Raw genomic sequence first — 121,896 nt, 5'->3', positions numbered from 1 at the left:
TGGTTGTGAGGATGAAATGGGAAGAGCAGTATGTCACCTTCAGCTCATTGGAGGAAAAGGTGGACCATAAATGCAATTTTGAATGAATGAATGAATGAATGAATGAATAAAACAACCTGAGATGCATTGCCAGGTCTCGCAAAACCTACGCAATGTTAAATTATTATTTTTTATTTTTTTAAGTGTGACATGTCAGAGTCAACACACTGCACCTCTCTCGGCAGGGCACAGGAGCTGCTGCTCTGTACGCCGAAGGATCTTTCCGGTAATTCTTGTTCGGCCGCCTCTTCTGCATTCCAGTGTTATCTCTCTGCGGGCCAAAGCAGCAAAACATAGCCTTATTACTATTATTGTCAAATAACTTAGCTGTTTTAATATGCCACAATACTGAGTCAGGCAATTGGTCCATAAAGCCCAGGAATGTCTAAGCAACGCCTGAGGGGGAACTTGGATTCAGGTTTCAGCCAAATCTATCAAATCCTCACTTTCGGAAACGAAAACACAGCTATCCGTTGAAATTCACACTTCTCTGAGTTTTGCCATGCAGTTCATCAATCAATCCATATTGACAAAAATGCATCTATTGGGAAAATTGTGTATATTCGTTAATGGATTGATTGATTTCCATTCCACCTTCCCCCCCCCTCAAGGAGCTCAAAGTGACATACATGGTTCTCTCCATGTCATCTTTCAGCCTCACAACGACCCTGAAAGGTAGGTTAGGCTGAGAGGCAGTGGCTGGGCCTGAGATCATACCCAGTGAGCTTCATGGCGGGATTCAAACTCCAATCTCCCTCTTGGGTCCTAGTTGACCACTCTAACCACTGCACCACTGCTGCCTCTTTCCTCCCTCCCTTCTGATATCTGCCTCTTGTGCTGGTCTAGAAGGTAGGACACATTGGTCTACATTTAGAATGAGTGTGTAGCCAGCACAGCCAGTGGTCAGGTATAGGGATGGAGGAGGAATTGTTTCAGTCTGAACTTAAAGTCAAACCTACTGATTCACCTGAAACAATGCATGAATCAAACTGCAGCCGGCCTTTGAAATTTGTGCTTTCCCGAATTTTGCAATGCAAAATTTTGAGTCATGCATACACAAAATTCACCCATGAGACCAAAGTGTGCATCTGTTAGTAGGAATAGCATACCAAATATGCATTGTATTACTGAAATTTGCTTTGCAAAAATGCAAACATTTTGCATGCAAAATTGTGTATGCCAGGAGTCATTCACAAAAAAACGAATTCTTCGATTCAAGCCGATGAATTCTCATAAAGGCTTTGGGGGGGGTATGGATCTGCAAAGGGACGCGGGTGGCGCTGTGGTTTAAACTACTGAGCCTAGGGCTTGCTGATCAGAAGGTCGGCGGTTCGAATCCCTGTGATGGGGTGAGCTCCCGTTGCTCAGTCCCAGCTCCTGCCAACCTAGCAGTTCGAAAGCACATCAAAGTGCAAGTAGATAAATAGGTACCGCTCCGGCGGGAAGGTAAACGGCATTTCCGTGCACCAGAAGCAGCTTAGTCATGCTGGCCACATGACCTGGAAGCTGTACGCCGGCCCCCTCAGCCAGTAAAGCGAGATGAGCGCCGCAACCCCAGAGTCATTCGCGACTCGACCTAATGGTCAGGGGTACCTTTACCTTTTATGGATCTGCAAACTGATGTGCAGATGTGGAGAACCGAACTGAATATTGGGGGAAAGGAGGAACGGATTTGCCCATTCTGAACCCATTCCCGTTCCCGTTCCCAAAGCAGTCTATAACAAATTGAGCTGCTCAGGATAAACCAGTAAGAGATTGGACTGAATCTGCACCGCTTCTGCTAAAGCAGTGTCAAAAACAGGAAGGGCTGGACGAGGCTGGTGATTTGGGGGAGGAGCACAGGAGTGTGTGTGTGTGTGTGTGGTGAGGGGGTCAGTGACCGCATTTTTCCAATAGCAGGTAAGTGACTGCTGTAAACTGAACTAAATGTGAGTGGATTTGGGAAAGAGATTATGAGCTTGCAGAGTTGGAGCGGGGGAAAGCAGCAGCTTAGCATCGTCATTTGAGAACGTTGAAAAATAACTCTACATTTGATACTTCGCTCTGAGGTCATTAACGCTGATTACGATGCTGCTAACGACAACAAAACAGTATATTGCACAAAAACAGAAACATAACCCCACCCCCTACACCATATCTGATTGGCTAAGGAAAACCTGGCAAACTATCTTAACGATAAACCTTACACATAAGAAAAAACGCAATATGTAATACTCATGCACATGAAAGCTCATACCAAAAACAAACTTAGTTGGTCTCTAAGGTGCTACTGGAAGGAATTTTTTATTTTATTTTGTTCTTCCTGTCTGAGTATGTCTGAGCCTGACTTAAATTCAAAATCTTGCAAGATCGTCCTGACTCAATCTGACTTAAATCCAAGCCTCACCAGATCAAACTGTTTGATCCTGAATCTTGCTAGAGCATCCTGTCTCAGACCCTCCAAGTGTCCCTATTTTCCAGGGACGTCCCTGATTTAGAGAAGCCGTCCCGGTTTCTGATTTGATCCCAGAACGTCCTGCTTCTCCTTAGGATGTCCCTAGTTTCATAGGAGAAATGTTGGAGGGTATGGTAGGATTACCCAATTTGCACTGGAGGGTATGGAGTTATCCAACCCTGAGCCGTCTGAAGGCAATCCTATACAGGGAAGTTTTTTTAAAAAATGTTTAATGTTTTATTATGTTTTCATATACAGTGGTGCCCCGCTAGACGAAAATAATTCGTCCTGCGAAAATTTTCGTCTAGCGGGTTTTTCGTCTAGCGAAGCAGCAATGGAAGCCGCACTTTCGCTAGACGAAAAAAAAGACGAAAAATTTTCATCTTGCGAGGCAGCCCCATAGACTTTTTTGTCTAGCGGGGCAGCCTTCCGCTAGACGAATGCCTTCATCTAGCGAGTTTTTCGTCTTGCGAGGCATTCGTCTAGTGGGGCACCACTGTATGTTGGAAGCTGCCCAGAGAGGCTGGGACAAACCAGTGTGGGGTATAAATAGTAAAATTCATTGTGGAATGGGACGTCCCTATTTTCGTCGGAGAAATGTTGGAGGGCACTGTGGGTTAAACCACAGAGCCTAGGGCTTGCTGATCAGAAGGTCGGCGGTTCGAATCCCCACGACGGGGTGAGCTCCCGTTGCTCGGTCCCTGCTCCTGCCAACCTAGCAGTTCGAAAGCACAAAATGCAAGTAGGTACATAGGTACCGCTCCGGCGGGAAGGTAAACAGCGTTTCCGTGTGCCAGAAGCGGCTTAGCCATGCTGGCCACATGACTCGGAAGCTCCCTCGGCCAGTAAAGCGAGATGAGCGCCGCAACCCCAGAGTCGTCCGCGACTGGACCTAACGGCCAGGGGTCCCTTTACCTTTTATGCTTGTCTAAACCTGACTTAAATCCAAGCCTTGCTAGATCTTCCTGTCTAAGCCTGACTTAAATTCAAAATCTTGCTAGGTCACCCTGTCCGAACCTGCCATCAGTTCAAGCCTTGCTAGGGCGTCCTGTTTACTTTTCCTGGCCAAAATCAAAATACCCCTCCCCCTCCAAAAAAAAGTCCAAGCGTGAGCGACGGCCAGTCGTGTTTTTCTGCAAACGGTGGCTGAGCGAGTGAGTCAGCCCATGAAATACATTTTCCTGGAGGGTTTCCACCGCTTTCCCTGCTAACTTATCCCAGGGCCCTGGCTGAGAGTAAGTAGCACAAACTCTCCCCTTGTGTATTTTCTGCAGCCTGTACACACACACACACACACACACACACACACACACACGAGGTGTTGTTGTTGGGGGCTTCTCTCCCTCCCCCTCCCCAAAACTTCCTTGGTTGCATGCCGAATCTTGCAAAAGGAAAGTTTGTGGACGGCTGGGCAGGGCCGAGGCTGGCTGCTGTGCTTTGTGGGTTGTTGACAAGCCAGGAAGGCAGTGCCCTGTGTCAGTAGCAGTGCGGGCTGCAGCCTGTGGGGGGTGGGGGGGGGAGTCCGGGCGTGGGCGGTGTCTGTGGAAAGAGAAACCGTACACCAGCAAAGTCTTTTAGCTTAATGGAGCATTGATCCTTTGAACACCCCCCCTTCCTTGTTTCCCCCCCCCCCGATTCTGGCTGCCCACAGCTGTATAAAAAGCACCGTCCCGTTCCCCCACTGACATTATCCTTGCAAGCGACCGTCTTCAGGGTAAGTGGCAATCCTTGGGAAGGGGCACGGTGCCAGTTGGTGCCAGAGGCTGGTCTCCCTTTTTTGGTCACAGGGTGTGTGTGTGAAAGAGAGAGAGAGAGAGAGAGAGAGAGAGAGAGAGCGATGGGGGCACTGCAGTTATGGGAGTGCAAAGGCTGCTGACTGACGAAAAGAATTTTGGGAGGCAATGAATCACTTGGAAACACCCATCCAAGCCACCATTGTGTTCATGGATTACATGCATGCATTGAGGTGTGTTAGAAAAATCTGCAGCAGAGGAGGCTTGTCTGTTTGAGGTGCAGTGGTACCTCGGGTTACAGACTCCGCTAACCCAGAAACAGTAACTTGCATTAAGAACTTTGCTTCAGGATGAGAACAGAAATCGGGTGGCGGCAGCGGGAGGCCCCATTAGCTAAAGCGGTGCCTCAGGTTAAGAACGGTTTCAGGTTAAGAACGGACCTCCAGAATGAATTAAGTTCTTAACCCGAGGTACCACTGTGCTGGTGAGATTCTGAGATATGCTCAGAGGTTTAAGATGTTCTGGGCTCCTCCCCTCAAAAAAAAAAAAAAAGATAACGTAGAATGGGAAAAGTTTCAGAAAAGGACAACCCAAATGATCAAGGGGGTTGGAGGGAGCCCCCCCCATGAGGAAAGATTGCAGTGTTTGGGACTTCTTAGCTTAGAGAAATGGGGAGTAGGAGGTGGCGTGGGCAGAGAAAAAACACGTGGGCAGAGAAAAAGCGTTTTTCCCTCATAACACCGGAGTTTGAAGTGGAGTTGAATGTGGGAAGGGCCGGGACGGATAAAAGGAAGAGTTAAAACTGTGGAACTCCTTCCCGCAGGAGGCAGTGACTGATGGTCACCGACTTGGGTGGCTTCAAGAAAAAGGATTAGACAAATTTTCATGGAGGAGGAGGAGGAGGAGGAGGAGGAGGAGGAGGAGGAGGAGGAGGAGAGGGCTATCAATGGCTACCTGCCTCCACAGGAGGCAATGCTTCTGAATGCCAGTTACTGGAACCTGCAACAGGGGCGAGGACCACTGTGAGAACAGGATTCTAGATTCCATGAGCCAGTGGTCTGATCCCGCAGGACTCCTCCTCTGCTCTTACGTTTAAGAAACAAGTGGGCAATGCGATCCTAAGCACTTTTACTTGAGAGCCAGTGAACTTTGAGAGACCCATACCCTAAGTAAATATGTTAAAGACAGTACTGTCTGTCTGTCTCTGTCGATTCAGCTATCTCCCTACATGTTATCTATCCTCTAGTAATAACATTGTATTATATGATGGACACTTCCAGACAGCTGCTGTTTTCCAATGAGATCCAATCATGTATAGGCAAATCTGGGTTGGGCAATTAAAATCGATTGGGGGGGTCTTGCATAAGCCCACTTTCCCCCACCCCCCTGGACTTTTTGCAGGAAGGAAAGTGATGGGGAAATACACCAGAGAGAGTGTTGGGTCGCAGTCGATTGACACGGCGTCGTCTAATGAATCAGAACGAAGTGCTCAATAGATAGCAGAGGCCGTCTAACCTCCCTGCAAACTTTGTGCAAACAAATCAGGATGAGTGCCGGATAAACCAGTCACGTGGAAGTGACATAACACACCAGAATCCAAAATAGCCCACAAGATGTGCTTCGTAGCCACTAGCATAGATAGAATCACAGACGTATGTCTGTAAGGGCATACCCACATTTCCTGTTGTCCCGCTGCTTCCTGCCCAGGGAAAACTGCTCTTTAATGCTCAATCAGAACAAATGGCTGTTATAAGAATAGGGGTTGGCTTTTGAAGTCCAACTCCTTATCAAGGGACTCAAGATCCCTTGAGGTCTGCTGTTGGTCAGAGATACAACAGAGGTTTCCCCTGGTTTGCCATTTGTTCTGATCTGTCTTTAAAGAGTGGGTTTTTCCTTGGAAAGCAGCAGGGCAAGGGGAAAACAGCTTGGACCTGTGCTTCATTGAGCATGACAGAAGCAGAAGTATGGATGAGCCCTATATATAATAAATACACCAGAGGATGTATTTCCTGCGTCAACTAAGGAAATTTAAATTGTCCCAGGAAGTGTTGTTCCAATTCTACAGAGGCATCATTGAAACTGTTCTCTGTAATTCTATAAGAGCTTGGTACGGTACAGCCTCCAAGAGAGACAAGAAAAGGCTACAACGAGCTGTAAGAATTGCAGAAAGGGTAATTGGTGTTAGCTTGCCTTCAATAGAGACAATTTATGCTACCCGAGTTAGGAAGAGAGCAGAGAGAATTGTAGCAGATCCTTTACATCCCGGTCATCATCTGCTTGATTTACTTCCATCTGGACGTCGCTACAGGAGTTCATATACAAAATCGGCCAGGCACAAGAATAGTTTTTTCCCTTGTGCCATTAAATTGTTAAATTCATAGTTGTATAGCTGAAGGGGGGGTAAATTATGGGTGGGGTTTCCTTGCTTCTTGTATTGTGAGAGGAACAGTGTCTGTATGTTTACATTGCAATGTAGCCGAAACAAATTCCAAGTATGTTGGAAAATGTACTTGGCCAATAATAAATTATTCCTATTCCTATTCCTATTCCTATTCCTATTCCTATATCATCTATATCTATCTATATCTATCTATCTATCATCTATCGTTGTGGCACACAGGTCTAAAATATTGTCAGCAAAACAGAGCCTCCAAATTCAGGGTCAGTGTATCCTGAAAACCAAGTGCTAAAGACAATTGCAAAAAAATTAAAATAAAATAAATGACAACGTGGAACATTGCCTCCATGCCTTGCTTGTGGGTTTCTGGGAGATTCCTGGGACTCTTGCTGAGGAGGGCTTTTCTTACATTTTAAAGTAATTCTCAGTCCAGCCAGCTACGGTAACCAACGTAAGGACCAGCCAGATTGGACGTTGGTCACCTATTTTGCAGCTAATTGCCTTTAAAGATAATTAGCTGGTGTGGTATGGGGAGCCAGATTGTAGGGCTGTGGGACAGAGGGGAAATTGTCTCCCCTGACCCCAAAGTCACATTTAGATGTGCTTTATTTCCCCCGGGAGTGATGCAATCCTATCCACGCTTTCGCCCTGAATTCAGTAGGACTGCTTTGCAAGAGGGCATTCATAGGATCCGGCCCACACATCCATGCAACTGAATTCACCTCCTCACATCTACCCAAAAGTAAGCTTCATTGACTTGGAGGTGGCTTATTCCCACGTCAGCGTGCAGCACAATGCAATCGATTAATCTATGGATGGAAAGATACATTTCTGATGTGTTCATTGTTCTTTCTTACTGTTAATTCTTTTTAGTGGTGTTATTAGTTCCTAATTTCCACAGAGGGAGGTGAGCTCCTTGCCCTCTTAACAACCAGTTCCCTTCTCCTTGGACCTTGGCTTTCTGATATTTCTAATATTTTTGGGATACAATGTCCTGCAGAAATGTACTGGGCTCAACCCACAGTCAGAGCTGATGGGGAGAAATGTGGTTCAGCTCACATTGAAAGACGAACCTCCCTAGTTTCCGCATCCCGAAACGATACGTGGACGGAAACGCTGCCGTCTTAGGAAATCTGCACTTCTCTGAATTTTGCAATCCAGTTTCTTTAGCGGAGTAACACATATAACGATGTACAGACTGGCGTTAAAGTGTGCGTAGAAACGGATCTCTTGGTGAAACTAACGCGCTGCAAATGCATTCTATTTTGGAACGCTGCTTTGCAAACAGGTGCATGAGAAGATTGCAAACATCAGGAGAAGTTTGCGCGAATATGCTGGTGGGTTTTCACAAGAAGAAAAGAAAGGCGGAGGGCCTGTGAGAGTGGGTTGATGCAGATATGCTGAAGGAGGATGGGGAAATGCCAGAATGGCCAGTTCTAGCGCTTTATTAAAGGAAAGTATAAGCTTACAACATACCTGCAGAGCCTCACTGCTATTACCGGTATGTTAAGCATTACTTATACACAAAGCAAAGTATGTAAACAGGCACCGATAATCCAGTTAACTCACCCCTGGCTTAGAGTCCCCCTTCCATCTCTCAGATAAGGTAGTACTTTATCTCTCATCCATCTCTCAGATAAGGTAGAAGCTTATCTCTCATCCGCCTCTCAGATAAGGCAGTAGCTGGCAGGCAATCAGTGTGAGAGGTCTCCCTTCTCCCAACCACCGTATTTTTCACTCCATAGGGCGCACCTCATTTTTAGAGGAGGAAACAAGAAAAAACATTTTTTTTTGCCCTGTGTTTTTGAGGATCAGCTAAAAGTTTTGCAGCTTTTTTTGCAAAGGGAAAAGCTCTGTTTTTTTGAGGATCAGCTAAAAGTTTTGCAGCTTTTTTTGCAAGGGGGGAAAAGCAAAGCTCCTTTTGCAAAGGGGGAAAAGCAAAGAGGAAAAGCCCCATTTTTATGGGGTTCAACTCACATTTCTGCAGCTTCTAAAGAAAAGGGAGCCTTTTCTACAGTTTCCAGACAGATAATCTAATCAGCCAGTCACATGTCGCTGGGGAAACAAACAACCTCCCTCTGCAGCACATTCAACAATGGAGGGCGGGGCTGAAAGGGAGCCAGGACTCTTATCTTTCTCCCGATCTCTTGCTGATCAGCTGCTGAGCGGGGTCCTTTCAACACCCCCTTTTCTCTTTGTAAAATAAAAAGCATGATCCTCTTTTGGCCCCTGGGCAATTCAGCTCCAGGGACCACCAATCGCTCCATAAGACGCACAGATATTTCCCCTTAATTTTTAGGAGGAAAAAAGTGTGTCTTATGGAGCGAAAAATACGGTAGCTAAGCATCCCAGGCAAGCCAACCAACATATGCCCAAGCACATGAATAAGCTGGTGGGATCTCGTTCTTGTAGCACATGACAATTGCTCCTGGGGCTATCTTGGCTACCAAGCTGGGGTTTGCAGGCCTTCTGGAATGTTTTCGCCTTTGCCTCTAGGCAGTATCGCAAACTGGTAGCTCAGTTGGCGAGAGCGTGGTGCGGATGACGCCAGGGTTGCAGGTTCGATATCCCTGTATGGGACAGCGGGATGTTTCCTGCATGGCAGGGGGGTTGAATGAGATGATTCTCAGGATCCTTCCCAACTCTACCGCTCTGTGATTCTATGAAAGGATGAAAGACCGGCCCATTCATGGCGCATTCGTTTGGAAAAGCAACAAGTGACGTTGGTCTCTCTCGTTGGTTTGTTGTCGATTGACGGCAATGTTTTATTGTTTCTGTGACATTTTAATGTATTTTAATATTTGTTGGAAGCCGCCCAGAGTGGCTTGGGGGACCTAGCCAGATGGGCGGGGTACTAATAATAATAATAATAATAATAATAATAATAATGTTTTAACTAGCCAAAGCTATGATTCTATTTATTTAAAATATTGCTATGGAAAGACCCTGACAATTAAAAATAAAAATAAAAAGACATAGCAATTAAAAAAAACAGCAGAAGAACAGAAATAATGACATTATCCAAATCATAATTCTCCTTATGTGCTTTGTTGACATCTTCTTTCCTTCGGCTCTTCCCCTGTTGATTTCCTCCTGGCTGCCTCAACGTCTCCTTCTCCCCTGTTCACAGAGCCCGTCTTACACAGCCCGCCGCTACAAACACACTCCCCACCCGTCGAGCCGCAGCCTCAGCCAGGAAGGAAGGAACTCACCGCTCCTCAGTCCTGAGATGGCCAGCAGCGAATGGACAGAGCTGGAGGCAGCCATTGAGAAGATCGTCAACATCTTCTTTGTGCATGCGGGCCGCGAGGGCAAGAAAGGAACTCTGACGGCTGCAGAGTTCAAGGAACTTGTTCACGAGCAGCTGCCAAACCTCATGAAGGTAGGGGGGGGGACAAATTATAGGGCACGAGGCCAGGAGGACGGGGGAGACTTTTGTTTTAAAAGCAGGGCTAGGCCAAAAGCATTTTGCTGAAGGGCAAGCTGGAGACCCACTGCCTCTCATTGCACGTCCAGAAGCTCTGCAGGGAACAGTTTTCTGCCTGAGGGCCACATTCCCTTCTGAGCAGCCTTCCAGGGGCCATGTTGCAGCGGGTGGGCAGGGACCAGAGGCAACAGAGAGTGGAGTAACGAGTGCGGATTTTACCTTCGTGGAGTAAACTGGTTCCCTCACACTCACTCGCACATCCCTTCACGAATCCTCCATCGAAGCAAGCAAGCGAGAGGCATTATTAGAGCTGGGCTGGTGTCCGGTGCTGGTCAGCAATAAGTCACACGGCGTCAGTGAAGTTAGGGAAACAAGACCTGCTCAGGAGGCCAGGCCTAGCGAGCACAGCAACTCGTCCTGGTAGATCTTGCCCTGTATGAGGCAGCTGAGGGGACTGAAGTCTGCTTCTTCCCCGGTTCCTTCCCTAGCAATCTGAGACTCAGTCAGTGTGCCTGTCATTGCTACTCCCTCTTCATACCTCTCCTGGTCCTGGGAGACCAGAAGGGAGGGAAGCTGGCCACAGCAGGAGGAGAGACACCCTGGCTTCTTCAGCAGCCTGTCTCATCTCTGCCTCCTCTCCAGCCTCTGCTTCTGCCTCTGATTCTGAACTGCTCTCTGCCGCAGCCTCTTCCTGCTCACGAAACCCGGCCGCACCTTCTGCTCCCGACACATCCTCCTCCCAGTCTTCTCCCTCTGACCACCCATTGCCTTCCCACCACCCACCCCCAGGCTCTGAACCATCTTCCCTTGGGGGTTCCCCAGCTGGTACCTCCCACCGCTCCACAGCATCCAGCCAGTCTCTAGCAGCTGGGAGAGAACCCTGCCTGAAACCCCAGAGAGCAGTTGCCAGTCGGTGTTGGAAATACTATGCCAGACGAACCAATGGTCTGATTCTGGCAGGAGTGGAGAAATTCACTCCTGGCGCTACATTCCAGTAGGTAAAGTGAAGGATTGCAAAAGTTTTGGGGAGCTCGCCGTCTGGCGGCTGTAGCAGTCGCAATGTCTAAGGAAAGGAGAGGTACTGTATTTGATTCACTTTGAGAAGAATCTAAGTCATGCTTTCAGAATCAATACCTGAAAGGCAGCCTGCCTTAGAAATTCACCCTTCTCTGAATTTTGCAATGCAGTTCTCCCGCACAACCCCATGTACCAATATGCACCTACTAGAGCTGGCGTATGACTGCGTCTCTTAGTGAAAATGAGATAGAAAAATGCATTGAATTCAGGAAAATTGCTTTGCAAAGATGTGTGTGTGTGTGAGCCAAAATTGCATAGAAAAATGTGTGCTCTGCAAAGATGTGAATATTAGGCAACATTGCGTACACGCACGTGTCCATTGGGAGAAATGTGCATTAAAATGCTGATGAATTTTCGTGAAGCTTTGATTCGTGTCCCTTTTAAAAGTCAGCCTACTTGAGAGTTGCCATTGTGCTCAGAGTAGTCCCACTGGAAATAATGGACCTACGTTAGTCCAGTTCATTAAGGTCAACGGGGGTCTTTTCTGAGTGGGATGAAGATTGGGAGCAACCCTACTGAGCCTAAGTTAGTCACATCCATTAATTTCAGTGGGTCTACTCTGAGTAATGACTAATACTTGGCTCCACCTGTACTAGCTGTTCAAAGAACTGTGATACCGCTTTAACAGTCATGGCTGCCTCCATAGGATCCTGGGAACAGTTGTTTGTTAAGGGTGATGTTAGGAGACCCCACCCTGAGCTATGATTCCCAGCACCCTTAAACTATGGTTCCCTTAAAACTGTGGTTCCCAAGGAAACCGTCATGACTTTTAAAAGTGGTATAAATGTGATTCAGTTGATGGTTTGGACACGACCCCTGCTCCCTTTGATTTTCTACATTAAGCCATGGGGTTATGGTCCCGGCTGTGTACACTCTACAATTAAGGCACCCCCACAAAATAAAAAAGGATCCTAGGAGCTGTAGTTTGTTAAAGGTATAGAGAGATTTTAGGAGACCTTAACATAGCTACAATTCCCAGTGCCTCTAACAAACTGTTTTATACTTCCCAGGATTATTTAAGGAGGGGGAAATGTATTTTAATGTTTGGTGGAAGCCACCCAGAGTGGCTGGGGTACAAATAATAAATTATTATTATTATTATTATGACTGCTAAAGTGGTATAAAAATGCTATAGATGTATGGGGTTGTAATTCCTACTCAGAGTAAACCCATTGAAATTAATCAACATGGCTAACCTAGTCTACTCTGCCAAGAAAGAGCAACACCATGCATGTAGAAAACTAGTTCTTCAGTGAAGAAAATTCAGCTAGATCAACTTCTACCTGACATGCTAGATTTCTGTGTGCAAGGAATTCCTTCTCTCTCTCTCTCTCTCTCTCTCTCTCTCTCTCTCTCTCTCTGTGTGTGTGTGTGTGTGTATGTGTAGCTTTCAGACCACCCCCTCACTTGCTGCTTGCGGGAAGTTGGACCAGACTCAGTGTCACCCACGGGGTGACGCAAACATGAGACACCTGCTGCCGTGATGACCAGATCTTGCAGGAGCAAATTCCTGAAGTTAATTATGCATAGTTATGAAGATGTATTTCCTTTTGTTGGTTGTGAACCGAGGGCTGCCAATCAATTTTCTTGGATGACTCTGAGCTCTAGGAGTATGATGAGAGAGAGAGAGAGAGAGAGAGAATTCTCCTCAGACTGTCTTCTCCATACCTTACATAATTTTTTACAAGCGGGTTCCTGTGACAAAAAAAGGGACACGAGTGGCGCTGTGGGTTAAACCACAGAGCCTAGGGCTTGTTGATCAGAAGGTCGGCGGTTCGAATCCCCTCGACGGGGTGAGCTCCCATTGCTCAGTCCCTGCTCCTGCCCACCTAGCAGTTTGAAAGCACATCAAAGTGCAAGTAGATAAATAGGTACTGCTCCGGCAGGAAGGTAAACGGCATTTCCATGCGCTGCTCTGGTTCGCCAGAAGTGGCTTAGTCATGCTGGCCACATGACCCACAAGCTGTATGCCAGCTCCCTCGGCCAGTAAAGTGAGATGAGCGCCGCAACCCCAGAGTCGTCCGCGACTGGACCTAATGGGCAGGGGTCTCTTTACCTTTACCTGTGACAAAATGTCCCGGCTGCCCCTGACTTTTCCTTTCCTCCTTTTCCGCAGGACGTGGGTGACCTCGACGAGAAGATGAGGAGCTTGGATGTCAACAACGACAAGGAGCTGAAATTCGGAGAGTACTGGAGGCTGATTGGGGAGCTGGCCAAGGATATGAAGAGGGATAAAGTGGGGAGAAAGAAGTGAAAGCCATGGCAGGGGTGGATGGCCGTGGCTCGTGCGAGAGAGAGAGAGAGAGAGAGTTGGGTGAGTGGGACCAAGACACCTTGATTCTGAGTGCTTGCAGCAGAAGGAAGATAACAGGAAATATCAACCTGTCAGCCAGCAGGCTGCAACAATTCAAATAAAAGCCTTTGCTCTGAGATACTGTTGCTTGTTGCTTGGTTGGTGGCAAGGGAGAAGTGAAGGGGACTCAGAGCTGAGCTATAGCCACAGCCAGGAGCCAGGAGTCACAGCTAAGAATCAGTGAATAGTGCTATTGTCCTACAGGGAAGGGTCCCAGCTCAGTTGGTAGGGTATCTGCCTTACATGCAGGAGGTCCCAGGTTCAGTCCCCGGCATCTCCAGTTAGGGCCCAGAAATATTCCCTGCCTGAAGCCTTGGAGGGTCACTGCCAGTCCATGCAGACAATACTGAGCTAGGTGGACCACTCGTCTGACTCTGTATAATGCAGATGCCCCCCTCAACATGAACAGGAATCTGTTATAAGTCCTTCCAGGTCAGGAGGACCCAATGGGCGGCGTAGGTAGGTGGGATGACTCTGGAAGCCAGAACAAAATAGAAAATTCCTTCCAGTAGCACCTTAGAGACCAACTGAGTTTGTTCTTGGTATGAGCTTTCGTGTGCATGCACACTTCTTCAGATACACCCATTCCCACCACCCTTCTGAGTAATACCCCTCCCCACTCCCTCATTATATTTAAGGATCTGGTGACTTCTGTTTCAGTGTATCTGAAGAAGTGTGCATGCACACGAAAGTTCATACCAAGAACAAACTGAGTTGGTCTCTAAGGTGCTACTGAAAAGAATTTTCTATTTTGTTTCGACTATGGCAGACCAACACGGCTACCCACCTGTATCTGGAAGCCAGGTATCCCCCAGTTCCCAGCCCTGGTTTGATCCTGGCAACTCTGGATAGGAATCTTGGCCAACCTCCCTCTCCCTCTCTCTCCCCCTCTTTCCCCCATTAACATTTTTAGCAAGGTTTAAATACCACTTAATTCAAAGAATATTTCTAAGCAGTTTGCAAGAAGCAAAATGAAACGGACCACTGGGTAGCTCAGTCGGTTAGAGCATGGTGCTGATAGCGCCAAGGTTGCAGGTTCGATCCCTGTTTGGGACAGCTGCATATTCCTGCACTGCATGGGGTTGGACTAGATGATCTTCAGGGTGCCTTCCATCCTACAATTCTACGATTCTATTCATTTAAATCGTTGCTATGAAAAGCCCCCAGCAATTGAGAAATAAAAGATATAGCAATAAACAAAACAGAAAAAGTTGATAAAGGACAGCAAAAATAGTAACATTATCAAAATTAAGATAAAATCAGTCATTTGAAAAATAAACATACATAATGAAATCACTTGGATGGCTTTAAAATCAATGGAGTATCAATATTATCAATGGAGCATCAATAGCATCAATGGCTACTGACCACAACAACTATGTTCTCCTTCTCCACTGTTGGAGGTAGCATGTCTTTAAATACCAGTTGCTGGGAAACACAGGAGGGCAGAGGACTCTTGGGCTCACATCTTGCTTGTACCACACATAGTGCTACAAGAGAGGGAGAAAAACTTATCTCTCTCCACTTTCTCCATGCCATGTATAATTTTATACACCTCGACCATGCTCCCTCTTCCTTGCTCTTAATTCTGAGCTGAATAAAACAACCCCAAATGTGTTAAACCTTTGCCGCAGGGGAGTTGCTCCACCCCCTCGATCGTTTTGCTTGCCCTTTCCTGACCCTTTCCCAACTCCGCAATATCCTTTTGGAGGGGGAGGCAACCAGAACTGTCCACCATTTTTTTCTCCCACTCCATCACATCTTGCCTGACCCCTCAGGAGCGCACCTGAGACAGGTGAGGTGGGAATCTGGCAGCCCCTTCCTCGAGGCTGCAGAGGAGGAGGAGGAGGAGCCAGCAATCCATCAACTCCTTTTGCACCGATGAGAGTAAGATGCGGCTACCTCTGGAGGGGGGAAGGCGGGGCATCTGTTAAGACAGAGGACCAGCTCGACGGGTAAGAGAAACATGTTTGGCTTCAGGCCAGGGCTCGGTGCGAGAGGGCCCAGGAATGACAACCCGCTGTTCCTTTGGAGCCGGAAATGAAGCTTCCCGATTTCCAAGACGTGTATTGTATAAGGAGGCTGATTTCGGCACGGCAAAGGAATGCACTCCGGAATTTAACCCCCGGGGGTGTTGCTCCGCCACAGGTGACCATGACAACAGGGGCGTCTCCTGAATCCACACTGCCTGTGATCCCCAAGCTTTGTGTGGGCACAGAGGAGGGAGCAGTGGCACTTGAATCGCAGCCTGCCACTTAAGCACACAAATAAGCTTCGCCCATATGGACGAAAACATCCTTCCCATCCTTTATCCACAGAAAAGGTTCACAGTATAGAAAGCTCATGGAGCTCTCCCGTTCGCAAGTGACTTTCCCAGCCCTTATCCACATGAAAGCTTCCCTGTGTGCACACCGGGCTCCCACATTCCCAGGTGCCTCCGAGAAGCCCACACAAGATGGGCACGAGAATAACTGTAACCCCTGCTTGCCCACCTGCTCCAAAACCAGCATCCATAAATTGAGTGCCTCTGAATTTAGAGGGCGCATGGAGGCATCGTGATGAGTGGTAGTCATTGGCAGACCCTCTCCTGCACCAATGATTTGTCTAATTTCAGCTGAGTTAGGGAATGGGCAAATCTATGTCATTTCCCCATTTCTCCACATTTCCACATCAGTCTGCATTACCCCGTGATAATTTATCAGCATTTTAGGGCAAATTTCTCCTAATATGCGGAGTTTGGTTTCTGGTTTTGTTTTGCGAAACAATTCTCCCTTCCGCAAGGCATTCTTTTTACTCACACATTGCATTTCCCTGAAAACTTTAGTCTGTTATCTGTTTTTGCAACTTGGCGGGGGAACCGCACTGCAAAAGTTAGAGAAGGAGGGATTTGAAGAATATGTTTTTGGTCCATGCACTCTTTCAGAAAGTTCAGGGACTTGCTTTTAAAAGGCAAACTGAACCCTAAGAATATAAGGAGAACCTGCTGGATCAGGCCAATGACCATTTAGTTCAGCATCCTGTCCAACTTGTGGAAAACTGGCAACAAAGGTCTATATTTTTAGGACCCACCTGATGTCTGTGATTATATACTGCCTTAAACTTTTAAAACATTGTGTTGTAACTGTTGTCGCCTGGCCTGGGACCTTAGGGTGAAAGGTGGGTAAATAAGACTGAGAATAATAATCCTGATCAGTTAACTCTCTTTAATTAAAGGCTCCTGTCTAGGGACTGTCAACACAAACAGGGTGCTAGATTTTATTACTGGGAAATGATTATACATGGTTTATACAAATTCACAACGGATATGTCTGTCAGTGACTGTTAGGTGAACCAAGCTATATATCTAGAGGCAACCCTGTAAACTCACAGCTGCGTCCGGGGAACCTGCGGCCCTCCAGCCGTGGCTGGACTCGAATTCGCACCACCCCCAGCAGTCAGCATGCTTGATAAGCAGGGAATGGTGGGAGTTCAACAACATCTGGTGGGCCACAGGGTACCCCCAGCAGGCTTGATTCTGCAAGAGTGGTTCCTTACATGGCCAAAACAAAATCATCAATCCACATGAGGGAGGGATCTTTGGGCTAGGTTTCAAGATGGGGACCCTTAAGGGATGGGGTACACCCAAAACAGCCCGGTGAGGAGTCGACATGAAATGCTGACTGGCAGGCAAAGCGAAGGAGACTTGAATGGAATATCCTGGGAAGGGCTTGGCATTTTGATGCAGGACCAATTTGGATATCTCTAAGAGCCTAGGGCTTGCTGATTAGAAGGTCGGTGGTTCAAATCCCCGCGATGGGGTGAGCTCCCGTTGCTCGGTCCCAGCTCCTGCCCACCTAGCAGTTTGAAAGCACGTCAAAAGTGCAAGTAGATAACTAGGTACCGCTCCGGTGGGAAGGTAAGCGGCATTTCCGTGCGCTGCTCTGCTTCGCCAGAAGCGGCTTAGTCATGCTGGCCACATGACCCAGAAGCTGTACGCCAGCTCCCTTGGTCAGTAAAGCGAGATGAGCGCCGCAACCCCAGAGTCGGACACGACTGGACCTAATGGCCAGGGGTCCCTTTACCTTTACGAGGGTGGTGCTGTGGGTTAAACCACAGAGCCTAGGGCTTGCTGATGAAAAGGTCGGCGGTTCAAATCCCTGCGATGGGGTAAGCTCCCGTTCTCGGTCCCTGCTCCTGCCAACCTAGCAGTTCGAAAGCATGTGCAAGTAGATAAAGAGGTACCACTCTGGCGGGAAGGTAAACGTTGTTTCCATGTGCTGCTCTGGTTCGCCAGAAGCGGCATAGTCATGCTGGCCACATGACCCAGAAGCTGTACTCCCTCAGTCAATAAAGCGAGATGAGTGCCACAACCCCAGAGTCATCTGCGACTGGACCTAATGGTCAGGGGTCCCTTTACCCTTTACCTTTAAGAGGGTGCTGTTGTGGGGTAGCTGGGAGGAATTGTTACTTTTCATGGCTGGTGTACGAGCTTCCCAGGCGTATTTTAAGGACCGCCTGAGGCCTCATATATCAGCTCGGTCTCTGAGATCACCCAGACGAGTGTTGCTCGTTGCCCCGTGTATTACAGCAGACTGTCTGGCCTCTGCTAGAAGCTGGGGACCTAGTGGTCCTGGTCCCATGCTGTGGAACACACTTCCAGCAACCATGCAGCAAAGCACCCTCGTTTTTGTTCGCTGGGGCAATATGGTTTGAGCATATTACACCAATCCTGGCCTGACTGCACAGGCTGTCCATTCGTTTCTGGGCCCAGTTGAAAGTGCTGGTTTTGACCTATAAAGCCTTAAATTGCTCAGGACCACAATACTTCAAGCACCAACTCTCTGGATACGAGTCCCAGACCCTGAGATCATTTTCTGAGGTTCTCCTTCGTGTGCCTCGTCCTATCTAGGTAAAGGTAAAGTGACCCCTGACCATTAGGTCCAGTCGTGGATGGCTCTGGGGTTGCGGCGCTCATCTCACTTTACTGGCCGAGGGAGCCGGCGTCCAGCTTCCGGGTCATGTGGCCAGCAGGACTAAGCCGCTTCTGGAGAACCAGAGCAGCGCGCGGAAACTCCTCCTATCTATTTGGGGTTTATTGTCTGCCTGCCTGTTGTTTGTAAGTCACTTTGAGTTACCTTGGGCAAAATAAAGCAATTAATTTAATCAGTGCTTTTTTCTTTTCCTTTAAAAAAAGGTTTAGTGGTACTCTCATTTTGACTCAAGAAAACCACCATTTTATAGTTCAAATCGGGGGGGGGGGAATAAATACTGTACAGTAAATGGCCAAAAGTACAAATGAGGCCGCCATCGGGGGTAGGAATGGAACTGACGATTCACCGTGCTAGAGAAGAAACCAAAAATTTTAACATTTTTAGATTCACAAAATGTTTAGGGGACTGCGTACCCTTGTGTCCCCCCAGAAAAAAGCACTGAAATTAATAATAATAATAATAATAATAATAATAATAATAATAATAACTGCCAGACACTCCTTGAAGACCTTTCTATGTCCACAGGCCTATGCAGCTATATAAATTGATGAGCCAATATGAATGGAATAATCTATCAATTTCAGTCTCTCTCTCAGGTCGCTGGGAAGAGAGACAACTCTGGAAATTATAGCTCTGTGAAAGGAATGGAGGGGGCCACCTATGAACTCTCAGCACCCTTAACAAATGACAGCTCCCGGGGTATTTTAGGGGAAGTCATGACTGCTTAATGTGTTAGACTACTGCTTTAGATACACAGGGCAGATTGGGCCTGATTCTTATTTTTCAGTTCTCCACATTTGCACATCAGTTTGCAAATTCTTAAAAAAAAAATCACGAAAATTCACCAGCATCTTAATGCAAATTTTGCCTAATTTGCATGGTTTTTTTTTGTAAGCCACTCCCCCTAACATAATGCATTTCCGTATGTTCTTTTAATAAAAGTATGCATTTTTCAACATGCAAACTTTACCCAGCGTATACATTTTCATACCCACAACTTGGTTGAAGAACTGCGTTGCAAAATTCAGCGCAGTTCGGAGTTTGAAGTTTCTCTTTGTGTTTTACTTCAGGAAGTGCAAACCAGATCAGTTGGCCTTGGGATGCAAACGGAATTGGATTTTGCCTCTATCTCTATTCGGCTGTTCACTGTTATAATTATTTGTATTGTATTTCATGGTGGTTGCTTTCTGCTTCTTTTGCATTGTTTATGCTTATTAAATTTATCCGCTGCTTTTTTTTTTGCCACGGCAATTTTACACTAACATTTATATCCCGCCTTTCCTACTCAAGGGTGGCTTACATACCATATTTTTCTGTGTATAAGGTCCCCCGTGTATAAGTTGATCCCTATCTTTTTAAAACCCCAAATAAAGAAATCAATAATTATTGATTTGTCGAGGGTTTTCATCTTCTTATACATGGAGAAATAAGGCAGCTCTCCTCCTCACAATAACCTGGCGAGGAAGTTTAAGGTGAGTGAAAACTATAAATGATTAAGCTACCACTTGTCATCTGCTGCTATGCTTCAAATCCTGCCCACATTTTAACACAACCATATTTCTTTTTCAAAATAAAATAAATAAATAATAAAAAATAAAATAAAAAAATCCTTCCAGTAGCACCTTAGAGACCAACTAAGTTTGTTCTTGGTATGAGCTTTCGTGTGCATGCACACTTCTTCAGATACTTTTTCAAACATTCTACAACAAACTAACCAATTTTAATTGGATTTCGAATAAATGTGCAATGAATCGGGGGGTTGTGCAAACCGCTATTCTGAACAATGCTTTTATAGGTAAAAGTAAAGGTAAAGGACACCTGGATGGTTAAGTCCAGTCAAAGGCGACTATGGGGTTGCGGCGCTCATCTCACTTTCAGGCCAAGAGAGCCGGCATTTGTCCACAGACAGCTTTCCGGGTCATGTGGCCAGCAAGACTAGACCGCTACTGGCGCATGGAGGACCGCGACGAGTGCCAGAGCGTATGGAAACACCGTTTACCTTCCCACTGCAGTGGTACCTATTTATCTACTTGCACTGGTGTGCTTTCGAACTGCTAGTTTGGCAGAAGCTGGGACAGAGCAACAGGAACTCACCCTATCGCGGGGATTCGAACTGCCGACCTTCTGATCGGCAAGCCCAAGAGGCTTAGTGGTTTAGACCACAGCGCCATCCGTGTCCCCATGAAACTTAAAAGAGGAGCTAGATAGCTCAGTTCATAGAGTGTGAGACTCTTAGTCCCAGGGTCGTGGGTTCGAGCCCCACAGTGGGTGAAAGATTCCTGCAATGCAGGGGGTTGGAATCCATAAGGTGTGGCAGCAAAAAAATGGGAGCCACGGACGTACATTCTTACATCCTTAGTATTTGGAGATCACTGGGATGGAGCACGGGATGAGGAAAGCGGGCGAGTTTGATAAACTGGAGGGGGCGGGGAGGGGAGAGAGGAGTCACGTAAACCGGCCTCCTGTCATACCAATTGCTCACCCGTCGCACCATGACTAAAAAAATTAGGAAATGGGTGGCGCTGAAGTCCCACGCTGGCAGGGTGCCAGGCGGCGCAGCGAGATGCCTTGCGCCACCACCCGCCTCCTGGTATCTCCCGGAGGTGTCTCTTACACACGCCTTCTTGAGATATAAAACCGTGGCAGGAGAGGCAACCCTATTCAGCACAGGTGATTCCTTTGAGCAGGTAAGTGGGACTTCTCTCCTTTGGGACTCCTCCAGGGCTCAACAGAAGGGGTGCAAGGGGTGGGTGTGTTGTTTGGGATAGTAGTGGTGGTGGGCTTTCCCCTTCCTCCAGACTCCCACCCCTTCCCCGTGAACTCCAATCCTTTCCTCGCTCAGCGGCGTGCCTCACCGCTCCGGACATGTTCAGGCAGCGCTCAACAATTTGCCTTCCCAAACACGCTCAGACCAGGGTGGGGTGGAAGAAATAAAAGGAGGCAGGATCCGATGGGAAGCTAAACGTCTCCGTTCTCCCCTTCTGTCGCCCGCCCATAGGAAAAACAGCCGTTGTTGGATTTCTAAGAGTCTCTTAGCGGGAACTACCCAGCAGATCTCAAGGAACCAACTTGCCACGACGTGCTCCGGACAAGGGGATTTTTGCCGACGCTCCGAACCGAACCAACCGAACCGAACCAACGATGGGATTTGGTTGCTGCAAGAAGAGAAAGGTCAATTGGAGGGGGGAAAGGGCACTGTTTTCCGGTTTTCTGGGGAAGGGAGAGGAGAAACTGTGGAAATCATTCTGTGTTGGAAGGGGGATGTGTGTAGGGTTTTGGGGTGTGTGTGTGTGTGTGTGGAAAGGATGCCCTCTCGGATCATCTGTGGATCTGTCTTCTTAAACACAGCAAAGCTTCTGGGAGGTACGGAGAAACCCATGTCATAGGGAGCCAGATTGGGTTGGCTAAAATACACTGTGTCAGACCATTGCTCCTTCTACTTCAATGTGGCCGGCACTGACTGGCAGCAGCTGTCCCGCACACAGAGTGTGTACTTTGTAACTTGGCTACATATCTTGCCCTATAGCTAAAGTCCTCAGGATTCTGGAGAAAGGGTTGATGTGGTTAGGGACACTCTGCCACTGAGACACAGCCTTTCCCCAGGAAAGAGGGAGAGATCCTCTTGTGCAACCAACTCCCTCTAAGGAAATTTTGGGATCTCCTCAGCCAAACCAGTTCTTTCTAGTTGTGTGAGACTCTGACTTTCTGGGGCCTAGAACAGACTTGTCTACCACCTTGGCAAAGATCTAATCTCCTCTGGAATGGTCTTCCGCCTGGGACACGTTGAAATGTTTTAAGGGAAAATGTCCTAATGAGAGGGGATTGGTAGCTGATGGGGGGTGGATATCTTGGCAATATTTTTTATTAGAAGCAGAGATGGTTGCCAAGTCTAGTGCTGAGTCAGAGTTCATTGTCCTCGCCTAGGATGCTGTTGGCTGGAAATGAGGAGAGAAGGTGGGAAATTTCATGGAAACATAGAGTTGGAAGGGACCCCCCAGGGTCATCTAGTCCAACCCCCTGAAACGCAGGAGTCTTTTGCCCAACGTGGGGCTCGAACCCATGACCCTGACATAAAGAGTCTTGTGCTCTGCCAACTGAGCCTGGGTTATGGTTTGTGAAAGGGGAAATCAGGTGGCAAAATTTGCAGACAGGGAATGCGTAAGCCAGCTTTCTCCCAAGCTGGTGCCCTCCAGGTGTTGCTGGACTACAACTCCCATCATTATCTCTGACCGTTGGGCCATCCTGACTGGGACTGATGGAAGTTGTAGTCCAACAAACAACTGGAGGTCAACAGGCTCCCCATCCTGCCCTATACCTCTGCAAGTGCATTTAATATGTGGTCCCTGATTGGTTGGGACATGTGTATACAGCAGGGGTGGGAAAACCTGTGGCCCTCCAAATATTACTGTGCTATGGTTCCAATCACCCCTGACTGTTGGCCATGTTGGCTGGGTATGATGAGAGTTGGGACCCAACAACATCTGGAGAATCACAGGTTCCCTGTCCCTGAACTAAATCACTATTTGCCTTACTTCTAATGCAGGGAAGAGGAACCTGTGGTCCCTCCAGATGTTGTTGGACTGCAACTCCCATTAACCCTGATCATTGACCAATGCGGACTGGGGCTGATGGGAGTTGTAGTCCAACAACATAGGGAATCCTCATCCCTGCTCTACATCTCTGTAAGTGCATTTAATATGTGGTCCCTGATTGGCTGGGACATTTGTCTAGGACAGGGGTGGGCGGGTGGGCGGACTTGTGGCCCTCCAGATGTTGCTGGACTACAACTGCCACCAGCCTTGACCATTGTCCCATTTGGCTGGGGCTGATGGGGATTGGAGTCCACAAACACCTGCAGGTCACCAGGTTGGGGAAGGTGGGTGTAAACTCTGTATGTGCGTGTGCATGAAGGTGAAGATGCAGATTAGGAAAACAAACAAGGAGGCACAGATCACCTCCTATCCCATCAGCTCTGAATACGAATAGCACATTGGGTCCAGAATGACATGTCAGCAGACTCCACAAAGTGACTTCTGTCATGGAGACCAGATCCCTCAGCTGATTTTAAATATATATTCTGGATCAACTGGCTTTGCGGTCGGAGGAAAGAGGCTCATCCAGGGAAACGCCCAAAAGCTCTGGCTTCTCTCGGCATTCAAACAGGTTTTCCCTGCTGATTATATATATATATAACATTCAGTAAGCTCTCGACTGAATGCAGCACGGTGTAGAAGGAAGATTTCATATGGCTTTTCAGGATTCAAAATGGGATTTCATTTCATTTCATTAAAAAAAGATGCTGGCACAGCACAATCCTATGCAGGTCTACTCGGAAGTCGCTTCCAATGACTTCAGCGGGACTCAGTCCCCAAGTAAGGGCGGCAGTCGCAGGAAGCAAAACTTTTGTTGTTGTTGTTGTTGTTATTTATGGGCTGCTGTCCTGGGCACACTTACTCAAGAGTAAGACCTATTGAACTGGGAATGCTCTTTGCCTGAAACCCCAGAGAGCCAGCGCAGGCAATATCAGACAAGATCAGTGTTTCCCAAACTTGGGTCTCCGACTTGGACTGCAACCCCCATCATCCCTGACCGCTGGTCCTGCTAGCTAGGGACGATGGGAGTTGTAGTCCAAAAACAGTTTGGAGAACACTGATCTAGATGGACCATGAGGTCTGACACAAGACAGAACAGCTCCCTCCATTCCTGTCTGAATTGGGGCCTTCTTCCAAACTGTGAGGACTAAGGTCTTACTTCATTTACAGGGCAAGAGCTGCGGCTAAAATCACAGCACATCTGCTTTCCATGCCAAAGGTCTGGGGTTCAGTCCCTGGCATCCCCAGTTAAAAAGTATATCTGACAGCAGGGGAGGGCAATAGCTCAAGAGCAGAGAGTCTGCTTTGAATGCCGAAGGTCCCAGGTTCGATCCCCGGCATCTCCAGGTAGGGCTGGGAGAGGCCTTTGCCTGAAATCCTAGAGAGCAGCAGCTGCCAGTCCGTGTAAACAACACTGAGCTACATGGACCAGGGGTCTGACTCAGTACAAGGCAACTTCCTATGTAATAATTAGGAAAGGCAAAGGATGGAAATATTAAGGTGAGAGGCCACAAACTCTCTCTCAGGCTGTGTCTTGGTGGGCCTGGTGGTATGGCGCTCTTGTGGCTGAAAACTGAGGGTCGGGATATGTCCCTAGACACCATGGTGCAAAAAGAGGCCGCGGGTCTTTCCTACTACACTGTTTAATCCTGTTTGCAGCGCACATGATCAGATAGATCGGTTGGCTTTGCATATTTGTTGTGCATCAAATAATCATGGCTGCCAGGATGGGCAAATCATTTCTGTCTCCGTTTCTCCCTGTTCTTCGTTTCTCCAGTCTGAAATTCAGCTCTCCACATTTCCAAATCAGCTTGCAGGTTCTTTTTTTTTTGCTCTTTTTTAAAGTCCTCACAAAAATTCGTCAGCACCTCAGTGCGAATTTCTCTTACAATACAATTGTTTTCGAATGCAATTTCGCTGCGATCAACACAATGTTTCCCAATATGAGACTTTCCTGCAAACCATTTTCACCGATATCTGTGTTTTTGTACACAGTTTTACTTAGCCAGAGAAATGCATTGCAAAATTCAGATTAGTGCGAAATTAGGAGGATGGCTGCCTTTCATGCTTGCATTTTGTTTCATAACGTGTCAGTTAGATCAATTTGCCTTTAAATGTGAACAGAATCAGATTTCTCACCCATCCTTTGAGGATATCAAACAGCCACCTGACGCGCATCTGACACCCACAGTATCACATCAGAGTGCTGATACCCCTCCAGATGTCATTGGACTACATTTCCCATCATACCTTGCCATTAACCATGCTGGCTGGGGCTTATGGGAGTCGGAGTGCAACTTTGAGGGAAAGTACCCTTTGGACGTCTCAGTCCTCAACATTGAATCTCCATGCCCCATTGACTTCTTCTGCTTTTCTTCCATTTGAACACACCCTTGTTTATGCTAAGCAAGAGGAGACAGAAGATGGAACACATTTTTTCTGAGGAGACCAGGGGGAAAGTGCAGAAAGCTCTTGGCTATTGTACTGGGAACTGAACAGAAGCTGATGAGCTAAGGAGGTCGCTACTGAACCCAGATGTCTCTGGCCACACTCACACCCTAGATTTGAAACACCGTGGTCCCACTTTAAACATCGAATTCTGGGAGGTGTAGTTTGTGAAGGATGGCGGCAGTTGTTAGGAGACACACACACACCCCCGGTTCCCTGCACAGAACCACAATTCCCAGAGTCCCTTGGGAAGAGGGATTGGTTGTTAAGCCACTCCTGGAATTTTTGCTCTGAGAGGGGAAATAGGGGTTCTCCTAACAACTCTCAGAAGCACCCTTGACAAACTACAGCTCCCAGGACTCTTTTGGTGGGAAGACCTGGCTATTTAAAGTGGCCTCTGTAAAAATCAACAACAACCAGGTCTTAAAATAATTTGGAATATGTCCAGCAGTTGAAGACAGACTCTGGATATCTCCTGAAGTTTTAGAAGATTTGGGATGGACTTGACTTCAGTTTCCCATTAGTTCTAATGCAGACAGAATGTGAGTCAGGAAACGAATGAGTTTCAACATAGGATACGGTAAACAAGGATATGATTCGTTCTGGACCGATATGTTTGTGGACAAGGGACATATCTTATCTGGTCTAGCACAGAAGAGGATGGGTGTTGTGGTTTCCTCTGTAATGGAGCTGGGCTGTTTGGTGCAAGTGGAATGGATAATCATCTCCGGATTGCTCACCAGAGATGGTATGCAATCTTGGGAGTCTTAATGAAGCTAGGCTGGAGTTTCGGGGAAGGGTGTAATTGCGTAGGAGGGAGTCGGGCCGGTCTGACTGCCTTCTTTTGAGATCACAGACTTGTGCTGATGCTTTGCGTCTCACTATAACTCCACCCCTTGTCTTTCTCTGCCACCCAGAACTCTCAAGAGCTCACCGATGTGGAGAGGGCCATCGAAATCGTCATCAACAACTTCCACTGCTACGCCGTCAAGGGCCGTAAAGAGTGCATCACCCCCAACGAGCTGAGGGACCTGGTGGGACAGAGGTTGCCACATTTAGCAGAGGTGAAGAGGGAGACCTGGAACCTAAGACAGGAGTCCGCCGGGGTGGTGGCGGCGGCAGAAGAGTTCTGGGGCGAGGGGTGTTTCAGCGTTATGTCGGGGAACAATTCCAAACCAAAGGGATGCGATTCCCCTCTTCAGCCTAGATCAGCTTCCCTCAACCTGGGGCCTGACACGTGTCGTTGGGACTACAACTTCCATCAGGCCCTTCAGCTACAATGGCCAATGGCCAGGTATGATGGGAGTTGTAGTCCAACAATGTTCTTGGACGCCAGCTTCCATTAGACCTGGAAAGCACGGCCAATTGCCAGGAGTGATGAGCGTTGCACTTCAACAATGCCTGCAGGGCCCCAGATTGGGGTTGGGGGGTGGGGAACGGAGGCCTAGATCCTGGTTGTGAGACACTCAGCTGTGGAAGTAATGGTAGGTCATTGTGTCAACATTCCTCTGACGTTGCTTTGTTTGCAGCCTTTATCATCTTGTTCCATACAAGCCGGAAAGGAGGAATCTGCGCTCTCCCATGTTATTGGACTACAGTTCCCAGGGTGCCTGGCTGTTGGCCCTGCTGGCTGGGGCTGCTGGGAGTTAGAGTCTAATAATAATAATAATAATAATAATAATAATAATAATAATAATAATACCCCACCCATCTGGCTGGGTTGCTCCATTCCAACAATGTATGGAAACCGAGCTTCAGATTCCCCATCCCTGACACAAATGAATGGAACGGAAACATACATTGAATGGAGCAGGGAGAGGTGAAGTTTTTCCCCCCAAGGAGCAGCGGAAAGGAGAAAGGACCCCCCGCCCCGCCCACAAAATAAAGGTGTATTTGTCACTTGTCTAAAAATGAAAAAAGCAACGGAACTTGGTAGATTTCTAATGCAGGGCTAGGAAACCTCGGGTCCAGCCCTCTAGGCATCTCTCAAAGCCTTGTCCCTTCTCTCCAGACCATGCCCCCTCTCTCTGCCCCTGCTTGGCATCCTCCCTGAGTGTTTTTGCCTGGCTGGAATGTGTCCTTGAATTCTGACCGTGCCTCTTAACTTGCCAGGATACAGAGGGGTGTGTGAGTGTGGGCAAAGAAACGACCCTCCTGTGCGAAGTTGAAATTGTTGACATTTCCTGCCCCACCCACCATTGGCAATGTACCCCTCCGGCCATCAAAGGTTGTTTTGAAGGGGATGAAGCCCTCGGGGCAGAAGGGGTCCCCATCGAATCACCTAGTCCAACCCCCCCAAGTCTGGAAAAAGAAACCGCAAACTGTAAATCCAAGCTCTGGTTTCCCTGCTGGGTTTTGACAGCTTTCTTTCCCCTCTCAAAACAGAGCGTTGGCACGCTGGACGATAAGATTGAAAGCCTTGGCGACGGCGACGAGGCCAAACTGCAGTTCGGCGAGTACTGGGGCGTCATGGGAGACGCAGCAAAGGGGTGCCGAGTCACAAAGAGTAAGAAGTAACGCACGCCTGGGAGGATCAGAACCACAAGGCCTCGGACCGTTTACACAGGAAGAACGAGAGACTGTCCGCCATGATGTCAATGTGTTGTCAATGCAGTGTTAATATTTTGGGGTGCTCTCCCTCCCCTCCCCTTGTCCGGTTCTGGAATATCAAAGTCTAGAGCTTGATTGCCTTTAAGTCAGGAAACTTTCAATTCCCAGCGACAGGTTCCCACGTTCCCACCCTAACCACTCCACCCCAAGGCTTGGCTCTAGAATGGCATTGTTGTGAGCTTTCCAGGCACACTGACATTCTCGGTTCCTGACCGCTCAACTCGAGAACCTTCAAACGGAGGAGCTCTGGACCCTTAAGAGGTCATTTTAGCTCACTGTCTGGATGCTTTCCTCAAAGTTCCTATTTTCTGGTTTTGATACTTCAGGCCGACCCCCATAGCCCTCTGCATGCCTGTTTGTTTGAGATCTTCCAGATTTGATCCAGAACTCTTTGGAGCTTAACTTTTAAAATAAATTAGTAGCCCTTGCCTCTAGATTTGTTATGTTTCAGTTCTCTCACCACTGGATCTAGAATGCCCAGAGCACCGTGTTTCCCTCCTCTCTCTAGATCTGGAATCCAGAATATTATTTGCTCCAGATCCTGGAAATGTTATTATTATTTTTAAAAATAAACCTATACATTCAATCCAACGTTTTGATCTCGGTGGTGGAATTCGTTCCCCGCTTGGTCAGTTCTTCTTGGTTTGCCAGCTTCCATAGCATTGATGATGCTTCTTCCATTAGCTGTGTTTTCAGGCTCCCGTCTCCTCCTTGGGTTGTTATTCCCTTATACGTTTAGTCTTCTAAATTCACAAAGCAAAGAGTCTATGGAGTTGGAATTAAATGGATTGGATCTGGCTGTGCCAAATCAGGGGGGCGGAAGAAGGAGAGAAGCTATGGAGACTGGACCTAGGCAAGCACTCGACACGAATTTACGACCACTGGAGAAATGCAAATCTTGGCCCAACTAAACTACAACTGTGGTAACATGGGTTGTGATTGAAGCACCTTGGAGAGACCGGATTTATATAGGCTCCGCCCATAACCCACCAGTCCCTGCACTGGCTCCACCCCTCGATCTGCCAGAGTTCCAACGTGGCCCCGCCCTCTAGCCTCCAACATCAAGCCTAGCTGTGTTGAATGCAGTCCTTCAACTCAATGCATTTGAAAGACACGAATGGTCTTCCATTCACCTCCTGATAAGCCCCCAGGGGGTGAATTCTGGGAAGACCCAGTCCCCTCTTCCCAATACTTACTGCGGCCCTTCAACTCGTCCCTGCAAAATTTACTGGGGGCCCTAAGGGAGAGGGTGCAAAGCTCAGGTGTGATGGCTTTGGCTGCTGTAGGGCAGGGGATTTCGTTTCAATTTCCTCCCCTGGAAAGGGAAGCATGGGCTAGCGGTTAGAGCAAGAGGCTAGGAGTTGGGGCTGTGTGTGATCCTTGGGTTGGAGAGAGGAGAGGTTGGGTGGCAAAGGGCGTTCTGGGTTGGGGTTGACGTCTCCGCTGGACAAGTCCAACAGGCCTGAGACCTAAACACTCGCCAAATGGGAACCGCCGTGAAATGCTTTGAAGAAACCCTTCCCTGCAGCCGAATCCGGTACACTGTGGTCATCACGAAGCCATCCACCGATCGTCCGAGTTAGGTCTGGATCCGTCCCATTCCTTTCCACCTCATCTGGCAAGAATTATCCTCAGTTTCCAAAGGCTGGGCTGAGCTGGGCGGGTGGCCAAACGTTTTGACCTCTTGTGTTGCATAACATATTATTATTATTATCATTATTATTTTGTATAAATCAATGAAATAAAGAAATGAGCAAAGAAAGATCGCAAGAGGCTCGTTGTCTTTCCTTCATCACATCTCGTTTAAGGGACAGGATCTGAGGGACGGATCCATGTCATTGCTAGCCTGGGAGGATCCTGCCTTGCTGAAACGATTCTGGATCTCTACTCTAAGGGTGCTGGACCTTTTATTTCCAGCCCGAGAGTCGCATTCCCTTCTGAGCAATCTTTTGGGGGCTGCATGCTAGTGGTGGGTGGGGCCACTGTCAAAACTGGCAGAGCAACAGATGTAGAATTTACTGTTCTACAGCAGGCTAGTTTTCCAACATGCTCACCCTCCGCTCTGTATCCCGGGAGGCAAGAGGCACGATCAGAGGTCAGGGAGACATTCCAGCCAGGCAGAAACACCCAAGGAGGATGCAAAGCAAGGCCCGCGAGCGTTGCTACCTAGGGAGAGTTCTGAGGGCCATCTGGAAAGCCTCGGAGGGCCACATTTTGTCCTACAGCCTGAGGATCGCCACTTCGCTCTATTCGTCTAAGCAGTGACGTCTTGCTGCTACAAGGAAGTCACTCTCCCTCATGCTCAGCCGGCCTGTTAATGACCTCCCTCGCAGGGATGCTGCGAGAGTGGATAATTACCATACATAGAATCATAGAGTCGGAAGGGACCCCGAGGGTCATCTAGTCCAACCCCCCTGCGATTCAGGAATCTCAACTAAAGCATCTGTGACAGATGGCTACCCAACCTCTGCTTAAAAACCTCCAGTATTCCAGGTCGCATATTCCAGTTGGGAGCTGAGTCTTGGAAATAGAGATTCCCCCCTCTCTCCTCCCCCCACAAAACTTTTCCTGGTGCCACCAACGATGCTATGTATTGCTTGTAAGCTGCTTTGAGATTTGAGCGGCTCAGGAATACATTAAATCAATACAATGAATCAAATAAAGACAGTGAGCACCACTGCAGACATAGGCTTTTTTATATATATTTAAAAAAACCTCTATCCTGGTTTCCCCCTCTTGTTACAGTCCCTCAAAAAACGATGAACAGCATCCAACCACCTTGAAAATTAGCGCAGCCAAGATCGTTAAAATCACACAAACGGATAACACAACAGTAACTACAAACACAGGAATATATCCAAGCAACTCGGAGTTTCAAAACATAAACACACCATATCATGACACAATCGCTTTTCATGTTTTTACGGTATTGCAAAATTACTTCCAATGTAGGGTTGCCATTTCTGTCTGGATGTTCGCTTTTTGAAATGTGGCGACCCTATTCCAAAATGATTTCTACGAAATGAAGTCGGTTAAAGGGAGTGAACAGCTCCCTTGTTAATCGTGTCCTCCCTCAAAGAGGGCACGTGTGTTGCAGTGCAACCTGGCAACCAAACCCTGTGTTGTGGGTGGGTACGTTTGGACAGCCACAACACCCTGTCGTTAGGTCCCTCGATGCTGGGTTTAATCAGGCCAATGGGACGCAAGGAAAGGGCATCGAGGGACCTGTATAAGCCCATGCACTTGTGCCTGAGCTTCCTCTTGGGGCTGCTGCACCAGAATACCCGCCCACCTCTCCCTATATCCAGGGCTTTCGCTGGACCTTGCTATGCTGTCGTGTGTCGCCTGTCGTTGGGACAGGGGCACGGCAGGAATTTTCCCCACTTGGCTGATGGGCTGTTGCCACTTGGGTTTCGCCTGCCGCATAGCAAATCATCACAACTTGTAAGGTTGCGGATAGGCTCTGGTTCAAGTGATAGGGGTGGCAGAACAGTCTCGCCATCCCTATGCAAAGGGTATTCCGTTAAAGGAATCCAGGGTCTCAATGGTTTGGTCAACCCTGAGAGGCGTTGTGCCCGTGCCTGAGTCCAGGGGGACATCTGGGTGGTGGACTAGCCTGACCCCGGCTTTCCACTGTTCCAGGTGTTCACCCTAGGCTGGTGCCCTGGGTCAGTGCTACCTGCAAGGGTGCAGGGAGCTAGTCGAACCAGAGCCTATGCAACCACTCACTTGATGTAATCAATAAAGTTGTGGCCTAAATTCTGCCGAAAAACAAACCAAGATTTTGCATCTTGTCTGAATTTATTTTGTTGTTGTTGTTGTTCAGTCGTTCAGTCGTGTCCGACTCTTCGTGACCCCATGGACCAGAGCACGCCAGGCACGCCTATCCTTCACTGCCTCTCGCAGTTTGGCCAAACTCATGTTAGTAGCTTCGAGAACTCTGTCCAACCATCTCATCCTCTGTCGTCCCCTTCTCCTTGTGCCCTCCATCTTTCCCAACATCAGGGTCTTTTCTAGGGAGTCTTCTCTTCTCATGAGGTGGCCAAAGTACTGGAGCCTCAACTTCAGGGTCTGTCCTTCCAGTGAGCACTGAGGGCTGATTTCCTTCAGAATGGATAGGTTTGATCTTCTTGCAGTCCATGGGACTCTCAAGAGTCTCCTCCAGCACCATAATTCAAAAGCATCAATTCTTCGGCGATCAGCCTTCTTGATGGTCCAGCTCTCACTTCCGTACATTACTACTGGGAAAACCATAGCTTTAAGTTCATGGACCTTTGTTGGCAAAGTGATGTCTTTGCTTTTTAAGATGCTGTCTAGGTTTGTCATTGCTTTTCTCCTAAGAAGCAGGCGTCTTCTAATTTTGTGACTTTATTTAGGGGGTGGTTAAAAGGTCTAAGCACACAACAACAATTCCTTTGGCTTCTGATCTGTTTCCGGGCACGATTTCAAAGTGCTGGTTATGACTTCTAAGCCCTATACAGCTTAGGCCCATCTGAAAGACCTTTGGAGGAGGCCCCTCTCTTAGTCCCACTGCCCTCAAAGCCCTGCTTGGTGGGGATGCAGGACAGGGCCTTCTTGGTGGCTGCCTCCAAACTGCGGAACTCCCTTCCTTGAGAAACTAGACTGGCTCCTTCCTTGCTTGCTTTCCACTGGCAGGTGAAGACTGTCTTATTCCAGCAGACCTTTGGGAACTGACTGTTTTTAAAGGAAAGAGCGTTTAACAGCACTGTGCTGTTTTTACTGTCTGCCTGCGTTTTAATCAGATTTGTTTTTAAAAAATATTGCTGTAATTTTATTAGAGTTCAATTGCTCTTTCATGGTGATCTTTTATATGCTTTTAGCTTTTTCTATTTTGCCTGTGTTGTTTTTAATTTGTGTAAGCTACCTTGAGTCCTGGTTCTGAGAGAGAGGCAGGGCAACAACAACAACAACAACAACAACAACAACAACAACAACAACTAATGAAACTAGGGGAACAATTCTGGCACAACTCTGCCTTTCAGGTCACATCCTTCCCATCAATTTAAAACACTTTTATACCACTTCAAGAGTCATGGTGGGAATCTTGGGAACTGTAGCTTGTTGAAGGTCCTGGGAATGGTCACTCTGCAAGCCTTAAGAAACTACACTTCCCAGGATTCTCCATGACTCTTAATGTACTTAAGAATACTTTTAATGTATGGTGCATGTGTATGGTGCCTCGGCTCAGTATACCTGAAGGAGTGTCTCCACCCCCATCGTTCAGCCCGGACACTGAAGTCTAGCGCTGAGGGCCTTCTGGCGGTTCCCTCCCTGCGAAAAGTGAGGTTACAGGGAACCAGGCAGAGGGCCTCCTCGGTGGTGGCACCCGCCCTGTGGAACGCCTTCCCACCAGATGTCAAAGAAATAAACAACTATCAGACTTTTAGAAGACATTTGAAGGCAGCCCTCTTTAGGGAAGCTTTTAATATTTGATGAATCATTGTATTTTAATACTGTATTCTGCTGGAAGTCGCCCAGAGTGGCTGGGGAAACCCAGCCAGATGGGCAGGGTATAAATAATAAATTATTCTTATTCTTATTCTTATTATGTCTGAAAACACTTAAGAAGAGCCAGGAAACTCTCAAGCAGCAGGCAGCTGAGCACCAGAGCAACTCTCTCCTCCTGAGGTTTCCAGCAAGTGCTATAAATGTCCCAACCTATCAGGGATCACATGTTAAATTGTATCTAAAGAGGTGTAAAGCATGTGTGCTTTGAGAGCAGTTTGAGAACCTAAGAAGAGCCCGATGGATCAGGCCAATGACCCATCTGGATCTGGTCCAGCTTCCTCTTCTCACCGTGGCCATCCAGACGCCTTTGGGAAACCTGCAAGCAGGACCCGAGTGCAAGATCCCCGTACAATTCACTGGGAGTTGGTTCGCATATGGGGCCAAGAGCCGAGGAACAAGATGGCCTCAGCCGAGCTTTGGAGGCAGGGCTGTGTTGCCTGCCGAGGTTCTTGTGCCCGAGGGGAGGTTTCATAAGGGAGCTGCCAAGTTGCTCTGCCTCCATGGGAACTGGTAAATAGACACTGCAATGCAAAGGTGTGGGGTGTGAGTAATTAGATGGGCAGGGAGTGCGTCACAGGATGAGAGGAGGTGAGGGTGCTGGGAGCCTGGTTTGGAGAAAAGGTTGTCGAGGGGCCCATCTGAGCAGAATAATAATAATAATAATAATAATAATAATAATAATAATAATAATAATAATAATAATAATTTATTATTTATACCCTGCCCATCTGGCTGGGCTCCCCCAGCCACTCTGGGCGGCTTCCAACAAAATATTAAAATACAATAATCCATCAAACATTAAAAGCTTCCCTAAACAGGGCTGCCTTCAGATGCCTGGTAGTTGTTTTTCTCTTTGACATCTGGTGGGAGGGTGTTCCACAGGGCGGGTGCCACTACTGAGAAGGCCCTCTGCCTGGTTCTTTGTAACTTGGCTTCTCGCAGGGAGGGAACTGCCAGAAGGCCCTCAGCGCTGGACCTCAGTGTCCGGGTAGAACGATGGGGGTGGAGATGCTCCTTCAGATATACTGGACCGAGGCCGTTTAGGGCTTTAAAGGTCAGCACCAACATTTTGAAATTTGCTTAGTGTTGTAACGTGGGGATCGTGATTCAGCAAGTGATTTCAGCTCTGACAGAGCAGACAGGAGACAGCTTCTTCATGTAACACTCTTTATTCAGGCAAACAAGACTGGGGAACTGAGGAGAGGGAAGCTACATTTATAGGGACCAAAGACTGGCTAGAAAGGATACATTTTGGGGGGAACAATCTCAAGCAGTCACAAAGCTGCCTTTTGGTGGGAACCAATAAGACTGAGGATCCAAATGCAGCAACTTGAATGAACCAATAGTAGCTGTTCCTTCTGGAACAGGAAGGCAGTTACTTTCCCCTAATGTGAATACAGACAATAGTAATACAGATATTATAACCCTTGAATCAATACACAACACTCAGAAACGTACTAGGAGCCAATGTAGGTCTTTCAAGACAAGGTCTCTGGAAGGGGCTCGGAAGGAGAGGGTTATTGCATTCACGAGGCAGACAGAGGCAGCCATCTTGGGCAGTGGAATTTAAGGGCAATCACCCCGCCAGCAACCAGAAAAGCAAGGAGTTGTGGCAGCTTCCAGGTTCTGGCGAGATCCAGTGAGAGCCCCACCTGAGATCTCGCAAGGCTCTTTCTGGAAGCCACCTCTGCTCCTGTTTCTCCTCACTTCTCCAGAGCGGCCAGGGGTCCCCTCCACCTCGCGATAAGTGAGAAGAGGTGGCTGAGGATTTCAGAGAGATCTCGTGGGAATCTCACCGGAAGCAGCAGCAGCAGCCGCTTCTCCCCACTTCTCTGCTGCCACCGGAAAAGGCCTGGAAGCGATGCCTTATGAGGGACGGCTTAGGGAGCTGGGTATGTTTAGCCTGGAGAAGAGAAGGTTAAGGGGTGATGTGATAGCCATGTTCAAATATATAAAGGGATGTCATATAGAGGAGGGAGAGAGGTTGTTTTCTGCTGCTCCAGAGAAGCGGACACGGGGCAATGGATTCAAACTACAAGAAAGAAGATTCCACCTAAACATTAGGAAGAACTTCCTGACAGTGAGAGCTGTTCGAGAGTGGAATTTGCTGCCAAGGAGTGTGGTGGAGTCTCCTTCTTTGGAAGTCTTTAAGCGGAGGCTTGACAGCCATCTGTCAGGAATGCTTTGATGGTGTTTCCTACTTGGCAGGGGGTTGGACTGGATGGCCCTTGTGGTCTCTTCCAACTCTATGATTCTAAGCGAGAAGAAGCAGCGGCTTCTGGGTTCTTCCGGCGAGATCTCTCAGACCTCTTGCGAGACCTTGTACCTGGAAGTCACAGGCGCAGGCGCACAAGACTGGCAAGCAAGTCTTTGAGCCCACAGCCATGAGCTGACCTTGGGCCAGTCACTCACTCTCACACTAGCCTACCCCACAGGGTTGTTGTGGGGATCAAATGGGGAGAAGGAGAACTATGAGCTTCTTGGAGAAAAGTGGGACGTAAACATTAGAAATAAATAATAAAAATTGTCTTTCACACAGCCCACTTGAAAAGATTGTCTAAAAATATTGTTTTGGTCCAATTGGATGGCATTTGGTGAAACCCAGTGTTTAAAACAGTGGCCAGCCACCTGGTTGTTGTTGTTGTTGTTGCTGCTGCTGCTGTTGCTGTTGTTACTACTACTGCTACTGTTTCCCTACCTCTCTCCCTAAGGCCCCAGGGCAGGTTGCAACATTAAAGCCCAATATTAAGAACAGCTTAAAACAACCTACAATCACAGAAACAAAGGGGGTTCTCAAAATATGCACCTGCATTACAAGGGGTTAGACTAGATGACCCTATGCCCCCTCCAACTCTATGAAGAAGAAGAGTTTGGATTTGATACCCCTCTTTATCACTACCCAAAGGAGTCTCAAAGCGGCTAACATTCTCCTTTCCCTTCCTCCCCCACAACAAACACTCTGCGAGGTGAGTGGGGCTGAGAGACTTCAGAGAAGTGTGACTAGCCCAAGGTCACCCAGCAGCTGCATGTGGAGGAGCGGAGACGCGAACCCGGTTCACCAGATTACAAGTCTACCGCTCTTAACCACTACACCACACTGGCTCTCATGATCCTGTGATTCTATTATCAAGCCAGCATCAAGGTCTAAAGGGAAAGAATGCTTTTGACTGCGTTGAAGATCGGCACTTGGGAAATGGTGCTCGGCATTCACACTTACAATAATCGCCGAGCCTCAATGTTCAGGGGCAGCTTACCTCTGACTTCCACCCGCCGGAGGCAAAACAACAGGGAAGGGCTGGTGCCTGCATGTCTTGCCCGCAGGCCTCCCAGAGGCTGTGATATTTCGGAATCGGGGATGGCAAAAGAGTGGGAGGCAATTGGTTTGTCACCAGCCTATGTGTCAGAACAGGGAAGCCCGAACTCAGGAGGAGACAACAACCCTTTTGTGGTGCTTCATTCCTTGTACACGCACGCACAATGTGAAATCTCCCGGAGGAAAAAAGAAAACATTCGAAGGCAATACTGATGCATATTGATGAGTTAGGATAACCAGGGTGTGCCGTGATACTTTGCTTAGATATGTTGTGTTAGCCACCTGAGTCGTTTGAGTTTTGGTTCCTTGGCTTTTTCTTATGCTTTGGCCAGGCTGGGGCCACTCAGGGCAGTTTCCAAAGTATATAATAGGGCTGCCCTATGTCCAGAATTTCCCGGACATATGGGAGTCGGAAACAGTCTGGATGGATTTCGTTAAAAATAGCTCAGAAAAGCTCAACAGCGTTTGAAATATGGCAACCCAAATATATAAAAACACGATAAAACTTCAAACATTAAAAACTTCCTAAACGGGGCTGCCTTCAGATGTCTTCTAAAAGTCTGATAGCTGTTTATTTCCTTGACATCTGATGGGACGGCGTTCCACAGGGCTGGTGCCACTACCGAGAAGGCCCTCTGCCTGGTTCCCTGTACCTTCACTTCTTGCAGTGACGGAACCGCCAGAAGGCCCTCGGACCTGGACCTCAGGGTCTGCACAAAGGTGGAGTTCAATTCATTGTATAAATTGCACATAGTTGGCGTTTGTTGCCCCGCCCACTGTTGCCCCTGGCCCCGCCCATGTACTCCCCAGGAAGTTGTGAAGTAGGGAATGCTCCCCTCAGGCTGAAAAAGGTTCCCCATCCTTGTCTTAGCAACCCTTGTGTCATCCTTATGCAATGAAAAGCTGGATCGGTTGTCTGAGTCTAAGAAATGATGTAGTCGCTCTGATATGTGACCAGAAACTAGGACGAAGGAACTCTGGACTGATTCTACGGCTGAGCCAACCATTCCCTAATCCCTGCAACTAGTTTCTCCCTTTATCATCAAGGCATCACACTCCATCATTGTTGGGGAGCGGGTGGAAACATTTCAGGAATGTTTACCGAAGATTCTCTCCATGTCACAGGAAAAGGAGAGAGGATAAAATATTGCAGTGGTGATGAATCTTTGTGGATTCCAAGGAGTTTGGGGTGGCATCTTCGCTGCAACACCCTCGCTCTTATGGGATATCTGCTGTTGGCATGTTACATTCAAAGAGTGGGCAATCTGTCAATTTCAGGGATGGTCAAGTCGGTCGATTTCTCATTTTTCCAGTCTTAAATTCAGATCTCCACTATTCCACATCAGTTTGTGAATATATATTTTTTTTGGAGGGGTGGTTAAATATTTTTTTTTTCACTTTATAATGCATATAAGGCAGATGGAAGAGTTATGAAACTTGAAGGTAAAAGGTAAAGGTTAAAGGACTCCTGGACGTTAAGTCCAGTCAAAGGCGACTATGGGGTTGCGGCGCTCATCTCGCTTTCAGGCCGAGGGAGCCGGCGTTTGTCCACAGACAGCTTTCCAGGTCATGTGGCCAGCAAGACTAGACCGCTACTGGCGCACGGAGGACCGTGACGAGTGTCAGAGCGCATGGAAATGCTGTTTATCTTCCCGCCGCAGCGGTACCTATTTATCTACTTGCACTGTCATGCTTTTGAACTGCTAGGTTGGCAGGAGGTGGGACAAAGCAACAGGAGCTCACCCCATCATGGGGATTCGAACCACCGACCTTCCAATCAGCAAGCCCAAGAGGCTCAGTCGTTTAGACCACAGCGCCACCCGTGTCCCCATGAAACTTAAAAGAGGAGCTAGATAGCTCAGTTGGTAGAGCATGACACTCTTAGTGCCAGGGTCGTGGGTTCGAGCCCCACGGTGGGTGAAAGATTCCTACAATGCAGGGGGCTGGACTTGCGGACCGTCGTTGCCCCTTCCAACTTGACAATTCTATGGTTCTGTAAAAAGTATAAAATCGGCATGTAGAATAAGTACAGTTGCACGTGGGTTAAAATAACAAAGCCCTAATCATGAGAAGAAAAGTGTCACATATTTTGCTTTCACACAAAGAATATTAGACTTATCTGATTACCAAGTCTAGTTCAAGATCTGCCAGGCCTGTGGCGAGGATTGTCTAAAACAAGCCTGTGCAACCAGTCGATCGCGGCCTGTCCCTGGTCGATTGCGTGATCTTCAGCGATCGCTCCCCTCCAAAAGAACAAAAAACAAAAAAAGTTCAACAACTCTGGTCAAGCTAATGGGTAGATCATTGCCAGTTTCTTTATAGTGGGAGTAGATCACAGTCTCTTGGAAGTTGGACACCCCTGGTCTAAAACATGGGAGTAATTTTATCCATTATAGCTAAGTTTGTGGATTTATTTGTTTTTAATTAAAAGTCTGCATGAGAATTTTACCGCATTTCAGTCAAATTTCTCCCAATATATATATATGCTTGCATGCAGGTTTTGCCTAATATACAAATTTTGCAAAGCAATTTCCCCTAAAATACTGCTCTTTTGTATGGTAGGGTTAGGGTTGGGGTTTGCTTCGCCCTCTCTCACACACAGACACGCATCTGTATATATTGAACACTTTTCACAGAAATTCCCGGGACGATCCAATATGTTTAATACTTTGCTGCTCCTTTCAGATCAGAACACTTCCATCCCTTCCAGGGTAGCTATTTTTGTGTTGCTGAATGTAAATCTCAGCAGGGAGTGGTTTTAGTAAACTTTCCATTTTGTTACCCGTGTCTGGAGTCTTTTGTTGTTGTTGTTGTTTAGTTGTGTCCGACTCTTCGTGGCCCCATGGACTAGAGCACGCCAGGCACTCCTGTCTTCCACTGCCTCCCACAGTTTGGTCAGACTCAAGTTGGTAGCTTGGAGAACACTGTCCAACCATCTCATCCTCTGTCGTCCCCTTCTCCTTGTGCCCTCCATCTTTCCCAACATCAGGGTCATTTCTAGGGAGTCTTCTCTTCTCACGAGGTGGCCAAAGTACTGGAGCCTCAGCTTCAGGATCTGTCCCTTCAGTGAGCACTCAGGGCTGATTTCCTTCAGAATGGATAGGTTTGATCTTCTTGCAGTCCATGGGACTCTCAAGAGTCTCCTCTAGCACCATAATTCAAAAGCATCCATTCTTCGGTGATCAGTCTTCTTTAAGGTCCAGCTCTCACTTCTGTACATCACTACTGGGAAAACCATAGCTTTAATTATACGGACCTTTGTCAGCAAGTTGATGTCTCTGCTTTTTAAGATGCTGTCTAGGTTTGTCATTGCTTTCCTCCCAAGAAGCAGGCTTCTTTTAATTTCCTGACTGCTGTCACCATCTGCAGTGATCATGGAGCCCAAGAAAGTAAAATCTCTCACTGCCTCCATTTCTTCCCCTTCTATTTGCCAGGAGGTGATGGGACCTGTGGCCATGATCTTAGTTATTTTGATGTTGACCATATTTTGCGCTCTCCTCTTTCTCCCTCATTAAAAGGTTCTTTAATTCCTCCTCACTTTCTGCCATCAAGGTTGTGTCATCAGCATATCTGAGGTTGTTGATATTTCTTCCGGCAATCTTAGTATGATGCAATTATTAGTAATTATTATTGTGATGATTCTCTGTTTTGATTAGTGCTATTTTATATACAGTGGTACCTCGGTTTAAGAACAGCCCTGTTTACCAACGATTCGGTTTACGAACTCCACAAAACCAGAAGTAGTGTCCCGGTTTGCGAACTTTACCTCAGTCTAAGAATGGAAGCCGAACGGTGGAAGGGCACCGGCGGCGGGAGGCCTCATTAGGGAAAGGGCGCCTCGGTTTAAGAATGGTTTTGGTGTAAGAACGGACTTCTGGAACGGATTAAGTTCGTAAACCGAGGAACCACTGTATTTGAAGAAAGTTTCTTTTCGAATACTGAAGAGATAGATACATAGAAAGAAAGGCATGTTTCCGAATGCTGCAGCACAATTGCTGAAAGGAGTGAAGCCTTGTCAGCACAAAATTCCTGCTCTCAGAGATCTGTACTGGTTGCCAATTTGCCACTGGGCCAAATTCAAGTTGTTACTATTAGTATACCAAGCCCTTAGCAACTTGGGGCCAGTTGACCTGCAAGACTGCCTTATTCCATCAACGCCTACTCGACCGCGTAACACCCATTCCACATTTGTTAAGAAAACAATCTTTTAGTGCGGCTGCACCCACACTGTGGAACTCCCTGCCTATTGACATCGGACGGGCACCTTTGCTGAACTCCCTTTTTTTTTGGCACCTGCTAAAAACATGTTTCTTTTGTCAACACCTACTCAGACGCATAGGGCGCTGGTGTGTGCTTTGATCTCTTTTTAGTGTATCACTGATTTTATTTGTTTTAATGTTTTAAATAGTTGTTTTTGACTGTTTTTAAAAAAATTATTTTGATAAAGTAATGTTGTTGTTCAGTCGTTCAGTCGTGTCCGACTCTTCGTGACCCCATGGACCAGAGCACGCCTATCCTTCACTGCCTCCCGCAGTTTGGCCAAACTCATGTTAGTAGCTTCGAGAACACTGTCCAACCATCTCATCCTCTGTCGTCCCCTTCTCCTTGTGCCCTCCACCTTTCCCAACATCAGGGTCTTTTCCAGGGAGTCTTCTCTTCTCATGAGGTGGCCAAAGTACTGGAGCCTCAACTTCAGGATCTGTCCTTCTAGTGAGCACTCAGGGCCGATTTCCTTGAGAATGGATAGGTTTGATCTTCTTGCAGTCCATGGGACTCTCAAGAGTCTCCTCCAACACCATAATTCAAAAGCATCAATTCTTTGGCGATCAGCCTTCTTGATGGTACAGCTCTCACTTCCGTACATTACTACTGGGAATAACAAAGTAATAATCATAGATAAACAGGGGCGTCGTAGGGGAGGGGCGGTAGGGGCGGTACGCCCCCAGTGACAGGGTGATAAGCGGTGCGTGGGGGTGACAAGCGGTGGCCCCTCCCGCCACTCCCACGCGCCGCCGCTCCCTCTGTCACCCCGGAGGGATGTGCAGTGCTGCTGCTCCCGGGGTGACCGGTGGTGCGTGGGGAGTGGCAGGAGGGGCCGCCGCTTGTCACCCCCACGCACCGCCGCTCGCTCCATCGCCGTGGGAGCAGCAGCGCACAGTGTGTGCGGTGCTGCTGCTCCCGGGGCGACAGAACGAACGGCGGCTGAAAGAGAAGGGGGGGAGCAAAGCCGGCGCTTAAACGCGCCGCTTTGCTTCCTTTTTTCCTCCCCTTTCGGCGCTGGCTAGGCTGTGACTCTGCAGCCCTGCCAGCGCCGAAAGAGGCGAAAAAAAGGAAACAAAGTGGCGCGTTTAAGCGCCCGCTTTACTCCCCCCCTTCCCCGCCGAAAGAGAAAGCGGGCAGGGTCCAGGGAAGCAAAGCCGGCGCTTAAACGTGCCGCTTCGCTTCCTTTTTTCCTCCCCTTTCGGCGCTGAAAGAAGCCGAAAGGGAAGGGGGGGAGCAAAGCGGGCGCTCTCAAGCGCCTGCTACGTTCCTTCCTTTTTTCCTGGGGGCGTGGCGTCGCACTGTGAACGTGCGTCATGACGCACACACACGTCACGATGCCCCGCCCCCAGGGGTGCCTCTTGGCTTCCCGCCCCGGGCGGCCAAGGGGCTAGGAACGCCCCTGTAGATAAATAAGGATAAATATGGGCACCCCACCACCGAGACCATTCCATTGTAACTATCCAGCCTCCCAAAATCTCAACACCTCTTGCGGTGGTTTGACCCCTTTCCATTTTAACAGTACAAATTCAACAAACACCCTCCAAATGTATTTTAATATTTGTTGGAAGCTGCCCAGAGCGGCTGGGGAAACCCAGCCAGATTGCCGGGGTACAAATAAATTATTATTATTATTATTATTATTATTATTATTATTATTATTAATTTTACTCCATATCTCCTCAAAATCATTTATCCTGCATATTCCCCGTCTTACCTTAATGGCACATGTTAATTTATCATTAATAGCTATATCATTCTTTCATTTTATATTCTGCTTGCCCCTTCCACTTCTTAGCTATCGTAATTTGTACAGCTGTCAATAAATTTGTGAGCAAGTCCTTCATAGCCTGCGATCCTTCCACCCCATCGAAAATTGATAACAATGCTACCTCTAGACTTTCGGTCAGCTTTAACCCAGTGATTTCTGTTGTATCCTTAAACACCCTTCTGCCAAAAAACAAAAAACAAAAACAACCCTGTACGTATTTACACCCCCACCACATGTGAACATAACCCCCTGTTTCCTGACGTCCTTGACTGGTTTTATTGATCGTTTTTTAATTCTTTTTTTCTGGAAAACGGCTTTGAGTTTGTTTGTTTGTTTACGATCAAGTGGTGTATAAATCTTATGATATAAATAGATATATGATTAACGAAACAGTGGGATAATAATAATAATAATAATAATAATAATAATAATAATAATGTGGCAAAATGTTTCCTCCTTCACCAGCTGCTCTGGTCAAAACTAGGTGATGCTGTTTCCAAGGGGACATTTATAGAACGTTGAGGATGGAATGTGCAAAAGGGCTTCATCCATCCATCCATCCATCCATCCATCCATCCACTGAAGCTCTTTGATGCTGCTGGTACTATCATCTAGGCTGAGGCCACGTGGTGTTACTACACCCGATTTCTACATGCTGTTTCCCTTTCTGGCTTATTTTCTTTCTTTGTTTTCATCGGCTCATTTCCTGCTAGTTAAAAACCCACTTTTCCATCCCCGTCAGGGTGATGTCATCTGTTGTCTGCTACTACTGATGAGAGGGTTGATCGTACCACATTCCAGACTTATGAAAAGGAAGTGCTCTTTTTTTTATTTAAATCAGACAAACGTGACAATTACACTGTGGAACACTCTGCCACAGGATGTGGGTGCTTGAGAGGCCAGGAATCCGGGAAGCCTCCAGATGGGAGACATGCCAAGGTGACGCCAGAAGTATTTCATGCCTTGAATAGTTTCAAAGATGGAATGCAAAGGATCCAATTTTCTGAGGCTCAAACCAAAGGCTGTTTATCACCGGCTGCCTTCATTCGGCATGCAAAGTGCATTATTATCCTAATCTTACTTATCTGCGCCGTGATAATTTGGCTGAGATCTAGAACCTGCCCAAGGCCATCCAGGGAGCCTTGCGAGTGACAAAGCTCTCCCTCACATGCACTCTAACCACTGCTCTATACTGCCCTCCAGCTCATCTTGACACTCTTTAGGGCTACATAGGAATGAAGCCGTTTGTTATAATGAAGTTCACTGGGCTAGTTTAAAAAAAATCCCTAGTCCTAGGAAGACTGAGTTGATTGGCAGTGATTATAGCTAAGGGTACGAGAAGGCATCATTCTCCATTCTGTCCTGCATTTTCCACACGCAGCCTTGCTTCCGTTCTGCCGCAGTTCGTCTTCCACCAAAAACGACATTATTTGTCTTGCTGTTCTGCATTACAAAATCACGTGACTTATGTAACCTACGCAATTTAAATACATGCTGCAGTATCTAAGAAAGTCGAAAGCAAGGATTCCTGCCGAATCTCGGACCTTGTGGACTCTGAAACACGGGGGACAACTAGCCATTCCACATAGAAGAACTCGTTCTTTTAGTGTGGCAGCACCTGCTCTTGGGAACTCCCTGCCTCTTGACATCAAGCAAGCACCTTCACTGAACTCTTTTCAGCACCTGCTATAAACATTTTTGGTTAGTGGTCGAGTCTGTCCAGACGGTCAGGTTTCCAGTTCCTATCTGCCTTAACGGAGGCAGCCCCCAAGACATCGCGGGAATCGAAGGCGGAGAAAAACAAGAACGACAGAGGGCATAAATCATTCTTGGAAATCCTTCCAAGGGAAGGAAGAAATGGGCTTCGCTCGCAGTCTGTCTCGGTCTCTGGCTCTCGCTCTGTCATGGACTGCAGAGGGAAGGGGGAGCTGAGTGCAAAATCATTTCGCCTGGCAAAAACCCTCCAACGCAGCCATTAAGAAGCAGAGGTTCTCCTGTTAATTGGATCATTCTCCGAGAGAAGATGCCGTCCACCCTCTCCTCTGTATCACCTTGGTGTGACGCTGGTGTTAACCTTTGGACAGGCTTCCCACAGGCTATGTTTAAAGGATTTCCTGATGTGCTTGGAATAAAGGCATTCCCCCCCCCTTTCCTTCTGTTGACAACAATGAGTCTGATTAGGTTCAGACAAGGACTGGGATCCCTGTTATACAAAGGAAGCTTGTCTCACAGGTGGCACACCTGGCCCAACCTTGAACACCTTGTCAGAATTGCAGATCCGCGGTCATGACAGCGAAGCCTTCCTTGCCAGCCAAACTGGAGTGATGACACACACATCCCGTAATGATCCAGGGTGTGAGCTTTTTCCCCGGAGGGTGGCTTGATAGGAAATATCCCACACTTTTCTTTACAATAGGATAGTTTCATGTTTTGATCCTGCATTTTATTCTGTCAACTGCCCTGAGGATCTTATGATGGACGGAGGGCGGGATATGAATCTAATAAGTAAATAAAAATAAAGATTTAAGGCTCAGAGCTGATAAATCGGGGAGACTCCTGCATTAAGAACCTCGGGAAGGACGTCCTGATGGACTGGGCAGTGAGTGAGTCCTTTGATTCCCTTGAAAGCACAAGACATGGATTATTTAAACTTTCATTTGTTGCATTCACAGCTATTGGGCTTACTGGTGTGTTGTACGAGGGTGCTAGTCTCTCAGGGGCGCCCCAGCGAGTGGGGGAGCTATGCAGCTTTGCCGGCGGCCTCCCCTTTCCCTGCACGCCCGCCAGTTGTGCCCTGTCAACCATATGGCTGGCGGGCATGCAGCTTCCTTCCCAAGCCTCCGCAGGAAGAGAGCGATCCCCGCAGAGGCTTGGGAAAAGGTCAACAACTCTGGGAAACGGGGGGGGGGGCAGTGAAGTCAAGTATCCTGTTTTCCCCGGGATTCTCCCTTATTTTAAGCAGTTTCCCGCTGCTCTCCCTTATTTTTTATTTCCCTTAAATTTCCCGTTTTTAATGGAAGCAGCTCCTCCCCTGCTGGCCAGGGACTGGGTGGGAAGACCTCGCCTACTTGGAGAGAAAAGCCTCAGCCCTCAAAGCAAGTGGGAGCCGTTTCCCGTGCTCACAGGGGGGTGTATTCCTCCCCCTGCATCAGCCCCTATCCGTTGCCGCCGAGCCCCTCAGCCGGCCAATAAGGTTAGCTGGTGGGCGGAGCCTGGCTGCCTTTGAGCAGCTGCTGCTTCCTGTCCTGTTTTGATGGGATCAGACAAGAAGACGATGGGGCTCCATTGCGCGGAGCACATGGCTGCCCTCCTCTTTGCTGGCAGCCCTCCTCTTTGCTCTGCTCCGAGCCCAAGGCCGCTTGGAGTTTACATTGCTGCTCCGCCCACTTTTTGCTTCTGGCTCCGCCCACCACTGATATGTGACTGTCCCTGGAATAGGTGAGACTGCTGATCCCTTATTTTCAAATCCGAAACTTGACGGCTATGGGGGGGGGAGGCGCCGGAGGGATCTTTGAACCACGGCACCGGATATGCTTAAGACGGCCCTGGTGGCATTTCAGTTCCGCCTTTTCCTCCTCGCCATTCACTCCCCTCAAACAACCCTGCGAGGGTAGGTTAGGCGGAGAGTGAGAGACTGCCCCAAGGTTGCCCAGTTAGCTCCATGGCCAAGTAGGAGGGATTTGAACCCTGGTCTTCCAGATCCTGGTCCTGGGAACTGCAGTTTACCCCTACCAGAACTAAATCCGCCGCCACCACCACCACCCCTTAAAAAACAACAACACTATTAGGAATTTTAGGAAAAGACATTTTGAAATGTGATAGAAATTTAGTTTTGTATGCCACAACAGCAGCTAGAGTTTTAATAGCTAAGAACTGGAAGACTGAAGAATTACCTACCATCGAACAATGGCAGATGAAAATGATGGACTATATGGAGCTTGCAGAAATGACCGGGAGAATCCGCAACCAGAGTGACGATGCGGTGGAAAAAGAATGGGAAAAATTCAAATTGTATTTTAAAAAAATATTGTAAGATTTAAAGTTAGAATTTTTGTTTTGAAAATAAGGATAGGCTGTCTAATATAGGTTGAATTAAATGATGTGAATTTAGGAGTGAGGTAAGATGTAGAGATAGAGTTAGAAAAAGTTTTTGTTATATTTTTAAGTATGTGATAAGAGTTTTATTGGGAAGTTACCTAAAATATTTGTAAGGGACGCAGTAGGAGGAAATAGGAGGAAGCCTGTATACGATGTGAGGAAAATCTAGGTTTTTAAGATAATAGTTTCTTTTTTTGTAGTAGTGTTTTGTATTCTTTTTTCTGTTTTTGTTTATTGTGTGTTCAATGTTTTTGTTGTTTTTTGAAAAAATTCTTAATAAATATTATTTTAAAAAACAACAACGCTACAGTCCTCGGGATTCTTTGAGGGAAGCTGTGTGCTTGATCGAGGAGGTCAAGGTGGCGTACGTTCTCCTCCCCCCAATTTCATTCTCACAACAACCCTGTAAGGTAGGGTAGGCTGAGAGTGAGTGAATTGCCTAACGTTGCCCAATGAGCTCCATGGCTCAGTGAGGGGGGGATTTGAACCCGGGTCTACCGGGCCCTAGCCCGACACTCTAATCACTGCAACACATTAAACTTCTATCGTATCTCTTTCCATGAATCCAACGCCGTCATCCAGAGTTGTCTTCCCCAACCAGGTGTCCTCCGGTTGTTGCAGGAACTCTGACTCCCATCAGCCCTTGCTGCCAGCATGGTCAATGCTCAATGGCGATGGGAGTCGTAGTTCCACAATGTTCTTGAACTCAGAACTCCCATCAGCCTGAATGAGCATGCCCAGTGGATGGGGATTATGGGAGATGTAGTTCAACAATGTCCTCGGGTTCCAGCTCCTATCAGACTCAGTCAGCATGGCCAACGGGAAGAGATGATGGAAGTTCTAGTTCCAGTAGGGAACTTCTGGTTTCATGTAGCTTGAAGCACAGTAGGTCTCTTAAATGTACAGGGACTTTGTATAAGTCAATAAAAGCAAAATTGATTCTAATTCTATTTGCACTTGGGTTCAGGGCTGTCAAGTACCCCATTTTCCCCAGGATTCTCCCTTATTTTAAGCAGTTTCCCGCTGCTCTCCCTTATTTTTTATTTCCCTTAAATTTCCCGTTTTTAATGGAAGCAGCTCCTCCCCTGCTGGCCAGGGACTGGGTGGGAAGACCTCGCCTACTTGGAGAGAAAAGCCTCAGCCCTCAAAGCAAGTGGGAGCCGTTTCCCGTGCTTACAGGGGGGTGTATTCCTCCCCTTGCATCAGCCCCTATCCGTTGCCGCCGAGCCCCTCAGCCGGCCAATAAGGTTAGCTGGCGGGCGGAGCCTGGCTGCCTTTGAGCAGCTGCTGCTTCCTGTCCTGTTTTGATGGGATCAGACAAGAAGACGATGGGGCTCCATCACGTGGAGCAAATGGCTGCCCTCCTCTTTGCTGGCTGCCCTCCTCTTTGCTCTGCTCCGAGCCCAAGGCCGCTTTGAGTTTACATTGCTGCTCCGCCCACTTTTTGCTTCTGGCTCCGCCCACCATTGATATGTGACTGTCCCCGGGATAGGTGAGACTGCTGATCCCTTATTTTCAAATCCGAAACTTGACAACTATGCTTGGGTTACATTTTTCATTCCATCTTTTATTTGTTTTCTGAAATGTCCCTGCCTTTTTTCCTCTCCTTAAAAAAATTATTTTTTTGCACTTTTCACCAGAAGAAAATAAAATCTCTATGACTTCATTCATATCCTCAGTGCTGGCGTCTAAATTTATACTGACCTTGTGTAGCCTTTCTGCTGCCCAGAACCATTTGGTCATTACTTCAAAATGGTTTACTCATGTATGAAAAGCTATGCCTCACATTCCATAAACTCCCAGAAACCAAGCATCATTCAATAATCCAAGAGGAACATCTCTCCTATAACGGTACACACTGTAATCTGTCTATTTACCTTTAAAAAAAAATTCAGAGCATTCCTGCTCTTTTTTTAAATTTTTAAATTTTATTAACTTTATTACATCAAATACAGAAAGAAAAAGAAAAAAATAAAGAATTTTTAAAAAACAAAATCCATGTTTGAATTTCTTCATAGAAAAAAAACCATAAAATACATTCAAATAATACATTCATATGTTCCAAATAATTCGGTTCTGTATTGAAAATAATGAAATAATGAAACAATCCAAGAATAATAATGTCAAAATTCAACAATCCCATAACTCAATTTCTACTAACCTTTAGTGATATTTCATTCTTCCATCCTTCTGTATATTCTTGTCTATTTCTATTATATTTTATTTCTCACGCCCATTTGGCTTCCACTTGTCATCATCCCGGGATATCAGTCTTTCCCTTCTTTTTTACTACTATAATATTCCTTATAATCTTTCTATCTTATTTTCTTCTATCCTCCCTTCCTAACTTTGGTTCACAATACAGGGTGTTTAAAAATGGATCCAGCATTTCACATGCTGAATGGCGAAATGCATACCTGCTCTTTGGCCAGAGAAGCTCCCAGAACAGCTTAGAGAGTCCCTGCTCTGGGGCTTACCTGCTAAAAAGACAAAACACAACACAAAAGGAAAAGGCGATGGGAAGGGAAAAGGAAAACATGTGAAACCAGGCACCGAATTCCTAACATTGCAAGGTTGTTAGATATGCGTAAGGTAAAGGTAGAGGGACCCCTGACCATTAGGTCCAGTCGTGTCTGACTCTGGGGTTGCGGCGCTCATCTCGCGTTACTGTCTGAGGGACCCGGCGTACAGCTTCCGGGTCATGTGGCCAGCATGACAAAGCCGCTTCTGGTGAACCAGAGCAGTGCACGGAAACACTGTTTACCTTCCCGCCAGAGTGGTATCTATTTATATTTTTTTATATATATAAATTTTTTATTCAATTTTATGAATTTAACAACCAATTAAACGTTTTCACATTCATAATTTAAAATACATTTTTGTATGGACCTCCCCGATTCGCACCTCATTGTGTCCATTTTAATACATTTTTAACAATTTTCATGTTACATCTTATACCCTACCTTTAAATTCATACATTCTTTTTATCTATACATTTTAACCCCTTAGCCTAAAGTTAATTTCCAAAGATAGCCCTTTATTTAACATAATGTTTTTTAACCAAATTCTCATCTGTTATTACCCCCTCACCCCTGGACCTGGGTTACCCCAGGCGATACAGCAAGTTCCGTAAGACATTCCAATTTCAATTCCCTTTGTTCAACCTAGTCCTAGATTAATGTCTCTTGTACAGCTTCTGGGTCATGTGGCCAGCATGACAAAGCCGTTTCTGGCGAACCAGAGCAGCGCACGGGAACGCCATTTACCTTCCCGCAGGAGTGGTATCTATTTATCTACTTGCACTTTGACGTGCTTTTGAACTGCTAGGTGGGCAGGAGCTGGGACCGAGCAGCGGGAGCTCACCCTGTCGCGGGGATTCGAACCGCCGACCTTCTGATCAGCAAGCCCTAGGCTCTGTGGTTTAACCCACAGCGCCACCCGCGTATCTTGATTTAAAAGCAAAACCCCAAATTCTTCTCCGACCTCAGAATTAACTTAGCATTCCTCTTTCTTTCTCACACGCAGCAGGAAATGCCTCTTCTGTGAAAGATGAGGCCTTCAGCGATGCATACTTAATCACCTTTAAAAATAAAGGGAAATCCTTCTTGCTTCAGCACCATTGCAATATTTCCTACTCTATGACGATGCTTTAATTGATCGATCAATTCAGACGATGACGACTCCACAAAGATTTATTTAATTGCAACGTCACATCTAGACATCCAGACACTGTGGGGCACTGGCCCCCCAATATGTAAAATAGCAAACATGTACGGTACATAAAATACATATCATTTTAAATCTAGTCTAGGAAAACTGTGGAAAGTGGGGGGGGGGAACTGATTGAAATGCAAGGCTGTTCCCCACAATCAGTGCCGGATTTACGTATAAGCTAAACAAGCTATAGCTTAGGGCCCCACTCTCTTGGGGCCCCCCAAAAAAAATTAAAGGGGAAAAACCTGGATGTACATTTCCAAAATATAAGATAAAGAACAAATAAAATAAAACCTACATACAGCGACAGTGTTTTGTGTTGTGTAGGCTCCTATGTTGTAAGAGATGGGCCCCGCCTGCTAGCCTGCTCCCTGAAATATCACTGGTTTGCTCATTTCTATATCAATTACTTTGATAAAATACATATTTTGTTATGTGCAAATGGCTTTAGATACCTATTAGGTCCATAAATTACCATGTAGCATATATTCAACACAAAAAACAGCGACAATTTGTTGTTGACAAAGGACAGCTGGACATATAAAGGGCCCCATTACCTTCAGTAGCTTAGGGCTTCATCAAACCTAAATGCAGCCCTGCCTACAATATAATGCATATTTGTATGTCGTGTTCTTGAATATATGCATTTTGGGGGCATAATTTACCCCTAGCAGATGCATTTTTGTAGACCAGACTTGGCTGCACTGCAAAAATCTGGAGAAAGTGTGAATTTCAAAGGATAGCAGTGCAAAATTAAGCAGGTTCACCTACAGATCGAGGTAAATAATAATACCACTCTAATCACCGTGAAGGTGATTTATCAAGTCACCATCATCTGTGACCATGATAATGTCAGGTAACTAATAGGTGGATGGCTGCACCTCCCTGCCAGAGTTTCCCCACAGGAAATACACCACCCGGCAGGATTGAACTCTCTGCTCATCAGCTGATGAGTGGGGGTTAAATCTTGCTACAGTGGTGCCTCTGGTTACGTACTTGATTCGTTCCGGAGGTCCGTTCTTAACCTGAAACTGTTCTAAACCTGAAGCACCACTTTAGCTAATGGGACCTCCCGCTGCCGCCGCACCGCCAGAGCACGATTTCCGTTCTTATCCTGAAGCAAAGTTCTTAACCTGAAGCGTTATTTCTGGGTTAGCGGAGTCTGTAACCTGAATCTTCTGTAACCTGAGGTACCACTGTACTTTAGTTGCATACCAGTTCTCTGGGGAGGGAGGTGGAAGAGGGAATTTCAGCCCACAATCTAATCCTCCCCCTCTGCATCCAGTTGACATTGATGCCAGTGATGCCAAATGATTGACATGGGGGTGTGGTTTGGGGGGAATGGCCTTATAGGTCAAACTGCGTATATTAGATATACAGGTGGACAGCTGTGTTGATCTGTCATAGTCATAATAAATAACAAGATGAATTTTTTTAAAAAAAATAATTCCTGTGACACCTTTAAGATCAATTAAATATAAGCTTTCAAGGTATGAGCTTTCGTGTGTGAGTATCTGACGAAGTGTGTATTACACACGCAAGCTCATACCTTGAAAGCTTATGTTTTGTTGTTGTTGTTTAGTCATTTAGTCGTGTCCGACTCTTCATGACCCCATGGACCAGAGCACGCCAGGCACGCCTATCTTTCACTGCCTCCCGCACTTTGGACAAACTCATGCCAGTCGCTTCGAGAACACTGTCCAACCATCTCGTCCTCTGTCGTCCCCTTCTCCTTGTGCCCTCCATCTTTCTCAACATCAGGGTCTTTTCCAGGGAGTCTTCTCTTCTCATGAAGTGGCCAAAGTATTGGAGCCTCAGCTTCAGGATCTGTCCTTCCAGTGAGCACTCAGGGCTGATTTCCTTCAGAATGGATAGGTTTATGGTGTCACTGGAATTATATAAAAAAACATATTTCATCTTGTTATTTATTATGGGTATATCAGGTGTTACACATAACACCAGTCTTGAAAACCTGCATTGGCTCCCAGTATGTTTCCGAGCACAATTCAAAGTGTTGGTGCTGACCTTTAAATCCCTAAATGGCAATTTTATTCCGGCCAGAGGCCCATCTATATATTAACACCCCTCTTTTTCTGCTTGCCAAATGTCTCCACCAACAATGGAGTTAACCATTGAGGCTTTGGCACTGCTGTGCACCTTGTCTGTAATATCTGGTACTGCTGCCCCCTCTTGGAGGCAGGATACTGGGTTAATGCTTTTTTCTTTAAAGCATAGCTGGTGTGTAAGTTTTTTGTTTTTTTGTTTTAAATGGACTGAATACACCCTGGCTGCCCTGGCTGCCCATACCTTGGTCCTTACACACCAGCACAGAGCGTGGGCGATGCTCTGTATCACCAGCAGGAAATACGAGAAGGACCACGAGGCGCATCCTCCGGTTTTGCAATGGCCTGCCTGCTGATGCCAGGTGAGTTGCAGAGACGCCCCAGGAGCAACGCCCTAAAAAGGGTGTCTGAGGCACAGGAGGAGGGGAGGGAATGTTTCTCTTTAAAAGAAAGTTGGGACCGGCCTCGTGACACAGCCATTGGGTGGATGCAAGAGGTGGGAGGTGTCTAATCTCATATAGCCCAACTCCAGCCAACACTGGGACGAAACAGGCAGACGGACTCAGAAGTCTTTGGTCGACGAGAGACACACAGCACACAGCACAATCATGCCAGGTAAGGAACATTCAACACATCACCTCTGTTTGTTTATCGCATGGGGGAAAGGGCTTCTTTCTAAGAACCCTACAGCGAGACGCCGGTCTTCTTTCAAGCTGGAATGTAGCTAGGAAGTTTCTGAGGGCATGTCTCTACAGGTCTTGGTGGAGCAAGTGCCAACGAAATGTCCCTGGGGAGCGAAAAGATCTGGAATGAAAGAGATGTGGGGGTTGGGGGGTTGGGATCAGAATTGGGGAAAGGAATAAAAAACCCAGAGCTGGTAATAGGGTCTCGCCAAACCACTGGGCCTTGACTTGGGTTGGGCTACACTCAAGGTCTTGCGCGATCTCCTTCGTTGACTGGATTCCAGAAGCCCACCAATGTGAGCGAAAGTTATGCAGACCTAGGATCTAAATCCTAACCAATCTGCGTCTGATGATACCATCGGAATATAGGGAGATGTCTTCTACTGGGTCAGACCAGAGGTCCATCTAGGACCAAAACTGTCCACAGTTTGCAGTTTGGGGAAGGGCATCTGTTTCTCCTATCTCTTCCTGGAGATGTCTGGGATTAAACCTGGGACCTTCTCCATGAAAATCATCCCATCTGCCCCTGAGCTACAGCCTTTCCCCTGAACAATTGTGCAAGTCCTGCTTGGGAGCACTCTCGGCTGGATCATGTCAAGTCCAGCATTCTTAGCAAGAATCCATCCGCTATGTGGTCAGCCAATGGCCCATGAGTGATCTGCTCTGGTACAAGGCAGCTTCCTAAGTTTTTAAGCTTCGGTATAAGAGAGAACGAGCTGCTTCTGAATGCCAGTTAATGGGATCTACAGGTGGGGCTTGTGTTCGAATCCTGGTTGCGGGTTTCCCACAGACATCTGGTCGGCCACTGTTTGTACAGAATGCTGGACTAGATGGGCCCTTGGCCTGATCCAGCAGCAGGCTGTTAAGGACAGGGGTTCTGCATTGAGAACTTGCACTTCTCCACATTTTGTGATGCAGTGATGTGTGCGAAAAACGCACCCACCAGGGTGAAGCATGTGTTTTGATGTGGGTCTGCGAATAGCTCTGTGGGACACCTCATGTAAGTTCTGGAAGCTGACGTCTTTACGGCCAGGAAGGAAGCTTCTACGCAGACCTCCGATACACAACTGGATATGCATCTAACCACCCTAAATTAAATAGCCAACACCATCTAGAGACCCCCATGTTTCAGGAAGCAGCGTCACAAGTATAGCTTCCATAAGCGAGTTCGTTTCTCAGTTTCTGACCGCCTCCAAATTGGGATTGTCAAAAAGACAGGGCAAAGGCGTTGGAAAGGTCCACATGGAAAACAAGCGGCGTCCATAACTCAGCGGAAGAGGATGTTCTTTGGAACTGGAAGGATGAGGAGTAGACATGGGGGCGTGGGGGAGGGGCGTTTCCAATTCAGTACAAGTTTAAAGGCAAGCTTATCAGGTTTGCGGCTGCTGAAATGATTTGGGAATTGAAATGGAGCCGTCTTTCGCAATTGAACTTTCTCTGAATTTTGCAATGCAGGTCTCCAACCAACCAAGGTTGACCAAAAAAAATAAAATAAAATCTTATATTAGGGCAAAGTGTGCATGAAAGTTGACGCCTTGATGAAAATAACTTAGAAGAATGCATTCTATTAGGGGGAAAGGCTTACAAAAATGTGTAGCTTTGTCAAAACTGTGTTGGGGGGGGAAATGTAATTATTAGGTGAAATCCACTCCAAAAAAACTGAAAATTGCTGCAGAAATGTGGAGACTCAAATTTCAAATTGGAAAAATGTGGGATCCAAAAATGTATTTTTTGTAATTTTTCCTTTAAAATACCAATAAATTCTTATAAAAAAAAACCCAAAAATGAGTAACCTAAACTGACAAGTCCTTCCATTCCTAGCTGGGGGTGGGCAAAAGTATCAATTTCAGTTGCGCTTCCTTTCTCCCATTTCCAATAGCTACTGCCCTTCCTCTCATTAATTCATTGATTTTTTTTCACGATTATTTATTACTCCGGAAAGTTGCCTTGAGCCCCAATCATGGAGATGTGGTGTACACATATTTTAAATAAATGAATTCTCAATTTTTAAAAAAAGAATGAGTCAGCGACAGATATGTGTGTAGGCAGCAACCGAATTTGCAATGGGTCTTCAGCCACAGAATAAAAAGCCAGAATGACACAACTTTGGGGAGGTTTTATTATTATTATTATTATTATTATTATTATTATTATTATTATTATTATTATTATTAAATGATTGCTTTTATCATCAGGCAGTACACCCCCAAAAGTAAGGTTAAGGGTTAAGGTTGGAACACAGCACATTTGCTCCTAGCTGGGATGAATTGGAAGCAGTAATTAAAACGTTCCCAGGCCTGCAGGAATCCAGCCTGTTATACTGCCTCAGCAACCTGGTTAAAATTGCTGATGAGCTCCAAATAATAAACTGGAATTTGGAAGAGGATTGAAAGCTGGGTTTCCCTACCATGCTGTGACTTAGATCAGGCACTTATTGGCAGCAACTGGCCAGGAAATACAGATTCGTAGGAAAGAGGAAGGCACTTTTAAGCATGTGCAGAGTGCCGAACCCACTCCCTTGAGCAGAGCCAGCATTATATGTAGGTAGTGATGGCAGGAAGCTTCCAGGTTAGGAAGAACTCTTGCTATGTTCAGAAGACAACCTCCATGTTCTAAGGCAATCTACCACAAACGCCCTGCATGCCGGCTTCCCATCTGGTTGGCTATTGCGAGGACAGGATGCTGGACTGGACGGGCCTTTGGCCTGATCCAGCAGCCAGGCTCTTCTGATGTTCTTGAAAATCGAATCAACCTTGCCAGACCTGGTGGGAAGGAACGGAGAAACCCGTCGAGGGTGTGACATGGGGCAAGTCCTCTCTTGCTCGATCTGCTCTGCTAGGTACAAAGCGCCTTTGAAACCTCACACACCTGGGCCAGGTTGTCTGGTGGGAGAAAACATTTGCTTCGTCTCTCTGATCCATTTGAAATGTCGGTGTACCAAATTCTGCCCTAAGCGGGTGATTTTGTACCAGGAACCAGGGCCCAGAGACATCCAGGGGGTACCATGTTGGCTAACCCCCCCTGTTGCTAGAATTAAAGGAGGCAACTTATTTCTGTTTCCTCTCGCGCATGTGCGGCTAATTTGCAGGATGCTATCATCCCCATTGAAACATTCCTGCGAAAGTCAGGACAGGCCGGAGAGACCAGCTCCCTGGCGGTTGGGCAAGAGTTTTTGGGGCACCTGTCCCGGTTCCCTATCGTGGTGGGTGGGGACGGCCTCCCACGATTTCCTGCCTTATCACCCCGGAGCGATGCAGCTGGCAGTGACGTGTCACATATACACACTCACAAGTGGAGTGGCAGCTAAAGGCAGAAGGCTCCCTGGAAGGAATTCCAAAGATGGGACCAATTTGATGGCAAAAAAATCTCCATGAGAAACTTAGCCAATAGGGTGGAATATCCCCCCCTCCCCAAAGCAGAACATTCCTGCCAGGGAGACGAGTGGGGAATGATCGCATTCAGAATTTCTGCCATGTTTTGCAATGGTTATTTTATGAATGGATCCCAGGTTATTTTATGAATGAATCGCTGTGGTCATTATGTGAATGAATCCTTGTGGCTCATTTATGAATGAATCCCTACAGTGTCCTAGGATACTTGTTTTTTGTAACAGGAGCAAAAAATGCTGGAGAGACGTATCACTGACCTGCTAAGAGTTCTTCCCTCACCCCTTCTTCATTTCCATCAGGTCATTCCGCTGATGGGACATTTGGGGGAAAGCGTGACATTGAAATTTTCTCAAAATCTTTAAGAGTTGTTTTGGATTGGAACTTTAGGCCGGAAGAGTTTAATTTGGGGAAGGCGGGGGACCAAATTGCTATACTGGTGGTGATCCAAAAATGTCGTCGTCCCCCCGCCGCCTTTAATTTAATCAGCATTTTGTTACTTTTAAAATGATGATGATGATAATAATAATAATAATAATAATAATAATAATAATAATAATAATAATAATAATAATAATAATAATAATAATAATAATAATAATATAAGAATGATATCCCAAGAAGTATCTGATTAAGATTGTTCCTACCACCAGGCCAGGAACTTTTTCAAAGCCTGAGGGCCACCTTCACTTCTGGGCAACTTTTGAGGGGCCACATGTCAGTGGTGGGTGGAGCCACAGGCAAAGCGGGTGGAGAAATGGGTGCAAATTTTACCTCTGTAAAATAGGCTAGAATCTACTCAATTTTCTATCTGGGCAAGCAAGAAGCAATCGCTATTTCTATGATGTTTATATTGATGCTTTTGAATTATGGTGCTGGATGAGACTCTTGAGAGTCCCACGGACTGCAAGAAGATCAAACTTATCCATTCTCAAAGAAATCAGCCCTGAGTGTTCACTGGAAGGACAGATCCTGAAGCTGAGGCTCCAGTACTTTGGCCACCTCATGAGAAGAGAAGACTCCCTGGAAAAGACCCTGATGTTGGGAAAGGTGGAGGGCACAAGGAGAAGGGGACGACAGAGGACGAGATGGTTGGACAGTGTTCTCGAAGCTACCAACATGAGTTTGGCGAAACTGCGGGAGGCAGTGAAGGATAGGCGTGCCTGGCGTGCATGGGGTCACAAAGAGTCGGACACGACTGAACGACTGAACAACAACAACAATGATGTTTATATTAATGCTTTTAAAATGCAATTCGCTTGAAGACCTCTTCAAGCGATTAATACTAGTATTAATACTAATACTTTAGTATTAGTATTAATACTAATATTAGTATTAATACTAATACTTTTAGTACTATACTATACTATACTATACTATACTATACTATACTATACTATACGGTGGTACCTTGGAAACCAAACCCCTTGGCTCCCAAACAAATCGGCTCCCGAATGATCGAAACCCGGAAGTGAGTGTTCCAGTTTTCGAACGATTTTCGGAAGCCTAATATCTGGCATGGCTTCCGTGGCTTCCGATTGGCTGCAGGATGTTCCTGCAGCCAATCGGAAGCCACGCTTTGGTTTTCAAACAGTTCCGGCTGTCGAACAGACTCCCAGAACATGTTCTGTTTGAGAACCAAGATATGACTGTATGATACAATATAATACGATACCGCTGCTGTATTCCTGCTATTACTGCTAATAGGAATATAAGTATCAGAGTTCAAGGACAGATTACAGCCAGGAAAAAACACTCAGGGTGTGAGACAGTGAGGGACGTGGCTTGGAGAAAAGGCATGTGGCCTAGGGAGCATTCCAAGGGGGCCACATACAGACACCTGGAGGGCCACATTAGGCTCCTCCTGAGGCTGAGGTTCATACCTCTAGATCTTTTGCCTCTGCTGGAGATCAGAGCTGGTTGAGATCCCTGCAGCCTGTCATGAGAGTCCCAGAGTTGCTCTGATTCCCGCCCCCTCCAAAATCCACTTAGGGGCAACGGAGAATTTGTTTCCCATTCCTGGTGCTTGAAGGAAAATTCAAGATGCCCGTCCCTTCGGGCAGAATTCGCCCTGATTTCCACAACGAACAGGATGTCACTTACGGAGGAGAACTGCATCGTTATAATAAAAAATAAATAAATCAAGAAGGTGACATCCAGATCAGGGAAGTTAAAATAAGGAGGCCAACTCCCACCTTCTTATTCTGTATTTTGTGGGAGGTTCCCCCCCCTTCTTCTTCCTGGATGTTGTGACATCCTGTGACGTCAGCGCATCCTGAAAAGTGGGGAAACACATAATGAGGCTTTCCCAGTCTTTCCCAGCAGCTTCCACGCCCAAGGATGGGATGGAATGAGCGATAGGAAGGTGAGATTTCAGGGCATGGCAGATTCCAACACAGCAGGTGCCTTTTTTTATTAACCCTGTGCTGTTGATGTGCCTTGCAACAGCTAGGATATCCCATAATTGCGGCTTTTGCCTGGCACTACTCCTCCTCCTCCTCCTCGCCCTCCTACGCACGCTCTGATTGGCTGGGAGGGAGCGGCATTCCATTCCAACGAAGGCCTGGCGACTGGTTCAGCGGATTTCGCTCCCGGCACCCGCCTCACTGGGGCTAGGCAGAGCGCCTGCCAAAATATAATTATCGTTAATCGCCTGTGCCGGAGTGTGGGTGTTGCAACCCGGAGGGGAAGGAAGGAAGGAATGACGGGCAGATTGCAGGGCAGAAGGAAGGATCCTGCAAAGCGGATGGGGTGCATTCCTAGGAGCCGCCACCAGAGGTCGCTGTGTAGGAAAGACGGGAGACCGTTGGGAAGGCAAGACCCCATGCAAACTCAGTGGTAGAACATTTCCTTGGCATGCCAGGCCAGTGAGGGGGGTGACCAGGGGAGACTCATGAGGGCCAGGTTAAGAGTCTTAAGAGGGCCACATTCGACAACCTGGCCTGAAATTCCCTGACCCTGATCTAGATACCTATTTGAGGAGACAATGTCAGATTTGGGGCCCATTATTCCGGGAACTTTCAACAGCCATTAAGAGACAAAGGAGGATATGAAACCGATACAGGGAATATTGTTGCGCATGCCACCCCATTCTCTGAGCGGTGTGAGATCTCACGGGTTCCAGGCTCTCACTCAAATTCCGCGTTTCCCTTTGGAAATCGGGCACAGCAAAGACTGTGGTGTCTTTATGATATATGGGTTATTCACACATATGTGCAACCTGAACCTACGATGAAGGGGTTTACAGCATTAATACCCCAAAAGGGTCTTGTTTCTCCCACAGCTGCAGTCTTGGATTCAAACAGACATCAAGCATTGTCCTCTGCCAGCTGCTTTGCTTCTGTGTTGCCTAACTCCTAATTCTCTACTCTAAGCTCTGTTGCGGGAGTGGGACCCCACCCATTTCCCGCCTCATACCAACTCCCCTGGATCCCTTTGTTCACTTAATGACCCATCACCCAGGGGATTAACAAATGAGGAAGGCAGCCTGATTTAATAAAATGTTAACACTTGCTGATTCCAGGGATTATGAGTGTCTAGCACACAGTTTAGCACCCTAAGTCCCAAGACTTAATTAGATTCTAACACTAGCTAGAGCCAGGGATTGTAGTTGTCTGACACTCACAAACTCATATCAGTATCTTGGTTGCTCAAGGATCTTCCAGCCAGGAAGTGACTTCCACCATTGGAGACATCCATCTCCCTGCAGAATGATGCAACTTCAGGCCACACTGAGATAACCCTGGTTGCTATGAGTCATCATTCCTTCACCGTATTCTTTCCAGCTCCCGCTAAAAGCATTTTTGTTTCAGCAGGCCTACCCAGACATGTTGGATGATGATGAATGTCATCGTGTTTTTCATTTATTATTGGTTGCTTAATGTTCCCAATAGTTGTTTCAACTGCTTTTACTCGTAATGTTATCGTTTTATTCCCTTTGGGAACTGCGCTGCGGGCTGGTTTACTTTACGATCAAGTAGTCTGAAAGGAATAAAATAAAGAATAATCCCCTGCAATGTTAGCACAGTTGTCAGTGGTGCTAACAATCCCAAAGTGGCAGGTTCGATCCCCGTAAGAGACAACTGCATATTCCGATCCTGGTCCGACTGCACTGGCTACCGATTAGTTTCTGGGCCCAATTCAAAATGCTGGTTTTGACCTATAAAGCCTTCAATAGCTCAGGACTACAATACCTCAAGGACCACCTCTTTTCGTATAAACCTCCCCAGACCCTGAGATGATCTTCCGAGGCCCTCATTCATGTGCCTCCTCCTCGAGAGGTCCGGAGGGTGGCAACACGAGAACGGGGCCTTCTCTGCAGTGGCTCCCCGTCTGTGGAATGCTCTCCCCAGGGAAGTTCACCTGGCGTCTTCATTATACACCTTTAGGCGCCAGGCAAAAATGTTCCTTTTTAACCAGGCCTTTGCTTAACCGATCAACATCCTATACCAGGCATGGCCAAACTTGGCCCTCCAGCTGTTTTGGGACTACAACTCCCATCATCCCTAGCTAACAGGACCAGTGGTCAGGCATGATGGGAACTGTAGTCCCAAAACAGCTGGAGGGCCAAGTTTGGCCCTGCCTGTCCTACACCCTTTAAAAGGTGGCTATTTTTGTGTGTGTGTGGGGTGTTATGGGATTGTTTTCATTTTTTATGATATGTATTGCCATTTTTATTGTGAACCGCCCTGAGAAGTCCAGGTATAGAGAGGTATATAAATTCAGTAAATGAAATGAATGAAATGAAATATTCCTGCGTTGATGGGGGGTTGGACTACATGACAATCGAGGTCCCTTGCAACTCTACGATTCTATGAAGAGGTTGGGATAATAATACTCACCTGCTCCACGCTGTTGTGGCACATATGAGATAACATATGTGAAACCAGGGCTGTTTTTACCCGGGGGTGCAAAGGGTGTGGGGCACCCAGGCACCAAATTTGGGGGGGCACCAGGCGTGCGCCACTGAAGCCGCCTAAGCTCTTAACTATCTACCTGTTATGAAATAATAATTTTGATCAAGTTAGAAAAACAAAATATCTCCCCTCTACTTTTTATAACGGTCCTGGAGGTCCTTTTGAACATGATTAGAATGGACAAGCAGATAAAAGGAATAAGGGTGGGAGAGAAAGAATACAAATTGAGAGCCTTTGCCGATGATTTTGGTTTTATCCCTACAAGATCCTGAAACCAGTGTGCCTAAAGCATTAGAGATAATCGATTCATTTGGACAAGTAGCAGGATTTAAGTTGAATAAAGCCAAAACTAAAGTGTTGACAAAAAATATGGTACCTATGCAGGTACAGAAATTACAAGACCAAACAGGACTAAGTTTTGTTAATAAGGTAAAATATCTAGGGGTGAATTTGACACCGCAGAATCTAAACCTGTTCAAGGACAACTATGAAAAACTATGGAATGAAATAAAAAGGGACCTGGAGATATGGACTATTAAAGCTGTCTTTGATGGGCAGAATAGCAGCTATAAAAATGAATGTATTGCCAAAGATGTTGTTTCTATTCCAAGTACTTCCGATTATAGACAAGTTGGATTGTTTCAGAAGATGGCAAAAGAAAAACAAAATACATATATACCTAGGTATTACCGAAATGTATACCTACTGTTTCACTAAATGACTTTCGACTTTGTGCGCTCATTTACCAAAGATGCGCCGCGCCAGCAGTGGCGCTTGTCATTCTCAGCGGCGCCGTGCAAGCAAAATTAACTAAATTTGGGGGCCCTGGGCAGATCTTTGCACCCCTGCGGCGCATATGCTAAAGACGGCCCTGTGTGAAACGCTTTAAAGAATGGCTTATGCACTAAATATTGTGCATTGTATAAGGTATGGGGTATCTTTGGGGTTGTTGAGATGTTGCTGAAACACATCTCCTATTGCCCCTGGCATCCTGAGCTACATCTGGAGGCCCCAAGCTTCCCCGCACCTGGGGCATATGTCCTGTCCACGAATTGGGAAGGGATGCTGATCGATGACGCACTTCCGTTTTTCCCTCTAGGATGCAAGGGAGGAGGAGGAACCAAGGGAGGAGACATCATGGCCGGCGACCCCTCTGAGCTGGAGTGGGCCATCCAGACGCTGTCGAAGAACTACGATAAGTACGCCGGCAAAGGGTGCTGTTGCAGCAAGAAGCGCGGGATCAGCCAGTCTGGTTTCCGGAAGATGCTCACCCATGAGCTCAACCACATGTTGACGGTGAGATGGAGGATGGAGGGAGATTCAGAAGGTGCTGCCGCCTAATGTCAGAGTCAAACCGTCAGTCCATCTAGCCAGTGCCAGATTTACGTATAAGCTAAACAAGCTATAGCTTAGGGCCCCACTCTCTTGGCCAACCACCCCCCCCCAAAAAACTCACTATTAATATACTTCTTCTTAATTGTATTTCAGTTCAACAATTACTTTGATAAAATGCATATTTTATACATATGTGCAAATGGCTTTAGATGCCTATTAGGTCCTATTTAGATGCCTATTAGGTCCATAAACGCGGGTGGCGGTGTGGGTTAAACCATTGAGCCTAAGGCTTGCCGATCAGAAGGTCAGCGGTTCTATTTTGAAGAAAGGATAGGTTGTAGAATTAAAGATGAGTTAAATGATTGGATTTAGGATTAAGTTAAGAGATAGAGGTAGATATCGATATATTGATATAGCATTGAGTAAGAGATAAGAGATGATAAGAGAAATGTTGTTTGTCAGAAGAAGGATAGTATTAGCTTAAATGGGAAGTTACTTAAGATATTTGCAAGGGACGCAGAAGGAGGAGACAGGAGGAAGTCCGACTAAGATGTGAGAAAAATACAGGTTGTTAAAGATAATGAGATTTTTGTAGTTTTTTTTTCTTTTTTTCTTTTTATGTAGTTTGTTTAGTTGTTGTTGTTGTTATATGTTTTGTTTAAAAATTGTTCAATAAATATTATTTAAAAAAAAAAACCCACAGAAGGTCGGCGGTTCGAATCCCTGCGACGGGGTGAGCTCCCATTGCTCGGTCCCTGCTCCCGCCAACCTAGCAGTTCGAAAGCACGTCAAAGTGCAAGTAGATAAATAGGTACTGCTCCGGAGGGAAGGTAAACAGCGTTTCCATGCGCTACTCTGGTTCGCCAGAAGCGGCTTAGTCATGCTGGCCACATGACCCGGAAGCTGTACACCGGCTCCCTCGGCCAGTAAACACAGATGAGCGCCACAACCCCAGAGTCGTCCGCGATTGGACCTAATGGTCAGGGGCCCCTTTACCTTTACCATAAATTACCATATAGCATATATTCAACACAAAAAACAGGAACAATTTGTTGTTGACAAAGGGCAGCTGGACATATAAAGGGCTCCATTACCTTCAGTAGCTTAGGGCTTCATCAAACCTAAATCCAGCCCTGCATCTAGCCCAGTTTTTCCGACATGGATTGGCAGTGACTCTCTCTCAGCACCAGTGGTGTGCGGTGAAATTTTGTGTAGGGGGTCAGTTAGGGTCAGAGGCACCAGCTTTCTTCCCTAAGCTGGGCAGAAGCTTCCTAGGCTTTGGGAAGGAGGCACCAGGGGAATATTTAAGGTACTAGCTTGGTCCCCCTAGTCCACTGACAGCATGCCGCTGGTCAGCACAGTAACATTTTGATCTGCATGTTGATGGGAAAGGGGGTGTGATATTTAGTACAAGCAGCACTTAGAGGCTGCAATTGGGGGGGGGGGGATAGAAAGCCAGGCAGCCTCCAGTCTAGATGGGAAACCAACGAGAAGCAAGAATCTGGCGTTTTACCCAGTGGCAAGCAGATCAGCACTGAGATGGGGAGAAATGATAGGAATAACATTTCATGGTGCCACAGCAAGTCAGGCAGGACTTGAATGGGGAAGCCTTGAAGGGGTACAAGCGACAATAAGCTACTCAGCACTTAGCTGGAAAGCAATGATAAGCAATAGAACGGTCACAAAAAGAATAACCTGGGCTATTTCACACTTAGGCTATGTTGCAAACTAAGGACTCAGCTACATTAGTGAAAGAACATTTTGATTGCGTTATAAACATGCAACACAAGATGGCGCTGGAGAGCCAAAAAAATTCTATGCGATTTTACATAGCGATTTTTTTTGGTTATAACGATTTAATTTCTGAGTTATTTATAGTGGTTTTCCCCCCTGTGTGTAGATCCACCCTAAGATGTGAGCAACAACAAGCGGTAGCATAGCACCAAAAGGCAATAGTACCAAAAGTAGTCTGAAGGGGGACTATTGAACACTTGGGCTAGGAGACAAATGGAGATGTGGGCAATGATAAGCTATTTGCATGGTGCTTCTAAATGAAATAGGTGGTGAGAAGAGGGTCCATTGCACCCCTTGGCTAGGAGTCAAACTCACCTGTGACCCAGCTATTAAAGGGAGCAATTCAACTTTCCATATCCTCTTTCGCAGAAAAGTGCCCCAAATGTGTCATGGGATGTCATCTAGTAGGGTGGACCCGCGCCTCCCCATGTGGTGGAAGTGTCTAAGCCCTTAGGCTCCATGTCTTCCTGTCCTGCTTTTCTCACTCGGTTCATTCCTCCTCTTCCCCCACCCAGGACACCAAGAACAAGCAAGCTGCCAACAAACTGATCTGTGACCTGGATGAGAATCAGGACGGACTCATCAGCTTCCACGAGTACTGGAACCTGATTGGTGGCATCGCCAGCCCAATCTCCTGCCTGATCCGACAGCAGGAGGAGAGCGTGAAGTTCACCAAATAGAGAGAGCGAGAGAAAGACAGAGAGAGCCCCCGGGAGAGCGAGAGAGAACGCCAGCTGCTCGCACCACCCAGAGCCCCTTCTATCTCTCCCCCCACATCCCGACTCCCTGCCTTAACCTTGCCGTCATTCCAGCTCCCCCTGCTGGCTGGGCTGCGCATCACACGGCCCACCGGCATTTGGGCCCGAAAGCTGAACTCTACAATTCCTTCGGAAATTATCCGTCCACTTATTTAATTCTTTTCAACACCTGCAATTGGGGTATCGTGTCTGGGAGGGTGACGGGTGGCTGTGGGGAGGGGGTAGCCATGTTCCATGGGGATCCAGCCAGCTGTGTCAGACTGTGAAGAGCGTTGCAATAAAGCATTGAGTCGGATCAGAGTGTCAGAGTCATGCGATTGCCTCTCCCTTTTGGGGGTAACCTTTCTCGTGCAAGCTTCCGGTGCTCATTGAGGCTATTGGATTCCCAATGAAACTCCTCCAGTTGCTGCATTCTACTCCTGGGTGCTCCTGCGCCTGGAAGATCCGAAGACAGTGGCCTTTCCCTGCCCTTCGTCACCAGCTGAGATAGCAGTCCCTCAACATGGAGGCTCCATTTAGCTAGCCTGGCTATTATCCATCTAATGAGCTCCTCTTCCCCCATGCATTTGCATGGCTCTCTCTCTCTCTTAAATAAAGCCATTTGAGATCATGGTGACCAGCACATCTTGTGGCAATGAGTCCCACAGACTAACCATGGGTTGGGCGATGCATTTTCTTCTGTCTCACTTGACTCTTCTGCAGAGCATCTTCATCAAGTGACCCCGAGTTCTAGCAGTATGAAAGCACGTGCCGGGGGCGGGGGCGGAGGCGGAGGAGAGAAATCTCTACAAACTTATCTCTCTGTTGATTTATAAACTATAGGGGAGATCCAGAGAAACTTGAAAACCAGATTGGCATAGAGGTTTTGTAGTCGGTGTATTCATGCCAGTCCGTTTTCCCGAAGGGAGTATCAAGGAGTCCATGCCTTGGGCCCTTCAGACACACTCCCCATGCGGAGGAGCACAGCCCCTTTAAATTGGGCCCCTGCCTTCTCACTTCGCCCCTTGTAAGAAATAAGAAAATCAGATCAGCTCCTCCCTCCCTCTTTGTCTCTGGAGCACACAATTTTTTCCCCCTTTCTAAAAGGACATGGGCAGATACAGGGTTGGGAGTGGGGTTATAGCCAATTAACTTATAAGGGTGTGGGGGAGAAACTCCATTCAGTTTGCTGCTGAACCTAATTCGCACTTTGAAATTCACACTGAGCCAAGGTGTAGGTTTGCGCAGCTCTGCGCCCTGAGCACCAGAGGGCAGCAGGAGTCGCCAGAGACGCAGTGGCCTCTCTATTGAATGTGCAACTCACACACCCAACTCCTGCAGTGGGCAATAGTCAGCACTAGGTGGCGGCAACAAGCTCCCTCCTGCTGGACTCCTGTCCTCGTTCTGTTCCAGCATAGAACCTTCCCCCCCCCTTGGGGTTCATTTGCGTCCACAAAGTGGGGTGGGGAGGGGTGGGGTGGGAGGAATGGGTTCTTGCATTACTAACTGGAGCAATGTAACAGGAGAGGTGGCTGCCAGTCTCCGCCCCCAGGCCCTCATGCCCTGGTCTCCCTTGGGTCCTCCTGTGAATGCTCGCCACTCCCCACCTGCTGCGAGGAAGCCTCTAATGTCACAAGGACATGTGAACATAAGAAAAGCCCGGTTGATCAGGCCCAGTGGCCCACCTGGTCCAGCATCCTGTTCTCATTTTTAAAAAAAATAATATTTCCGTTAAATTTTCAAATTCTTTTTAAAACACAATCAGAACTAATCTCTCATATCCGTTGACTTCCCACCCCTGCTCCCAGGGTTTTCTTTTATTCCCTTATAGTACTTACATTTTATCTGTTACATATGTTAATTCTAAATTAATAACAGCTATTCTCACCCACTGCTATAATTCAAATCCTGAGTACATCTTAACATAACCAGGCTATTTATTTTTTTCAAAAATTATTCCCATTCTTCAAGAGAGTTTTCCCCCCACGTTGTTCTCTAATTTTCACATCTAAGCATATTCCATCATCTTCATAAGCCAGTTTTCTTTCGTTGGGACTTCTTCCTATTTTTGCACATGGACTATTCTTGTGCGCGGACGAGTTTCTCCAAGCCCTACCTGGAAATGCCAGGATTGAACCTGGGACCTTCAGCGCGCAAAGCAGAAGCTCTACCAACTGAGCTATGCCCTTCGCTGTAAGGCAACAGTAGTTTTCACCGGTTTTCACTCCTGACTCTAAAGTGTGACTCTTGTTCCTGGCTCCTGGCTCTGGTTATAACTCAACTCTGACTCCCTTCACTTCCATCCTGCCGCCAAGCAAGCAACGGGCAGCAGCTTCTCAGAGCAAAGGGCTTTTATTTGAATTGTTGCAACTGGCCAAGAGATTGATTGATGATATGTCATAGTATTTTCATCCTCCTGCAAGTCCTAGATCAATATTTCCTGGTCCACCCACCTCGCCTCTCTCTTACCCACACCCAGAAACATGCACGGTATACCACAAATTTCACTTTATATTCCCCACTTCCCCCTCCTTGAGCTTCTTGGATATCTCCGTCATCAGTTTCCAGAACGATGTAAATTCCAGCTCCCCGTCACTGTCGGTCCCCCAAGCTTCTCATCTTCTCACGAGATGGCCAGCATCCTACAGAAGAGGCAAGAGGAACGGAAAGCTCAGAAACAGTCAGTGAGAGACTGCCTCTCTCTGAATTGATTCAACTGATAAGAATAAGAATTTTATTATTTGCGTATTCCCTGCCCATACTGGCTGTGTTGCCCCAGCCACTCTGGGCAGCTTCCAACACGTCTCAATAAAACATTAAACATTAAAAACTTCCCGATACAGGGCTGCTTTCAGGTGTCCTCTAAAAGGCACTCTGCCTGGTTCTCAGAGTAGACCCACTGGAATGAATGAGCCTAAGTTAATCTTCAGTGGGTCTCCTCTGAGTTAGGATGAGCACCGGCTACCACCCTGTGAAGCTGCTTGCACAATTATTCCTGCCATTTTCCATGTTGGTGAGGCTCGTGCGGCAAAAATGGCATGAGAGGGAGGTATTGGCAGACTCAGGGATACCCCAAGGTTTGCAGAACAACAACAAAAAGCCCTAAAAACACCCATGAGGACTGAGCATGTTCCGTGGCAGTGGATGCTGGCTGACCATATAGGAGGGAAAGTTGTGGAAATGGAATGGAATATCTTTCAGAAGGGCGTGGCTCCCACCACCGCCATTTTGTCACAGGAGCCATTTGTAAAACCATGCAAGACATGGAGAAAAAGAAGAGGGGATTATTTCCCCTCTCCTCCTCCTCCTAGAGCTCAGCATCTGAGCATCCTATTCTCTGCCCACTGTTGCCTCTGGCCCTGCCCACCATAGAGATACGGCCCCCCAAAAAGTTGACTGGAAGGAAATGTGGCCCTCAGTTCCCTGGTCTACAAAGCTTCTGAAATGAGACGTCAATGGTTCCCATCTTTCCCTTCATCTTAAACAGCAAAATACCTTTGCTTACACTGCTTTTGACCTAAAAAAATAGCCTCCCTTCACCTCCTGCCCTCATCCTCTGCCTCTGACCCCACCCTACCTTCATGAAGTTAGGTAGCTGCTTGTTCACAAGGGCCTTGAACTGGCCGGCCGTCAGCGTCTCCTTCTTGCCCTCCGCAGTCGTATGGACCAGTAAGATGCTGACGATTTTATCGATGGCCATCTCCATCTCGGACGCATCCTCGCTGGCCATCTTGTGACTGAGCGCTGTTGGGCTCCTTCCTCCCTCCCTCGCTGAGGCTATCGGTCAAGGGATGGGGATTGTGTGTGTGTGTGTGACCCTGCTGTGTAAGACAGGCTCTGGGAACAGAGTGAGGGAATGCGAGGGAAGAAGAAGAAGAAGAGTTTGGATTTGATATCCCGCTTTTCACTACCCGAAGGAGTCTCAAAGCGGCTCACATTCTCCTTTCCCTTCCTCCCCCACAACAAACACTCTGTGAGGTGAGTGGGGCTGAGAGACTTCAGAGAAGTGTGACTAGCCAAGGTCACCCAGCAGCTGCAATGTGGAGGAGCGGAGACGTGAACCCGGTTCACCAGATTACGAGTCTACCGCTCTTAACCACTACACCACACTGGCTCTCACACTGGGAAGAGAAGAAGGGGGGAATGCATGGATCACAGGATTGCTGAGTTGGAAAGGCTAATCTAGCCCAACCCTCTGCAAACGCAGGAGTCACAGCTTTCGACAGCTTTTCAGAAGAATTTGCACATTCCCACCACACGCACACATGCTCCCTGTAGCAAAACCTTTGTCACAAGCTGGAATCCTGTCACACACGCCCCCTCCAAAAGGATTGCCACTTACCCAAAAGACGGTCACTCTCAAGCTTTTAATGCCGGCGAGAGAGCAATGCGATGGTTCTCAAACAGATGAGGGCAGCTTGAAACAGGCGGAGGGGAGGGAAGGGTGTTTTGTGTGTGTTCAAAGGTTCTGGGCCAACTGCCTTCCTGCTTGCCAGCAGCCATAAAGCCCAACATCCACGCTGCCAGGCTAGCCCCCCCACACACACACTTTTATTTGTGTGCCAATTTAGGGACCCAACCAAGGAATGGAGAGGGGGGTCCCAGTGACAACAGCGCAGGATCTCGGTGTGTGCAAAGCCTGGTCATCGCCCATGTTTCAGAAATCTTAAATTCTCTCCGTTTGTTAAAAAACCAGAAGCCCTTTTTCGTTGGGTATTTGGGACAAGAGCTGCCGAAAGAAAAACGGACGTTATTTATGTGTGCTACAAAAGCAGCAAGAATGTTAGCAGCACAAAACTGGAAGACTGGAGAAGTACTCTCCGAAGAGCAAAGGCAAGAAAAGTTGACAAACTATGAACGCTCTACAACACATTTGCAGAAAACAACAAAATAATAATAATAATATAATAATATAATAATAATAATAATAATTTTATTTATACCCCGCCCTTCCCAGCTAAAAACCCCGGGCTCAGGGCGGCTAACATCAATTAAAATCACCAGCAAAAAGCATAAAAACGATCAATTTAAAATAACAGATTAAAAATACAATTAAAAATTCAATTAAAACTGCAGGTCTCAATTTCAAAATAACCCACCAATAAAAGATGAAGCTAAATATCAAACAGAAACCAACCAAAGGCCAGGTGGAACAGCTCCGTCTTGCAGGCCCTGCGGAAAGATGCCAAATCCTGCAGGGCCCTGGTCTCTTGTGATAGACTGTTCCACCAAGTCGGGGCCAGTACTGAGAAGGCCCTGGCCCTAGTTGAGGCCAACCTAGCGTCTTTGTTGCTCGGTGACCTCCAAAAGATTATTATTTGAGGACCTTAAGGTCTCTACATGGGACATACCAGGAGAGGCGGTCCCTTAAGTACGAGGTCCTAAGCCGCATGGACTCACTGGCATGGACTCACTCGCAGGATTTAAATAAGAAGAAGAGGAAGAAGAGTTTGGATTTGATATCCCGCTTTTCACTACCCGAAGGAGTCTCAAAGCGGCTCACATTCTCCTTTCCATTCCTCCCCCACAACAAACACTCTGTGAGGTGAATGGGGCTGAGAGACTTCAAAGAAGTGTGACTAGCCCAAGGTCACCCAGCAGCTGCATGTGGAGGAGCGGAGACACGAACCCGGTTCCCCAGATTACGAGTCTGCCGCTCTTAACCACTACACCACACTGTAGTGAGAGTCCAGAAACCAGGGGTCCGAGGGTCAGGAAGCAGAAAACTTTATTTACAGAGAACAAGAAGTACAACAATGGGAAAACATAGTATTCTGCACAAATAGTAGATTGTATCATTTGATGTAATAAACCAGAAATGGAGGTCGAGGGAAGTCAACAGGGAGGGGGGAAACCTGTAGAAGACATCTGAAGGCAACCCTGTATACGGACGTTTTTTAAAGTTTGATGTTTTATTATGTTTTTATATATGTCGGAAGCTGCCCAGAGTGAAGAAGAAGTGTGCATGCACACGAAAGCTCATACCAAGAACAAACTTAGTTGGTCTCTAAGGTGCTACTGGAAAAACAAAATCGAAAATTCTTTCTAGTAGCACCTTAGAGACCAACTGAGTTTGTTCCTGGTATGAGCTTTCGTGTGCATGCACACGAAAGCTCATACCAGGAACAAACTCAGTTGGTCTCTAAGCTGCTACTAGAAAGAATTTTCGATTTTGTTTTGACTATGGCAGACCAACACGGCTACCCACCTGTAAATGGTGCTACTGGAAGGAATTTTTTTATTTTGTTTTGTTTTGACTATGGCAGACCAACACGGCTAACTACCTGTAACTGGGGCAACCCAGTGAGATGTGTGTATGAATAGTAAAGTTATCATTATGGAATGGGACGCCCCCCATTTTCATGGGAGAAATGTTGAAGGGTATGCAGCAGCCATACTTTTCACCTTACACACTGTCACAGAGCGATACTCTGTCTCTCCTGCAAGAATTACGAGGTTATCTGATGTTGCGACTTTATGGCTCCCTTGATTGCTTCCTGATTCCAACGCCAAGTGAGTTGCAGAGATTTACCTGGAGGAACCCCTGGATCAAGGAGCGGGGAGGGAATTTTTCTCTTTCAAAGGAAGTTGGAGCCGGCCTCTTGGCATAGGTGCTGGGTGAGAGGTTTGAGGTGCCCAATCTCCTCTAGCCTTCCTCTAGCAAATGGTGACGAGACAAACAGACAGACAGACAGACAGACAGACGGGTGCAGAAGTCTTTGGCCGACATAACGCACACTGCACAAACCACAGTTCTGCAAGGTAAGGAAATGTCCAGGAGGTGACAGCCCGTTTGCCTATCAGGTGGGTGGGGAAAGGCTTTTCTTTAGAGGACCCTATGACAAAATGCTAGGGACGCGGGTGGCGCTGTGGTCCAAACCACAGAGCCTAGGGCTTGCCGACCAGAAGGTCGTTGGTTCGAATCCCCGCGACAGGGTGAGCCCCCGTTGTTCGGTCCCAGCTCCTGCCCACCTAGCAGTTCGAAAGTACGTCAAAGTGCAAGTAGATAAATAGGTACCGCTCCGGCGGGAACGGTGTTTCTGTGCGCTGCTCTGGTTCGCCAGAAGCGGCTTAGTCATGCTGGCCACATGACCCGGAAGCTGTCTGTGGACAAACGCCGGCTCCCTCGGCCTACAGAACGAGATGAGCGCACAACCCCAGAGTCGTCTGCGACTGGACCTAAATGGTCAGGGGTCCCTTTACCTTTACCTTTATGAAAAAATGCAAGTCTTCTTTCCATTTAGAACATAGCTAGGAACCTTCTGAGCAGTAGGATGTGCCTCTCCAGGCCTTGGAGGAGCAAGCACACATAGATGGATCTCTCCACAGCTAAAGTCCAACTGATCTCTGCCTGATAATACCACCAGGATCAGGGCCGGATTTAGGTTTGATGAGGCCCTAGGCTACTGAAGGTAATGGGGTCCTTTATATGTCCGGCTGTCCTTTGTCAACAACAAATTGTCGCTGTTTTTTTGTGTTGAATATATGCTATATGGTAATTTATGGACCTAATAGGTATCTAAAGCCATTTGCGCATGTTGCCATGCAACCAGTCAATGCAGAATGTAGGCACCCTATATATAGAAAGGAGCAAACCAGTGATATTTTAGGGAGCAGGCTAGCAGGCGGGGCCCATCACTTACTTTTTGAGGGGGGAAACTTGTCTTATACACGGAAAAGTACAGTAGCTCTGTGCTCTTGACCCCTGCTCATGCTAGCTAGCAAGAATATGCATTGTTTGGTTTGACTGCAAATCTCCCACAGGCTTCTGGTAGGATTCTCTCCTAGGCCTACCTGGAGGTGACAGAGATTGAACTTGGGACTTTTATGCAAAATACTATTCAAGGTCCCCCCCCCCCAAACCAAAGATGAAAGATTGGGTTTTATTTGCTTTACGACTGCCTACGAAGGAATGAATTTTATGCCACTTGGCTTGAACCTTGACCTGAGACCAAGTCCCGCTGAACAGAGTTGGACATTATTTCCAAGTAAACATGCACAGGATTGGACTGTTAATCAAATGCCTTTTATTTATTAGAGATCAATAAATAACTCTGATTGGCTGATAAAGTAGCCAAATACTTCTCAAGATTAATTTCTTAGTGGTGTACTTAAGATGATTTTTTTAAATGAAAAAATAAGAACAATTAAAATTCAGCCTAGTAAAGGTAAAGGGACCCCTGACCATTAGGTCCAGTCGTGTCCGACTCTGGGGTAGTGGCGCCCATCTCACTTTACTGGCCGAGGGAGCCGGCGCACAGCTTCCAGGTCATGTGGCCAGCATGACTAAGCCGCTTCTGGCGAACCAGAGCAGAGCACAGAAACACCATTCCCCTCCGGAGCAGTATCTATTTATCTACTTGCACTTTGACGTGCTTTCGAACTGCTAGGTTGGCAGGAGCTGGGACCGAGCAACGGGAGCTCACCCCGTCGCAGGGATTCGAACCGCCAACCTTCTGATCGGCAAGCCCTAGGCTCTGTGGTTTAACCCACAGTGCCACCCACATCCCTTAAGCATGATTTAGCAGGTGCCAAAAAAGAATTCAGAGACGCCAATATTCTGCTGCCACACTGAAATATTGACCTTGCGGGTGAACTGGTCCCAAGTTGTTAAGAGGTTTATTTACTAACAGCAACACTGTGAACTTGTCCCAGCTTGTAGCAAATCTACAGCCAATGCAGTTGCCTTTCAGCACAGGATCCTCTGATTTTGCAACGGCCTTGCTCTCTGGCTTGCTTCCTGATCCCAGTGCCAGGTGGGCCGTTTAGTGCTATCCGGAGGAAAAGTCCCGAAGGGAGTGTCTGGGGAAAGGGGGAGTGGGGAGGGAATGTTCCTCTTTAAAAGGAAATTGGAGCCGGCCTCATGACGTAGGTACCTAAACTGGAGCTGGGAGGTGCCTAATCTCATAGAACCCCCACTCTGGCAAAGCACTGGGGGAACAGGACCGAGACAGGCAGGCAGGCAGGCAGGTCCAGATTTCTTTGGCCAACACGCCACACGCTCTGCAATTGTGCGAGGTAAGGAATGTTCAACATGCCGCTGTCCGTTTGCTTATCGGACGGGCCGGAAAGGGTGAAATGCAAAACTTTCTTTCAAACTCTGAGCAAAAGGACATGCCTCTGCAGGCCATTGTCCCGCCGGCATGCCAGAGAAATGACTCCACAGAAGGGAAAACATCTGGTATAAAAGAGGCGGAAGCGAGGGGGGAAGGAATCGGGACAGGGGGGCAGGAATAAAGAACTCAGATCTGGTGTTTGGGGAAGGGTCTTGCCAAGCTACTGGGTCTTGACTTGAGTTGGGCTGGCGCCAGTCTTGTATAATCGCCTCATTGGTATTCCCTAGGTCCACCGAGGTGAGTTAAGTTGACACGGGTGAAGGCACATGGTCGGATTCCCCACTAACTAATCTCTGTCTGATATTGCTCTGTCTAGCTCGGTGTGCCCTACATGGGCTGGCAGCGGCCCTCCAGGGTTTCCAGAAGTTAGTCTCGCTCCCTCTCCCAGCCCTGCCTGGAGATTCCGGGGATCCAACCTTCTGCACAGGAAGGATGTGATCTACAAATTAGCTACAGCCACCTCGCAGGGCTGTTGTACGGATAAAACGAGGAGGGGAGAACCAGGTACACCATTCTGAGCTCCTTGGAGGAAAAGGTGGGTGTGTACAGGTGAAACTCAAAAAATTAGAATATCGTGGAAAGGTTCATTTATTTCAGTAATTCAACTTAAAAGGTGAAACTAATATATGAGATAGACTCATGACATGCAAAGCAAGATATGTCAAGCCTTTATTTGTTAATTGTGATGATTATGGCGTACAGCTGATGAGAACCCCAACTTAACAATTTCAACTTTGGGGTTTTCATCAGCTGGACGCCATAATCATCACAATTATAACAAGCAAAGGCTTGACATATCTCGCTTTGCATGTCATGAGTCTATCTCATACATTAAACTCCAGTAGCTAATGAAAACAATTGCTTACATAAATGGACTTTTCCACAATATTCTAATTTTTTGAGTTTCACCTGTATATACAGGCGTACCTTGGAAGTCGAACGGAATCCCTTCCGGAAGTCCGTTCGACTTCCAAAACATTCGGGAACCATAGCGCGGCTTCCGATTGGCTGCAGGAAGCTCCTGCAGCCAATCGGAAGCCTCGCCAGACGTTCGAAAACCGGAACACTCATTTCCGGGTTTCGTTTGTTCGTGAGCCAATTTGTTTGGGAGCCAAGGAGTTTGAGATCCGAGATACGACTGTACATGTAATAAAAAGAAAACAAAATTGCTATATGGATAAAGTAAGGCGCCAGTCCTCATGGTAGTGAAGAAAGGGCTGGTTAAGATAGGAACAGAGCAAGCTGCCGAACACTTGAGTCAGAGCATTAGTGCTGTCCGCACTGACTGGGAGAGGCTGTCAGGGATTTCAGGCTGGATTCGCTCTCGTCCCTACCTGGAGATTCCAGGGGTTGAATCTAGGCCCTTCTGCGTGCAAAATTTGTGATTCACCACTGGGCTGTGGTCTTTCCTCTTCTCCACTTTCATTAAGAGCATCAAAAGTGCTCTCAGCTGGATCCCATCATGGCACACTTAGTTCTACATTCCTAGCAAGAATACCGCCGCTCGGTGGTTGGCCAACGGTTTGTGAGAGACCTGGTTCGGTAGCCGTTCTTCCGAATTCACACTTCTCCGAATTTCGCAGTGTGCCATGGGACAAGTGCGGAAGGGTGTAGCAAAAAGCATTAACTTGCAGAAACGAACTCTTATCACTCTGCAGAAATGTGTATGCGTCAGGCGCACGATTCCATCTCAGACCTATACCTAGCAGGAGAAATTCGCATGGAAACGCTGGTGCAATTTCCACGAGGGCTTTAGCGAAGTACATTTGGACTTAAGATTGGAAAAATGAGAACCTCAACGTGAGAGATTTCCCCTGTCCTAGCTAGGGAAGGGAAGGGCCTGTCAATATAGCTTCCTTCAGTTTCTCGTCCCCCCCCACCACAAACTTAAATCCAGTTCTCCAAATTTCTGCAGAAATTTGCATTTTTTTTAAAAAAAAATCCTCATGAAAAATTCACACGTCTCGGTTCCTGCAGAGAAGCAGACCCCAAGTGTGTTAAACTTAGAGGTATGTCCAAGTGGGTGGGTGGGAAGAAGTAAGGGTGATTTCACAGCAAAAGAGCACCCCTGCAATACCCCCCCAACATTCTCCCGATGAAAATAGGGATCCCATTCAATAATAATAATAATAATAATTTTATTTATAAGAGCTTTTTGACAGTGGAATGGTCTCCCACAAGAGGTGGTGGACTCTCTTTCCTTTATGCTGAGGTTGGCTGACCATCTGTCATGTATGATCTAGTTGAGATTCCTGAATTGCAAGGGGGTTGGACTAGATGATCCTCCGGGTCCCTTCCAACTCTACAGTTCTGTGATTCCATTATTTATATTCCCTTTTCCTCCAAAGAGCTCAGGATGGACTACAGGCTTCTCTTCTTCCCCATTTTATCCTCACAACAGCCCTCCGAAGTAGGTTAGGCGGAGAGATTGCAGTTGGCCCAAGGGCAGCCATGCAACTTCATGGCCACAAGGAGGATTCGAACCCAGGTCTCTCCCAGGTCCTGCGCTCACCCTCTAGCCGCTACACCACACATGTCCTGCACATGAACTGGGGAGGGATGCTGCTGGTGGGTGACGCACTTCTGCTCTTCTTCTAGGAGCCAAGGGAGGAGAGGCCATGGCCGGCAACCTCACTGAGCTGGAGGAGGCCCTCCTGACACTGGTGAGGAACTACGACAAATACGCCGAGAAGTCCTTTTTCCTCAGATACTTTTTCGGGAAACAGGGCAAGATCAGCAAGGAAAATTTCGGGAAGATGCTCAACGAGGAGCTCAGCCACATGTTGTCGGTGAGCGAAGGGCAGTGGTGGTGGCGGCGGGTACAGAACATGCTTCCTCATCTAGCTAAGTATTTCCAACACTGACTGGCAGCAGCTTGCCAGGATTTGAGGGAGAGATATCTAGGAGTATGGCTGACAGCAAAGGACCCCGATATATTTCAAGACAACTATGTTAAAAGAAATTTTAAAAAGATTTGGAAATATTGGGGGGGGGGTAAAACTCTCTTTGTTGGGAAGAATTTCAGCCCTAAAAGCAAATGTATTACCAAAAATGTTTTCATTTCAAACGGCACCAATTGTTAATAACTCGGGATGCTTTAAAGAATGGCAAAAGAAATCTCTAAATTTGTCTGGCAGGGGAAGAAACGGAGAATACAATATAAAATTTTGATAGATGCTAAAGGAAGAGGTGGCTTTTCCTGACCAGACTTTCATTTATATTAGCAGCCTGTCATTGTAGGTTAAAAGAATGGGTTGTGTTGGAAAATCAATTGTTGGACTTGGAGGGTTATGGTATTAAGTTTGGGTTGGCATGCAGGTCTATAGTATGACAATGCTAGAATACATAAGAACATTTGAACCATGTTATTAGAAAGAATTCATATAGAGTCCAAAACGTTTTGGAAAGGAAAACACCTCTATAGCTCTCAGTTATAGAAGCAATCTTGTTGGAAAAAACTTAACATTTTGGACTTTACAACAAGAAGTAAACTGAAGAAACTAGAGGAAGTCAGAACTATGTGACGGGTTGAACAAAGTGTTTAAAGGCAACAAGGAAAACAGGTTTATGGACCAAAGTTCCCGTTTGAGAGTGAACTAGTAGAAAAATAGAGAAAACTAATTTCTAGGATGTATAAGATACTGTTAGAATGGGAAACAAAAGATGAAATGGTTAAATCTGCCATGATTCCATGGGCTAGAGGGTGTGGATCACAACACAGATTTAGATCTATAGGAGAAGTTGTGGGAAACAGGTATGAAGTTTATATGAAAATGATTTATAGATGGTCCTTGACACCAAATAAATTGGCTAAAATGTATAAGTCAGAATCAGGTACATGTTGGAAATGTAAAAACAGAAGGTACATTTTATCATATGTGGTGGACTTGTACAGTACCCAAGGGATAGGGAGATGATATACAGTGAAGAAATTTAAGAGATCTCTCCCCCAAAATACCATAATATTTTCTTTTAGGGTTCACTGGATCAGATGTAGCAAAGAGCAGTTGAAATGGATGGAATGTGCAGAATTAGCAAGTTTTATCTAGTAAAATCAGAGAAAAATATGAAACAGCTTTCAAGGAGGAGTGGAAATATTTGTAGATTGTTTTTAAAAATTGTAAACACGTTAGCATGCTAGCAGGTTTGGAGTAAGTTCAGCGGTAAAGGTTATTTGAGAATACAGTTGTACCTTGGTTTTAGAACACTTTAGTTTCCGAACGTTGGGGCTCCCGAACATCGCAAACCCAGAAGCCAGTGTTCCGGTTTGTGGACTATTTTTGGAAGCCGAACGTCCGGCGTGGCTTCCGCGGCTTCCGGTAGCTGCAGGAGCTTCCTGCAGCCAATCAGAAGCCGCGCTTTGGTTTCCAAACGTTTTGGAAGTCGAACGGACTTCCGGAACGAATTCCGTTCGGCTTCCAAGGTACGACTGGGAGAAGAAGTTATAATTATGCAGCAGCTAAAGATAACCAGGAGAAAACCATGGAAGGGTAGGAGGAAAGTCGGCTTTAAAAGTGAAAGTATCCTGGAAAATGTTTGATTAATTGTATTTTATTTCGGGGTGGGTTTCCATACCCTTAGGCTTTAGATCTTCCATTCCTGTTTTTCTCACTAGTTTCGTTCCTTCTCCTCCTTACTCCTTCCCCGTCACTCCTTCCAGAACACCGACAACAAGACCGCCACCCAAGGAATGTTTGCTGACATGGATTTAGATGAGGACGGGAAAATGAGCTTTGACGAATATTGGAGGCTGATTGGTGGCATCATCAACCAACTTTTGCACGTGAAGCAACAGAATCAGGAGCTTGATGGATGATGGAGCATGAGAGCCCGCAGGAGAGAACATGTCAGTGCTCCCCCACCCCAACCGAGGCCCCCGCCCCATTCTGACCCTGCCTTAACTTTGCCATCGTTCCTGCTCCCCCTACTGGCTGGGCTGCACAGGACATTTCCCAATGGCAGATCTTCTGGAAGCCAAACATGGACCTGTCCGTAGAAATTGCCTGTCCGTCTGTTGAATGGCTTTTGTACGGCTGCACTCGGGACGCCGTTTCCAGAGGGTGGTGGGCGGTAGGAGGGAGGGCTGCCACGCTTCGGGGACTGCAACCAGACCATAGCTGTCAAGTTTCGGATTTGAAAATAAGGGATCAGCACCCTCACCTGCCCCGGGACAATCTACAGTTCTCAGGGACAGTCCACGCCGCGGTAATCCCCCCAGGCTACAATTAATTTACACCAGGAAAGAGCTCCCAGGAAAGAGAAATCAGGGCAGACAAAATAAAGCACTTATTCCTACAGCACCGGTTAACCTCTGAACTCCCTGCCACAGGGAGCAGCGATGGCCACCAACTTGGATGGCTTTAGAAAAGGATTAGGCAATTCATGCAGGAGGAGAGGACCACTGATGGCTTCTGGCCAGGTTGGCTCTGCTCTGCCTCCAGTTCGGGCAGCAATGCTGAATCGGAGCACCTGTTGCCGAGAAATCTTCGTCTATTTTATCTTCTTCTTTATATATCTGTCTGTCCATCTGTTTGTTATTAGGTATTCATATTCCACCTTTCTCCAAGGAGCTCCCTGGTCCTAGTCCTCATTTAATCCCCAAAACCAGTCCTGTGAGGTAGCAGGCAGGCAGGCAGGCAGGGCTGAGAAATGCAGGGACCAAGGGTCCCCAGACTCCAACTCCCTTCCGGAAATTAGGGAAATTTAAGGATATCAACAATAAGGGATAGCAGCGGGAAACGCTGGAATAAGGAGTTCCCGCAAAAAGGAGCTTGACAGCTATGAACCAGACTGTCAGCTGTGATGATGAAGACTTGGACTCGCGATGTCAGAGTCATGTGATTTCTCTCTGACAGCTCAGAGTTAAGCTATGGAACTCTTTCCCAGGAGGCAAGGATGCCCACCAGCTTGGATGCCGAGGGTTAGAGGAGGAGAAGGCCATGCTCAACCTCAATGTTTCTGAATACCAGTTGCTGGAAACTCAGGGGAGAGAGGGCCCTTGGGCTTGGATCTGCTTGCTGCTCCTCCCACAGGTATCTGGTGGCCCCGTGAGAACAGGATGCTGGGCTAGATGGGCCATTGGCCCGATCCAACAGCCTCTTCTTCTGTTCTTATCCTCTTTTAATGTCATCCACTGCTGCCTCTTGTGGCAGTGAGTTCCATAGTTAGGCACCTTAAAAAAAAAAAAAACTCACACAATTATTACAACACTGAAATCCAAGTGGTGTATGGTTTGCTTTGTTAAAAACAGCGTCAGCCGCTGGAGTTTCCTATTCTTTCAGAAGCAGCATGTTCCAAACATTGTGGCTTGCACAGGCTACAGGATGGGAGACTCCCTCTCCAACTCCTTAACTCGCTCTCCTGGGTCTAGCGACCTGATAACTTGCATGCACAGTGGTATCTCGGTTTAAGAACAGCCCTGTTTACGAACGATTCAGTTGCGAACTCCGCAAAACGGAAGTAGCGTCCCGGTTTGCGAACTTACCTTGGTCTAAGAACGGAATCCGAACAGTGGGAGGGCACCCGGTGGGAGACCTCATTAGGGAAAGTGCGCCTCGGTTTAAGAAAGGTTTTGGTTTAAGAACGGACTTCGAAAGGATTAAGTTCGCAAACCGATGTACCACTGTACAAGCGACGAGAGAAAGAAAGAAAAGAAAAGAAAGAAAGAAAAGAGAAAAGAAAGAAAGAAAGAAGAAAAAGAAAAAGAAAGAAGAAAGAGAAGAAAAAAAAAAGAAAAAAAAAAGAAAGAAAAAAGAAAGAAAGAAAGAAGAAAGAAAGAAAGAAAAAAGAAAAGAGAAAGAAAAAGAAAGAAAAAGAAAAGAAAAGAAAAAAGAAAGAAAGAAGAAAGAAGAAAGAAGAAAGAAAGAAGAAAGAAAGAAGAAGAAAGAAAGAAAGAAAGAAAGAAAGCATGTTTCTGGCCACAGCAGGCATGTTCTGCGTTCTAGGACCTTTTTCCTGTTGCAATTCAGTCCCAGTGAAGAACTGAAGCATCTGTTGGCCTATGCCTCATCTAGCAGGGCCTGCCTTTCATGAGGAACGGGTCCACAGCTGTTTGATGCTCCCAGGACCTGTGCCTTGCTGCTGTCATGGCCTGGGATTCAGACTCAGATGCTGAACCTGAGGGATCCCAGCCTGCACAGGAGTCCTTGCCTCCAGAACCAGCTGAGCCGGGGCTAGGGCTTGAGTCTGAAGGGACCTCACCTGTGCCGGGTCCTCAGGTGCAGGCATCAGCAGAGTCTGCTCTGGCTCCTGATGGGATGGAGGACCCATTGCCTGCAGGTGGTCCACTCTAAGCTGAGGCGGCCCCTGGGTCCGGTAACCCACCAGCCTCTCCTGAGCTGCAGAGGCTCAGGGCAGAGAGGCAAAGGGAACTAACTTCCTGCAGGAGGAGTGCTCGCCTCCAGGCCAGAAGGAGAGGCGAGTCACTGGAGGATCAGGGCTGCCCTATGCCTCGGGGCAGATAAAGGCCGGCCAGCCCCAGCCCCAAGTTGCGTGAGCAACACATTTGCTAACGTGTGCCTGCCTGTGTCCTCATGCCTGTTCCTGACCTGTGCCTTGCCCTGCTCCCTGCCTTGCTCCCCGCCAGACTGACCCCTGTTGGACTCCTGGACCTAGGACGGACTTAGACCCTGCTTCGCAGACGAACCCCCGGGGCCAGCACAGCTGCTAGCAAACACCCTAGAGCTAAGCCCCAGGGTTGGATGTGCAACAGAAATGATCATCTGTCATGAGGCCCTTTCTTTTATTCCATATCTAATCTTCCAACATCTTCACTGGACTTCCACAAATTTTAGTGTTAAGCGAGAGGGAGAAGAACATCTTTTCTCTATCCGCTTCCCCCATGACGTGCATAACGGAATCGATCTGCAGCGCTAAATGTTTAGGTATAGTAAATATTAGGATTTAATTAGAAATTGTGTGTTATAACTGGAATGCTGTATGTTCTAAGACAGTTTCAGTGTGTCTTAGAAAGGGGGTTGTGCAAGGGGGCTGAGGTGTTTATATGTAAAGACTGTGAGAATGTAAAATCCATGAGAGAATGTGCAATCCATTGTATCGTACTGCGTGGACCTACTTCTGAGCATCAGCAATGAGCATGTGAACAGTTAATTAACCTAGGCACAGGTAAATGTCCTAAACGTGTACCATTCTTTAATCCTAGTCAATCAACAAGTGTCGCCTAGTGATTTCAGGCTCTTATGGCAGCTTGTACAACAGTGAATGAAATTCCCCCCAAACCTCAGGCTTTATATGCATTATTTTACACAATGATGTCTCGTCTGATTGGCTGATTCTGTCTTCCCTCCTGGAGCCTGATTGGGCTGCTCCTGCTGGCCAATCAGGTGTTGCATTCTAGGATCCTACTGGCCTAATAGGCTGATTAACTTCCTCCTGGGGTCTGATTGGGCTGCTCCTGCAGGCCAATCAGGTTGTTGCGTTCCACAATCCTACCTGCCTATTGTTCCTACTCTCCAAGCTTAGTGCATAACATCAGGTTATCTGACACCTGGGGGGATTAAACATTAGTACTTAAAAGCATCGAAAGAATGGACCACTAGAATGAAACGGAATAAAGGAGAGTCTTGGAATGAAGTGCTACACTACTGTGGGGAACAAACCCCTCTTGTAAGATCTGGACCCGCTTCATGCAGACTGGAGGTGTAAATCTGTGAATAAACTGTATTTCTTAAAGCCCACAACAGTCTCCGCTGTGTCTCAGTCCCATCGTTGAGCCCAGACACTGAGGTCCAGCTCCGAGGGCCTTCGGGCGGTTCCCTCGCTGCTAGAAGTGAAGCTACAGGGAACCAGGCAGAGGGCCTTCTTGGTAGTGTGACCCTCCCGTCAGATGTCCAGGAAATAAACAACTACCTGATTTTTTAGAAGACACCTGAGGGCAGACCTGTTTAGGGAAGTTTCTAATGTTTGGTGTTTTATCGTGTTTTAATATTCTGTTGGGAGCCGCCCAGAGTGGCTGGGGAAGCCCAGGCAGATGGGACGGGTATAAATTATTATTATTATTATATTATTATTATTATTATTATTATTATTATTTATTATTTAATTATTATTATTAATAATGTGTGCCCAGGACCCCATGGGCTCTTGCCACTGCACGGCAGAGAGAGGGGCAGGCACCTGACTTTTGTAACAATAATTTTTATAGAGTTCTGTCATCATTTCTCTAAGCTAAGAAGTCCCGAAAGGTCAACAACATCTGGGGAGGGACACAGGTTCCCCATCCCAGATCTGGAACCATTTTTTTTCTCCACACAATTGCTAACTAATAGATGGAGAAAACTGTGACTCTCCTGGTGGTGTTTGACTCCAACTCCCATCTGACCCGTCAGCCGGGATAGCCCGTGATCGGGGATGTGGGCCTGACAACACCTGCAGGGCCATGCCTTTCCTAAGCCCCGTTAAGAGAGGTGGAATGACGAGCTTTCCGGAATGACGACCGCATTGAACAGAAATGCAAATAATAGTACCACTATATTCTGCTCTGGTCAGACCTCACCTGGAATACTGTCTCCAGTTCTGGGCACCACAGTTCAAGAAGGATACTGACAAGCTGGGACGTGTCCAGAGGAGGGCAACCAAAATGGTCAAAGGCCTGGAAACGATGCCTTATGAGGAACGGCTTAGGGAGCTGGGTATGTTTAGCCTGGAGAAGAGAAGGTTAAGGGGTGATATGATAGCCATGTTCAAATATATAAAAGGATGTCATATAGAGGAGGGAGAAAGGTTGTTTTCTGCTGCTCCAGAGAAGCGGACACGGGGCAATGGATTCAAACTACAAGAAAGAAGATTCCACCTAAACATTAGGAAGAACTTCCTGACAGTGAGAGCTGTTCGGCAGTGGAATTTGCTGCCAAGGAGTGTGGTGGAGTCTCCTTCTTTGGAGGTCTTTAAGTGGAGGCTTGACAGCCATCTGTCAGGAATGCTTTGATGGTGTTTCCTGCTTGGCAGGGGGTTGGACTGGATGGCCCTTGGGGTCTCTTCCAACTCTAGGATTCTAGGATTGTATGATTCTGCGTCCCCAGCACCAGAGGGCAGCAGAGGGAGCTGACAAAGACATGGGGGGGGGGGGCCTCGCAGGGCCTCCCCTGTGGAATGTGCAACACAAAAAAACTCCACAAGGCTCCTGCAGTGGGCAATGGTCAACACAAGGTGGTAGCACAGGCCAGCCGATCGCTCCCTTTGCTATGCTTATTCCAGCGTCTGTTCTGAAATGGCTTCCAGCATTGGAACAACTCTTAAAATGAGAGCTAGACGCTCGCACCATTTCAAAGTTGTTTGTTTGTTTGCTTGCTTGCTATTTATAAACTTTCTATACCGTCCTTCATCCGAGGATCACAGGGTGTGGTTTACAGTATTAAATAATAATAATAATAATCTGCATAATAACAAACAAAACAATAACTCCGCACCAACGCAGTTTAACAAGCTATACAGATTGTTTAATTAGCCAAAGGCCTGGGAGAAGAGGAACGTTTTCTCCTGGCTTGCTCTCTGTCACATGCTCAGAGGCTAACCTGTCACCTCCTGAGCAAAGCAGGGATTTGAACTCGACTCCCAGAGGTGATGTTGAGGGAGCTGCCAAAAGCACCGATTTCTCTCTACATCTTGCGCAGTTGCGACAACCCGGTGCCCTCCAGCTGTACTACAGTTCCCATCAGCCAGTGCCAGTCCCGAGACTCGACGTATCGTAATATATACACCACCACCGTCGTAAAAGAAGTCCGTGATGGGGGGAGCTGCTAATAAACTTTGCTGCGTGGAGTGCCTCTGTTTACAGTTACCAGGCAGACAGACAGACTCTCTCTCTCTCTCTTTCTTCTTTCTTTCTTTCTTATGCTACTCCGTTCCCTCCTGCTCCCAGCAGCCAGCTCTTCCATCAACCACAATCAGTCAGCCCTCAGTCCTCAAAGAGCTATTTGAGGGGTTTTCCTTTGTTTCTTTCCAACAGGGAGGCATTGCTTCTCCAAACTTTTTGGGTTTCCCCAGACCTTGCTCCCCCCCCCCCGGTATTGGGTGTGGGTGGTACTGTGTGGCCACTGAGCGATCTGCCCTCGGGAAAAAAGGGAATTTGTGATTTGTGCATAGCAAGGATAGGGAACCTGCAGGGATCACTAGATCATGTGCAGGAAACCAAGACCTGGGCTTTTATGCCTCTGCACATGTATTTAATATGTGATCCCTGATTGGTTGTGTCTAGGATAAGGGTGGGAAACCTGTAGGCTTCCAGAGGTCACTGGACTACAACTCCCATCCCCCCTGACCATCTGACCATGGTCCACGCTTGCTGTGGCTGATGGGAAGTTGTAGTTCACCAACATCTGGCAGGCCACAGGTTCCCTGTACCTACTTTAGATGTTGCTGGACTTCGACTCCCACCAACTGCTCCAACCAGGGTAGACAATGATGAGGGATGATGGAAGCTGCAGTCCAACAATAAGCCTGGTACTGCTAAGTAGTTTTGTCTAGAGCCAGTGTGGTGTAGTGGTTAAGAGCGGTAGACTCGTAATCTGGGGAACTGGGTTCGCGTCTCCGCTCATCCACATGCAGCTGCTGGGTGACCTTGGGCTAGTCACACTTCTTTGAAGTCTCTCAGCCCCACTCAACTCACAGAGTGTTTGTTGTGGGGGACGAAGGGAAAAGAGAATGTGAGCCGCTTTGAGACTCCTTTGGGTAGTGATAAAGTGGGATATCAAATCCAAACTCTTCTTCTTCTTTCTCCCCATCTTCCTCCTCCCATACCTTCCAACAGCGCGACAGCAAAAACCGAGACATTATCTTATTGGATACCAACTTCCCATTTTTTTTCCTCACAAGAGCAAAAATGGGGAGCTGCAATCTTGTGTAATTTTGCACTGCAATTTCCCACCAGGTACTGTATAGTGCAAAACACACACACACAACCAAACCTGTGCATTTTGGAACACAGCGTGAGATTGTGGACCCGGGAAAATGCGCTTTTTCCAGAGGGAAATCGCACCTCGAAATTTTGTCATGGTGCCCAAAAGCCATGCTCTTGTGAGAAAAAAAACCAGGATGTCCGGTTTCTCCAGGACACTTGTGGGGCATGTCCTCACTGCCGAGTTCTACAAAGGGAAATGTTGAGACGAAGGAGGGGGAGAAAGCTGGCAGCCAAGGTTGCCACCTAGACAGGTTGTAAGTAAGAAGACAGGTGTGGTCCGGCGAGGGGCAGGCAGAGGTTCGTGGGGCAGCCAGCACCCCCAAATGCGTCACTCCCTGCCCGGATCCCTCCAGCTCCTCTCCATGCTGGGCTGTGGAGCAAAAGAGAGAGAGATCTGGCAACACGTTTCAGCAGCTGGCCCAGCCTTTAGACCAGTGGGACGTTTGTCCTGGCTAGCGACGAGGAACCAACAGGGGCGTCGCTGGGGAGGGGCGGTAGGGGCGGTACGCCCCCAGTGACAGGGTGAGCAGCGGCGGGTGGGGGTGACAAGTGGCGGCCCCTCCCGCCACTCCCACGTGCCGCCGCTCCCTCCGTCACCCCGTCCGTGCAGCGCTGCACGGATGGGGTGACCGGTGGTGCGTGGTGCGTGGTGGGAGGGGCCGCCGCTTGTCACCCCCACGCACCGCCGCTCGCTCCATCGCCGTGGGAGCAGCAGCGCATAGTGTATGCGGTGCTGCTGCTCCTGGGGCGACAGAACGAACGGCGGCAAAAGGGAAAGGGGGGAGCAAACGGGCGCTTCCCCCTCTTTTGGCCGCTTAAATGCGCCTGTTTGCTTCCCCCCCCCCCTTTCGGCCGCCCCTTTCGGTGCCAAAAGGGAGAGAAAAGGAAGCAAAGCTGGCGCGTTCAAGCGCCCGCTTTGCTTTCCTTTTTTCTCCTGCGGGGGCATCCCCAGGGGCGTAGCATCACGCTGTGCACGTGCGTCATGATGTCATGACGCATGCACATGCCGCAATGCCCCGCCCCCAGGGGTGCCTCTTGGCTTGCCGCCCCTGGCAGCCAAGGGGCTAGAAACGCCCCTGGGAACCAAATAAATCCCCTTCTTTGTTTGCAAATAAAACTAGTGAGGTGGGGAGGAGCCTCCCGCTGGTCTCCCGGCAACTCGAGGAGGGTGCGTGTTTGCCGATTGAGTCATTGCCTCTCCCCAGGCATCCTGCTTTCCTTCCGAACGCTGCTGGGTTGAGCTGACTCACTTGGCGGAAGAGTGGAGGGATTGGACCAGACTATGCAGAGGGAAGACTATGCAGCGGGACGCGGGTGGTGCTGTGGTCTAAACCACAGAGCCTAGGACTTGCCGATCAGAAGGTCGGCGGTTCGAATCCCCGTGACGGGGTGAGCTCCCGTTGCTCGGTCCCAGCTCCTGCCAGCCTAGCAGTTTGAAGGCACGTCAAAGTGCAAGTAGATGTGTAGGCTCCTATGATGTAAGTGATGGGCCCCGCCTGCTAGCCCGCTCCCTAAAATATCACTGGTTTGCTCATTTCTATATATAGGGTGTCTACATTCTGCATGGACTGGTTGCATGGCAACATGCGCAAATGGCTTTAGATACCTATTAGGTCCATAAATTACCATGTAGCATATAGTCAACAAAAAAACACAGTGACAATTTGCTGTTGACAAAGGACAGCTGGACATATAAAGGGCCCCATTACCCTCAGTAGCTTAGGGCCTCATCAAACCTAAATCCAGCCCTTTCCATCACAGAATCATAGAACTGTAGAGCTGGAAGGGACCCCCGAGGGTCATCTAGTCCAACCCCCTGTAATGAAGGAACCTTTTGCCCGACATGGTCCTCGAACCTGCAACCCTGAGAGTCTCATGCTCTACTGACTGAGCTGTAGTCCAAAACAGCTGGAAAGCACCACCTTGGGGAAAGGCATCCCATAAACACACTTGGTGGTGCTTCCTTCTGAGTAAACGTTAGAGGATCGCGCTGTTAACATTCAAATGCAGCGGAGGCGAACTTTCCCCCATCGTCAGCCCCTGGATCAATTATTTTCTAATTGCCATTTGGCTGCCCATTTCCTGACCCCCAATGCAAGATCTGGCTGGCCTGATTTAAGAGCGTAAACGAGAAATGGGAACACACCCATAAATTTGCATGCATGCGTGACAGATGTAAGGAAATAAGAAAAAGCCGCAGGTTTGTTTCCTCTTAGCCTCAAGAAGTTATTTTATGGATTAGACTAACTGAAATCTTCAAATACTGAGGGACTGAAGAGGTTGCAGCTGTGGGGATTCAGAGTCTAGCAATGTCTGGGGGGAGAAGTGGGGGGGGGAGGAGGAGGAAGTGGATGAGGTGCATTTAAAGGCAATTTTACCTAATTTGTGCTATCTTTCTTTCCCCCCTGATTTGTGCTTTCTGAAACCCCAGGCAAACTAAAAAGCAGCCACCTTCCAAAGCCCTGGGTTCCTCGAATTCTGCCGTGCCCCGTCAGGCATACAAAAACGCATATATTTGGGTAATGTTACTTGTTACAGCATCTTAAAAAGCAGAGACATCACCTTGCCGACAAAGGTCTGTATAGTTAAAGCTATGGTTTTCCCAGTAGTTATGTATGGAAGTGAGAGCGGGACCATCAAGAAGGCTGATCGCCGAAGAATTGATGCTTTTGAATTATGGTGCTGGAGGAGACTCTTGAGAGTCCCATGGACTGCAAGAAGATCAAACCTATCCATTCTTAAGGAAATCAGCCCTGAGTGCTCACTGAAAGGACAGATCCTGAAGCTGAGGTTCCAATACTTTGGCCACCTCATGAGAAGAGAAGACTCCCTGGAAAAGACCCTGGTGTTGGGAAAGATGGAGGGCACAAGGAGAAGGGGACGACAGAGGATGAGATGGTTGGGCAGTGTTCTCAAAGCTACCAACATGAGTCTGACCAAACTGCGGGAGGCAGTGAAGGATAGGCGTGCCTGGCGTGCTCTGGTCCATGGGGACATGAAGAGTTGGACAAGACTGAACGACTGAACAACAACAACTTGTGCATAAAAAATGGACCTGCCAGTGAAAATGATGCAGAAGAATCCATTATTTTAGGGAAAATTTTACTGGCACAACGTACATCTTAAGGAAAACTGCACACAAATTGCAAGAAAACCAAAACAATAAAACCATGAGTTTTTCAGGAGAAAGAGGCACTGAAATGATGGTGAATTTTCATGAGGATTGGTTAACAACAACAACAAAAATAATAACAACAGACAGATGTGGAAATATGGAGAAAAGACCAGAATTGGGGGGGGGGGATAAGAAACTGAGAAAAAAACTGATTAAAATATTGATCCATACCTCTTGCCCACCAAGTCCTACCAGATAATCACGATCATCATAATTTTATTATTAAATTTTATTATCGAAGATGACTTTTAAAGAGGGTTAGATAAATCCATGGAGGAGTGGGCTATCGATGGCTACCAGCCACACTGGCTATGGTCTGCCTCCTGCTCTTGAACTCGGATCCTGCTTATGGGCTTTTTCATAGCGGCATCTGGTTCGCCACCATGAGAACAGGATGCTGGACTAGATAGGCCCTGATCCAGCAGGGCTCTTACTCTTTATGTTCTTACTCCAAGAGTAGACCAAGCAGCTGCTTTGTTTATTTCTATACCGCAATGCCATTTGAAGATTTTTTTTAAAAAAGATATCAAAGCTCTTTACAGCAATAAAACGTACAATTCGTGCAGCACGATAACCATAAAAACAGACATTGTGGAAGGATGCGTTCTTAACCAGCAGAATGAAGTTGCAGAATAGAAAAAAAGTTTCCAGCAAGTGTAATTTAAAAGCCCCCCGCTAAATCTCTAGTGGCAGAGAGTTCCGCAGGACCGTGCCGACCGACACTAAAAGCTCGGCTTCTCGCTGTTGTCAAATGAGCCTCGCCAACTTGATTTTGTCATGCCCATTCCCCTAGTAGGTCTACTCTGAGCAGGGCTCAGACAGGTTCCAGAAGGTGGGTTCCCACCAGGCCGATGTTGCTTGTTTCGGGAGTCACCGGTCTTTGCTGCTGAAATCGGGGCCTGTTTCATGGGTGACTGGCCATCGGACAATGCAGGCGCCTACTCAGATGTGCTGGGCGACGGGAAAGGCAGAGAGGATTCGAGAGTCGGGCACGGGACAGAGTGTGACAAGAAGACAAAAGGGGTTGTGTGCCTCTGTGTGCGCAGCTAAATAAATGGCCAGCTGCCTGCGTGCAGCTCAGAGAACTAAGGTCTGCAGGTTTGTGCAAGCAGCATTGATCCAAGGGTAAAATACACTCCGGCCCCAAACTGTGCCCTCGAGAAGACTCAAGTATCAATTCGTTTAAGCTGCATTAAAAAATGCAGCTTCGAATGGCAAAGGATTCAAAAGGCATAAAATTGCAGCTTTGACACCGGCAGGAATTCCTGCATCGCAGGGGGCTGAATTAGATGACTCTTCCTATGGTGTCCCTTCTGTGAAAAGAAGCAGAAGATCAACAGGTGGAGATGGTTAGTACCTCCGTCCTGAGCTGTGAACTCAAGATCAACTGCTGATAACTGCTGTTCGACAGGGGAATTTGCTGCCAAGGAGTGTGGTGGAGTCTCCTTCTTTGGAGGTCTTTAAGCAGAGGCTTGACAGCCATCTGTCAGGAATGCTTTGATGGTGTTTCCTGCTTGGCAGGGGGTTGGACTGCATGGCCCTTGTGGTCTCTTCCAACTCTAGGATTCTATAACAACAGCAGCAACAACAACAATAACAACCACAACAACAATTTATTTCTACCCTGCCCATCTGGCTGGATTTCCACAGCCACTCTGGGAGGCTTCCAACAAAAGGTTAAAAATACATTAAAACATCAGTCATTAAAAACTTCCCTAAACAGGGCTGCCTTCAGATGTCTTCTAAACGTTGAATAGTTATTTCCTTGACATCTGATGGGAGGGCGTTCCACAGGGCAGGCGCCACCACCGAGAAGGCCCTCTGCCTGGTTCCCTGTAACCTCACTTCTCGCAAGGAGGGAACCGCCAGAAGGCCCTTGGAGCTGGACCTCAGTGTCTGGGCTGAACGATGGGGGTGGAGACGCTCCTTCAGGTATACAGGACCGAGGCCGTTTAGGGCTATAAAGGTCAGCACCAACATTTTGAATTGTGCTCGGAAACATATCAGTCATTAAAAACTTCCCTAAACAGGGCTGCCTTCAGGTGTCTTATAAAAGTCAGATAGTTGTTTATTTCTTTGACATCTGATGGGAGGGCGTTCCACAGGGCGGGCGCCACTACCGAGAAGGCCCTCTGCCTGGTTCCCTGTAACCTCACTTCTTGCATGGAGGAAACTGCCAGAAGGCCCTCAGAGCTGGACCTCAGTGTCTGGGCTGAATGATGGGGGTGGAGATGCTCCTTCAGGTATACAGGGCCGAGCAGGAAAGAGATTTAGGACTATGCCAGAATTCCATCCCCATCTCACCCCTCGAATTAATCCTGTTGACTTATGGAACTCACCGCCACAAGAGGCTGGGATGGTCAATACCTTTAAGAGACGATGGCGCCTGTTGTTATTACTGCTCATCAGGAGATGGTGCCGATACAGACAATTACCAGACACAATTGCTAAATGAACCCTCCATGGATAGTGGCACTCTACTGTTGAAGACCCATCACTAGGGGACAATAGCAGGACAGGCCGATTGCTCTCGTGCTTATGGGCTTCCCTCTGGGGCATCTGGCTCGCTGCTGTGGGTGACAGATGCTGGACTAGTTGGGCCTTTGGTCTGACCCAGCAGAGCTCTGCTTAGGATAATAGTCCAGCTAGTTCGGGACAAAGCCTCCAGGAGCAGAGGCAGTCTACCTCTGAATAAGAGCATAGCTGTCAACCCTCCCTGCTGTTCCCCACTGCTATAATAAGGGAATTTCCCACAAAAAAGGGAAAGGTTGACAGCTATGAAGAGGCGCTCTAAGCTGTGACAGGGACTCAGAACCCAGATAAAGGAAGTCAAGTAAAATTAAATTAAACTTCCTCCTTATCTACTAAGACAAGGATAGGGAAACTCAGGCCCAAGGGGGCAGGTGGGGGGGGCAGACCTCTCTGCCTGGCCCTTGGGACTCTTCCCAGGCCACCCCACTCAGTGGTCTTCCTCGTCACCCTCCTCAAGTATCTCTGCCTTGCCGGGGCGTGTCCTTGAACTCTGACCGTGCCTCTTGTGTGGGTGGATAGAAGGCAAAAAGGTGTGGGTAGAAACACAAGCAACAATTACAGCCCTCTCCTTTGGCCCTGGATCCATCCGCCACTGACAGGTGGCCCCTGCAATGTTCCTTTGGAAGAAATCCGGCCCTCGGACGGAAAAAGGCTCCCTGTCTCTTTATCAGGCGGAAGGGACAGAGGTATCTGTGCAGTCCACCCACCGACAGGACCTTTGCAAAGAAAGCTGGTTTCAGTTTTTTCTGGCCGGGCAAGAAATCCATTCCGAGCTTCTGAAGCCGGCGGGTTTCAGGTCCAGCTTTCTGCCTCCTTCCAGATGTCAGCTGCTTTGCTCACTTTCCCCTGTGGCAGGCTAGGCCCGAGGCAGCTGGGATGGGCGCTGCGATTACAGTGTGTGTGTGTCCCTCCGAGCGATTCCTTCAGCCTCCGCTGTCCGAAGTTTTGCAAGGCTGAGTCACCCCCTCACAATGGAGCTACTCCCTTTGCCCCGAGGCACCACACCCTGGCATGGAGGACAGAGTGCCAGGCTGCAAGGGAAGCAGTGTGGAAGGAAGTCTTGCCTGCCCCTTGCAGAAAGGGGTGCAGCTCTCGGTTGTGGGTTCATAGGCAGCTGTCTTATACTGAGTCAGACCACTGGGTCCATCTAGCTCAGCACTGTCTGCTCTGACGGGCAGCATCTCTCCAAGATTTCAGTCTGGGGCCTCCTGCTTACAAGGTAGAGACTCTGCCACTGAGCTATGCCCCTTGTCATGATGATTCATCCCGCCTTTCTTGTTTTTTGAACACCTGGAGACTCGTGGTTTCGTGTGCACTGGGGGGGAAAGACCAGAGACAGGACTGGCATAGTGCCAACTCCAGATTTCTGAATCCAAAGACGGCAAACATGAATTTGCATCCTTGATTTGACAACTCCTTTGGTTCTTTACAGAAGGGTTGTGTGCTTCCGCAATCATTTCCATTTGCATCGAGGTTCCCACAGAAAGTGAGCCAGCTTTAATCCCTCCATGCAAAACTGCCCCCCCTCCCTCTCCTTTGCGGTAAATCACAAGATTTAAACAGGAAAGGTCAAAGCGCTGGAAATATCTGGGATGCAAACGCTGGTTTGTAGGTATAGGTGCAAATTTCAGAATTAAAATGCGACAGGTGGCAAGACAACCGAGACCCCCATCCAAATCAATTAAACCGCCGCACACCTCAGATCACCACCAAATCAGTTCTTCAGTTCATTGACCCCAGATTAATTTTGGAACAGATCCTGCTTCAGATCAAAGCTCTCCCCCCCCCCTTTCAATTATATCCATTCATTATCTGAAATGAAATTTTAAAATATCCTACCCAGGAATCTCTCCCCCCTCCCTCCACATCACTTTCACTGGGAGCATTTAGAAAAGTATCTGGGGGCTCACCCTGCACAAAATACCTGCCTAAAAAGGCGGCTTGAGTAAGAGTGTTGAAGATTCACAGCGCCGTTCAAAAACCTTTGTAAGCTCATTGCAAAAGGAAGGACAATTGTAGTTGCTTCTTTTAAAATACCTCCCAACGTTGTATTTTTTTTTCCTTACGATGGCATTTAGATCCCACCTGTTCCTCCAGGGAGCTGAAGACACCATACACATACTTCTCTCCATTTTACCTTCACGACAACCCTGTGAGGTAGGTTGGGCTGAGAGATGGCAACTGGTTCCACCCACCCACCCACCCCTGGCATGTGGCCCCAGGAAAAGTTGCCTAGAGTGGAATGTGGCCCTCGGGTTGGAGAATGTTCCCCATCTCGGCTGTAAGATCTGGCTTGTTCTCTGAGATGACAAACCTATATCTGGGACTCTGTGTTTCTGCCACGTATGGTTGCCAACGAGAGCTCACCCGGCTGGGGGGTAGGGTAAAATTACCTGCACATTAAAAAAAAACCATGGGCGGCACTGTGGGTTAAACCACAGAGCCTAGGGTTTGCCAATCAGAAGGTCGGCAGTTCAAATCCCTGCAACGGGGTGAGCTCCCATTGTTCAGTCCCAGCTCCTGCCAACCTAGCAGTTTGAAAGCACGTCAAAGTGCAAGTAGATAAATAGGTACCACTCCAGCGGGAATGTAAACGGTGTTTCCGTCCACTGCTCTTGTTTTGCCAGAAGTGGCTTTGTCATGCTGGCCACATGACCCAGAAGCTGTACGCCGGCTCCCTCGGCCAATAAAGCAAGATGAGTGCCACAACTCCAGAGTCGGACACAACTGGACCTAATGGTCAGGGGTCCCTTTACCTTTAAAAAACCTAGAACCCAGGAGCAAATATTCTAGGAGATAGCCTTGTCCCTGAGATGCATGCTGGAAGTTTTCTCCCCCCCCCCCCACAAATCATTCGACCTCCTCCGACCCGCAGCTGGGAGTGGTATAGCTTGGTGATTTGCTAGCTCAGTGACAGAAAACAAGGCTGTGCAGATTAGATCTGTTCTTTAAGGCGTGTGGATCAATAATTTTAAAAAAAGAATGTTCTCTGAAAGCTAGAACAATCAGAAAAATTAGGCACGGTTATACAAGGCAGGGGCGGGGAGGGAAAATATTAGTTCACCGAGAGATCTCACGCCACCGTCACCTTCACAAAATCAATAGAAAACCTCTCATGCAAAAGTTCAGACTCGCCACTGTGGCCCCGCCCACTTCTGTGGCCTCTGACCCCGCCCACCCCTGTCTTGCAGTCCTCAGAAGGTCCCCTATGAGGGTATGTGGGGGCCAGGAAAAAGTGACCCGTTAAGGAGCAGCCGATCCATCAGGCTGTAGCAGATGGAGCGAGAGGGGAGAAGCAGGATCTCTCCATCTTCTGAGCTAGAAGGCAGCTCCAGTGGTCTCTTTTCTCCATCAGCTGTCACCTGCCAGCAGCCGCTCGATCAATCTCCAGCAGATACTGGGAGAGGAGGGAAGGAGGGCCACTCCATCAGCTCTGCTGAGATACCAGCGACCTTTGCCTCCGCCTTTCCTTGAAATGCCCCACCCCAGCTGGTCGTGAGAAGGCCTTGTTAACTCAGATCTTGCACCTGACTTTGCTATTTCTTCCGCCCTCCCCATCCATTTTTCCTTTTGTGCCATGTCTGTTTGAGGATTGTAAACCCGAGGGCAGGGCACTGCCTTGTTTGTGTTGATCTGCGAGTTGTTCTAGGAGCCTTGTTTGGCAGAAAGGTGGGATAACAATTCTTCAAATAATTTTTTGTTTAGTGGGGTTTCCCCCCCCCCCACCCCTTGTCTCTTCCAGCTACGCCTCCCTGTTGTAAACTGGATCGGAGCAGAGTGATTCACCCAGCCTGCCACCTCCTTATCAAACAAACTCACATTCCCACCCACACCCCAATGCAAACAGGAGGTAACAATTTGTGCAAATCTCTCCCCTCCCCTTACAAACACAATAAACTTTGGCTGATGAACCAAGGAGATATTCTACCCATAAGCCCTCCGTGATCCTGTTCCAAAAATTTAACCAAGAATGGGGAAATATATATATATAGATTACTTTAAAGAACACTGTAAATACGTTAAAACATTAGCAGGATTGATGTAACATTTATGAAGTAATGGTGGAATTAGGATTGGAAAAGAAGTTGGAATTGTTTGGAGAAATATAATTATATGCAAGGAGAAGAAAAGGGGGGGGGTGGAATGGAAACCAGGGGGAGTGGGGAGGAAGTCAAACAATGCAAATTGGGATTGGATGTGTATGTATAAGAAGAAGGAAAATGTTCTCATACTAAAAAATTGAAAAATAAAATATATTAAAAAAAACCAACACCCCAGTTTCCGAGAGAACTTGATAACGCAGATGTAAAATCATGGTTGGGAGACCAAATGAAATTATCTGTATCACACAAAGTTTCTAGAAACCGCAGGAGGGAACAGTGCTCTTGTGCTTGGATCCTGCAGGTGTTAGAACAGGATGTCAGACTAGATGGGCCTTTGGCCTAATCCACCACACTTTTTATTATTATTTATTTCTATTTACTTATTAAGAGTATTTTAATTTCAGTGTGGGACACCTAAGAACACATGGAGCATGTGCAACAAATAAGAGCCAGTGGTGGTTTAGTGGTTAGAGCATCGGACTGGCACCCAGGACTCAAGAGACCTGGGTTCAAATCTCCACTAAGCCACAAAGCTCATTGGGCGATCTTGGGAGACAGAGAGAGAGAGAGAGAGAGAGATGCCTTATAACTTGCAGGCTGAACTTGGCTTGCAGTGCCAGTTATTGAAATCCATGGTTAATTATTAATATTTTTAACCAACCAGCCAATGATTGCATATTTACCAGTGAATTCACCACAGCCCAAATGCTAGCCAAGGGCCTTCTGAAACTCCCTTGAGTGCCAGAGAGAGAGAGAGAGAGAGAGAGAGAGAGAGAGATTTAGAAGATATTTGAAGAGGCAGCCCTGTTTAGGGAAGTTTTTAATGTGTGACATTTTAATGTATTTTTAATCTTTGTTGGGTGCCACCCAGAGTGGCTGGGGCGATGCAGCCAGATGGGTGGGGTACAAATAAATTATTATTATTATTATTATTATTATGAATGGGATCATCACTCCAAGGGCTTCTCTTTTCTCTGATCTCTCCAGGTGCAACAGGTAACCTTCAGTTACACTTTTTTTTTTACAGGTGGGTAGCCGGGTTGGTCTGCCATAGTCAAAACAAAATCAAAACTTGTTTCCAGTAGCACCTTAGAGACCAACTGGGTTTGTTCTTGGTATGAGCTTTCGTGTGCATGCACACTTCTTCAGATACTTCTTCAGGTATCTGAAGAATAGAATAGAATAGAATAGAATAGAATAGAATAGAATAGAATAGAATAGAATAGAATAGAATAATTTATTATTGGCCAAGTACATTTTCCAACATACTTGGAATTTGTTTCGGCTACATTGCAATGTAAACATACAGACACTGTTCCTCTCACAATACAAAGAAGTAAAGAAACCCCACCCAAGTGTGCATGCACACGAAAGCTCATACCAAGAACAAACTCAGTTGGTCTCTAAGGTGCTACTGGAAAGAATTTTTGATTTTGTTTTGACATATTTTTTTTGCAAAGGAACTTCCCACAGCGCAACACATCTATGCATGTTGTTTTCTGCTGTACATGCCATTTTAGGCATGCTTAACCCTAGTACAGTCGTACCTCTGAAGTCGAACAGAATCCGTTCCGGAAGCCTGTTCGACTTCTGAAACATTTGAGAAAAAGATGTTGACAATTTCCTTCCCAAAAAAACCAGAGATGTTTTTATTAAGCATAATAGACAAAGAAATACCAAATAAGTCGAAGGAAGTTTTCTTATACGCAGCTGCAGCGGCCCGATTAGTAATTGCAAGAGGATGGAAACACCATGAGGCACCTAATGTCGTGGACTGACAAATCAAACTGCAAGAACTAGCGGAGATGGCTCTACTTACAAATAGTATTAGAGGATACACCAAGCAAAGATTTATTGGAAAATGGGAAAGTTATAGGAATTATGTGCTAAAGTATAACAAAAGTTTTGTTAGTATGCCAGCATTTGAGGAGTAAGGGAAGGGAAGTAAGACAAGGGTAAGACGATGGAGTAAACGAATCTTATAGAATGCATTTGATGATAATCATACGAGAAAGTGTTGAGTTGTAAGCATTCAAAATGGAACCTAGTCGAAGCAAAGGGATTGGTCAGGAAGTTTAACCTTTTTTTTTTTTTTTGCTATACTTTTTATGATCTTTTTTTTTTCCTTAATACCACTCTTATTTTTATCCTTTTTTTCTATTTCTTTTTTTTTTCTTCTCCCCACCAAAAAAAGGGGGGGGGGAAAGGATGAGGTAAAAAGTAGTGGATGCAGAAGGATGAAAATAGGACACAAACAACTCATAAGTATTGTATTATAATTTTATTAAAATGTACGGGTAAAAATGGGCTTGATAAATAACGGGATAAGATATTTATTTATTTTTGATGTGTATTTGTTATTGGGTGATACTTCTGCTGATTGCTAATTCGAACTTTGTTTTTTCTTTCTTCTTTTTTTCTGTATAATAAAATTGCAATAAAAAGAATAATAAAAAAAGAAACATTTGAAAACCAAAGCACGGCTTCTGATTGGCCGCAGCAAGCTCCTTTAGCCAATCGGAAGCTGCGGAAGCCCCATCGGACATTCAGCTTCCAAAAGAACGTTCAAAAACCATAGCGCTCACTTCCGGTTTTTGATCATTCAGGAGCTGGAACGTTTGATTCCCAAGGCGTTCAGGAGCCGAGGTATGACTGTATGTGCATTTTGGGACATGTTTCATGGCTGGAGAATTGCACTGAAAAATTCAGAGGAGTGGGGCTATCAAAGGAGAGCTGTGTTTCAATTCACATATTGTTTCGGAATACACGGATCCTGTTCTCCCTTTTTGGGGCAGCCGCCGAGATTGCCAAACCTAGCCTGGGACATAAGAACAGAAACCAATCCTTCCTGAACCAAGCCAATGGCCCATCCAAGGTTGCTGAAAACCACAGGAAAAGGACATCCTTTTGTACTTTAATTCTGCTTGCTGGTTTCCCAGGAACATCTGGTTGGCCACTGTGAGAACAGGATGCTGGCCTGATCCAGCAGCCAGGCTCTTCCGACGTTCTTACTCATTGTTGCCCCAATCAGAAAGGGGTTAAGTGAGGCGACTGAACCATCAGATTCTATGCGCCTCATGGGATCTGCTCAAGTGTCAGATCGCATCTCGGGGCGGCACATCAGCAGCCTGCGACCTGTCAGGATGCGAGGCCAGTGGTGCATGCATGGAGCCTGATGAAGTTACACACCTGGCTGCGCAAAAATGGGGCGTCGGTGGGCAATGCGGGATGGGCGAGGGACAGGCTGGTTGGTTGGTTTGGCGTGTCCAGAGAACCCCACAAGCCAATCAGCTGCTGGGCAGGGAAAACACTCCACAAATGATGTGCTTTGTTATTGGGCAATACAGAGTCAATCAGGTCAGGTGGTGCCTTGGGAGGTTGGACCTGGAGAGGGTATAAGGGCCTCCGTCAACTGTACTCAGACAACATCCCTCTCCTTCGGCTCCAGAATCCGTGCTACCGTTCTTCTTGGTAAGTCCTGTCCTCCTTTCCATCAGCAACTCAAAACAGCTGGCGGTGTGTGTGCTTTTCTGAAGTCCTGAGAGGAGATGTCCCCGATAGAGCCCTCCAGGGCCCTGGAATGAGGTTGAGAGACAGATGTTCGTGAATCCTCTAGAATTCCCCTTCTTTGTGGCTCAAATTCTTGTGTTGGGGAGGATGACTTTCAATTGGCTCAGCCAGAAACGGGACTCGGTACTTTGGTAAAGGAAAGGTGGTGAAGGATGCTAGGATGTTCTGGAGATGTTGGCATTGGGGGCCCATCCCATTAGAGCAGGACAGAGGGACATACGGCTCTGCCAGGCTTTATGGACTCCCAAGTTCCTCTAGCCCCATCATCCCTGGCCAATGGACAGAGTTGTGGCCTGGCAACATTTGGAGAACAATGTGTCCTCTAGACTTGCTTTAGGAGAGGACCGTACCTCAGTGGTAGAGCACTTCCCTTTCATGTGGAAAGTTCTCCCAGGCTGACCTTTAAAGCCCTAAACGGCCTCAGTCCAGTATACCTGAAGGAGCGTCTCCGCCCCCATCATTCAGCCCGGACACTGAGGTCCAGCACCGAGGGCCATCTGGCGGTTCCCTCACTGCAAAAAGCCAAGTTACAGGGAACCAGGCAGAGGGCCTTCTCGGTAGTGGCACCCGCCCTGTGGAACGCCCTCCCACCAGATGTCAAAGAGAAAAACAACTACCAGACTTTTAGAAGACACCTCAAGGCAGCCCTGTTTAGGGAAGCTTTTAGTGTTTAATAGACTATTGCATTTTAATATTCTGTTGGAAGCCGCCCAGAGTGGCTGGGGAAACCCAGCCAGATGGGTGGGGTATAAATAAATGATTATTATTATTATTATTATTATTATTATTCCCCTAAACACACGCTCCTCGGTTCTTTTCCCCTTGGATGTTCCCACTTTGCTCTCCCCCTTTGTTTTTTTCAGCTTCACCATGGCAACGCCTTTGGAGAAGTGCTTGGGCACCATCGTCGCGACCTTCCACAAATATTCCGGGAAGGAAGGGGATAAGTACAAGCTCAACAAGACGGAGATGAAAGAGCTCCTGATGAACGAACTCCCTGCCTTCCATGGCGTAAGTCCTTCCAGCAAAACAAAAACACACAAACAAAAAAACCCTGGGATGTTACGTCGTCGTTTGAGCAAAAACATTCGGATTAACTGGGAAATGTGTAACAAAATAGAAAATTCTTTTCAGTAGCACCTTAGAGACCAACTGTGTTTGTTCTTGGTATGAGCTTTCGTGTGCATATACACTTCTTCAGATACCTGAAGAAGTGTGTCTTCAGATATCTGAAGAAGTGTGCATGCACACGAAAGCTCATACCAAGAATAAACACAGTTGGTCTCTAAGGTGCTACTGAAAATAATTTTCTATTTTGTTCCGACTATGGCAGACCAACACGGCTACCCACCTGTAACTGGGAAATGTGTAGTGCATGTGTGGCGATGTCAAAGGACATGGCGAGAGGCCTCTGGGCCACATCTCGAATCCAGACCCTGCTGGTTAGCTTGAAACTGCAATACCCAGAAGGCAGTTCCTGCAAAGGGTAGGGCAGATGATATTTTGAATTAGTGGATCTTGATGTCTTTAAATGGACAATAAAGATATTTGCCTGCTTTATCTTTTTTGGGGGAGGGGGGAAATGATGGGGTGTTTTACTGCCCCAGTCCGCTAACACTGGTCTTTTATCTGTCTCAGGAAAGATAAAAGAAAGTACATTTTCACACAGCACATAGTTAAACTTTGGCACTCCCTGCGATAGGAGGCGGGGTGGCTACCAAAAATACAGTGGAGCCTTGGTTCTCGAACTTAATCCGTTCCGGAAGTCCGTTCGACTCCCGAAACATTTGTTGTTGTTTTTTAAAATTAATATTTATTAAATTTTTAACCAAAAACATACATTAAGAAAAAACATAACTACAATAACAACAAACACAAAAGCACAACAAAAACAACAACTTATTACATTTCTTGAAAATAATGGTATTTCCTCACATCTTAGTGGGACTTCCTCCTGTCTCCTCCTCCTGCGTCCCTTGTAAATACCTTTTTTGCAACTTTCAAAATCTCCTATAATTCTATTCTATTTTCTAACAACAAAATTCATTGATATCTCATACCTCTTAACTTATATTATGTCATTGTCTAATTAATTAAACTTATATCTTACCTTAATCCTTATCATCTTCTAACTTAATCACTATCTTCTACTCTGTAACCTATCTTATCCTCAGATTACATCTAACTTTCAATCATACAATGATCTTTTAAATACAATTCAAAATTCTTCCACTCTTTCTCCACCGCGTCGTCCCTCTGGTCCCGGAGTTTCCCAGTCATTTTTGCAAGCTCCATATAGTCAACTCCCGAAACATTCGAAAACCAAGGCACGGCTTCCGAGTGGTGCAGGCACCCCGGAAACAATAGCCGACAGCCGCATCGGACATTCAGCTTCTGGAAAATGTTCAGAAACCAGAACACTTACTTCCGGGTTTTTTGAGTTTGAGAGCCGATTTGTTTGTCAACTAAGCCGTTCGAGAACCAAGGTTCCACTGTAGATATGGCTAGGCTCTGACTTCATGCTTCTGAATCCCAGTTTCTGGAGGGGAGACAGGGCTTTCGTGCTTGAATCCTGCACGCAGGCATCTGGTTGGCCACTGCGGGAACAGGATGCTGAGCTAGATGGGCTGTTGGCCTGATCCAGCAAGCTCTTCTTCTGTTTTATAAACACTCCCCAATGTATTTCTGGGGGAATTTATGCCGAAGGTGTTTTTTTGTTTTGCTTTCAGGTGGAAAACGGTAAGTGGCTGAAATTTGGGGGTGGCAACTTGTGGACATATCCTAGAGGGACTAACCCAAAAGCCTATTTATGTGTAAACTGCCCAGTGAGACGGTATCTAGGGTAAATGCCTTCTGGATGAAGTTTTAAGATCTGAGGGCTGCTGATGACTATACCCACAAATTGACCTGATGGTAGTCTATGTAATACTGTTTGTTTCTTATTATATATCATTAGTATTTTTTCCCCTCTTCTCTATTTTTCTTCTTTAAGTTCTATTTCATCTTTTCTTCGTTTCCCTTCTCATTAAATCCACTAATTAAATAAAATTAAAAGGCTTATTACAGGGGAATGTCCGAGGAAGTAGTGCAAAGGAACTCGGGCATATTTACTTACCTTCTCAGTGTACCTGTTGCCTGGCCTGTTTGAGTGGATCTTGTTTATTTAAAATGTTGTTGTTGTTGTTTTTTAAAAAACCACCCTCCACTCTTTGGCAAAAAGGATCCCAGAGTTGATTTCATAAGGTGTGTGTGTGTGTGTGTGTGTGTGTGTGTGTGTATGCCAATGCAATCCCAACCCTCCTTTTTACAACTTAATAAAAGACAGCACGAAAGGAAACAGTGAAGAGGAAGGAAGAGAAAAACAGGCTCTGAATTATTGAAGCTAACGGTTTACGTTTTTCTTTCCAATGCTCCCAGAAACGAATGGACGGGGCAGAATTCCAGAAGATCATGAATGACCTGGACCACAACAAAGATCAGGAAGTGGACTTCCAGGAATTCTTGTGCTTCCTGGCTTGTGTGGCGATGGGATTCGACGAATTCTTTCGGGGTTGCCCCAAATGCCCACTTCCCAAAAAATAAGCCCTGGTGGATCACACCCGCAGTGTGTTCCAATTTCAGTTCAAAACAATAAAAATTTCCTTTTTAATATTAACCCTGACCTTCCTGTCCTTTTTTCCCTTGGTGATTATCTGTCAGGGCACCTTACGTGGAGGATTCCGTAATTCACAGAAAATTGGACTGTGGCAAAAAAAAAATCGTCACAGGGACTAGTAGCATGGATTGAGAAAGGGATGGTGGTGCGGGGCACAGGGGCTAGCTCCACCCACTGTGCAAGTCAGGTGATGGGGCAAAGCGCTCTTTAACCCCTCTCTTGCTGTGATGGAGGCTTTGGCAGAGTTGTCCAATTATAGGTTTTCACTGTTGAATGGCATATTGGAGAACCTTTGGCTCTGCTGTCATGTGGGAGATGAAGATCCCGTTCCGCCCGTTCCTGTGGAACGCATTCCTATCAGATTTTAAGGAGATAAAAGAACTACACAACTTTTAGAAGACACCTGAAGGCAGCCCTGTATCGGGAAGTTTTTAATGTTTGATGTTTTATTACGTTTTTATAAGTGCTGGAAGCCGCCCAGAGTGGCTAGGGAAACCCAGTCAGGTGGACGGGGTACAAATAATAAAATTTTTATTATTATATTCCTAGCTGTGATTCCAGAAAAAAACCTCTGATTGCGGGTTAATCCATTGTAGATATTCTCTAGTGGGTTGGAGAATATTCTGGGATGGAGGCAGCAATGAGTATTTAAGTTGTACGTCTATGTGGGGGAGACAGGAGATGTTTGCTGTTTATTCTTATTTGGTGTCTACAATTAAAGGGGGGTGGGGGAGGTTGGAGGGTGTCCATCTCAGTGCATGTAGGCAGGCGACAGACCACAGCAATGCAGGAAATGAACCACCCAAGGTACGAAGAAGCCTGGCAACCTGAGAACAGTCCAGATACCTGGGCGGGTCTCTTTTCATACACCTGTTCGGCAGGTTTCGACTCGAAGGCCTGCGGCTGTGTCTCCAGCTGGGACTGGGGGGGGGGGGGTTTGAAGGAACAGCACTTGGAGATGTTCTCAAAGGAAAGGGCTGTGGTTACTGGGTTTCTCAAGGATCCCTGACGGAAATCGTAGCTCGCCATGAGTACAATGGCAGTCCTATCTGGAGGGACCGAAGCTCAAACCTTCTGGATGAAGGCCTTCCCCTATGACAGAGCAACCTAGGAAACTGCCTTATGTTGGGTCGGACCACTGGTCCATCTAGCTCAGTACTGTCTGCAATGGCCGGCAGTGGTTTTACAGGGCTTCAGGCTGGGCGGCATTCCCAGTCCCACCTAGATCTCCGGGGGTGGGGGGTGAAACCTGCATACAAAGCTCTACTTACCCAATGCAATATTTTGGAATGAACGTAACAGGCTTCCTTCTACGAAGTTAGACGGTTGGTGCAAGTCACTCGGAGTTGACCCCACCAGGGATGGAGAACATGGTGACCTCCACATGAGGTTGGACTCTGTAATAGGAGTATAACCATGCCCCCTACACTTTCACACCGTCCAGGTTCCCCATGTACAGAGAGGGGACTCATAGATCCACTGCAACGCCATTTTCCCCACTTTTTCCTCAAGGGCAGGGAAAGCTAGCTGGCAAGCAAGAGGAGGAGGGGAGGGGGGAGCAGGACGGGCGACAACAAAGCGCACATTCGGATGCAAATCCAACTGCTCCCGGCTCATCCGATCACCCATCGCCGCGCCTTTACACCCACCCTCCACCTGCACCCAGATTAACCTTTCCGCCCAGCCCTCCAACGTTTGCATATCTTAAATCTATCAGCCGACATTCAGCAGGTAAACAATAGGCAAATATCACCTCAGGTCCTGACCGGAACGACCTCCTTATCGCTGAGGCTGCCCATCTCCAACGAACCCCCTCCTGGAGCCGAAACCGCACTGTAAAAACGTGCTTTCCTTATCGCCACACAAATACCAGCCTCTGTTATACTCGATCTAATGTGCAGTATAAACCAAGTGTTATGTATTGCTACGTTGTATATGAACCTCCGACATTGTATCCAGATGTAACTCATACTTCTCCAGCTATAACCTGATGTATCTCTGCCTTAATGTATCCTTGTATTCCATGTATGCTTCTCTGTAACAACCACAAGGTTAGAAAGTTATCTGTAACCTAATCATATCCAAAGAACGTGTAAAGGGTTTCCTCTGGCTGCCACCTTCGTAAGGACTAGCTGTCATTAGGGAGCTGTCAGACTCCCGCTCTCAACATTCCATGAACTGTCAAACCTCCTTTCCTTACACCACGGCGCCATCTACTGGGTCTACCACCAAAGCAGCAGGATAAAAAACAATGGAAACATCTGTCGCCCAGAGGAAATCACTTTATTCATATACAAAGGGACACAGACATTCACCACTCAGGAAGTTCCGATCGCCGACTCCACCCTGCAGGACAGAAGACAACAGAAGTATTAGCAAGTCCAAAGAACAGGCAGGAAGACCACTCTGTTACCATTGTATAAACCAATCTCCTTGTCATTTAATGTATTTATCTTATGTAAATCCCTCCTTCCCGCTCTTTTCCTTCCATTCACCTGTATGGGAACGAAAATGTATAAAACCCTCCCTATGACTGTACTCGGGGTTCTCTCTTCGTGATTCCACACGTCGTGGGGAACCTCTGTTGCAACAGATCCAAATAAACGGGAGGGCTGTGCCTTGCTTTCCCTTCTACCAGCTCCGGTGTCGCCTCTGTTTTTCCAGCGTAAGTGGGGAGCTCAGGAAAGGTGTGGGCTTCTCAGGGCTAAAATTCCGGAACTCCTCCTTGGGAAAACCGGGCCCCTTTTTGCTTTTTTTTTCCAAAATTGGCTTACAACATTTGGCGACCACTCCAGGGACCCAAGTTTCCCGGTGATCTGAGGGGTCTGGGGACGAGGGAGCTCAGCGCGCACCCAGCCTTTTGCAGGGAGAGCATTCCCCCGCCCCGGGGACCAGGATCTCCGGCAGTAATTTGGAGTTCCAGCGGGACGCACCGGAGGAAAGCAACGCAACCGGGAAGGAAATTTGTTTTTTCGTCATTTCGTTCATTGGTTGAAGGCTAAAGGAACCCGGGAAAGCCATCGAGAGAACGTTAAGTGAGTATAAGGGGCACGGGAACGGGTGGATAAGTAACCGCAGCAACGAAAACGCTATTCTATCCCTTTTCTTTCTCTCAGCTTGGACCTTGGTTAGCAGCTAAGCTGCAGGGCAGAGTAACAAAGCAGAACTGAGGTCCCGGGTACAGCGCTCCCGTCCTAAACGTGGCGACTGGCCCACTTCTACCCTGACTCCCTTGTCAAAACCTTTCTCCGTTCCTCTTTTCCTCTCTGAAGGTAAAGCCGCCCCTGCGCAGTTCTGATCCGAAAGGACGTGACGGACTGCTGTCAGAACGCAAGGTTACCTTTTCCTTTCAAAATTCTATCCTGGGCTTACCGCTTCGGCATTGCACACGCAAGCGTCCGAAGGCAGGTAGCCCTTTCCTTAGTGTGTAAGAGGCAGGGACGTTGCTGTCGGGCCCTCAGCAATCAGATTGACACTAGTAAGGGGGGCCTCGAAGGTACTTGATTGCACCGCAGCCTAGTAGCGAAGGAAGCAAACGGCTGGCCGCCTAGTAGTTAGCGCAGGCGAACGGCAGGCAGGAAAGGGACTGGGAAGTCTCAGGATCAGTGTTAGTGAGTGCCCAAGTAACCCAGGGTTCACCTAGCCCGAACTGCAGTATAAAAGACCGGTTCTATAGTTGAGATGGGTGCACCCCAGTCAAAAGAATTTCAATCCCGGACTCCTGGGCAGGGCAAAGCGCAACTGCGACTTGGCTCTGAGCAGGAATCCGAGTCTGACAGCCCGTTACAGTTCGTCCTTCTAAACTGGACGAAGCTGCCAGGGACACACGATCTTGATAAGAATAAGCTAAAGAAATTATGCAGGACCTGTTGGGTGAGGGCTACTGCCCACCACCCCGTAGATCAAATCTGGCTATCCGGCGGTTCCTTTAATATCAAACGTCTCGCCTTACTACGGACCGTCCTGGAAGATCAATACCCGCTACAGGTCCAATACCTCGACCTCTTTGTAACAGCAAGAGACGTCTTACAGAGCAACAAATCCCCTAAAGCTTTCCACCAGATGTCAGTGCTGGGGAAGAAGGAAGTTAAACCGCCTCCCTACCGGGAAGTTACAGAAGATGAGATCCAGGACAGCTATCCCCTCCGAACCTGTAGACTCGGGGAAGTAAGAGGAGCCCCATCCGTCCCCAACAACCCAGATGATGAACCTGAGACCGCACCGCCCGTCCTCAGCCCTGTGCCACCATCTCCTAATAGACCCCGGAGCGAACGTACTACCCCTCCAACCCTGAGCCCCGTTTCCAGCAGGACCCGCAGTAACTCCCTCATAAGGCAGCTCATAGTGGCACTGAAGGAAGTGACAGCGGACCAGAGCCGCAGCGACGGGGAGGGTACCAACTCCACTCCGACTAAGACAGCGGAAATGGACACCCCTGAGGGACAGTATCCCCTCAGGCATGTACCCATAGCGCCCGCCTCAGATCAGGGTGCTGCCACCTTCGTGTACTCTCACGTCCCTTTTACATCATCGGATCTAATGAATTGGGCTGATAAGATGGCCACCCTTAAAGATGAGCCCGGACAATGCGTCCGATTTATTAACTCTATCTTCAAGACGCATAATCCATCTTGGGCAGATGTCCACATGCTGCTAGAAGCCCTCTTTGATGACCCCGACAGGGAGGAAATATTATCTAAGGCAGGAGAAGCGCTCATCTTGCCACAATTTCAGGATGGACAAAATAAACCTGCCGATGCCGCTTTAGTTACCGCGCACCAACTCAGGAATGAACCTGACTGGGATTATAACTCAGCAAAAGACCAGTGGCACCTCAGGGTTTTCAGGAAAGCGGTTATTGAAGGAATAAGAGCAGCCAAGAAGAAAGGGATAAATTGGACGAAGATCCAAGCTATAACCCAGGGAGCTGATGAGACCCCATCCTCTTTTTACACACGTCTCATAAATGCATTCAGGACGTGGGGAGGAATTGACCCCGACCTCGCAGAGAACCAAATAATCGTGAAAAGTTTTTTCAAGGACCAATGTAATGCAGATATCCGAAAGGTCCTCTCCTTGCAACTTGGCTATGACGGGAAACCTATCAGCGAAATCCTGGCAATAGCAAAGACTGTGTTTGATGGGAGAGACGAACGGAGGAGAAAAGAGGCTAGGAGGGAAAAGGAAGAGGATGCCCGAGTGCTAGCCCTAGCCCTTGGCGCCCCACCAATTGCCCCAGCAGGGAATAATGCAGCATTCCACCGAGGGGTAGCAGGAAACCCCGGCTTCCAACCAGCCGCTGGGAATCTACGGGGGCTACCACCAGGCAGAGGCAGTTACTTTAACCGAGGCTCACCCGCAAGCGGGAGATCAGGGCTCAGCCGCCAACCCGGCCCCTACCTTTGCTTCTATTGTCATCAGGAAGGTCATTTCCGCCGAAATTGTCCAGTTTTCCATAAGGATTTTTCAGGGGCAAGCCAACAGGAGACTGGATCAGGGTAAAAACCCTCAAGGGCTCCACCCTCGAACCACAGTGGGAGGGTCCCTTCCAGGTTCTCCTTACAACTCCAACCGCCCTCAAGGTGGCTGAACGTTCAGCTTGGATACATTAAACCCGGTGCAAACACGCCTCGCCTCCCGACGACGACGTGGCAACAAGAGACAACCAGGAACAACCAGCCACCGACCCAGATGACACCTCCGCGGCTCCAGCTCCTTTGCATCACACCGCCACGCCTGTGCCAGACACCGTAGAGTCGTCCCCGGATCCTTCACCACACCTCCCACCAATGTTCCCAGATGACAGCGGGGGTAATCGTAGTCCCCTAGCAGCTGGAGAGGGGCCCTGGAAGAGCCCTGAAGAAAAGTGGCTCTCGAGGATACTTATCGATCCTATCCCAGAAGATCCGGACCACCCGCCCATCAGAATGCAGTTCCGAAAGGAGGCCCGTCCCTGACGACCGTCGCCCTTTCCCCCTTTTTCCACCCATTCCCCCGCTTCTCACCCCCCCTTCCTTCTGTCGTTTTCCCTTGTCTGTCAATTTGCTTTCTCTCCCCTCAGGTACACGTCGCCATGGATGGAAGGACCTGGACCCATGTCGGTGCCGTCGTCGTGACCCTCCTCCTAGGTTGCACCTCCGAACGCTCCACGCAGCCCCACAACTGTGGGAGGAACCCGTCCGAACACTTCTTCCTGGAATGGGCCACCCTCGACGCCCCAGGCCACACCGACTACAACTCCTTCGGCGACTTCCCGTTTTGCCTACCAGGAACCCGGACATGGCTCCGCCATGCATTCCGACCCCGGCTGCAAGGCTCGCAGGTCTGGGAGCTTCTCATCCGGTCAAGCTCCTTTGAGATCCTTGGCAGAGCTTTCTTCACCCTCGACCAGCAATGGAACCGCTTGACCTGCCACAATGGGACTACCGTACAGGGGCGATGGGGAGAAATCACGCGCCCATATCAACCCCAGGATCAGGGAAATGGACTTTGGGAAGGTCACACTGACTCGCTGTACACTGAACACTGGACCTATGGATTCTATTGCAGCAGCTCTACCGCCGCTTCTTTGCTCCAAGGTATCTGTGTACGAAAATTTTGCTGTGTTTGGGACTTAAAAACACCACCCACTTGGGCGGGGAGCTCATATGTTGAGGGTTGGCTGCACCCGGTGGGAGGAGGCAATACCTTGGAGTGGGACTCAGAGGGACCCCAAAGGTGTGGGGGAATTGCCACATCCCCAGACCTCTTACGGAACCAAGACCCCTTGCATCCTGTGGGCACTGCCCCTAGGAGCATCAACTTACCCGAACTACCCACTCCCCGAAACTCCCCCCACCTATCTGCCTGGCAAGAGAACACCTATGTCCAGCTACTGCAGCGTGTGGTGCGAACCACCAATTTAACGGACTGTTGGATCTGTGCCCACACACCAGCGCACCTCGAGCAAGGAGTCCCATTCATAGCGACCCCCCTTTCCCCATCCCAGTACCGGACTGACTTCCTTACTGAACGCAACCTCACCTTTGTTAAACCCAGTCCCCAATATATCTACTTAAGCGGGCCGTCGGTCGGTCCTATCTGTAAGGAATTCCTGGGAAGTGGGGATCAAGTAGGCACCAGCACCTGCCCCATCACTCTATCATCCGGCCCCGATGGCCTCACACCTTGGGTCCGTAACCGTACCCACACTTTAACCTACCCCACCTTGGAACTAGCCTTGGGAGCAGTTCTGTCACCCTTCACTCAAGAGACGCCCCACCGGGACCTCGTGGACACCTTCAGGACAGGGAAGGTCAGCGGGATCCTGAATGGGCCGTTCTGGGCCTGTTCCTCCCGAGGGTACTCCTGGGCCAGCAACCTCAAAGACATCCAACATGAGGGTATATCCGACTGGGACCCGTGGTCTTGGCTTCCCAGTACATCGTGGATACGTGAATCAGTGAAGGGAATGCTTTTTATAACTGTCTCTGTGATTGCCATGGTTGCCCTTTTCTGCTGTTGTTTCCAGTGCTTCCCAATTGTAATGCGCTCCACAGCACCACCACCCCGTGCCGTCCAAGCCCCGTGGTTCAGTTTCATAGAGATCCGATACCCATCCCTATGTACCACCTGGGGGGCGGAGTGTACTCCATAAAGGATGTGCGGCCATAATTTTGTGCCAAAATTAAGCCGCAGAGAGGGGAAATGTAATAGGAGTATAACCATGCCCCCTACACTTTCACACCGTCCAGGTTCCCCATGTACAGAGAGGGGACTCATAGATCCACTGCAACGCCATTTTCCCCACTTTTTCCTCAAGGGCAGGGAAAGCTAGCTGGCAAGCAAGAGGAGGAGGGGAGGGGGGAGCAGGACGGGCGACAACAAAGCGCACATTCGGATGCAAATCCAACTGCTCCCGGCTCATCCGATCACCCATCGCCGCGCCTTTACACCCACCCTCCACCTGCACCCAGATTAACCTTTCCGCCCAGCCCTCCAACGTTTGCATATCTTAAATCTATCAGCCGACATTCAGCAGGTAAACAATAGGCAAATATCACCTCAGGTCCTGACCGGAACGACCTCCTTATCGCTGAGGCTGCCCATCTCCAACGAACCCCCTCCTGGAGCCGAAACCGCACTGTAAAAACGTGCTTTCCTTATCGCCACACAAATACCAGCCTCTGTTATACTCGATCTAATGTGCAGTATAAACCAAGTGTTATGTATTGCTACGTTGTATATGAACCTCCGACATTGTATCCAGATGTAACTCATACTTCTCCAGCTATAACCTGATGTATCTCTGCCTTAATGTATCCTTGTATTCCATGTATGCTTCTCTGTAACAACCACAAGGTTAGAAAGTTATCTGTAACCTAATCATATCCAAAGAACGTGTAAAGGGTTTCCTCTGGCTGCCACCTTCGTAAGGACTAGCTGTCATTAGGGAGCTGTCAGACTCCCGCTCTCAACATTCCATGAACTGTCAAACCTCCTTTCCTTACACCACGGCGCCATCTACTGGGTCTACCACCAAAGCAGCAGGATAAAAAACAATGGAAACATCTGTCGCCCAGAGGAAATCACTTTATTCATATACAAAGGGACACAGACATTCACCACTCAGGAAGTTCCGATCGCCGACTCCACCCTGCAGGACAGAAGACAACAGAAGTATTAGCAAGTCCAAAGAACAGGCAGGAAGACCACTCTGTTACCATTGTATAAACCAATCTCCTTGTCATTTAATGTATTTATCTTATGTAAATCCCTCCTTCCCGCTCTTTTCCTTCCATTCACCTGTATGGGAACGAAAATGTATAAAACCCTCCCTATGACTGTACTCGGGGTTCTCTCTTCGTGATTCCACACGTCGTGGGGAACCTCTGTTGCAACAGATCCAAATAAACGGGAGGGCTGTGCCTTGCTTTCCCTTCTACCAGCTCCGGTGTCGCCTCTGTTTTTCCAGCGTAAGTGGGGAGCTCAGGAAAGGTGTGGGCTTCTCAGGGCTAAAATTCCGGAACTCCTCCTTGGGAAAACCGGGCCCCTTTTTGCTTTTTTTTTCCAAAATTGGCTTACAACAGACTCCAACTCCCATCAGCCCCCAGGCAACATGGCCAACGGTCAGGGTCTCAGGGCTGACGGGAATTGTAGCCTATCTGTCCGGCAGCAGCTGTCCATGGTTTCAGACGGAGCCTTCAGACCCTCCGAGTGTCCCTGTTTTCCAGGGATTTACAGAAGCCATCTCAGTTTCTGATTTGATCCGAGAATGTCCTGCTTTTCCTTACGACAGGGGTCAACAAACTTTTTCAGAAGGGGGCCGGTCCACTGTCCCTCAGACCTTGTGGGGGGCCGGACTATATTTTTTTGGGGGGGGGGAATGAATGAATTCATATCCCCCACAAATAACCCAGAGATGCATTTTAAATAAAAGCACACATTCTATTCATGTAAAAACAGGCTGATTCCCGGACCTTTCATAGGCCGGATTTAGAAGGCGATTGGGCCTGATCCGGCCCCCAGGCCTTAGTTTGCCTACCCGTGCCTTAAAGGTAAAGGTAAAGCGACCCCTGACCATTAGGTCCAGTCGTGTCCGACTCTGGGGTTGCGGCGCTCATCTGGCTTTACTGGCCGAGGGAGCCGGCGTACAGTTTCCGGGTCATGTGGCCAAAATGACTAAGCTGCTTCTGGCGAACCAGACCAGCGCACGGAAACGCCGTTTACCTTCCCGCCGGAGCGGTACCTATTTATCTACTTGCACTTTGACGTGCTTTCGAACTGCTAGGTGGGCAGGAGCTGGGACCAAGCAACGGGAGCTTACCCCGTCGCGGGGATTCGAACCGCTGACCTTCTGATTGGCAAGCCCTAGGCTCTGTGGTTTAACCCACAGTGCCACCTGCGTCCCGCGCCACCCATGCCTTAGGATGTCCCTATTTTCACTGGAGAAATGTGGGAGGGTATGGAGTTATGCGACCCCCACAAGCCAAGGAGATAACTATGCAACCTTTAGAAGACATCTGAAGGCAGCCTTGTATTGGGACAATTTTTAAATGTTTAATGTTTTATTGTGTTTTTATATATGTCGGAAGCCGCCCAGAGTGGCTGCGGCAACCCTGTCAGATGGGCGGAGTATCATCATCATCATCATCATCATTGAACAGGACAACCCTACTTTCATAGGAAAAATGTTGGAAGGTATGGTCTTTCCAGTCCAACCTGGAGGTGCCAGGGACCAAACCTGGGGCCATCTGCATGCAAAGGTTTTACCCTGTCGTCGAGCCCTTCCTTTGAGTCATGTTCCCACACGCACAGGCCGCCTAGCCAGGCTTCAGAGACAGACTTTCGGCAGATCCAGTTTATTATTTCACAAGCACTGCAGGGATGGGAAAAATAAACATGTCCCTGTTGAAATCTAGGCTTCTATCTATATCATTCCTAACATATGCTAGGCTTTTGGAGTCGCTCTGACAGCAGAAGGGTTCGTTTTCTTAAAAGGGATATTTTCCCTCTCTCTGCTTCAGGCTCTGCTGGCGAAAGGAACGAGAGGAGCCTCGAACTCAGGGCTTGCTAGGAGCGAAGAGGTGGCTCAGAGTCAAGGGTTCCTGCTCCAGAACTGAGCACGAGACACCGGCATTCCTGGAAGCGGAGGCTTTGCAGAGCAGTTGTTTGCTGGGCGCCAGAAAAGAAACATTCGGCCGAGTTTACTTCGTACTTTCCTCTCAAAACGGCTGGGTTTCTCCCTCTACTTAGCTGGGTGAGTCATTCCTCCCTTCTCTTCACCATCTTTTAAAAACAAACAGCTGTGCTGGCCGGGGCTGCAGGGAGTTGGCTACAAAATCTAGAAGGGCACAAGTTCACCATCCTTGCTTTACTAAGTGCATTCAATAGTGATCCCTGATTGGTTGGGACACGACTGGTCTAGGACAGTGATGGAGGAAGTCTATGGGGCACCCCCCAGATAGACTACTGCTCCCATTATCCCTTGGCTACTCGCCATGTTGTCTGGGGCTAGTGGGAGTTGGAGTTCAGCAACATCCAGGAGGCAGGACATAGGAAGCTGCCTTCTACCGAATCAGATCATTGGTTCGCCAAGCTCAGAACTGTCTACACTGACTGGCAGCAGCTGTCTAGGGTTTTAGGCAGGGCACATTACCGGTTTTACCTGGAGATGCCATTGGGGATTGAACCCAGAACATTCTTCATGCAAAGCAAGGGCTCAACCACTGAGCTAGAAGCCTTTCCTTCTAGGAGACTGGAGCATCTTAGCTGTTGTTGTTCAGTCGTTCAGTCTTGTCCGACTCTTCGTGACCCCATGGACCAGAGCACGCCAGGCACACCTATCTTTCACTGCCTCTGCAGTTTGGCCAAACTCATGCTAGTCGCTTCAAGAACACTGTCCAACCATCTCATCCTCTGTTGTCCCCTTCTCTTTGTGCCCTCCATCTTTCCCAACATCAGGGTCTTTTCTAGGGAGTCTTCTCTTCTCATGAGGTGGCCAAAGTACTGGAGCCTCAACTTCAGGATCTGTCCTTCCAGTAGCACTCAGGGCTGATTTCTTTAAGGATGGATAAGTTTGATCTTTTTGCATCTTAGCTACCCTGCAGGATCAGGTCAGTGGCCCATGATCTAGTCCAGCATCCTGTTCTCACAATGGCCAGCCAGATGTCTGCGGGAAACCCTCAGCAGGACCCGAGTGCAAGAACACTCTCCCCTCGGCCCAGTATACCTGAAGAAGCGTCTCTACCCCCACCGTTCAGCCCGGACACTGAGGTCCAGCTCCGAGGGCCTTCTGGTGGTTCCCTCCCTGCGAGAAGTGAAGTTACAGGGAACCAGGCAGAGGGCCTTCTGTAGAATGCCCTCCCCTCCTATGTCAAGGAAATAAACAACTACCTGACTTTTAGAAGACATCTGAAGGCAGCCCTGTTTAGGGAAGTTTTTAATGTTTTATCGTGTTTTGGATATTCTGTTGGGAGGCACCCAGATTGGCTGGGGGAATACAGCCAGATGGGCAGGGTATAAATAATAAATATTATCTTTATCTTTATCACTCCTTCCAGTTTAAAGCAACAGAGGTTCAGAAGCGTTACTGCCTCTGACCGTTGAGAAAGAGTACAGCCATCATGACTGACAGCCATTGACAGCCTCTTCCTCCATGAATTTCTCTAGCCTGCAGGGATCCAAGCCCAGTTTTGTAACCACTGAGGGCTGAATTCTAATCCTACTCTTCTCTCTGCATCTTCCATTTTATTTTCCTTTCAGAGATCAAGATGCAAGCTCCCCTTGAGGAGGCCCTGGGGGTTCTGGTGAAGACCTTCCACAAATATTCCGGCAAGGAAGGAGACCGGCTTAAGCTCAACAAGGCTGAGATGAGGGAACTGCTTCTACACGAGATGCCCACCTTTGTCAGGGTGAGATCCTGTGGCAAAAGACTTCCCTTCTGAGGTGGTGGTGGGGGAGGTGGTAATCATTCTGATCATTTTATCCATATGCCACCTTTCTGTAGCTAAAACCATGCTCAGGTCAGCTTACAACATAGAATCGTAGAGTTGGAAGGTACCCCCAAGGGTCATCTAGCCCAACCCCTGGCAATGCAGGAATCTTTTGCCCAACGTGGGGCTCGAACCCATGACCCTGAGATTAAGAGTCTCGTGCTGTACAGACTGAGCTATCCCTGACATGAAGAGATATATACATAACTAAAAACATAGTAAAAGTGAGGGTAAAGGGTAAAGGGACCCCTGACCATTAGGTCCAATCGCGGACGACTCTGGAGTCACCGTAAGCAAGAAGGAATTGAAGGAGCTGATACAGAAGGAGCTCACCATTGGACCGGTGAGGACTGAGGATGGGGGAAAGGACCAAATCTGCTCAGAGTTCCTCTTTGAGGACAAAGGAAGCTGGGGGTACACCGGGACACATCCTGTCTCTCACTCTCTCTTCCCCCCGCCAAATAAAAAACTCTGCAATGTGACCACGGTGGGGTAAAGGGACCCCTGACCATTAGGTCCAGTCGCGGATGACTCTGGGGTTGCGGCGCTCATCTCGCTTCACTGGCCGAGGGAGCTGGCGTACAGCTTCCGGGTCATGTGGCCAGCATGACTAAGCCGCTTCTGGCGAAGCAGAGCAGCGCATGGAAATGCCGTTTACCTTCCCACCCGAGTGGTACCTATTTATCTACTTGCACTTTTGACGTGCTTTCGAACTGCTAGGTGTGCAGGAGCTGGGACCGAGCAACGGGAGCTCACCCCGTGGCGGGGATTTGAACCGCCGACCTTCTCATCGGCAAGCCCTAGGCTCTGTGGTTTAATACACAGCGCCACCCACACCCCAATAATAAAAGTAGCCACAAGAAATAAATAAAACATATAAAAAAGTACATGGCTGTAATTGAACAATTTCCAAGTGAATCGTTCTAAGATCTAAAAATGAAGATAAAAAACCTAATATCAATAATAACAGCAGCAAGCAAATCCAACGAAACCCCCATGGAAATAATGTTGCCATACATCTTTAGGGTCTAAGTCAAGGATAAAGGAACTGCATCAAGTACTGTACTTGGAACCCGCGAAGCTAACAGATGTATTAAGACACGAATCTAATACAATAGTTAAGAAAAATGGGATCATTTAAACAACTAGAAGAAGAAGAAGAAGAAGAAGAAGAAGAAGAAGAAGAAGAAGAAGAAGAAGAAGAATAGGAGGAGGAGGAGTTTAGATTTGATATCCCACTTTATCACTACCCGAAGGAGTCTCAAAGCGGCTCACATTCTCCTTTCCCTTCCTCCCACACAACAAACACTCTGAGGTGAGAGGGGCTGAGAGACTTCAGACAACCAGCAGCTGCATGTGGAGGAGCGGAGACGCGAACCCGGTTCACCAGATTACGAGTCTACCGCTCTTAACCACTACACCACACTGGCTTCAGCACCTAAGATCTGGTTGTGCCTAGAATAACATTGCAAAAGCTATAGTGTCCTGATACCAAGATGAGGAACCAATTGAAACACAGGAAAGTATCTATACTAAGAACAATGAACTGTTGCGGTATTGGCGGAAGTCTTCATTTGTTGTTTTGTGGGTAGCTTTGTATGTACAGGTGAAACTCGGAAAAACTAGAATATCGTGGAAAAGTCCATTTATGTAAGCAATTGTTTCCATCAGCTACTGGAGTTTAATATATGAGATAGACTCATGACATGCAAAGCGAGATATGTCAAGCCTTTGCTTGTTATAATTGTGATGATTATGGCGCGCAGCTGATGAAAACCCCAAGGTTGAAATTGTTAATTGTCAAATTGAAATTTGACTTGAAATTGAAATTGTTAAATTGAAATCGGCTTTACTCTCTTCCCCTTCCCGCAGGGCAAGATAGATGAACCTGCGTTCGAGTACTTGATGAAGAAGCTAGATGAGAACGGAGATGAGGAACTGGATTTCCAGGAGTATGCCGTTTTCTTGGCTCTCACCGCTTCCCTGTGCAATGAGTTCTTTCAGGAGTGCTCAGATGAGAGCAACCGGAAGAGATGAGATGAAGTCAGCGTTTCCAAGGGGACCTCTTTCACCGTTACACCAACCTGACCAGAAACCTACCAGGAGGGGCTGACAATACAGTAATAAAGATTATTCAAATTGTGTGTGTGTGTGTGTGTGTGTGTGTGTGTGTGTGTGTGTGTGTTCTTTCGGCTGGCAATTTTTAAGCCAAGGCTTAAAAATTTCTCAGTTAAGCTACACCGTCTGTAGTGTACTGTGTAGTCCCACCTCCCACCTGGCCAATCCCCCTGGCAACACCTCCCCAGGCGGGATTGGATTGGCGGCTGACTGGGGTAGGCAGAGGCCACAGGTATCTTGCCCAGGAAGGTGGTGCCAGTCCGAACTGCCAGGTGCTGCTCTGGGATCTAAGGGGGCTGCGCGTGACCACGCAAAAAGCGCACCACATTTGATGTGGGGAACCGTCATTCAGCCTGAGGACCACATTCCCTTCTGGGCAAATATCCAGGGGCCACGTGCCAGTGGTGGGCGGGGCCACAAGCAAAAAGGGGCGGAGCTATTTTCTCTCTAGGGTGGTGATGGGGTGTGCCTTTGGAGGGGGGGGTGGCCTGTGGAGAGTCCTGAGGGCCAGGTAGAGATATTTAGAGGGCCACATTTGGCCCTCGAGCCTGAGTTTCAGCACCCATTTTAAGCTGTGTGTGTGAGAATTCAGACCTAGGGAATATGTATCTGGTTTCCAGGTCTCCATATTTCATTATTAGAGCATTTTCCTATCCTTGTCCCCAGCAAAACGCCACCTCTACTTTGCAAAGCTGCAAAGGTAACATTTTTTTTTAACATCGTCAACATTTGATATGTCTTTCAGGATATTCTTGTGAACCGCTTTGATTTTTCAAAATTATGCTATAGCAATATAGAAATGGTGCTGGAGGAGACTCTTGAGAGTCCCATGGACTGCAAGAAGATCAAACCTATCCATTCTCAAAGAAATCAGCCCTGAGTGCTCACTAGAAGGACAGACCCTGAAGTTGAGGCTCCAATACTTTGGCCGCCTCATGAGAAGAGAAGACTCCCTGGAAAAGACCCTGATGTTGGGAAAGATGGAGGGCACAAGGAGAAGGGGACGACAGAGGATGAGATGGTTGGACAGTGTTCTTGAGGCGACTAGCATGAGTTTGGCCAAACTGCGGGAGGCAGTGAAGGATAGGCGTGCCTGGCGTGCTCTGGTCCATGGGGTCACAAAGAGTCGGACACGATTGAACGACTGAACAACAACAATATAGAAATAGTGGTATGATGAATAAGCACAAGCCCTCTCGCCTGGTTCTCTAGAAGGGGGCGAAAAGAGATGAATGCCCATCGCTCATTGGCAATGGATGCTGGTTCATTGGGGGGGGGGAGTGGGGCTCTGCCCCACCAACCTCACTCTGTCCTCAGCCTCCACTCATCTTCTTACTTGCATCCAGTCCAGGGGGGTGCCCTGGACGCCATCTTCCTCCTCCTAAAACTCAGGGCAGTTTTTGAGCGATTTTTTAAAAGAAATTCTCAAAAAAAACAAAAACCCAACACTTATGGGCTGCCATATGCCTGGGTTTTCCTGGACATTTTTACCAATTTTTCACAAATTCCGCCCGGACACTATTTTCGACCAACAAATCCTGGATATGTCTGGGAAATTCTGGGTGCATGGCAGCCATAGCGTTGGGGAGGGGCAGTACCTCTGGTGGGGTACACATCCTGCTCCTTCTGGGTTAGTTTATCAACCTTTGGTCCCCACCCTGCACTCAGCTCTCACCTGTGGCTCCTAGGAGAATGGGAAATGTGGAGGAAAGGACAGAACGAAACAGCTGGAATCCGAAACAGAAGCAACTCCAGCACGCTGCAACATTTGGTTGCAGGTCCCTGCACGTCCCCTTGTTTCATGCAGCTGTGATAAAAGAGAAGGTACAAATGAGATGCGAAATGTCTCCACCCTACCTAACTGCTTATCTGTATTTTTTAAAAAGCAACAAAACTTGCAAAGTGGGTTTCAGCGGCACCAATTCAAAACTAAGTGCAACCGCATTCATTGTGCAACGAAACATCCTTAAAGAGGTTTTTGCTTGCTTTTCAAAGGAAACTCGTGACCAGATTATTTATACCACTCTTCCTCAGAAGCCACAAGATGGAACAGGTTTTGGCAGAGCGAAAGCAGGTTGCCCGGGGGTCTTCCTGTTTTCATCTCTGAAAATTTGGAGGCTAAGGCAGCAGCCCTGTTTCTTACAGGAGGAAGGGCTGTAGATCATTGGTAGAGCCCTTGCTTTGCATGCCGAGGGCCCCAGATTCGAAACCCGGCATCTCCAGATAGGACTGGGAGAGACACACCTGGAGGGTGGCTGCCAGTCGGTGTTAGAACACTCCCTAAGGGTCCTACCAAGCGGCAATTCACTAGCAACGGCTGTCTTACTCAATCCAAGGAAAGAAGCATTATTGTTGGTCAATGTCTACCTGCCCCCCTGTAAAAAGAAATCCGTAGTTAAAGCCAACTGGGAAGAGCTGGAAGCGTTCCTAGAGCCCCTTGAATTCTCCTATCCATCCACCCCAATTATAATCGGTGGGGACTTCAACGCACGCATGGGAAGAGATGACCACAACCTTTACAGTCAATATAACCAGATCCAAGACCCTGGAAACACAACAGACATAGGTCTCACATGACTCTCCAGAGACAGTAGATGTAACTACTCAGGGGTATGCTTAGCCCAGGTTGCAAAAAGAAGGGAATTGACTATATTAAATGGCAACAAAGTAGGGGACCGCCCTGGGGAATATACCCACTTTTCAAAGGCGGGAGGAAGCGTCATTGATTATATATTGATATCAAGATTTGCCTATAACCTTGCGTTGAAGTTCCAGGTGGGGCATAACACTGAGAGTGACCATCTACCACTAACCTTAGCACTAGATGGTCCACCTCTTACTAAACCTATGGCCGAGGGCCCCAGATTCGAAACCCGGCATCTCCAGATAGGACTCCCTGCCTGAAACCCTGGAGGGTGGCTGCCAGTCGGTGTTGACATCCCTAACCCAGACCAATGGTCTGACTCAGTAGGAGGCAGCTGGCTAATTTCAAGAAGCAGCCCTTTATTATGAAGATGGCAATAACTTCTCTGTTCTTTAGGGGAAAGGCCCAGGACTCAGGGGTGAATCTCATTCTTTGCACACAGAATGTACCGGCTTCAATTCCCCCATCATCTCCCGGCAGACCTGGGAAATTCTTCCTGCCTGAAACCCTGGAGGGAGGTTGCCAGTCAGAGTTGACAGCCCTAAACCAGATGGATTCAATGGCGTGACCGGGTATGAAAGCAAGTTCCTAAACGTGAATTATCAGAGAGGGTATAATAGGTAACCCTCCCTGCTCCTTGTCTCCAAGGAAGGTTAATTGTGGAAGGTATCTGACGCCTCTTCGATTTTATTAAGAGTTTTCAACATAGGATACAATAAAAACGCAACCAGTCTAAAATAATAATTAAAAATACGGAAAAAAGATCAAACATATCCATCCTTAAAGAAATCAATCCTGAAGTTGAGGCTCCAATACTTTGGCCACCTCATGAGAAGAGAAGACTCCCTGGAAAAGTCCCTGATGTTGGGAAAGATGGAGGGCACAAGGAGAAGTGGATGACAGAGGATGAGAT

At 47.6% G+C, this 121,896-nt stretch overlaps 4 protein-coding genes across 5 annotated transcripts; all 4 read left to right on the top strand.

The window, feature by feature from the left end:
* Positions 1-210: 210 nt before the first annotated feature.
* S100A13 (S100 calcium binding protein A13) lies at positions 211-13,540 on the top strand. Of its 2 annotated transcripts, none has more exons than XM_033136339.1 (3): positions 211-265; positions 9,735-9,986; positions 13,225-13,540. In XM_033136339.1, exons 2-3 carry the CDS (start codon positions 9,834-9,836, stop codon positions 13,360-13,362), a joined length of 291 nt encoding a protein of 96 aa, XP_032992230.1. In that variant the 5' UTR covers positions 211-265; positions 9,735-9,833; the 3' UTR covers positions 13,363-13,540. The 2 variants fall into 2 exon arrangements, with proteins under 2 accessions (XP_032992230.1, XP_032992229.1); XM_033136338.1 differs by lacking the exon at positions 211-265 and adding an exon at positions 3,985-4,187.
* Positions 13,541-21,067: 7,527 nt separating this feature from the next.
* LOC117039004 (protein S100-A14-like) lies at positions 21,068-28,667 on the top strand. Its single transcript, XM_033136028.1, has 4 exons — positions 21,068-21,118; positions 21,430-21,602; positions 26,389-26,535; positions 27,857-28,667. The coding sequence occupies exons 2-4, from the start codon at positions 21,573-21,575 to the stop codon at positions 27,986-27,988; spliced, it is 309 nt and encodes a 102-aa protein (XP_032991919.1). The 5' UTR covers positions 21,068-21,118; positions 21,430-21,572; the 3' UTR covers positions 27,989-28,667.
* A 24,635-nt stretch (positions 28,668-53,302) lies between these two features.
* S100A16 (S100 calcium binding protein A16) lies at positions 53,303-65,996 on the top strand. The gene is made up of 4 exons (XM_033136313.1): positions 53,303-53,444; positions 62,914-63,110; positions 65,459-65,624; positions 65,657-65,996. The coding sequence occupies exons 1-3, from the start codon at positions 53,438-53,440 to the stop codon at positions 65,621-65,623; spliced, it is 369 nt and encodes a 122-aa protein (XP_032992204.1). The 5' UTR covers positions 53,303-53,437; the 3' UTR covers position 65,624; positions 65,657-65,996.
* An 8,572-nt stretch (positions 65,997-74,568) lies between these two features.
* On the top strand, positions 74,569-79,841 carry LOC117039197 (protein S100-A16-like). Its single transcript, XM_033136270.1, has 3 exons — positions 74,569-74,698; positions 77,395-77,585; positions 79,457-79,841. Exons 2-3 carry the CDS (start codon positions 77,415-77,417, stop codon positions 79,610-79,612), a joined length of 327 nt encoding a protein of 108 aa, XP_032992161.1. The 5' UTR covers positions 74,569-74,698; positions 77,395-77,414; the 3' UTR covers positions 79,613-79,841.
* The last annotated feature ends 42,055 nt before the right edge of the window (positions 79,842-121,896 follow it).

This window comes from Lacerta agilis, chromosome 17, assembly GCF_009819535.1.
Source record: "Lacerta agilis isolate rLacAgi1 chromosome 17, rLacAgi1.pri, whole genome shotgun sequence".
Lineage (NCBI taxonomy): Eukaryota > Metazoa > Chordata > Lepidosauria > Squamata > Lacertidae > Lacerta > Lacerta agilis.
Note: the sequence above shows the minus strand (reverse complement) of the source record. Positions and strands in the feature narration are given on the sequence as shown.

Excerpts from the sequence above, each read along its gene's own strand:
- LOC117039197 (XM_033136270.1), top strand. The coding sequence starts at position 77,415 with ATGGCCGGCAACCTCACTGAGCTGGAGGAGGCCCTCCTGACACTGGTG. Across the intron at positions 77,586-79,456 it reads AGCTCAGCCACATGTTGTCG|AACACCGACAACAAGACCGC; the intron begins GTGAGCGAAGGG and ends CACTCCTTCCAG.
- S100A16 (XM_033136313.1), top strand. Across the intron at positions 63,111-65,458 it reads AGCTCAACCACATGTTGACG|GACACCAAGAACAAGCAAGC; the intron begins GTGAGATGGAGG and ends TCCCCCACCCAG.
- S100A13 (XM_033136339.1), top strand. The coding sequence starts at position 9,834 with ATGGCCAGCAGCGAATGGACAGAGCTGGAGGCAGCCATTGAGAAGATC. Across the intron at positions 9,987-13,224 it reads AGCTGCCAAACCTCATGAAG|GACGTGGGTGACCTCGACGA; the intron begins GTAGGGGGGGGG and ends CCTTTTCCGCAG.
- LOC117039004 (XM_033136028.1), top strand. The coding sequence starts at position 21,573 with ATGGGATTTGGTTGCTGCAAGAAGAGAAAG. Across the intron at positions 21,603-26,388 it reads GTTGCTGCAAGAAGAGAAAG|AACTCTCAAGAGCTCACCGA; the intron begins GTCAATTGGAGG and ends TCTGCCACCCAG. Across the intron at positions 26,536-27,856 it reads GGTTGCCACATTTAGCAGAG|AGCGTTGGCACGCTGGACGA; the intron begins GTGAAGAGGGAG and ends CTCTCAAAACAG.